The following is a 118,479-nucleotide window of genomic DNA, read 5'->3' as shown; positions in this document are numbered from 1 at the left end:
AAAAAATTAGACCCAGAATCTTTAACGTGAAAAAAAATGGACCAGGATGAAATGATATTCTATGGTTTTATTCTCAGATCAAAATATTTCTGAACATAAAACACGGTTATTCTGGACTCAAGTTTGTGCTATTCTCTGGGAAATACGTAATGACCTGCCCTGCCTAAATTTCCTGTTCGTTATGAACGTCTCACCTTGTGAAAAAGGCATGGTCACAGAAGGGCTGGGTTAGGGGGATGTAAGATCCTCAACTGTGTGCGTCTGCTAGGTGCTTTCATTTACTCTCCCATCCCAGCAGACGTGTGTCCCATTTTTATAAATGAGGAAATTGAGCCCCAAAGAAATTAAATAACCTTTCTGAGGTTATCCAGCCAAATAAGAGACAGCCGGGATTCAAATCCCCATGTGGCTCACTCAAAAAGCAATGCTCTTTCTACTCCCCCAGGGATGTTACACACCTACCATGCACCTATGACCAGCCCTGGGCGATTGACAAGTCCTGTATTGTTGTAATTGACAAGCCTTTGATTCAGCAAAAGAAGTACAAGGCATGGCTTTTCTTGCTCACCTGACCTACTTTTCTGTGTTTGGTTTCAGACCCAGGTTTGTCCAAATTATATTAGATGGGGGGAAAAAGAGATTTTCCCAAATGTGCAAACATTTCTACAGGCTAGAAGCGATTACTGGGGCAGAGGTGCCTGGAGCAGGGAAGGGAAAGCTTTTTCACCTGGTAACCTATTTGTTCTGCTATCGAGGCAATTAACTTAAATCCGTTCTACCGCCTAATATTATTGCAGTGATCCTGAAACAAGCACATCAGAATCTCCTAGAGGACTTGATTTAACAAGACTTTCAGCCTGGCAGAGTGTCTGATTCAGTCCCAAGACTTTTTAATCAGTCTGGAGTCAGGCCCAAGAATTTGCATTTCTAACAGATTGTCAAATGAGATGATGATGATACCAGGAGCCACATATTTTTTAAAGATTTTTTTTTATTTATTTGAGAGAGCATGAGCAGGGGGGAGAAGAAGAAACAGACTCCCCGCTGAGCAGGGAACCCAATGCAAGGCCCCATCCCAGGACCTTGGGATCATGACCCAAGCTGAAGGCAGACCCTTAACCAACTGAGCCACCCAGGCACCCTCAGGAGCCACGTTTTGAGAACCACAGCAATACTGTATTATTTCTACTCTATTACTGTCCTTTCTTAGTTCTACTTGCTTCTCAGAAATGCGATGACCAGGAGAGCTCATAAGGGTCAGACAGGGACCTGTGACATTTCTAGCATTCTTCTTTGAAGCAAAGTGCTCCCTAATGAGATATGTGCACCGTACACATTGGTACAGGAGCTCTTAGAAGAAAGAAGTGAGCTTCATTCTAAACCTCTCTCTTCTTATTCGAAATGGCCCTACAACCTGTGAGCATAGAAAGGAATGAAGCCAAAGTAAACAAATACCCTAAGTAGTTTTGGGGGAGGCCACTTCGCTTCCTCCTTTGTTAAAGAGGCAGGGATTCCGATGAGGCAACAAAATGGCATTAGGTAGTTGGCTAAAGCCACACAACCACCTAGCTGTAGGTACACAGCCCCCATTTCCTCAGCCAGGGCCCTCCTGCTACCATCACACTACCTGGGAAATGCTTCCAAGCTGTTAGTAGTTTCAATGTATTTCTATAATTTTTTGTCAGCAAAAGAAATGGAACTAAAGAATCATCTTTGCAGTTAGGTAGTGATGCCTATAAGCAGATAAGGGTGGGAGAGAACCAGGAGCCTGCATGATACAGTGTCTGGGGGAACCATGGAGAGCCCAGGACACTATGAGTTCAAGATCCCTCCCACAGACCCTCCACCCCATGTAGCATGTGTGGCCTAAGTCTTCCTGGGGAAAGGCACAGCGGGCCACAGAAGCTGAAAATGCAGAAGGGAGGAAAGAAAAGAAATGCAGATGACACCCAAGTGGATGTTTCATGTCTAAAACAGAGCATGTCTGAATAAGATGTATATATTCATAACATTGTAGAAAGATCAGTGTCTTTATTCTGAGTTTATCAAAATCTTCAAGGAGACAGCCATCATTAGCAGTCACGATGTTGCCTCTGGTGGACAGTCTTATTAAAATTTCTCTTCTAGGGATCACTGGGTGGCTTAGCAGTTTAGCACCTGCCTTTGGCCTGGGGTGTGATCCTGGAGACCCGGGATGGAGTCCCATGTTGGGCTCCCTGCATGGAGCCTGCTTCTCCCCCACCTCTGTCTCTGCCTCTCTCATGGATATTTTTTCAAAAATTTCTCTTCTAATGACTAATATGAATGCATCACGATGCATTTTGCTTTCTAGTTTCTAAAAGCACATTCGCAACAGGAAAGACTCGTGAAGCATGTAGTTCTATGTTCTGAAATGACTCTGCTGTGACAAGTAACTAAAGCCTCGTCTCGCTCAGTCACCCAACCAAAGTTTGTGTTGAGCTTTTAAGACACATTGCAGGATCCGTGTAGGTTATTTCCCCCTCTGGGTCTCCAAGGACAGAGAACAGAAGAGCCATTGCTGTCTCATTGTTCTCAACTCTTTTGACACATATCCAGCTACCAATCCTGCTTTTGCGCTTCGATAACTCATTGACCTCACTGAACATTGCCCAAACTAACCACTGTCTCCTGGACCCCGCCTAGGTCAGGGTTTGGCTCCATATGCAGGCTGGTAACCCAGAAGCTTCCTCCTTCAACCCACTGAGTTCCCATGACAGATAATAAGGCGTCGCCCTGTTGATTCTACCTCCCATTCTCTTGAGCTCACGCAAGGCTTGGCAGCCAAATGGCCATGACTTTAATATCACGTGTTACAGTGAAGCTGCTTTTTTAAGGTTTGAGAGAGTGTACACGAGCGAGGTGGGGAGCAGAAGGAGAGGGAGAAGCAGACTCCCTGCTGAGCAGGGAGCCTGACTTGGGGCTCCTGAGATCATGACCTGAGCCGAAGGCAGATGCTTAACCGACTGAGCCCTCCAGGTGCCCCTGAAGCTGCTCTTACGAGGTTAATGTAATACTTCTTGTGTTAGAATTTTTAATGTCAACAAGCAATGGAAGCATATGCAGAGTTATGAGATCACTCACTCATAACTGGAGGTATGGCACTGTCACAATGTCTTTTATAGTTAGATATCAAAAAAGTAGGGTTGATTTCTAAGCCAGCATCAAAAGAAGTCATGACTATCTTCACCACCATGCCATCCCAAGTCCTGGTCACCTTAGCCAAAACCATAAAGGTTAAAAAGAACAATAGCAACAAAAAACCTTAAGTGACTTAAAAGCTGGTGATCTAAACCTCAGCTTTCTCCTGTGGGTTAAGACCAGATCCCCAGCTCACTTCCAGTGACACAGGCTGGCGATGGTAAGGAATTTAGCGGGGAGGAGAAATCTGCGTTTACACAAGACTGTGCCAGGATGTCTAACAAATCCAATCCCAGAATCAAATTAGAAATGAATAGGCAGGTAGACTTGAAGTTACAGACACGGGTTGGGTGCTTGGTTCCCATCCTCTCACCACCTGGAGCCCTTGGGGGTGGGGCCCATTTCCTTTATGGTAGAGTTGGGGAAGGGGTTTCTAACTCTGGTTCTAGTTACTGGTTGGGATTTCAGGGGAGGTAAGTGGGACTACCCAAAAGCTGTATTTTGGGGAGTTGGAGGTCAGCCAGAGGCTTAATGAGATTCTAACTAAAGGGGCCCTTGGCCCCAAACAGTTATGAATCGCTGATAGCATCTTGTGCATTTACACACATCCCCGATACATTCCAAACTCCCACGATGATTTGTGGAAAATGTTGCAAAGGACGGGTAAGTAATTAAAAGTAGAAGTTAAATTGTGTGATGAGTATCAGGACAGTATTGAGAAAAGCAATCAAAATTGAATTAAGGTGAAATTACAGAAAGAAAATCCATGGTATTTAATTGCATTGCATTTTATTTAGATAAATGAAAATTCACCCCCAAACAGAACTAGGAATCAAATATTGTCTCAGATTAAAAAGAAATGGCTAGGCTTGAAGCTTACTGAAAGCTAAAATTTCCAGCCCTTGACTATTTGTAGCTCCAAACACCAAAGTAAAATATTGGAACACAGTATTTGTAACAGAGAGAGGCAACTTATGTGTACCATTAGCAAAATAACCTGAGGGGGAGCATTTGGTATTCCTCGATTACAAGAAGAGGTGAGAAGTTTACAAGTCTTGCATTGCTTTCTATTGTACATGGCTCTACAGTAATGCCAAAAATAGCAAAATATAGGCACTTGTTCGAACTTTTGCAGTTTACACTTGGCTATTATGTATTAACAGCAGCTTTAGAATTATACTACAGTATTCTATTTCATGCTACTGTTAATTGCATTCCTCTGGTTAATAAAAGTTGCTCAACAGACATTGGTATAGAGCTCGTACAGAAGGAACCCAGGGCACATCCAGGTAGGAGTATGAAAAGCACAGTCACGAAGCAACGACTGCTGGAAATTCACTTGCAATGGCCAGGATAACTTGGCCACATGTGGTCAGAGAACAGAAAATACAGAGTGGAATGGCAGGATGGGGTTTAAACAAACAAAAAACAAAACACAAAAACAAAACAAAAAATTTCATCTATCACTTGACTATATGAATCTGTAATCTCTTCAAGGCAAAGCCTCCTTGGGCCATAGAGACGAAGTAGGTGTTTGGACCTGTCAGGAGCCCCTTAGACATTCCTCTCATCTCTACTATCTCCTGGTTGGTCTTCGAAAATTGACACCAGCACTTGGATTAATTTTTAAGTCTCCAGTTGGTAAAAGATACTTAGATCAGGGTTGTGTTTTTTTTTTTTTTTTAATTTGGGGATTTTAAAGCTTAATAAGCTTGGATGACTGTTACATATGAGAGTAACTCCTAAAGGGTTATTAAACATTTTCCAACTACAAGGCCATACACTGTTATCATGAGATGTCTAATATTGCCATTTTAGTTGTCAGGTTTGTTGATATAACATCAACTACTTTCTGATTTTAACAGCCTATTTTCCTTCTGCTAAACTAGTGTTTCTAGAACATCTAGGATGCTTTAAAATCATTAGCTAGCAGGTGAAATTTGGGTTTGCTCACCAGAGTTCTACGTTTCAGTGCAATTTAAGAAACCTTTCTTTATGTGCCACGCCATTTCTACATGTGAAAAAGTGGAACTCTATAGAGTACACAGGCGACTGTGGCAATTTGACAAAACTTTTTACATCTTAGCATGAATCATAAATCATTGACATTTTAAAAAAATTCTAAAAGCACCTGTTAGGTAAGGCATTTTTATCATTAAGCCTTCTTAAGATTTCTTTCTAGACATCTTTCATTGTTTAAGACCGAAACTAATAAAAGAAAATTGACCTTTTCAGGAAGACGCACCACCAGATGGTGGCACTGTGTCAGTACTGTCAGTCTCAAAGCCCTTGGTTTATTTTAGCTGATGCCTCTCTGCTAGGAGTTCCTCGGCACATGACCTCAAACTGGTATCAAGTGGTGACATCATGTGGCAACTACACCAGAAACTTCTACTTTACCTGCTTTTAGCACTCAGGAGACACGCCCCAGGCTTCCTAGTATCTAATAAAACCAGCAAATCTAAGTGAAGCAAATATTTTATTTAAATCAGTTGTCAAATCACAGTTTATCCAAATGAACATAATGCAACATTGTCCTTAAAAGAGTGGGCACAAATATGGCACAGATACAATCCAGTACCTATCAAAATACCATTTGTCAAGAACCTGACTGACTTCATGCTGCGTGTGAGTGTGGTCCAGCATAGAAGAGTAGAATCAAAAACTTAAAAAACAGCCAAATTGTTTTCTTGATAAGATGAAAAACATTTCTCACTGCTTTGCCTCAGGATTTAAGCACACTCATCTGTCCAAACCACCACAATCCAGAGAAAAGGCTTAAAAGTTAATCTGCTACTGAAAAAAACTCCCTTCCAACCCCCACTGAGCTAGAAAGAAAAATTTCACAGTAACAATGGAACATTCTGTATGTTCCCCCCCAAAAAAAGCTTATTTTTAGCACACTGTGCATAATAGGAGAGTGACCAATTTTAGAGCGATATGAAACACAGACCTACTCCTTAGTGGATTTTAAAGTACAAACTATAGCTTCTGATCAGGAATGTTGTCTCCAGGAAGCTGTTTTCACAGGTTACAGCTGAGGCTTAGAGCTTCCCAAGGCTTGACCACGGCTGCATGCCCCCGCCACGTGCTGTGTGATACAAAACTGCACATTTCCTTAATTGTTAAGAAAAAAAAAATATACAATAGATACAGGAAGGGTTACTTAAAACATACATATAAATACATAAAGGATGATACTCCAGTTTGAGAAGCAGAACTAGGTTTGGCCAACTCCAGTTCCAGGTTAAGAATTTAGGACCTTAAATCAGAAACATTATAATAAGGGTATCAAGGGAAAGTAATGGGGTGGCCCTGCGAAGAGGAAACGTTAAATGGCTCTAGCTCCCGATGCAGCCTCAGGGTTGTCAGGGTGCTCCAGAAAGGAGGTCAGTCGAGGGGCCTGTTCTTCGGTTCTGAGTCTGAAACACTGGTCTCGAGTCTCGTCAGCAGCGTCCATTTCCTCCTACCACTCGTCTTCACATTCCGGTCTTGCAGACACTCAGGGTGGACCTGTAGGAGGAAGCAAGAATCAAAATTTGATCAAGTCTCCTCTCCTCTTCGTTCACTCCAGGAGCAGCAGAAGCCCTGACAGAGGAGTGCAGCCCCTGGGAAAGTGAGTGGGTCAGGGCCCACGGCAGGTCAGGCTGGGCGCTCCCCAAACCCGCAGCTGTGGCTCCCCAGCACCAACATCCAGGCGCATCACACGCACTGGGAAATTTTTAAATGCTTGTTACTGCTGATGGGGGGATAATTTTTTTTTCTAGAGAGCTATCAACTAAAATTTCAAGCTGTAGGATATAAACTTATGTTGGACTTCTGGTTATAGGGAAAAATTCAATAAACTGGTTAGTCTGGTGCTGGGAACACAACATATTTCTTATGCCTTCGAGCCAAACATACAAATGCACACACACGCACATACATACACACCCCCTGATTTTCCTTGAAAGCAGTCACATAGGGGTGAACCGAGGCCATTATTTTCCTACAGGTAAGACTGAATGGCACGTCGGTGAGAGGGGAACAAAGGAAGGGAGCCTAGATCTCCTTGATTATTATTCAACTCAAGGTTCTGCACAAAGTCATAAGGATTAAACTCCTGCTTCCCTTAGAACGAATGTGCCATCAAATGGCCACAAAGAGGCAAAGACTGCTTTAGGGGGAAAGGAAGCTTGCTTACATGATGCATTAGGATCCTGTGGGTTCTGATTTGGCCGGTTCTCCCTCTTGTTTCTGTGTCTCGTCCCGTGTTTGGGTTTGAATCTCATCTTCTGGCTCGCTGTGGACTTTGGCTTCCTGGAATTCTACTTCCTGGCCACCTTCCTTCTTTTTGCCTGTTGGTCCATCCGTGTCCGGGGCCTCTTGGCTTACGTCTCCTGGGGCCTCAGAATCTTCCAGGGGTGAGCACGAGTGGTGGCTCTCAGGGTCATCAACCTCATCACCTTTTTTATCTTCTTGGGATTCAAAGAGCGACTCCTCTATCCTTCCTTCTGACCCGGCACCATCACAATCTTCTGGGACAGGCTCGGTTCTGGCTGTTTCTTTCTTTTCTTCAGATGGGAGAGCTGCCTCTTCAAGCTGCTGGTCATGGACGCTCGAACTTTCTACCTCGATGGCTGTGATCTTTTCTGGAGCTTCACTCACAGCTTCCGAGGCTTCAGAAACCTCAGAAGGGGTCTGCTCCACAGCGGTTAGTGGGGGTTCTTCTTTGGCGTCAACAGTGTGGGTTCCATCTGGTGCAGAGGCCTGAAGCTCGCCTCCTTCCGTCTCAACGTGCGGCCTGGCCTCCGAGCTGGCCTCCTGGCCGTCCGCCGTCAGCGGCTGAGCCTGGGTCTGGAGGTCCGCGGCTGTTTCTTCCGCGCCTCCTAACTGACCAACAACTGTCTGGATCACATTCTGTACAAGTTTACTACTCTCGGTCTGAAGTTTCGAAAGGTCGTTTTCAGCCTTTAGATCCTCCTCTCTTGCCGGGACTTCCTGGCAAGCAGCCGGCCCGTCCTCTTCCTCTGAGGTCTGTCTCTGGGGGGTGGTTTTCTCTCCTTCCGGGGCAGCGCTCGTGCCTCCGTCAGGCTCAGCTGATGCGGTTCCCGGGGCAGTTCCCGGTCCAGGTTCCGGCCGAGCCTCAGTCCCCGTGGGCACCTCGACCGCCCCTGGCTGGGCCGTCAGGCCTTCATCCTTTGTGGAGGATTCTTCTTCTGGGGCTAAATGTGCGCCCGCAGGTTCCAGGGTCTCACTGGCGTCTACACTCTTGACAGCTTCTCCCAAGACCTTCTCCTCCACCACTGCGGCTGTTAGAGGTAACGGTTCAGAGCTCTGCACTTGGACTTCTGTGCATACCGCTGCCTCTTCAACTAGCTGGGGACAACTCTCTTCCCAAATGGTAACCTCCTTTTCCCCGTCGATGACGGCCACCCTAACTGTCTGCACCAGTTCCTTGCTAAGCTCCTCAGAGACGGTCACGGTGGGTTTTTGCTCAAGTTCTTCTTCGGTGGCTTGGGTTGGCTTTGCTTCTATTTCCTCCTTTTCTACTTGAACTACCAGCTCTCTCCCCACCGGGCTGGGAGAGGGTGTACGGCTCTGGACTTCGGTATCATCCTCCTTCTTCTGAAATTCGGGGTCTTCAGTAGCTTCATCTTGAAGGGCAAGGTCACTCGTCTCTTCCTGACTGATGGTTGTTTCAGGGGCCGCTGTCACATCAGGGCCGTCGACGAGAGCTTCGTCTTTGCTTTCCCTATCGGCGAACTGGCCTTCCTCTTCTATCACGTCGGTCTTTGAAAGAGTGGGTACAGCTTCCACCGATACCTCTTTGTCCGTGCGTTCTAGAATCTCTTCCCTTTTTGAATGTCCTTTATCTTCTTCTTCGGATGGGAAACTAGAAGGTGCTGGAGGCCCCTCTTCGGGTGCAGGAACTGCCTCTGCTTCTGTGACCTGGGGCGGTGCGCCCGATGCAACCTCAGGACCTTCGTGCATCCCCGGGATCTGCTCTGGTTGTGTTACATGGAGAGCTTCAAAATCAGCTACTGGGGTGCTCCCGTTGGTCTCGCTGTCTGTGAGGGTTTCAGCTGAGTCCGGGGCAACAGCCTGTTCCAGAATCGATTCTGATGTTGCCCCAACCAGGGTTTCAGCTTGACAAGTGGTTCTAAGCTCACTGGACTCCACGCTGTCTGTGACTTGAGGAACTTTCTCCAAGCTTTCTGGGGTGGCCTGTACGATTACTTCCCCTTGTGCCAAAGTCTCAGGTTTAGTTTCTTGTGCACGTTCTTCCAGCGCTACCTCCGTCTCTTTCTTCAGGTCTTGCCTTTGTGAATCCTCTTCCGCTTCCTCCACCTTCTCTGGTATCTCGGCTTCTACTCCCCGCGTTGTCCGAGTGGTGTCTTCTGGCCCTCTGGTGTCAGGCAGTGGTGATTCTTCTCTCACTTTTTCTGCAACTGCCTGCAGGACCTCTTGAGTCCGCCTCTCTTGGTCTTCCAGGCGTGGTACGCCACCTTCCACCTCCTGAACAGGCGTTGCTACCTCTGTGGTGTCTGGAGAGTCCGTTAGCTGAGAAACAGCGGACACCATGTCGGCGGTCTCTTCAGCACCAGATGCCTCTGCTGCTTCTTCAGCACAAAGGGCCCCGGTAGCTTCCGCGGCTGTCACAGCTTCCGAAGTTAATTCCGCCTCACTCACGACTGTGTCATCAATGGCATCTTGACCCTCTGGTAGAGGTTTGGTAACAGAGGTTTCCTCTGCAAGGACTTCTCCTTCAAACACGTCCTCGGTTAGGGGTTTGGCTTCATCTTCCGTTTCGTCAAGAGGCTCTGTCACCGAAGCGGATATCCAAGATGGCGACCTTTCTTCCACATTGGTAAGAGCCCTTGCCCCGTCAAGGACAGTCACCGTGACCCCACGTACCAGATCCGTACTGAGCTCCTCTGACACAGAAACAGCGGCCTTCTGCTCAGGCTGCTCCTCACTTTTTTGGGCCTGCTGGGCTTCGATTTTCTCCCTTTCTACTGCATCATACTCGGACAGGGGAACCACGGCCGGGACATCGGAATCCTCTTCATTGACCTCTGCTGGTCCTGCGTCTTCCACAGCGGTTTGTTCTGGTTTCCCATCGGACCTTTTCTTCCGTCGTCCGGGAATGAATTTCTTAATCGAAACCCAAGACTCTTCTTTCCCAGGTTCTGCATCTGAAGCTGAATGTTCTACACCAGACCCAGTTACAGACTCTTCACTTTTCTCTTCCAGTTTTGACTTCGATTTTTTCCTTGGAGTGACTAATCGTTTAAAGGACTCCCAGGTGGAAACTCCCTCCCCTTCGGTGGGGCTTCCAGCTTGCTCAGGTGAGGAGCTTCCTGGCCCTTGATCATGTTCTTGGGAACCAGCAAGGGCAGCGTCTGGTCCGGTTTCTTTGTCTTTTCCTGCATCATCTGGTTTCTGGCTGTCTCCTCCCACGGCTTTTGGTTCCCCTTCATCATCAGAAGATGATGCTTTTCTTGCTCTTTTCTTGGATGATCCCACACAAATTAAAGCTTCCCAAGATACCGAAGTGTCAACTTTGCGCTTCGGTTCTTCTGGTTTCTGCTCTTCTCCATTTCCTTTCGCTTCCTCCTGCAACTCAGAGGCCGCGCTCTCCGTGGAAGACAAGGTGGCACTCTTGACTTTATCCAATTCATCTTCTTTATCACTCTCTGAAAGCCGCCTAACACGTTTCTTGGGCGTCACCATCTTCTTGAAAGACGCCCAGGGAGTAACACCTTCTCTCTTCTTTTCCCCATCAGAAACAGCTCCTTCCTCAGCTTCGCCATCCTGGTGGGCGTCCGCGATGCCTTTCTCCAGACACGTAATCTCCTCTGGTTCCTCAGGGGATGAAGCGGAGCTCTCGCCCTTCTGTTCATCTGTACTGTCTGGAGACTCTGCTGCAACTTGATGGTGTTCCCCCGACTCTTCATCCCCTCCTCCTCTTTTCCCTTTCTGTTTCTTTCCAGAAAGCTTTTTTAAGCCAGTGCTAGTAAAAAGTTTCTTTAAAGGGCTTCCTTGCACCTTTATTCTCTCTTGCGAGGACAGCATGTCCACTTCACTCACGACGCCCTCAGGGTGTGCAGTCGTCACTTTGTCATCGGGGCTTAGGTCGCTTGGCCGGGTGTGGTCCCCTCCAGGGGCGCACACGTCTTTGGTCTTCACCAGCTCCTCAGCAGGTGTTTCCGCCACTTTTTCAGATGGTAAGGGCTCTACTACTTCTTCTACCTCAGCTCTCTGCTCTTCGGTCTTCTCTGTCATGCTAACGTGGACTTCGGCAACAATCTCTACTTTATCATCAAATACTTCTGTTGCTAAAGGGGCAGGTTTCTCTTCAGGAGGTCCCTGCACTTGATCTTCAGAGGGCAGCTCCACTTTTTCATATTCCGCTGACAATCTGGCCGCGTTAGCACTGTCGGTGGGCTCCGGTGGGTGCGCCTGTTCAGGGGCAGCCAACTTCTCAGGGGAATCTTCGGTCTTTTCCTGTCCTTCTGTGTCTACTTTTTCTGGCTCTTGCTCCTTTTTCTTCTCTGAAGCTTCCAGCTCATCCTCCTTAGGCTTCCTGAAACTGGTCTTTTTTCTCCAGCCGGCCCAACCTTGAGTGAAGAATTTTTTGAAGGGTGACGCTGTTTCACTGGCCACTGGACTAGTGGGAGAGTCTGGAGATTTGGTGGGTTCTTTCTGCTTTTCTTCGCCTTCATCTTTGCCTTCTTCTGCTGCTTGACCAGACTCAGCCTGAAGAGAAATTTGTGTGCTGCTTTGCTCACTTTTAAGGGTTTCTTCAGGTTTCTCTGTGGATTGTTTCAGTTCACTTTCTTTGGCTGTTGCTTCTCCAGTCTCCTGGCTGGGCTCCTGGTGGTCACCAGCCCCATCTGCTCCTCCCACTCCTTCACCTTCATCTTTTTTGACAGTGAGTAGCTGGACAGTGTCAGACTTCTCGGTCTTATCCTTTTTTACAGTGAATTTAAAGCCGACAAACTTAAACACCTTCTTAAATCCAACATCATTAGCCTGGGCCTCAGTAGGTTGTATCAGCTCTTCTAAATTGCTTTCTGAAGAAGGAATCTGTTCGATGGTTTCAGGCATCTCCTCCTGCCCATCCTTTGTGATGTCCTGAACAACTACGGAACCAGCAGCCATGTCTTTTTCTGAGTCTCTTTCACTCACATCTTCAGACTCTCTCTGTCCAACTATTAACAGAAAAAGGAGAATGGTGGGGAAGAAGGGAGAAAATTATTACAGCTCAGAAAAATTACATATTTGAAAAATATAACCAAGTAATACTTTCTTTAATGTCAGGCAATTTCAGGACACAGTAACAGTTTTTTTTTTTTTTTTTTTTTTTTTTTCCCACAGTAACAGTCTTATCAGGATTTGAGAATCTCAGTACATGAGGCAAGTATTTCTTTCAAATGATCTTCAAAAATTCAAGTTTAGAGATACTACTTTGCTCCTTCTATTCCCTGTGAAGGAAGAGTTAATATACTCAAGTACTAGAACATTAATTAAATGGAAATAGCTGCAATATCACTAAAGTGGGATGCCTAGGTGGCTCAGCAGTTGAGCATCTGCCATTGGCTCAGGGTGTGGTCCCGCAGTCCTGGATCGAGTCCCATATTGGGCTCCCTGCATGGAGCCTGCTTCTCCCTCTGCCTATGTCTCTGCCTCTCTCTTCGTGTCTCTCATGAATAAATAAATAAATAAAACCTTTAAAAAAATCACTAAAGTGGGGCAAGAAGATGGCATAGGTTCTGCTGCAGGTTAAATGGAATCAGTCATCACACCCATGATCTAGAATCCATCCCATCTTAGAAAAATAAGCTGACAAAAGAATCTAGACCAATCTAAAAGAGAGGCATTCTATGTGACAACTAGCTGGTCTTTTTAACGAGTCCCAAAAAACAGACCAGAGCCCCATAGGGAAATTACGGAATGGGTCAGGGAAAATACAAGGAACAACTTATTATGACAGAAAGGAGATACTCAATAGCATAACACAGAAACTTGAAGAGTTATTATGTTGTACACCTGAAACTAATGTAACGATCTATGTCAACTGCACTCAAAAAATTAAAAAAGAAAAAAGAAAAGGCAGTGCTCAAAAGCTGAGCGGCGTATTTCAGAGGAACACAGGAGTCAGATTGAGGGGTTTCTGCTGGACAAACACTGAAACATAAGAAAGAATAATGACAATGATGGGGCTTATACAACACTGAATGAAAAAAAGAATCCATGATGGGGGGGTGGCGATGGACAACACGGCACATGGCACCTGGGTGGCTCAATGGTTGAGTGTCTGCCTTTGGCTCAGGGTGTGATCTTGGAGTCCTGGGATTGAGTCCCACATTGGGCTCCCCATAGGGAGCCTACCTCTCCCTCTGCCTATGTCTCTGTCTCTCATGAATAAATAAATAAAATCTCTCAAAAAGAAGAAGAAGAAGAAGAAGAAGGAGGAGAAGGAGGAGGAGGAGGAGGAGGAGGAGGAGGAGGAGGAGGAGAATCATCATCCATGAATCAAGAGTGATACCAAAAAAGTAAATAGGGAACAGGGAATAATTCTTTATGAAAAAATGCCAATCAATATTCTTTAAAATTTCAAAATTCATACTGCATTGAGATTCACATATCATTTATTAGGGACAAGAGTTTACAAAAATGTTTCTTTTATAGCTGATCACACAGGCTCTTCCTAGACCATGGTAAACAGCTGTTCAGCCTTGAAAAATGTGGAGCATTCATTATTGTCTCTATGGATGTATTTGTGTCATTCATCAAGTATGATCCACTTACACGAAATAACACAAGTAGATTTTCTCTTATAGTTATTTAGGGAGGAGAAAGCCATGTTTAGCTCAGTTCATCAGTAGGATCATTGGAACCAGACTTTCAATTGCTTGGGAAAGTAAAAAATCATTTCTCATTATATTAAATATAAAATAATAGGCAACACTGTTTCATGGCAAGTGTGGTTACAAGAAGTTTTACTCTTTTGAATGTGGGTGTGATTGGATAAATTTTGAACTAGTTCTATCTCCATTAAAAATCAGCCATTCAGAAACAAACAAAAAAAGACAGGAGTTAGGGGAGAAGTTTTTACAGAAAAGACTTGAAAGCAAAAAAAAAAAAAAAAAAAGACTTGAAAGCAGAGCAAGGTAACTCTGATTTATGATAGCTTAAGTGGTCATCTTATTTGAAAAATCCTAGTTGGTTGTTTGTAATCAGATTGAGAAAACTGTTCTTTACCAATACCTTGTAGTAACTTGGGTCAGTCAAAAATCAAGCAATGCTAACACCATTGAGTCAAAGGTTGTCAGGAAACCTATAGTTTAGTGTATTGACACACAAGCAAAAGGAAAAATTTCCTTTACAGCAGAGCAATCAGGCAGGTAGTGCCTAAAACTTAGCTCCCCAATAATGGAACAGAATTGTCATCATGCTTTCTGATGTGAGGCACTGAAAAAGCCAATAAATCACTTCTAGTATTCCTGCCAAAAATGTTTAATAGAATCTAACTGTGAGGAAACAATAAGATAAATCAATGAAGGATATTCTGTATGACAACTAGTTTGGCCTGATATGTCAATATCACAAAGGACAAAAATCAAAAACACAAGTAGATATTCTCCAAATAACTTTAAAATAGTTTAAGGAGAGAGAATGAGGGTAGGGGTGGGCAGGAGAGAATGTGCTAGAGTATCAATAACTGGTGAATTAGGTCAAGTGTATATGCTGTGTATTTATCTATAGTTTTGAAATTTAAAAAATCATTGAGGTTGTTTAAAAAAGTAAGTCAATGTGATTTAATAAAGGGAGGAGGACACTGTGCTAGATTAATACATTTAAGAAGCATAATAATAAGACATGATGGTCATGGTCCTAAATTGGATAGTTAGGGCAAACTAGCCAAAAGACATTTTTGGCTTGTCTTGGGAAAATGTATGATTTGGGATTAGAGGAAATGAACTTTTGCTGAAAGGAAAGAGCTGAAATCTGACTAAAAGAAAAAAGATTACCAAAATAGTATATATACTATGATTTCATTTTGGTTTAACTTCCCTACACACACATCCCAACCTCACCTGATCTCTGGGGGATGGATATGTGATATACTACTTTATTTTATTTTTTTATTTTTAGAAGATTGTTTATTTGAGAAAGAGAGCACATGAGCGGGGGGAGGGGCAGAGGGAGAGGGAAACAGAATGAACCTCAAGCAGACTCCCTACACAGTACAGAGCCCAAAGCAGGGCTCAATCCCACAACCTCAAGACCACGACCTGAACTGAAATCAGGAGTTAGATGCCCAACCAACTGAGCCTCAGACGCCCCTGTGATATAGTTTAGTTTTGCTTCTATGAATTTTCTTCCTTTCTCTATAGGGTATGTACTGCCTTCTCTAATAAACAAAAAAGGTCAATTAAAATAGACACAGAAAAGGTCTTAATAAAATTATACTTAATACCCACAGTGTAAAATGAAACTTAATTATAAGTAGTATCCATACCAATACCTAGAATGTATCCATAAATATATGAATTACAGATATACTTGGAAATAATAGACAACATGCTCCCCCAAATTCCTATGTTTATCCAGGTTATAGAATCTTACTTCCTCATGAAAACAGTCTCATTTTTTATGTGAAATATTACAAATCTATGTCTACAAATTTCCATCATAGTATCTGTTGGGTTGTCTGCAGTCAGGAAGAGACACTGCGGAAGCATTCTATCACTAACCACATGCCACAGTGTAGACAGAGCCTTTGGTGACATCAGTGATATAGCTGTCTCTACCTTTCTCTGTAAAAACTTTGGAAAGCAGCCAATTTTCATTGATTCTAACGGATGTCAGCATCTAAGATAGCATTAAATAAATAACAAATTTAAGGGTGCCTGGGTGGCTCAGTCAGTTAAGCATCTGCCTTCAGCACAGGTCATGATCCCAGGGTCCTGGGATGGAGCCCAGCATCCGGCTCCCTGTTGGCTCCCTGTTCACCGAGGAATCTGCTTTTCCCTCTCCCTCTGCCTGCCACTCCCTCTGCTGGTGCTCACGTGCATGGCTTTCTCTCCCTCCCTCTTTCTCTCTCTGAAATAAATAAATAAATAAATAAATAAATAAATAAATAAATAAATAAATAAATTCTTATAAGAAAAGAGTACAGGCTCTAGAATCAGACAGACATGGGTTCAAATACCAGCATTTCCAGTTAATGACCACTGGTAAATAATATGTGCTCTTTAAGGCTCAGGTCCCACAACTGAAAAATGACATTATAATTTTCATCTAAAGTACACTTCCTAACAAAGTCTCCTTTAAAAAAAAAAAATCACAGGAATACACATGACCAACTTTAAACTTTCATAAACAATAAAGAAATAATCAGCACCCACACTGCGGCAAATATTTCAAGAGAGAAAAAATCAGACTGTCTAGACATGTTATTAGATGCCCCTAGAGTATCCCACTCCCTCCTTCAAGTTAGAAGATGGATATTCTGCAAATCTTCTGGAAATATTCTCTCCCCATTTATTTTTTTTTTGCACCATGTATAACCTTCTGAGGTAAGAGAAAATGCTATAAATTTCCATTTGTTATTATAAACCTTACATTAAAATTTAAAAATTGCTTTAAATTAATTCCATTTCCATGACATGAACTACTTTGTACAAACTTCCCCCAATTAAGGGGCACTTGGGTGGCTCCGTTAAGCACAGACTCTTGGTTTCCACTCAGGTCATGATCTCAGGGTCATGGGATTGAGCCCCATGTCAGGCTCCTGGCTCACAGAGCCTGCTTGAGATTCTCATTTCCTCCCCCATGCTCTCTCTCTCTCTCTCTCTCTCTCAAATAATTTAAGATATATTTTAATTTCCCCCATTAGGGGCACCTGGGTAGCTCAGTGGCTGAGCATGGCTTTTGGCTCATGCAGTGATCCTGGGGTCGGGCCCTGCATGGAGCTCCCCACCGGGAGCCTGCATCTCCCTCCGTCTCTGCCTCTGTCTGTGTCTGTGTCTCTCATCTTTAATAATCATCATCATCATCATCATCATCATCATCTCCCCAACTATAAAAGCACACTCAGGAAAAAAACTTGCCCAAACCCTTTTAACGTAACAAAAGAGATGGGATTTTAAAAATGTGTACATTTTTAAATGTACACCACTGAAATACCACTGAATACAGTGTTTTCAATACCACTGAAAACACACTACAGAAAAAAAAAAAAGTCAAACCACAACAATAAACTCCATCCCAGCACAATTGTACTAAAAACACAAATATAAATTAAATTTCCTGCCAGCAAACGTGAGAGCAAAACAAATGCTCATTAGCTAACCTTTCTAAAAGTCACTGGAAAAATGCAGAGACGCTTTTGCTAACATAGTGGGAGAAAACAGGGGTCACATCCCACAGCCAGCCTTTCCTCCCTTTTCCCCCCCTGCCACGCTCCCAAATCTGTTTCCATCTGAGACCCTTTTTTCCTTCGATTCGGGGATGACTGGAGTGTTCAGTCACCACTAGAGAGACAAAGACGAACGGCTGCCAACTAGCACCCAAGAGCCCTGACAGCTGCCATATAGACCCGGTCTCTTCATACAGGTTGGTACTGGGGCCCTTCCAGGGGGGGTACAGGCCCCCCCACCCCCGGGGGGCTCCAAGGTCCAGCGTCCGCCTTCGGCCCAGGGCGTGACCCCAGGGTCCCGGGATCGAGTCCCGCGTCCGGCTCCCCCTGCCTGTGTCTCTGTCCCCCTCTTTCTCTTTTTTTTTTTAAATTTTTATTTATTTATGATAGTCAGAGAGAGAGAGAGAGAGAGAGGAGGCAGAGACACAGGCAGAGGGAGAAGCAGGCTCCATGCACCAGGAGCCAGACGTGGGACTCGATCCCGGGTCTCCAGGGTCGCGCCCTGGGCCAAAGGCAGGCGCCAAGCCGCTGCGCCACCCAGGGATCCCGGTCCCTCTCTTTCTCGGGGATCTCCCAAGAATAAACAAAAACAAAAGGGCCGTAGGATCATGGAAAACTCTGAATCCCTAGTCCGCAGTCCGAGGAGCCGGCGCTGCCGTGGTGGCGGCCGCGCTCGGGGGCCGCGCTCGGGGCCTCCGCAGCCCCCGCCCCGCCGCGGGCCCGGGTGAACGGCCACTGGGGGGCGCTACTCACAGCAAAGGTTACTCCACCAGGGCATCGCGCGCCGCCACCGGGGCCCGGGAGGCCCAGGCTGCTTCTCCCGCCGGCCCCATCGCCGGACGGCCACTGGGCCGCTGACGCCGAGGGCGCCCCCTGGGGGCCACCGCGCGCGTCACAGAGGGCGCAGCCTCCTCGTGGCCCTGGCGGCCCAGAGCTCTGGCCTCGCAAGGCTGCGAGGTGCATCATCACAATGGGGTCCCTTCAAACTCCAGCACGCGCGAGGCTGAAACCCGACCTGGCTAAATGACAGCCCAACGGCTAAACACATCAATGCCCCGGGGGACGCGGCGGTTTAGCGCCGCCTTCGGCCCAGGGCCTGATCCTGGAGACCCGGGATCGAGTCGCGCTCCCTGCATGGAGCCTGCCTCTCCCTCTGCCTGTGTCTCTGCCTCTCTGCTTCTCTCTCTCTCTCTCTGTGTGTGTCTCATGAATGGATGGCTAAAATCTTAAAAAAAAAAAAGACAACTGATGGATTCCTGGGCTGCCTCTCTGATCTGCATGCGCTAGTAGGTGGCAGACTCCTAAATCGCAGTGCACAGCGGTGAATGAAGAGGCAGCCGGATCCTGTGCACAGCAAGGGGTTTGCTCGGTTGTACGAACTTTAAATTCTTGGGTTTAGGAACAAGAACTGTGGACCTCGTGCACGTTCCCATGACGGAGTTTATCTGGAATCACAGTGCCTTTGGGCTTGAAGGAAGATCTGGACTTCAAAAATGATTATGTGGTTACCGCACTTTGGAAGACAGTTTGGCATGTTGTCGGCAAAGCTAAACTGCCACCCTGCTCCTTGGTACCTAACCCAAATGAGCTGAACACATACATGTCCACACAAAAACCTGCATATGGGCGTTTATAGGTTTATTCATAATTGAACACACCTGGAAGCAACCAAGATGTTCATTATGCAAATGGATGAATGAATAAACCTCAGAAAATATCCACATCCAGTGGTAAAAAGAAATGAGCTAGCAAAGCCATGAAAAGATAGGAAGAACCTTAAATGCATATCACTGAGTAAAAGAAGCCAATCTGAAAAGGCTACATACGGTATGATTCTAACCATATGCCATTCTGGAAAACCAAAACTACAGAGACAATTTTTAAGAATCTGTATTGCCAAGGATTGTGGAGACAGAAGGATGAATAAGCAGAGCATGGAGGATACTGTGACAGTGAAACTATAAACTAACCCTCAAACATGGGTTTGAACCATGCAGGTCCATTCATACATGGATTTCTTCAATAAGTAAAGCATAATACTGTAAATGCATTTTCTCATATGGTTTTCTTAAAAGCATTTCTTTTCCTAGCTTACCTTAAGAAGAAAGTAGATCATATACCTATCATACAAAATATAATCAACTATAATCAGTAACTAATCAACTATAGTATCAGTAGCCCTTCTAGTCAACAGCAGGCTAATAGCAGGTTAGGTTTTGGGGAGTCAAAACTTACATTTAGACTTTCAACTGGGCCCCTAACCCCCATGTTGTTCATGGGGCAACTAAACGCTATGATAAGGGTAGATACATAGAATTATTATATCACTTGTTCAAAACCCACGGAATGTACATCACCAAGAGTGAACCCTAATATAAACTATGGACTTTAGGCGATAATGATGTCAGTGTAATTCATGGATTATAACAAATGTACCACTCTGGTGTGAGATTTGATAGTGGGAGAGGCGATGCATGTATAGGAGACGATATAGGAACTCTCCTCTGTACTCTCCAGTCATTTTTGCCATGAACCACAACTGTTCTAACTATACAGTCTATTTTTTAAAAATGGTCATATGACTTGGCAAGTGTCATATAGTGGGGGTGTGGCATCTCTGGTGGGCCAAAGGCTGGGGGGGGGCAGTAAATAGGAAAACAAAGTTTGTCTTTTTAAAGGAAAAATTAATTCCATATACTTTCAAAGGGTGAAAACTCTTATTTTCTGTAAGTTGTAACATTTTATAGTCTGTAAGAGCCATATATGACAAAAGTATTTAGACATGTCAACTCCCATACTTAGATGGAAAAACCGCTATTGTGTCTTATTATGTCTGATGTAGACAGCACTTTAAATTCTATTTCAGTGTAAAAAAATAGTTTTTGGTGGTTATAGTCAGCTACAAAAGAAAAAGAAAAAAAAAAAGAAAAAGAAAGAACATTTATATCCTACCCACCCACTGGCAGATATTGAGTCAAAAGATCACTCCTCACCTATCATTTTAAAACCGTTACGATAAAAACTGGATAAGGCAAGAATCTATGGGTGCTAAGTGGTGGACGTGAGAGGGAGTGGGTAGGATATTTACATGCCTAATAGTTTTAAGGGTAGGGAAACCCTATATATGGGGAAATTTGTCAAAATCTTAATATCAACCTCCATTAGAGACATATGCATAATGTGTGTGATACTTCGAACAAGGACACAGCAGCATCCGTGGCTAAGAATGCATAACCTAAAGGAGAAAATAAACAAAGGAATACAGTGTGAATGCAGAGAAGAGGGCTATATGCTTCAAACATGTCAGTGTCTTAAAAGACAAAGGCTATAGAAATGTTCCAGATTAAAAGCAGCTAAAGAATATAACACATAATACCTGACACAAGGATGGATCTGACAATGCAAGGTAAGAATTGTTAAACTGCACATTGTTAAACTAGCTGACAAAATTGGAATAAGGATGATAGATCATATACAGTTATTGTAATGATATAAATATAGGACACTGAAAATTGTACTCTGGTTATAAAACAGAATATATCTCTTGTTAGGAAATACACACTTGAGCATTTAGAAACAAATGACGTGGATTACTCATCCTCAAAGGTTCAGACAAATTTTTATCTCCTGCCTATATAAAACATAACAGGAACCTATATGCTGGTTTTTGGTTTTGTTGCCTTTTCCAACATAGAGATTAAAAATCAAATAATGAAGCAAATGAGGTAAAAATGCTAACAGTACATGAATCTAGATAAAGGATATAGATGTTTTCTGTACTTTTGTTTTTAATTTTTGCACCTTGTTGTAAGTTTGAGGTTATTGTTTTGAAAGATTATGCAGGGATGTGTGAAATAGATAAAAAGGTGATTAAGAGGTACAAAATTCCAGTTATAAAATAACCATGGAGATTAAAAGTATATCACAGGGAATCTATGGTGACAGGTGGTGACAATACCATGGTGAGCAGTGATTCATGTACAGAGCTGTACTATGTTGTACACCTGAAACTAATACAGCATTGTAGTTAATTATACTTCAATTAAAATAAAAACCTCAGGGATCCCTGGGTGGCGCAGCGGTTTGGCGCCTGCCTTTGGCCCAGGGCGCGATCCTGGAGACCTGGGATCGAATCCCACGTCGGGCTCCTGGTGCATGGAGCCTGCTTCTCCCTCTGCCTGTGTCTCTGCCTCTCTCTCTCTGTGTGACTATCATAAATAAATAAAGAAAAAAAAATTAAAAAAAAGAAAAACCTCAGAAGAATAGGGCACCTGGGGCGGGGAGGCTCATTCAGTTGGGTGTCTGCCTTCTGCTCACATCATGATCCCAGGGTCCTGGGATTGGGTCCGCATTGTGTTCCCTATTCAATAGAGAATTTGCTTCTCCCTCTATCCCTACCCCTTGGCTCATGCCCTCTCACTCTCACAAATAAAGAAAATCTTTTTTTAAAAATGGAGAGGGTAGTGGTTGGCTGTAGAAAACATTGCTTCTTTACCTCACATTATATACCATAATGTAAGTTCTATCAATGTATTAAGGGACAGAAAAACTACTCTCTCCCAAACCCCTAAGAGAATTCAGAAGAGGGGAAGATAAAAGAGCAGAAGTTCTGGAGACAGATTTTGTTTAAGTTTCAGCTGCACCACATCTAGCACTGGGCCCTTGGGCAAATTTGCTGAGGTTTCTGTTCTTAGCATCCTCACTTAAAGCAGGTCACCTTTCATTCTTCCTGCTAAGGCTTGTTAGGAGGAAGTAACGGTTGGTTGTCTGTAAAATAAAACAAAAACTATAATTTTTTCCCCTTCATTGTCTTCTTCAGAACATGACTACTTAATTATTTTTTTCACCAATTCCAAAACTGATGTATATAAGCCGCAGATTTTGAAATTTGGCAAATTGGGAATGACATGCATAAAGACAATGTCCAGAGAGGATCACTATTAATAACAGATTGTGGGAGCAGTGTGAAGAAGAGGCGAGAACGACCCCCAGACCGGCCAAAGCGCGCGTGCGGCCGCATCCCCGCGTCCAGCGCTTACGTCCCGCCGCCGTCGCCACCATGCCCAAGAGAAAGGCTGAAGGGGATGCTAAAGGAGATAAAGCCAAGGTGAAGGATGAGCCACAGAGATCTGCAAGATTATCTGCTGAACCTGCTCCTCCAAAGCCAGAGCCCAAGCCTAAAAAGGCCCCTGCAAAGAAGGGAGAGAAGGTACCCAAAGGGAAAAAGGGGAAAGCTGGTGCTGGCAAGGATGGAAATAACCCTGCAGAAAATGGAGATGCCAAAACAGACCAGGCACAGAAAGCTGAAGGTGCTAGAGATGCCAAGTGAAGTATGTGCATTTTTTAAAGATTTTATTTATTTTTATTTATTTTTTTTTAATTTTTATTTATTTATGATAGTCACAGAGAGAGAGAGAGAGAGAGAGGCAGAGACACAGTCAGAGGGAGAAGCAGGCTCCATGCACCGGGAGCCCGACGTGGGACTCGATCCCGGGTCTCCAGGATCGCGCCCTGGGCCAATGGCAGGCGCCAAACCACTGCGCCACCCAGGGATCCCTAAAGATTTTATTTATTTATTCATGAGAGACACATACACACAGAGAGAGGCAGAGACACAGGCAGAGGGAGAAGCAGGCTCCATGCAAGGAGCCTGATGTGGGTGGGACTCAATCCCAGATCCCCAGGATCACACCCTGGGCTGCAGGCGGCCTAAACCACTTCGCTACCGGGGCTGCCCTGCATTTTTGATAACTGTGTACTTCTGGTGACTGTACAGTTTGAAATACTATTTTTTATCAAGTTTTATAAAAATGCAGAATTTTTTTTTAAGCTATGTTGTTAGCACACGGAACACTTCATTGTTGTTTTGGGGGAAGGGCATATGTCACTAATAGAATATCTCCGAAGCTAGATTGATAACAAGAGGGAAAAACACCTTCCCCTTCTAGTTTTGAGAAACTTCCTCTTGGCTCCCAGGAGGAGGGATTCCTTGATGTTGACACACATGAGCCACCTTGGTGGTGTGGAAAAACTAAAATTCATTTTTTAATGTCCTCTTCTCCTTCTCTGCCTTCAACATAGACTCGACTCCCTTAAACCCAGAGACCTGTTGGAACCTGACCCCATGAAATGGTTCCCAGTATGTCAGGCCATCTGGACTTTTACAGTGTCACCACTGAGATGGCATCCCTCAAAAGAGTTCCTTTTTTTTTAGCTTGTGGATCTTCAGATTGATAATTCTGCTATTTTCATTTCATTTCCTGAAAGTCAGGGTCAGCTTGTGAAAAGTTGTTAAACAACATGCTAAATGTGAACTGTCAACCCTCACTCTAAACTTTCCCTGTTCAGAGCATCACATGAAGACTTCATTGGGTTTTATAGTGGCTTTCTGATTTTGGTAGTCCATTGAAGAAGGGAGTTTGAAAGTTGTTGTATACTGTTAACGATCGTCCACCCATGTCCTGCCTGAGATACCATGATTGTTTATGAAAAGTATCTTTAATAAAGCTGGATACAGTTTGAAAAAAAAAAAACAGATTGTTTTCTTCTAAGTTATTCAATAGTTTTCAAAATTATGGTAAAATGGCCACATAATTCATTTTAATGCCCTCCTACTGGCAGATCATTTGTTGCTCTAATTTTTCACCACCATACTATGCAATGAATGCTCACGTGTAGAAGTCACCGTCCAAACCCCTGAGCAAGTGTTTGAACAGAAGAGGGCAGTATTGAACAGTTTTCAAATGTGTCAAGCGGGAGGCCTTGCAAATTTCCCAGACCTGGGCCAGAAGACAATTCAAAAATCTACCAATCCATAAAGCTTAGGTTCTTTTTCAAATTCTGTACAGTTTAATGCCATATTGCATCTAAGTTTTCCTTTTTGACTCCCAACATAGATACTAAGGGGAAAAAAGGGACACACACATCCTGAATTGGCTCCCTCCCTATCCTTTATTTGCACCATGTGAGGATCTAAATCCTTTACCCCATTTTGGATCAAGTGTGGATCAAACGGAGCCACAGCCCTTTTTGTGGACTCCTTTCTCCCCCACTTTCCCAGCCCAGCTGTACACAATACATTTCCCAGGTGCTGCCTGAAGGAGGCAATGTCTAGAAAAGACCATCCTCATTCCCATCCCTATTCTAGTTTGTGGTTAGCAGCCACCTTTTTCCAGGTTTTATATGCTGGCTGCATGATGGTTCTGAATGATTTCAAGATCATAGCCCAGTGAGCAAACCTCCTGGCCCGGTTTGGCAGGAGAAACAGCAGGCTGGTGAGAATAAGATCTTCCAGGAAGGACAGGCCAGTATTCACCTAACCCACACTCTGCACAGCAGAATCCCATTTGCAATCACACTCAGAAATGTTTCATTAATAATTTTACTTTTAAAGGACTTCAGAACCTCCTCTGCAATAGTTTCCAACACATTAGCTCCCTCTAGTATTATCTGCTTTAGATTTGTCGGATTGGATAGGATGAGGAAGATCAAAAGGCTTGATCATCTAAGCATCATTGATTCAGGGATGTACATTCCTGGCACCCAGAAAGTCCTTCCTCAGAAACAACTGGTTTTAGAGTAGGCCATTCTGACATAACATGTTAAGTATCACTCCATGGGGGAACTGAACTATCCAAATTACCTACTATGAAGAACACGGCTATTAATCCAGCAAGTTTCCCAAATTCCTGTAAAGTCCAAAGACAGTGCTCATTTAATCACTGGTGTGGTGACTGGGCTAGAAACTCTACATTCTCGCCTGGCATCAAAGACAGCAAGAAGGCTTGGAAGGGAAGCCCGTCAGCATGTCAACGGGAAAGGCCTCTTAGGAGGCTATGGATGCTGTGCTCCACACAGATACCCCACCCACAAGCTCCACAGATGTAATAAACAGTTGCAGGTCCAAAGCCTACAGGGTCTTTTTTCACTCTTCCAAATACTTAAAAGATTAAGACAGAAGAATATAACTTGTTTCTTTTACTTTAAAGGTTTAAAAGAAGAAAAGAATTAAGAAACATGTCGCCATATATTCCAAAATTTTAAGGCTTTTGTCCAAACTTACCTCTTAAATTCCCATGGCACAAATGGAGTCATTTTGTCGGAGAAAAAGTGCGATATTGGAAAAGCTGCAACATTAATTTTTTACGTTTAGTGTAACCAGTGTGTTCTGTTCTGTAGGCACATCAGGCCTGCTTGAGGCCAACATCTGGATCTGGTTAACTTTCTCCTACAATCTGCAGCATTGTCCTGGATTTTTTCCAGAAATTCTCTGCATTCTAAATCTATCCCTTATATCCTACACACCCAACTCCCCACGTTGTCATGCTCATAAACCACAAAACCTAGGAGAGATATTTAACCGGGATTAAAACTCAGAGAAGCAGAACCCCATTTACAAGAGGGGTACAGGTGATGATCATCTTGACCCTGGCCTCAGTAAGGAGGCTAAATGGTCCCTTGGACATCCAGGCAGGCATACAAAGATAAGGGCACCACTAAAGCAATATTAATATCCTTTACATGATGAGAAAGAGATCCTTTACAAGGTACTCTGAACTGTGGAAGTTGTCATCTTCAACATCTTCAAAGGGGGTTAAATACCTACTTTTGGATTTAGCCGGATTGTTAGCAGGATTATTACACAGAAAAATGAGAATGGGCACTCAGTAGGTGGTAGTTACTACTTTAACAGGTGTGACGGTACTACTCATTTAATGTCTCATAAGTCCTGAGACAACTAACCTGCCTCCTTGGTATACAGAAGCAGCCATATGAAGGATATATATATTTTTTAATCTTGTAAATGGTTTGCATAGAGAAAGGCATTATAAATCATCTAGAACTTGCATGAACATTGGAGGACTCTTCCGTTTATTTTAGAGACAAAGAATAATGCTGCCCTAATTCCTCATGATACTCCAGTTAGCCTCAACGTGTGCAAATTAGAAAAAATAGGGACGATATTTTCAAAGTATCTTACAAAATTAAAAAAGCATTTTTTCCATTAATAGGCTGGTAGGGGAGAAGACACCTCCCCCATCATCATATCTGATCACTTATTTTCTAGGGTTTTTTTTTTTCTCAAATTATTTAAATAATCTCTACACCCAGCGTGGGGCTCAAACTCATGATCCGGAGACCAGGAGTTGCACACTCTTCTGACTGAGCCAGCCATATGCCGATTTTCCAGTTTTTAAGCTACGTAAGGCTCATGTGATGTGATGGTAAGATGTCAAGAAAGACCAAGTATGTATGTGAATATGCAATCATTTCATAGTTCAAGTTCTACTCCCTTAATTTCACTGGTAGGGGGTTGGGGGTAGGAGCAGTCCTGTGCGTGGCAGCTTTTCCCTGCTTTCAGAAAGGGAAACTCCTTCCTAAGTACAAAAATGTTATGAGTCTGACTCTTCCTGTTCACTGTGAAATATTCCATGCATATTCCACGTAGCACTGAAGAGCACTAGAATTACTACCTTTCACGTTATTTAGATGAGTAATCTGATATTTAATTAACACTTAATGCCAGTTTTAAAAGCCTCTGTTGCTTTGCAAGATTCTGACTAACTAGAGACCAGTCACTGTAAATCTTCCTTATCAGGATAACTAACGGGGGAAGGGAGGGTGTGACAGTTCAAACTCCCTTCATCCACTGCAAAATGTTTATTTGCTGTTAAATTTTTGGAGGTAAGAATTTCTGTGCACTATCTTTTTACTAGGAAAAAGTACCAAATTTTGCCACATCTTCCATACCAACATTTTAATAGAAGAGAAACTCAGAAGGCAACAGATGCAATTACTTGGAGTTGCCCTAAAAATGAGACCGTCCTTCAAACTGTTTCTGTTCATTTGTTAGCCCATTGGGCTTATTTGAATCAATATCTAAAAGCCCTCCCAAGTACCCCAATTTTGTTAACCTCTTAATTACTTCGAAAAAGAAACACCTTCCTTTCCCATAAGAAATCCAGCATGTGATAAAGCAAACAGTGAATATAATATGGATCATGCTATACACAAAAAGCACCCAGAAGATATAATTATAGAAGGCCCACCACCAGCCGTGACACCCCACAAACCACACTCTCAAGCAGCCTCTCTCAGGGTTTGGCATGTCTATGTTTCATTCAGAGAAAAAGCAATGATCTGGAAAAAATGAAACATTTTGGTTTTAATTTATTTTATTTTGTATAGTCTATTTAATAATAGATTCTAGCTATCTCCTTAAACATAAGTGCAATACAAGTGGTAGAAAGGCTTACAGCATTACCTTGAGAAAGGGATTCTAAGGAAATCCCAAAGTAAAGCTAATCTATAGGAAATGAGAGATATTTTTAGTTTTGCTCATCTTTCACATTTATTTAAGATTCCACAGAAGAAGCAGGCTTCGCAGAAGCCATGATATTGAGAAAAGTGTGGAGTCTAGAAATTCTACACTGTGTTAAGAAAATATGTAGATCTGGTGAGCAGTGACGTCAAATAGAATAGAGGTGGTGTTAGAAATCTAAAGTAGCCAATAGTCATTTTATTCTTGAAATGGGAAAGGAGACAGGAAAAAACAGGCAGGCAGGTTCCTAAGGGGTCAGGCTACAGCACAACTGCATAAACGATCAAGTATCAGCTGAGAAGAGCTGTCAGTGTTTTCTACAAATCTGATATATGTGATTCATTTGCTAGAGGTACAAATTAAGTATTATAATTCATACTTACAGCCAGATTTCTAGAAAGCATGCTTTAAACACATACATTTTCACTATTAGTGCCTAAATGCTATGACCTGCTAGCCATCAATTTTATACTGTGTTCATCAAAACCACCATTTAACCAGAGCTAACATTTTAGTCTCCTAAAACCACAAAGTGCATCTTCACTGGAACTTTCTAAGAAGCAGGTCAAAATGCCAAATACCGTAATTTCTCAAAAACAGGAACTTAGGGGCGCCTGAGTTGGCTCAGGGCGAGATCCCAGGTCCTGGGATCCAGTCCCCCATGTGGATCCCCGCAGGGAGCCTGCTTCTCCCTCTGCCTCTGCCTCTACCTCTGTGTGTGTGTGTCTCTCATGAATAAGTAAAATATTAAAAAACAAAAACAAAAACACAGGAATTTACTTTTTCAGGACTACAACCAGGGATTAGGCTTTCAAATTCACCCCAGTCTAACACGTATCTCAACTGCACTCAAGGTCTCCCCCCTAGGTACAGTGAGGAAGATTCCCACGTAGGCAAAAAGCAAACTCGGGGTGCGCTGGGTTCTTTCTGAGCCCCAGAGAGGGCTCCTCTCATCGGAAAGTCAGCAAACACAGAAACGAATGCCCATCAGCGTGCTGGGCCAGGGACCTCGAGGCTCTCCGGGCAATGCAGGTTAGAGGGAAGGAGGCGGTTCCTCCACCTGCCACGGAGGCAGAACCCCGGGGCCTGGCCTGGGCCTTACCTGTGATAGTGATGATCCCCAGCATATTTCCTCGCGCACCTCCCTCCAGGTGAGAGCGACAGCGGGTCCTCGCCCTCCCGGGGCGCTCGCCCACCCGTGCAGTCCTGCTGCGAGCAGGAAGCGCCCACGAGGGAGGACTCAAGGTGCCTGCGGAGCCTCGGCCAGAAGGGAGCGGGACGCACCTCGCAGGCTCATTATAGGCGGCCCCGCCCCCGCCCCGCCCCGCCCCCCGCGCCCCGGCCCGCCAGAGGGTCACGTGCTTCCCTTAAAGCAGGGGCGCCCCCCTCCCCGGAGCTGGTCCCCGTGCACCGTCAGCGAGGCTCCGCACAGACACCGCGGAGGGTGTGAAAGTTGCGCCGAATAACCCGGAGTCAGCAGCGTTTTATCTGAACCGTTACTTCATTCCTGGCGCCGACGTGCTTTTTGTGTCTCAGCTCGTAGCCTGACTTAAAGCCAATAACGGCACAGAGGACTACACTCTCCTACTTTTTTTTTTTTTTTTTTTTTTTTTAATACCGCGTTCTGTATCCTTGCTTGTGTCAAGGCTGATGAGGTGCAAAACGCGGTCTGCTTTTTCGCACCTGGAGTATTGTGCAATTTCCCCATCTGCTGGACACACACGAGCTGCACGCACCCGAGGGCTGGCAACTGATGTCAGTTGTCCCGTTTCTTCCAGTCTGCGAGAAGGGGGCTGCAAAGCTAACTCTACGTCTCCAACGCTCGATCAAGGCACCTTGTAAAAAACCCAATAGGAGCAATAGGGTTGTTTTTCCTTTTTTAATGGTAGAAGCTAACTGAAAAAAAAAAATTAAGATTTTATTTATTTATTCATGAGACACACAGAGAGAGAGAGAGAGAGGCAGAGACACAGGCAGAGGGAGAAGCAGGCCCCACGCAGGGAGCCTGACGTGGGACCCGATCCTGGGTCTCTAGGATCAGGCCCTGGGGGGCTGAAGGCGGTGCGGTGCTAAACCGCTGAGCCACCAGGGATCCCACTAACTAAATTTTTAAATCAAACTATGCCATATTCCAAAACATAGACACTATCGTATCTCTAATAGTTAAGCACACAGCATGAGAATCGGTCAGAACCTACATGGAACATTCATGAAAAATTCCAGGCAACCCCAAATTCTCAAATTCCTTCTTCCTGGAGGTTTAGAATGTTCCATGTAAAGATACAAGATGAGTGAGTGATGAACAAGTCTTATAACTTTGACACGCTCTTGTATGTCAATGTTCTGTGAGGGTTAAGGCCATTTAGACCCCCTGGCTTCCTCTCCTTTTCATTCTTGCCCTGTTTATCACTCCATGCCTTGCCTGCCTTGCCCCATTACCACTGGCTCTTCCCTTCAGCAACAAAAGGAAAGTTTTACCATAGCTGCTCTTCTCTTCAAATGGAGAGGCTCAGGTCTTATTCATTACTGCTTGCAGGGCAGAGAGGCCTGGGATGGAGCGGAGAGGGAGCAGTATAGAGAAGGGTGGAGAAGTGTCCAGAAAAAGGAGTGTGGGGATGCTGGCCCACACCTCGTTGCTTCTTCTGGCCACCAGGAGGCGCGACGCACCAGGGTCAGACCAAAACTGAGCCAAGTTAAGGAGGCAACCTTACTAGTACTCAGATCAGTGTTACAAAAATCAGCTTCAGCCTCTCCGTTGACAGGGCTTCCCTCTTATACTCCAGCAAATACCCAGCCTGGCTGTAAATGCCCCCAGGGAACCGAGTGATGAGCTCCTTGTCCTGACGCCTGGGATCTAATGCCCAGAGCAGCCACATCCTAACCTTTCATCTTCCCTAGAGGACTCTTAACTGGGGTTCACAAATTGCCTCAATTATACTGAGCGTCTGGTGTGTGTGAGAGATTGCTGGTGGAATGGCCCCTCTGTTGTCCACACAGCTGAGGGGTCCAGGCAGCTCTGCATCCTCCCGTCTCCCCACTTACGCCCCCAGCCCCAGCCCTGGGGAGTCCCAGCTGTACAGACCGTGCACAAAAGGCTGCATTTGGTGGTCTACTTAAATGGTCTACGGCCCTCCCAAGCACGAGCATCAGCCCAAAGTGTGTGTCCCCAGGTGGAGCCTACATCCCCCTTCCCTGAACTGTCCCAGGAGCCCAGGCTACCTCAGGGATCTGAGGTCTCACTTATGCATCATTTCTCAGCACTGGCTGTTGGGGACAGCACATGGCCATCATCTGGTGCCACCTCGGAAATACACACGTTCCACTGAGAGGTACATTGGCTTTGAGCTTACTTAACTGTATTACTGGGTCCTTTTCTTCCTAGAAGTCTAAGATCTAACAAAACCAGCTGCTCCACTGAGCTGAACTAGAAGAAACCTCAACTGGTTACCAGCTTAAGGCCCCAAACATTTACAGAGATAATTATATTGCTGTGTGATTTTCTTAAACTTCTTCTCTTTTTATGACATTGCTAAAGACATTACCACATCTGATCCAGTATTCCTAAAGAAGTAGTTAAAACCACAAGGCAGAGCAGGTGATCAGGTGGCAACTTGCTGACTCTCTTAGCAGCCGGTTCTGCTTTGATCTCCACCCCTGAGTAATCAAGGACAGGGCGTGTGGCGCAGCTGCCGCCCCCGTGTGTCTGCATTTACAAAGAAAAGTCATCAATCAGTATGAAAGCAGGAGTAAAGCTCAGACCTCTAAGGTCAGTACACTATGCAGGAAACTTTGTTATTCCTTCCATTCCATGTTATTGTTAAATCAAAATTAAGATGGTAACTGAAATGAGAACGAGAAATATAATATATGGGGCTTACGAATTTGAATGACAATTTAATAGTTTTGTAACAAATAACCCCAATAAAAAATGGGCAAAGTGGGATGCCTGGCCGGCTCAGTGGTTGAGCATCTGCCTTCAGCTCAGGGTGTGATCCCGGAGTCCTGGGATCAAGTTCCACATCAGGTCCCCTGCAGGGAGCCTGCTTCTCCCTCTGCCTATGTCTCTGCCTCTCTGTGTGTCTCTCGTGAATAAATAAATGAAGTCTTTAAAAAAAAAATGGGCAAAGGCTCTAAGTAGACATTTCTAGAAAGTTATGTACAACAAATGGTCAATGAGCACATGAAGAGACACTCAACCTCATTAACCATTAGGAAAATACAAATCGAAACCACAATGAGATACCAATTCACACCCACTAGGATGGCTTTAATCAAAAAGATGGACAATAATAAGGAATCAAGAAATCAGAACTTTCATACATTGTTAGTGGAGATGTAAAATGGTGGCAAACAGTCTGGTAGTTCCTCAAAATGTTAAACATAGAGTTTAACATATGACCCAGCAATTCTAGATATATAACCAGGGGAAATGAAAACCTACATCCATGCAAAAATTTGTACAGGAATGCTAATAGTATTCATTATTCATAGTAACCCCAAACTAGAAGCAACCCAAATAATCATCAATTGATGCATAAAAAAACAAAATTAGATAGATCATGTTATGCAGGAATAAAAAGGAATTAAGTATGCATGCTATAACATGGATGAACAATGAAAACATTGCTAAGCAAAAGAAACTAGTCCCCAGGGGCACCTGGGAGTGGTTGAGTGACTTCAGCTCAAGTTGTGATCCTGGGGTCCTGGGATCGAGTCCCACATCAGGTTCCCCACAGGAAGCCTGCTTTTCCCTCTGCCTATATCTCTGCCTCTCTGTGTGTCTCTCATGAATAAATAAATAAAATCTTAAAAAAAAAGAAAAGAAAAAAAGGAACTAGTCCTCAAAGAGCACATATTGAAATACTTTAAAAATTTATTTGGGAGCAAGAGAAAAAAAGAGCGGGAAGGATCAGAAGGAAAAGGAGAGAGAATCTCAAGGAAACTTGGAGCTCAATCTCACCACCCTGAGATCACAACCTGAGCCAAAACCAAGAGTCAGATACCTAAATGACTGGGCCACTCATGTGCCCCTTGAAATATTATTTAATTTCATTCATATGAAATGACCAGAAGGGGCAAATCAACAGAAAATGGATTAATGGTTGCAGAACCAGATTGGTGGGGAGAGAAGGACTGACTGCTAGTAGGTTTGGGGGTTATTTAGGAGAGGATTAAAATGTTCTAAAATTCAAAGGGGTGATGGTCATCCAATTCTGTGACTATACTAAAAACCAATGAAAAATATACTTTAAATGGGTCAATTGCACGGTATATGAATTATATCTCCTTAAAGCTTTTTTTTTTTTTAAGGAATTTATTATATTAATTCTGAAGACTCCAAGGGATCGTGAGAAGCTTTGGAGGAGAGCTGACACATAATTTGAACTGTGATATTTAAAAGGCTACAGGGGTGCCTGGGTGGCTCAAACACCTGCCTTCCCTGCCACCCCACCCCCAACTCATGCTTGCTGTCTCTCAAATAAATAAAATATTTTATAAATAAATAAATTAATTAATTAATAAAAAAGGTTACAGAGAAGCAATGCCAAGGAGCATGATTCATGGACACAGTGGTGAGCAAGCTGAGCAAGGCATTAGGAGTTACGCCCTAACTCAGAGATGCCCATAGAGGGCAGGTGAAGTCGTGTAAATCCTTGAGATCATCCGAAATGGAACCACGATGGAACATGGACAGAGATTAGAGACAATCAAGGAGTAAGTGGCATCAGAAGCCAAGGGTGCAGAGGATTAAAGATGGCAGAAGTGGACAGCAGACTGGTGTGTCACACAAAGCAGGGACACAGATCAGGAACTCAAAGAGGCCTCAGCCGGGAGGGGAGAGGGGGATGGATGGCGGGTGGGGGGCGGGGGAGGAGTGACTAGGAGACAAATAACCACCATAAAGATGAGTGCTTTACTCTTTCCTGAGAGGGAGGGGACAGAGGGGCCCAGACACCAGAAAGACCACAGATACTGGCTGCCTTCAGGGGAGCTTGAATATTAAACTCAAATATGAGAACCAGGGAAATGGGGAGGTGGACAGCAAACCCAGGCCTCTACACCCCCTTTCACTGCTTTTCCAAGGTGGCATTAAAGTTGGAGGGAAGGCAACCAAAAACCTGTGAAGTCTCCTCCTCTGGTAAGAAGAGGGCCAGTGAGATCCAAGGGAGTGTCACCACTGTGGCTCCTTTAAAAGGCTTCAAGGGGTGCCTGGGTGGCTCAGTGGGTGAAGCGTCTGCTTCTGCTCAGGTCATGATCTCAGGGTCCTGGAATTGAGCCCCACATCAGGCTCCCTGCTCAGCTGAGAGCCTGCTTCTCTCTCTCCCTCTGCTCCTGCTCCCTCTCTCTCAAATAAACAAAATCTTAAATAAAAGGCTTCAAGATAATCAATCTAAGGGTGAGCTCAAAGCTGCTGAAAGAGATGAACACAGACACTATCTCGATGATGTTGGCAAGTCACATGCAGGATGGGTAGGTTCTGCTGGGCTCTGTCTCCATGCTTTATAAACCCCAACGAATACCAGCTAATCGAATTTTATGGTCCAGCTGAATTGGACATGTTTATATAGACATGGTTACTCTGACTCAAAATCCTCAAGACAAATCATCTGAGTAGTTCCTCAAAGGGTCTGTCATAATACAACAGAAAAGCTAAAAGGGGATTTAAAAATCACTTCACAAGACAGCTAAAAAAAAAAAAAAAAAGGGAGGGGAAAATATTTAAAGACTCAACACAAATATAATAAAAGTGAGGTAAAGTATTTATTTCTCCCTTTATTGAGTCCATACATTTTTATATTCTTTGATTTGGCAATTCTGTTTCTATAAAATACACTGCACAAGGAGCACAGACTTGTGTATGGGAATATGTATTGCTTGGGGTGTATAATATTTGAAAAGCCTAAATGTTGTACTAGTAGGAAAATGGTGTCTCTAACCCCTTTGGTGGAATATTTGGCAAAAGGAATATCTTTGAAGCAGTTAATGACAAAGAAAATGGCTACATGGATATGTATGTCTACACCTTTGTTCAGCGCAAAAAAACACCATATAAACTATATATTGAATAGAATCCCAATTCTGCTTTTTAAAATGCATATATATCTGTGAGGCTGAGGAACAAAGCTCAGAAAGAAAAATAATGAAAGCCAACCATAGTGTAATGATGGGCAATCTCAACTCAATATTTTCCCCTTTTTTTTTTTTTAAAGTAAGCACCACATGGGGCTTGAACTCACAACCCTGAGGTCAAGACCCGAGCTGAGACCAACAGTCAGATGCTTAACCAACTGAGCCCCCCCAGGCGCCCCAATATTTTCCTACATTTTACAAATCTTCCACAACTTTGTTGCTTTTATGGTTAGAATGCAAGCGCATTTGACCCCTGGCTTGGTTGGACAGGGTGGTCCAGCACTACCAGATCTTGAACCCCAGAGCAATGCCTCTGATATTTTATAAAAACTCCACAGTGGTCCAACTCTCCAATCACTGGAATATAGGAATTAGCAAGCTGACAGCAGATTAAAAGTATGATCTTTTAGGGCAGCCCCGGTGGCTCAGTAGTTTAGCGCCGCCTTCAGCCGAGGGTGTGATCCTGGAGACCCCGGATCGGGCCCCCTGCATGGAGCCTGCTTCTCCTGCTGCCTGTGTCTCTGCCTCTCTCTCTCTCTCTCTCTCTCTCTCTCTCTGCATCTCTCATGAATAAATAAATAAAATCTTTTTTTAAAAGTGTGATTTTTAAAAATTATGAAATAAGAAAAACTTGCTTCACTACCAAATCCGGTAAGATACACGAATAGGAATAAATTCTTTGCTGAGTGCCTCATGTTCAAATCCTCCATTCATCTTAAGTCTGAACACCCGTCTTTAGTATTGTCAAAACAGGATTCCAAAGTTTCAAAAGCTGAAGCTTCTAGTTCTGACTCTGTTGGCTGTATGGTAGGGGCCAAGTATTGAAGCTTCAATACTTGGGAGAACTCTGGGCTTCAACTCATAGGAGAATAAATATATCACTTACAGTAATGTTATTCTGAGATACAAATGAAAGTTAACATTAGCACTACTGAGTATGTTCTAGAAGCAGAATAAATGTTAGTTATCAGTTCACTTTAAACCACGCACTTCTCAACAAGTGATATTGCTTCCAAAGGGAAGAAAACTGGTTCAGAATGGGGAGGCTATGTGTGTATGAAGCAATAGATAGAAAGAGATATACTGTACATAACAAACTGACATACATCTTGTGCTATTCAAATGTTATGGGGCGTGGATGCTAATAAAATATCTAAGAATATCCCTTACTGGAGCAATAATGAAAAAAAGGTGGAGAAATACTGTTTTCAATACAATAAGCCTCATTTTAAAGAATCCTTTGAAAAATATTTCTGGAAAGGCAAGAATGCCCCTTTATTATCAATTTCTCAGGAATGCATCCTAAGAAGAGAAGTATCATCTTGTGCTAGAAGTAATCACTCTGAGCTTCTTTTCCTCTCACTTTTCCAGAAGAGAATGACAGGATCTTAATTTGCCTAAAGTTGTAGCCAAAAGAAGTCAGGGAGTTGGGGTGGGGTGGGGGAAATTAGCTCAATGTAGACTCGGTATAATGGTGATGACCTGCCTAGCACCCACTGGCATTCCACATCTGTTCTCCTTAATCGCAGTGTGAACCCCCAACTAAGCCACATACACAAGGTCAAATTTTAGATTAGCCACATCAAAATGAATTTTTAAAAAATCAAGGCTAATTTTATGATGCTTTATTTAACCCAATATTAACATAATGTTATGGCAACATATACTCAAAATAAAAAACGATTAATGAGATATTTCACAATCTTTTTTTTTTTTTTTTTTTGTACTTTGAAACCCAGGATGTATTTTATTCACAAAGCACATCTCAAATAGGATTAGCAGAATTTCAAGTGCTAGATAGTGAGATGTGGCTAGAGAACAGCTCGGAAACTTCAAACATAACTGAACATTTCCTCTTTTTCTTTTTTTCCATTTCTCTCTCTTTTTTTTAAGTAGGCTCCATGCTGAACATGGGGCTTGAACTCATGACCCGGAGGTCAAGACTTGCAAGCTCTATCTCTGACCCAGCCAGGCTCCCCAAGTGTTCCCCTCTTTCTTCCACTTTGCCAATGACAATTCTATACCTTTAATTTCCTAGCCTTCTAGATAGAAATTATTAGGATAATCACAGAAAGGCCCTTAACACTTCAGTTTCCAATTTAAAGCTGGGCTCCTGTGCAGGAATCTTCCTTTGATTGAGCCCTTAAATAAACCTAACTTAGTTGGACTACAGATGAGTTCCTGGTGACCTTTACATGGCAAGGAATAAAACAAATAGATTGTCTTTTTCATTTACTCTTAGTTTGTTAACATGAGTTAATATGTTTAAAAATCTATTATTTTTCCCACCAACTTTTACTGTGATCATATACATCAAGAAAGTGCTTTAAATGATTTTTTTTCTTTTCTTTTTTTTTTTAAATGATTTTTTTTCTTAAAAGGTCAGCCTATATTTAAATTGGCATAAAAAAATTGCAAAGCAAAAATTGACACTTGCAGAAGAAATACATTTAATCACATATGTAGCCACATAAATTACAGTTTACTTACAAAGATGACTTTTTCTACAAATCTAGACTGTGATTGTTTGAAGTATATAATTTTTTTAAGTCAGTGTAAAATTTACTGTCTAGATAAAGAGTAAATTCTAGATAACAGCATATCTAACTTTTACTCCCTCCAGAAAACATACTCCTGGATCACCAAGACTAAGTGCATAAACTCCAAGGTCAGAAAAACAGAGAAAAGATAAGAAATTTGCAGTGGCAACTGGTTTGACCACCTCCATATACCTGCATCCTAGACTAGCAGTGGATAAAGTAACTCAATTTATGCTACAGAAATCTCCAAAAGCCTCAGGGCACCTAAAGCAAGAAGACTGGTCAAAAGTCCCAAGATGTGGATGAATGGATGAACAGAATGTGATATATACGTACAATGAAATATTACTCGGCCTTAAAATGGACAGAAATCCGGTCACATTATTACAACTCACCTAGGCCTCAAGACTTTATAGACAGGGACAGATTCCTCCTATAGGAGGTACCTAGAGTAATCAAATTCAGAGACAGAGACAATGGGGATTGCCAGGAGCCTGGGGAGGTGGGGAGGGAATGGGACTTTTTTTTTAAAAGATTTTATTTATTTATTCATGAGAGACAGAGAGACAGAGAGAGAGAGAGAGAGAGAGAGAGAGGCAGAGACAGGGAGAAAGAGAAGCAGGCACCATGCAGGGAACCTGACATGGGACTCGATCCCTGGTCTCCAGGATTAGGCCTCAGGCTGAAGGCGGCGCTAAACCACTGAGTCACCTGGGCTGCCTGGACACTTGTTTTTAATGTACAGAGGTTCAGTTTTACAAGACAAAAAGGGATCTGGAGATGGATGGTGGTGTCGGCTGTACATACATGGCAATTTACTGAATGCCACAGATCTGGGTGCTTAAAAGTGGTTAGAATGGCAAATCTTGTTACGTGTGTTTTACCACAATTAAAAAATTTTTATTAAAAAAAAAAGACCCTAGGTTTCCCCTCCCATACTTGGGATAGCCAGATACTCTTCATTCACCTGTCCCAGAGATGACAGGAGTGAAACTTAGTCTCCAGGCCACAGGAGTGGGTGGAGAAAGCAGAGATGCAAAGGCACATTAGAGCAGACCATCATGAGAAGGAAGTGAGTTTATGCACCCCACTCCCAGACTCTCTCCCTTCCTAGGCTCCAAAAATGAGCCTGAACAATGAAACACGAGTCTTCCTGGGGGAATTTGACAAGCCCAAGTAAAGATATGTTAAGATCAAGCAGACCACCATCCAGGGATGGCCGTTTTGTCCCAGTAACATAAATATCAACTAATTTTTATTGTTTCTTCTTCTTTATTTATTTTTAGAGAGAGAGAGAGCATACAGGAGCAGGAGTGTAGGGCAGAGGGAGAGAACGAGAGAGAATCTTAACCAGGCTCCACGCCCAGCATGGAGTCGGCTGCAGGGCTTGATTTCATGACCCTGAGATCATGAACTGAGCCGAAATCCAGAGTCAGACGCTTAAGCCACTGAACCACACAGGTGCCCTCCCCCAAATCAATTTTTAAATATGAGAAATCTGCCCCCAAATCAGATATGTAATTAAAACACCTGTTATGAAAGACAAAAAAGCAACTTGGAAGAGACAGAGGCTATGCAGAGAAATAAACTTTCAGAGCAATCCTCAGAAAAATAATATAGCCAAAAAAACCCAGATACTTCAAAAATGAATGTTTAGAAAATAATTAATTCTTACCAATTAATAATCAAATAATAAAATGAAATCTAGTCTCTAGGACATCACATCTTCCCATGAAATAAGAGTCAAACAGAAGATCAATAACAGAGGCAAAAAAAAAAGTTTTAATGAGGCCCATTCTAGAAGGTCTAAAATCTGAATAATAGTAATTCCAAAAAGAAAACAAAGGAAAAAGAGGGGAATGTATGAAATAATTTCTCAGAAGTGAAGGGCATGGGCTTCTCAGCTGGAAGAACTCCTAAGAACCCAGCGTGTGACAAATGGATTCACAAGGAGATCCATCACTGTCAGACTTTCAGAAGACTTTAAGGACAGAAAGGACACTGTGAGCCATTCCAGGGATTAAGAAGCAGGTCGGCAATGGCTTCCAACAGTGAGACATGTATCAAGACAACACTGAGAGAATCCTAATGTGTTTATGTGACGAAGGGAAACATTAGTGCAACTGGTGTATGTTTATGGCCAAAATATGACACACAGGAGGAAAATCTTACTCTTTTGTAAAAAGTTCATTCACTGAGTTTAGTGAGGCCACTGAGTTGAGGGCTCTGCAGGAGGCTACTAATGTGGAAACTAAAGAATCCTCCATTTATTTGTGACAAGCAATTACTTGCAAAGTGGAGATGATCTTACTCTCATCTTTAGCTCGTGATGGGTAAATACCCAAAGAGTGGCTGTAATTCCAACATTCTATATACATAACCATTGACATTTTCTTCACTCTGCTTGTCTTTGGCTCATTTAGCAACATCCTTGATAAGGAGACTCCTTTGTATGCTTCTCCATCAATGTACTCATCTCCTCTCTAAGCCATTCTTTCAGTACATAATTTGTGGTCTAAAGCAAACTAAGTCCTCACGTTCTAAAGAGCTGGAGACATTATTCTTAAAAGGAGGGAATATTGAAACTGAAACCCAGTTATGCTTGGCAAGCTTCCATCAAGCACATTCATACTCCAAATATATAATAAACCCTAGCATTTTTCTTTAAATGTGAGACAGCTTATTTTCTCTGGAAATGTTTTGCCTAAAGTAGAAAAGGTTAAAGCAAAGACAGGATAAATGTTTTCAAATACTTAGAGGGCCACCATGTGGAAAAGGGAGGGGAGTTTGTTCTATGCAGTTCCAGAAGGCAGCACAGGGAACAGAGAACAGCTGGGGGGTGAGAGGGAGGCATGTTTTCCCTGAGGTGGAGTAACTGGCTTCCTGTTATGGAGAAACTCCCTAAATTTGTGTTTAAGCAGAAGATCCTCCAGCGTGGGGACAGGAGCCTGGTCTAGACAACCTCTAAGTTTTCTTCCATTGAGGCCACTAAACCAGATTTTAAAGTTAAATCAATCATGCAGGCAGGTGTTCTGGGCTGAACTATGCCCTCTCCAAATTCATACGTTGAAGTGCCTAATGCCCAGCACATCAGAATGTGCCTCTATTTAGAGAAGGGATTAAGTTTAGAAAGCCAACCTGATAGGCATCCTTTTTTGCCCTTTTTTAAAATGATAGGTATCCTTGTACAAGGAGACTGAGATGCACAGAGGCCAGTAATGTGGCCAGTAATGTAGGAGGAAAGCCTGGACACAGCCAGGAGGTGGCCATGCATAAGCCAAAGAGAGGCCTCAGAGAAAGTACACCTGCTGATGGACTTAGACTTCGCAGCCTCCAGAACTGTTGAGAACAGAAAGTTCTGTTGTTGAAGCCACTGCTCTGTGGTACTTTACAGTGGCAGCCCTAGCAAACTAATATAGCAAGATAACCGCCTTGTGCTTACATGACACTGCACGTCCATGTTAAAAAGGTTGAAAGGGATGCCTGGGTGGCTCAGTGGGTTAAGCATCTGCTTTTGGCTCAGGTCATGATTCCAGGGTCCTGAGATTGAGTCCCTGAGTCGGACTCCCTGCTCACTGGGGAGTCTGTTTTCCTCTTCCTCTGTCCCTCATCGCCACTCATGCTCTCTCTCTAAAATAAATAAATGAAATCTTAAAAAAAAAAAAAAAAAGCAACTCTATTTTACGTCAGTCTTCACAGTCACTTATGATTGAATGACAGTCTTTAGGGCAAATAGATAATGGCATTTATCAATATCTGTCACTGAATGGGGCCATAACCAATCCTATTACATGATTCCAATCTCCTATATAGCAGGAGACATGTAACCTTGTTGCCACATTAATGAAGCTACTTATCTTTCTTTCATACCTAAATGATTACCTATTGAGACATTCTTGAATAAATTCTCCCCTCTTAAACTTTTTGTTCATAAATTTAAACTTCAAATCTAGAAGATGACTTTTTAAGGTTTCTTTCTTTTCTTTTCTTTTTTTTTTTTTTTTTAATGTCATCTCTTCTCCCAACAGGGGACTCAAACTTACGACCTTGAGATCAAGACTCGCACATTCCACCCACAGAGCCAGTCAGGCCCCAAATCTAGAAGGTGACTTTTGAGATGAGACTAAAAAGTGGTTTTACAAAAAGGCATAATGAAATTATCAGGTCGATTCCCACCTGCCCAAGGTCACCAGGGTGACTTCAAGGGCTAACCCATCATTTGGTTTTCAATGCTTATGTATACTACTAGCAATACTGATGTTACTGAGTCCTAGAATTTCAGAGATAACTGAGGATGCTCGTTTTACATATGAAAACTGATGGGTCAGTGAGATAAAGGGGTAGATTCTATTCAAGGTCACCGAGAAAATGACTAGAGCAGCCTTAGCAGTGTTTATTCTTGAGAATGAACTGAGCACGTTAAGGGCATGGAGGACCAGAAGTCCTCCTTCTTGCCTCACACCCCTACCATTTACCAAGTAAGAAGGAAAAATAAAGGTTCATTGGACTGCCAGACTTGAATGCAGTTGGAAGGAGAAAGTCTTCTCTGTTTAGGTTAACTGTTAATTACTAAAAAAAAAATTCTGTTTCTTTAAAGATGAAAGTAGTAGTTATTTGTTACCAGAAATTTGTCAATGACATAAGTAATTTTAGAGAGGAACGCTAAAAACATTCCTGCAGAGCAAAGGAATGAATAAAAACTGGTTTCCAGGAACTGCAAAGTACAGGACTCCTGATGATGTTCAAGGTTTATTTTCATGAGTGCTCTCCCCTAGTTTTCAAAACATTACAAAACAGGATACAGCTTGAGAAAATGTCATGCAATAATACAGTATTCGAAATACCAAAGCGGGAGTGGGGTGGGGGTGGGGGGGTCTCTTTGTCGGTTGAGCACTCACATTGGATAACATTCCTAGGAGTCACTTCATCGCAAGCAGGTTCCAGGCAACACCTGGATAACCTCTAGTAAGCACCTGTGAGAGCACAGCACGGTGTGTGGAAGAGGATCCAACTTTGCTAGTGCTAATGCACCAAAGGAGATGAGGTCCAAGTATTTGTTAAGCACTTACTATGTGTCAGACACTGTTTAGGGGATTCGGCACAGAACCATCTTATAGACCTCCCACTTCAGTCCAAGAAACCTCTGCCCTCGTGGCACCTATATTTTAGCAGACATGGAGGTAAGGGGCAGGTCCTATGTCACATGTTAAAAACTGATGTGAAAAAAAATAAAGGAAGAATGGAGGGTAAGTAATGTGGGCAACAGGCCATGTATGTCTTCATGAGGATACTAACTGGGTACCAGTTATGTCACAAATTGAAATAGAAAAGCTACGGAATCTGTATTTCTTCACAGCTGAAGAGTGTAGCCTCTCACAGAAGAACAAGTATGGGGGTGGGGAGGGTCATCTTCTAACAGAGACCTGGAAAGGATCTTAGGTACTCACTGTCCAGATAAAGGTATTAAACGATCAAAAAAGCAAAGAACTACCAGTAACTCCAGAATGGATTTTCTGTAAGGTAACAAGGTCCACAGGGAGGGTTGTGATCACTTGGCAGTAAATAACCTTTCGGCCTTCCCATATCCCAAAGGCACTTAAACACCAGACTCTGGTAGGTTTCAAACAGCAGATTTAATAAAAGCTAAGACAGTGACATTAAACACCATGAGGAAAATGATATTCTCTATAATAGGGCAAATTAAGCTGCTAGATAGCATTTTTGTTACTGTATCTGGGGAATAGTATCCAGATGTAGAAAAAGTGGAATCCTGCAGAATGTAAGGACACACATTCTCTTAAAGACTTCTGTCCATTTGGGTGTCTCCTTGTTTTTGAAATTTTCTTGGGAGTTGAGAGGGTGTTTCCCAGGATTGCCTCCTACTTGCAAGTAGTAACCTTCCTCGCCACATTTTAAAAAAAGATGTATTGATTCTTTTAGAGAGAAAGAGAAAGGGAGAGGGAGAGAATCTCAAGAAGAATTCCTGCTGAGTGGGGAGTCCCATGCAAGGCTCAATCTCATGACCCTGAGATCATGACCTGAGCCAAAATCAAAAGTTGTATGTTTAACCCACTAAGCCACCCGACATCACCATTTCTCGCCATCCTGATCAGCATTAACAAAGCCTGTCCATCTGGTTAGCTGGCTGCTACTTTTAATAAATGTGACCTGACAAGATGGAGGAATCATGACATTCGCTGGCTTTATAATATCTGTTCTGTCTACTTTGCAGAAAGGTGAATCTCAAAAATGAAACAAATAATTGCCTTGTAAATGGTAAATTAAAATTAAGATCTGAAACAATTACTTGATTATTTGCATATGGCAAAAAAGTTGAGAAGGCACTTTATTTAATGAAAACTATTATTATCCAAATAAAGAAGGTCTTAAGTTTTTTGATTTTGTGATATTGAATTTTCCCATCTGTTTGGAAAAAAAAATCCATGCAACAGATACTAAAGTTAAGGGTTTTTTTTTTTAATCTAAAAGTTTAAATTTGCAAAGTTTTAAATCTAAAATTGGGCCTTGACCAACATGTAATGTTTTAAGAATCATTCCTGTTGAGGCATTAATTCCTAGAAAATCTAAAAGCTACAGACTACAGAAAAATGGCAATTTGGGAAGGAAAGGGCTTTTTTAAAAAATCTTTCAACAGAAGCAGATTTGCCACAAAAAAATGGCACTTATGTGACCCCTGTGAACGCCAGGAATAGCATGGCATGAAAGAACTTTCTAGTTGGGAAAAGGCTGCTGTTCTACAGAGGGACTTTTGATAAACGGTAAACCACCTGAAAAGAATTCAGAAGGACAAATCTCCAAGGCTAATGTAATCTGTTGTGAATTGTTTTCATTTTAATAATTATTTGTTCTCAACCCTGATTGTGTACTTTCTAAAAGAAGGCCCGTGGAATTATATAATCTTCAAGTCCACTCCAGAATCCCTGTATACGTATCTAACCCTGTTGCACAGATGAAAAGAAATTTAGGAAGCAGTTTCTTTCTTCTGTCATTTGAGGAAAGTTTACAAGGAAACAGGACTGTACTTTCATTGTAGGAAGATGATTGGTTCTGAATTACCAGTATGTCTGGTTTCAGAAACAAAGCAAGAAGGTTAAGGTCAGAAGATATTTTCACATCTGGCTTTCTCTAAATAGATTTGGCCACTTTAAATAAAAAACTTTCTAGCCAGAATACTCCTTGTTCATAGCTTTCTCCCATTAATTGATCCATGTATGGCAGGACCAAATTCTACTGCTGGTCCATCCTCCTGGGAACAAGATGGGTCAGATCTATTCTTACTGCTGTTGACAGTGCTACATACTAAAATTATGCCTTCATTTACAATATAGTAAGCTTCTGTGTAGAATGCATTTCTATAAACAAGCATAAAATCTAACCATAGGCTATCACTGCAGTCAAAAGCATGAAAAAGGGATCCCTGGGTGGCTCAGTCGGTTGAGTGTCCAACTCCTGGATTCGGCTCCGGGCCTCATCTCTTGGCTCCTGAGATTAACCTCTGCATCAGGCTCCACACTCAGCGAGAGTCAGTCTGGATAGTCTCTCCCTCTGCCCCTTCCCCTGCTCACATGCACTCTCTCTCAAATAAATAAACAAATATTTTAAAAAATTAAAGTATGAACAAATTTTTAAATAATTTAACATAAAGACTATCTGTATTTACAATGCTATCCAGGCAAAAGGGAGAAGAAAAACCACATGTACCAAACTTATTGCAGACCCTAATGAGCCAATGGAATAACAGCTCTGCCCAAAACAGTAAAAGCTCATCCTAGAGGCAGAGCCTCGGGTGGTGGCCTCTGCAGCTCTAGGACACCCACCAGTCATTTCCTAGGTGACAAGGAAACTTTTCAGTATCTTTTTAAGGGCAAGGTATATTAATTACCACTCTTCTTGCAAGAGGTATTTGATATTTGCTCAGAGCGCCAAGGCCATGATCAGAAGCCTGGGTCAGCTCAGGGAGACAATGGAATTACTCGTCTGCTAAGGCCTGTCCTTGCTCCTTCTTCTGTACCTTCTGTTATCAATCGCATACATCAGTGTCATATAGGAAGCCTGCCTGACCCAGGGGCTCCCTTGGTGGCCTATGATAGTGATCCCACATTGCTACCAAATACTTCCCCAGGTGCACTCTGCTTTCATAGCCCTGTTACACTTGGCTTTTCTGGGTTTTCATTCTACTCTGCTCAACTGATTCAGTCACAAAAGACAAGCCTATAGACATGCCCAGCACAGTGAAGGCACAGCAGTTAAGAGCTCATGCTTGGACATCTGCTGATCTGGGTTTGCATCTTTTGACACTGATATGACCTACCTCATTAAAGACCAAAATGCACAAAAGGCACAGTTCCCAGGGCCCATAGTAAAAGCTTGCAAAGTGTTGGCTGTTATTACTCTCACTTTGGCTCGCATCCCTTGGCAACAAATCTAAGCCCCTTATCTCCCCTCAGTCCCCAGATCTTACCCACCATCTGACCCCAAAGGATTGCACCACCAGAACTCTGAGCAGCTCTCACTTCTTGCAAAATTCATTTGATACCCACCACGTTGCCTTGTCTTAACCTTCCTTTTATCTTGCATATCCTTCTACAGACCCGCTTCCTGTCCCCTGTGATGGGTAAATGGTGGGCTGTTTGTCAGTTTGTTCATTTTCCCTGCAGCACTGAGCACAGTGGCTTGGCCATAGAAAGCTCCAGAACTGCTGTGGCTTGGCTGGATTCAAAAGTTGCCATGGGAAGGACAAAGCACGGGATTTTGGAATTTGAGTTGGGGCCATTCCAATTCTTTTGGTGGAGATTATTTGAAACTTTCACACCAGGTCATGCAAATCCTCCCTTCTGTGAGACTGTATATATTTCTAACTTTATATTATTCCTGTGGTGTTATATAAAGATCAGTCTTCCCACCAAGTTCAAAAGCAGCTCGCTGCTGGAAGCAGCTCCATGGGGGCATTGAACAAGAAGAGAAACAGGTTCCACATGTTAGGAGAGTCTCATTGAACCAAAGCAATGGCCAGTCTCCTCACATGGGACTTTCTCCTTCATCTGTCTTCTTCACGTTGCATGAAGGCTCACTTCACCCCATGCCAAATCACCATTTTATGTATCCTCGATAGTGGTTGTTAAATTATTCCTTTGTTTGATTCAATGGAATGATGAACAAAGAAAATTTCTTCTTCAACCTGTGGCCCTTATATAAAGACCTATCAGTCAAGGTGCTTGATTATGACCCTATTTGTGGTCCCGTGACTTCACGTGAGCCTACTCAAACTGGTGACAATGTGGTGAAAGATTCACTTTCCAATAACTACCACCACAGGGCCTCTAGGCTCAAGAGCTAAAACAAATAACACTCAGCATATCCTAGTTTGGGCAGAGAGGCATACGCCTTGAAATATACACTTCTAGACAAATCTATGCAAGGGAGCAGGCTACTCGCCAGAGTGGGAGCTACTGACTCTTAAAGGCAACCACGATTCTGAAGTTTCCAACAAGAATTCACATCGACGCCAGACAAGTAGGAGAGACAACTATTAAAAAAAAAAAAAAAAATCCAACCTAAGTCCCAGACAAAAATGTCTAAGAAAGATGAAACATGACTTCATATCCTCTACCCAAATTTTGACAGAACTTCTTATACCTGAGTGTAGAGGCCACCCAAAAGGTTATCCTTTTATAACCAATGGATTGTTTTGGTTGTCCACACCATCTGCCCCCAGGTGGGACATCGTATGGTCCAACCAGGCCTGTTTTTATTGTTTCCGGTGGATTCATAGCATCTGTTTTAAGTCCCCCAGTCCCTCCCTGCTTCTGCCCAGAGCCTGAAAAGGCACTTACCATCTGTGACAGTGACTTCTTCCTCCTGGCCGTTCAGGGCTCCCTCCTGGGGGCTGAACTCTTCTTCCTCAGCTAAGCCGTTGGCACTAGACAGCTGACCATTCTTCTGCAGAAGCTACAGGGAACACAAAACCATGTAAACTTACTTTCAGTGATAATGAAGATTTAAGTCTTGCATTAGTCTGAATGAGTCAGCTACATTACAAAAGGTACCCCAGGAGCTACTAACCAGCAGTGAGGGCTTTGTGTCTGGGTAAATGAGCACACCACTCCTTTATCCCACTCATCCAAAAGCCATAATAGACAAACTCACCATTCCAGGCCTATTCAAGATACAAGGAGTAAGTCAGGTGTGGTCCCAGCCCCTTTGAGCTTACAGACTATGAAAAGTAGACTTTTAAAAATTGTTTTTTCAAGGCACCTGGGTAGCAGAGTTGGTTAAGGGACTGACTCTTGATTCTCACCTCTTACTGGCACTGCATGGTCATGAGCTCAAGCCCAGTGATGGACAAGTAGCCCAGTGTGGAGTCTCCTTAATTGTTTTTCTTTTAAACAACACTTCCTTGTGATGCAGGGTATGCATATTTGACCAAAATATACTTATGTGACAATATGTCCTTCTCAGACAAAAGGACAGACATGTAAATAAACAATTAGGGAAATGGTCTTGACTCATAACAGAGGAATATATACAAGTCACAATAGAGGAGCCCTAACCTATGGGATGTCTGGAGAGGGAGGAAGTACAGACAAAGCTAGATCTAAGTTCCCACACAATGGGCGTGTGAGAAAGGGTACAGGGGAAGCAAGGAAAGGAGGCAAATATGGAATCCCAAGGATCAAAGATCAGTGTACCCAGAGACAAGAGAAGAAAGAGAGATGGGTAACTTGTGCTTCTGTGAGTCCTTGTTCTTTCCTTAAAATATCACTAAAATGGTCAGTTGTCCTCTACCCCCAAGATAACCTGTGCAATGGATGTTTTCAGTTGCAAAAACAGTAGACATGAGATATGCCCTTACATCATTTTGTAAATCCTGAGAATATGGGTAAAAATTTTTAAGGCTATTACAAAAAGAGTACAATAACCATTAGGATAAGGATTTCGACAAAGCTTTAGAGCTCATGCACACTTACCATTTTATCAAAACCAATATGGACGGGGGAAGTATTTCCATTTTACAGAAGAGGACACTGGAACTCAGTGTGATCACAGAGGGTGGGGGTTGGCTGGCCACAGGTCCCACACCCTAGAATAGAGGCACCATAGCCCAAAGGCCACCACTCACCACCAACTATTTCCAGGCTTTTCTCACAACACTACAGATTGCTGAAGGGCCTGTTGCTATGCATAATGATAAAATGCCATTTAGAGTATTCCATAGTCCAGGGACCTACCAACTCCAAGGAACTCTCAAAGCCACGGCACTCCACTTGGCATCATTCCATGCTGTTTAGAGGCTAATGGAGCACACTGGCCAAACCACTGACTTTGATCAGAGTCTTGAGGGGATAGCAAGTTCAAGACCGTCAATCCAGAAGACTAGAACTGAGCTAAATTGATTTCACCTGGCTGTTCCCAGCTCCCAGCAAAGTTGCCCTTCAACATGAGCTGCTTCCTGAAATAATACCACTGTACTTTAATACATACTCTACAGATGGAATAGTTGGCTTCAAAATGTGCATGCTGAGTCTATTTATTAGACAGAATCCTTGGATTACATTTCCACTTTAAGTCTTCTCTTACCAAAATATGAAAGATAGAGGAGTCTTAAATGAAACCTAAGGACAAAAGCAAGGGGGGGGGAGGTCTCCACAACGCCCATTAGCAAGAATGTCAGCCTTTAAGAGTATCTGGACTAAAAATTGCTAGTTATGTTAGTATGTCAGACTCAGATTTGATTAACAACATGAAGGAGAACCAGAGAAGGAAAACAAGGAACACATATTACCATCGGATGCATGGAAACCCAATGACTCTAACCTAAGAAACACTGATGTACACACCATGATATGGCAAACCAAATGGGGATCATGAGAAAGCAGGTTTAATGCCTCAATTTTTCAATGCAATAAACAATGCTCCTTGTTTAGGAAACAGAATTCTGAAGTTTTACAGAGTTTAGAGTCCTACAGAATTTTTTTTTTAAAGATTTTATTTATTCATGAGAGACACAGAGAGAGAGAGAAAGAGGCAGAGACACAGGCAGAGGGAGAAGCAGGCTCCTCGCAGGGAGCCCGATGAAGGACTCAATCCCGGGACTCCAGGATCATGCCCTGGGCTGAAGGCAGACGCTCAACCGCTGAGCCATCCAGGGATCCCCTAGAGTCCTACAAAATTTCTACAATTCTTGAAAGAGGTCTCATACTTCTTTATGAATTGTCAAACTCAAGATATCTCATATCCAGAGCCAAATTGAGTGTCTTTAAATGTGAAAGACCTATAGGACACAGGCACAAACTTTCTTCTGCCCTTAAATGTTACATACAGGGATCCCTGGGTGGCGCAGCGGTTTAGCGCCTGCCTTTGGCCCAGGGCGCGATCCTGGAGACCCAGGATCGAATCCCACGTCGGGCTCCCGGTGCATGGAGCCTGCTTCTCCCTCTGCCTGTGTCTCTGCCTCTCTCTCTCTCTCTCTCTCTGTGACTATCATAAAAAAATAAAAATTAAAAAAAAAAAAATAAATAAAATAAATGTTACATACATATAACAAAGCACATTAAATGACATCAAATGAATCTTAAAAACTGAGATCACCTGCTAGCCCTCCTTACATACAAAGTTGATCACTGTGGATTAGTTTTTCCCAGTGACCACAGTGCATCTGTCTCTACTTCCAAAAGGCACCTGATGAATCAACTCTGGTAACAGACAACTGATGATAAGGACATTATTAAAAACTGAGTTTTGAGCCAATTTTATTATATGCATAGCTTGGGTCTCAAAGCAAGGGGACAACTCAAGCTTTGACCCCCGCAGGTGATATCTCCAGTGAGCATTCAAAGCCCATGACACATCCACACTCCACACACAAAATTAGGACTTCATTCTTAACCATATTTGGATTATCTCCATCATTCTGAGTTTCATTTAGAGAGATGCTGTTTCAAAATCTCATATGTCCATATAGATGGATAATTCACTTTTTCGTGACAAAAAGAGTGTTTTCTGGGGCACTTGGGTGATTCAGTGATTGAGCATCTGCCTTCAGCTCAGGTCATGATTCCAGGGTCCTGGGATGAGTCCCACATGGGGCTCCCCACGGGGAACCTGCTTCTCCCTCTGCCTACGTATCTGCCTCTCTCTGTGTATCTCCATGAATAAAAAATAAATAAAATCTAAAAAAAAAAAGTGTTTTCTTTTTTCCCCACCCCCAAACATTTATATACTATTGTTAAAGATCCAGGTGCTTCTGAGAGTCATCAGTAAGTTAAAGTCACCTCAAATTGTAAGAAACCAAGCCCACTGTCCCTTAACATTAAAGTCCCTTTTGTCTTTATGCTTATATATATTCATAAGCATTTGTAAAAAGGGAAGAATATATATTTTTACACTTTATTTGAGAGGAGAGAGTGGGGGAAGGGCAGAGAGAGAATATCCCACTGAGCACAGAGCTCAGTCTCATGACCCTGAAATCATGACCTGAGCAGAAAACCAAGAGTCAGGCGCTTAACCAACTGAGCCACAGTGCCCTGAGAAATACATGTTTTTTCATATGTATTTGGCTTGTCCTCAGTCATTCTCTTTTGTCTGTAATTCAAATGCCCACAGAAGACAAGGATTTATTTATCAATTATGCCCAGGTAAACACCGAGAGCTAAGGACACAATTTAGTGACAGGGGATGAGAATGTTGGAGCCAGATGAAGTATATGAAGGCCATCTAATTCAGGGAAGAAAACAGTTATTAGGATTCAAGTTTCCAAACAAGAAAGAAAATGTCTCCGCTCTTCCACTCTGCAGCTTCCTCACAGATTTCTCCATACCTTTTGTACTTACTTTTACACTTGGACAAACACAATTATAGAACCTTGACTGTTGAGATAGACATTAAAACTTGAAAGACATGCTCCCTGCACTTATACACAGTGAGCAGCACCAGAAAACCTCTATTCCCACTGGATTTGTGCTTCAAAAAGGGTAACCGCCTCTTTTGAGCAAATCAAAACCCTTAATGTTTTCAAGCTTATATCCTTTGAGTGGGTCAGCCAGAGTTTATTCCCGTAAAGTATTACCACATTACAACTCAACAAGCTTTAAAAAGAATCTCAATGTTTCCAGCACCGTGTTTTCCTCTCATTGCTCTATGAACAACAGAGAATATCCAAAATGGCAGCCAAAGCATTGCAGAAAAAAAAAAAAAAAATCAGACTTCTCCATTCCTCTTCCTCCTCCACAGGACTCCCCACAATTTGCTATGAGCAGAGGAAACAGTAGGAGTATCAAGATTTTTTTTTTTTTTTTTTTTTTTGCTTTTCAAAGTAGGCTCCATGCCCAGCATGAGGCCCAACATGGGGCTTGAACTCATAACCCTGAGCTCAAGACCTGAGCTGAGATCCAGAGTTGGACACTTGACCAACTGAGCCATTCGGGCACCCCCCCCCCTTTTTTTTTAAGATTTTATCTTTAAGTCATCTCTTCACCCAACAGAGGCTCAAACTCACAACCCCGAGATCAAAATGTCTGAATCTCTACTGAGCTACCCAGGGGCTCCAGGAGTATTAAGCTTTTTAATGAGGAGTGTTAAGCTCTTTAATGAGGGAGTTAAACTATGAGCAAAACAGATGAGTTCTTGACAGCTCTCAGGATGTTGGGGGAAGAAGAGAGGAGCCTGGTTAAGTAACTTTCACCACAAAAGTGATACTCTGTCTACATCTTCACTGGATGACCAGCACAGCTGGGACTGGCCTCACAATCCTGCTGTGCACATAGTAAATGAGGCTCTGATCAGCATAATTCTGGCAAAATGCAAGAACTAGAATTGTTATATGGATGTAGGTAGGACCAATCAGAAGTAAGTCAATATGACAAGGACACACAAACAAATGATCAGAATAAAAAAGATTATCTGGGGGGAATTTTGTTTTATTAAGTTTTTAAAATTTAATAAATATACCCAACGTGGGACTCAAACTCATCACCCCAAGATCAAGAGTTGCATACTTTTGACTGAGCCAGCCAGGCACCCTTATCTGGGGGAGGGTGGAAGGAGCAGTATTTTAAATCCCTGACGAATCTGTAAAGAAAACTCTTCAATGTCTTTTTCTTCATTCTAATAGGGAGTGTTTTTGAAGGTAAACCTTTAAAAATGTCAAACAGAAGAAAACATCAGAGAATAAATCAGTATACAATGTCTTTAAAGAACGATTTGGAAATAAGCTATGAACAGTATAAATATGCATGCCCACCCCACCACACTATTATTTTTTTAAGAGGGAGAGAGCACTGATGTGTGAGCAGGAAGGAGGGGGCAGAGAGAGGGAGAGAGAATCCTCAAGCAGACTCCCCGCTGAGCATGGAGCCCTGCTGTGGGGCTCGATCCCATGACCTTGAGATCATGACTTCAGCCGAAATCAAGAGTCACATGCTTAGCCGCCTGAGCCACCCAGGCACCCCATCCCCCACACTATTCTAATAGATATGGCTTTACATACTTATGCAGGCATAGGTACAGTGATGTACAACACACAATCTGGGTAACAGCACCAAAGGGAATGCAGTAAATCTAGACACTGATATGGGTAGAGGTCTCCAGTTTAAGTGGGAAAAGCAAGCCATGGAGAATGTTTGATCCTTTCATGTGTTTAAAATAAGACAGAAATGTCCCACTAACAGGGAGGGAGGGTACAAGGGGAGGAGAGGACTTCCTATGATCTCTGTAAGCATTTAAACAAAACAGAACAAAACTCTGTAATAATAACACTACATAAAATCTCCCTTTGTAGACTTGTTTGTTTTCCCCTTTGGAAAGGTGTTGAGAAAGAGAGTTTTTTTACTAAGAGGTATAACTGATACGTATCATGTGAGGGCATGGTTTCCTTTTTACTCACTCTATCAGTGCAAAGCTGAAAATACTTTGAACCCTAAAATCCACAGATTCTTGGCTATAAACATGCTAATCCCGGATTTCCAGGATTCACAAATCTTTTCAGATCATCTGAGCCATGGGCCAAACTGCTCTCATACAGCTTTCACTCCTCTGTTTGTATGATCTCCAAATGTGATCATTAATAATGTCCTCAGCCACACCGTTTATCAAAAATATTGACCAAGACTTGGAGCGCCTGGATGGCTTAATAGGCTAGGCATCTGACTCTTGATTTCAGCTCAGGTCATGATCTCAGGGTCATGAGACTGAGCCCCAGGTCAGGCTCCATGCTCAGTAGGGAATCAGCTGGAGGATCCTCTCTCCCCTTCCCCCTCTTCCCCTCTCCCCCCTCAACCTGGTGCATTCTCTCTTTCTCTCTCTCTCTCCCTGAAATAGATACATAAATCTTTAAAATATATATATTGACCAAGACAGAGCCAAGAATATCACAGCTCTACAGCAAGCTACCAGAGGCCCCTGATACATTAATGCATGTAGCATGGACTCATTTCACAAGGGGATTTAAAATTTTTTTTAAAGATTTTATTTATTTATTCACGATAGACTCACAGAGAGAGAGAGACAGAAAGAGGCAGAGACACAGGCAGAGGGAGATGCAGGCTCCACACAGGGAGCCTGACGCGGGACTCGATCCTGGGTCTCCAGGATCGTGCCCTGGGCCAAAGACAGGCGCCAAACTGCTGTGCCACCCAGGGATCCCCCCACAAGGGGATTTATATACATTTGCTAATCTGATCTTCTGCCTTAAGGCAACGATTATCATCACCCCTGCTTTACAGCAGCCATAGAAGCAGAAGCTGAGAGGTACTGAGAGGAACAGAGCCAGGATGTAAAGAAGCTGGGACTCGACCCAGGTGACAGCGCTGCACACGCAGCCTCAGTGCGATAGTGATCTGCCCCGGCACTGAGTTTCTTAAGTGTAGAATTCCTAATTTAGAAAATAACCAGCCAACTCGTTTCACAAAAATGGCAAAGAATACAAGTCATCGTGACAATACCAACCAGCCTGGGTTATGTTTAAGCTAAAAGTTTCCCTCTAATTTAGAGGTCACTTACAGAACAGCAACACAATTATGGGTTTCAAAAGGTTTGCATTCCTTTTATGAAGTAACCATTTTTATTTCAAACTGATCTAAGCAGAAAGCTTTGCAAAACCTAATTTAAGTAGAAAACTTTGTAAAATCCAAGTCTAAACACCATACAAACCTTCAGGTCAGAGAGTGAGGAACAGAAGAGGAGATGCTTTACGTAATGAAATGGGTCTAATTCCCAGTTAATTAAGGTCACTGCAAAAAACAGAGGAAGGAATGCAAGATTTTTAAAAAGTTAACATAAAATAAGAAACTCTTCTAATTATCTAAAATTTGGGGGATGATTATAGCCTAATCTTCTAGGTATTAAAAATGGTACCTACAAAGTGTATATAATAGTATGAAGATGTAGGGCACCTGGGTGGCTCAGCCGGTTAAGTGTCTGCACAGGTCATGATCTGAGGGGCCTGGAATCAAGTCCTGCATTGGGCTCCCTGCTCACCAGGGAATCTGCTTCTCCCTGTGCCTCTGTTTTTCTCGCTCTGTCTCTCATGAATAAATAAATAAAATCTTTTAAGAAATATAAAAAAATAAATACAATAGTATGGAGGTGTGGTTTATGTTGTAATAGTCAACCTAAATAAAACGCGAACTAAACAATTATACACGATGACATATATCTATAAGAACATACCATAAAGTAGCAACATTACTAAACTGTTAATATACTAACGTATCAAAATAAAATTGGGGGAGGGACTATGAATATATGATATCCTTTATTTTTCTATTTTTTTGTTTTCTGTTTTTTACCTAAATAACATGATTACTTTTACAACTGGGTGGTGGGAGAGCTTTTCCTTTGCAAGTTATTTTGTTTCAGTTTATTTTTAGCATGGGCAAAAGGCAGCTAAGAAAATTCTGCTTTACAGTGAAGCATTGTAATTCTAATTTCTACCAGTCACATGAATTTTCATGGGAAAACAGAACTGCTTTAAGAAAGAAACAACAGTGAAATCATATTTCAGGAGTTTATTCATGCAAACTAATCCATATTCCCTCCTCAAGGTGAGATGACACAGTGGGCTCAGAAGCAGAGTAGAGGGCTGGGTACTCTGGGGCCTGATTAAGTACTTCAATTCAGCATTTTATAATTACCCCATCATTGTCTCAGGCTGAACCGTGGTAGCTTGGGGCCAGCAAACAGGCGGTGGCCAGGAAAGCAGAGTCTGATCGATGGCTTTAGCCTCTCCTGCCTCCTTTTCTTTCTTTTCTTTTTTTTTAAAAAAATATTTTATTTATTCATGAGAGGCAGAGAGAGAGAGAGAGAGAGAGAGAGGCAGAGACACAGGCAGAGGGAGAAGCAGGCTCCATGCAGGGAGCCCGATGTGCAACTCAATCCCAGGTCTCCAGGATCAGGCCCTGGGCCGAAGGTGGCGCTAAACTGCTGAGCCACCAGGGCTGCCCTCCTGCCTCCTTTTCTCTGTAAAATGGCTAAGAATTTATCTTACCTACCTCACAGGATATTTGGAACATCCCCTGACACATGTTAAGTTGGTAGTAAGTCAACTGTTAACCTAAGTTTTACCTGTTTTTATTATACCATTTGCTGTCAACAATTATGATCTAGAAAGAACTATTTGTCCCAGGCCCATTTCTAAAATGAAAGCTTTAAGAATTCTTCCTGACTGGGCCATGCTCTGCACTAACACATCTAGCATGAAGGTTGCCAATGCTCTAATTTCCTAATGCTCTGAGTGGGAAAAGAGGGGCAATGAGTTTACACAAGGGACTAAATGGAGGAGACACTGGAGTGTTTTGTACTGTTGTTTTTTTTTGTTTTTTTTGTTTTTGTTTTTTTTTAACCATAAAAAGTACAGAGGAAACAGCAGACGGCACAGCATGGTTCTCATCAGCTGAGGGACCTTGCTCATTCTCCCAATTATAAATGTGGACTATGATCATCTCAATTTTCAGACTGTTTGATGAGTCAAATAAATATCTAAGAAAGTTTTCCTCAATTGAAAACCTCCCGGAAACTACTGTGTGAGTCTCAGTCCACTTGTACAAATCAAGGTATGCATTCTATTTCAGTATTTTTATATCATACGAAGGCCACCTTTTCAAAACTCTTGTGTTTGTAGTGAGGATGGTGTTGGAATTGGCAGCATTAGATTTGAAAGGACAAGGGGATCTAACAAAATTAGAAACAGCTGTGTACAGAGACAGCATCTCACTCTACCCAATCTTGCACCCAGATGGGGCTGCAGCTCAGGACACAGGGCACCACTACAGTAGAAGGGCCATAGCTTTGGAAAAGACTTGGCCACAAGGAAACAATGACTAAAGAAATATCGGCTCTTGTGCCTGGGGTTCTTGGCTGGTCTGACCGTCTGGAAGCAAAGGCAACTTATCCTACTGTGAGAATAAGATTGTACAGGACACCCCCCACCACACAGAGCTGCATGGTATTAATGTGCCCGTCTACCAACACTGCTTAAAAAGTTGACCATCTTGGGATGCCTGGGTGGCTCAGTGGTTGAGTGTCTGCCTTTGGCTCAGGGTGTGATCCCGGGGTCCTCGGATCCAGTCCTGCTAGATCCAGCTCCCCACAGGGAACTTGCTTCTCCCTCTGCCTACGTCTCTGCCTCTCTCTGTGTGTCTCTCATGAAAAAGTAAATAAAGTCTTAGAAGAAAAAAAAAAAGCTGACCATCTTGGGATGCCTGGCTGGCTCAGTTGGTAGAGCATGTAATTCTTGATCTTAGGGTTGTGAATTCAAACCTCATTTTGGGCTGAGAACTTACATAAAAGTAAAAAAAAAAAAAAAGTTGACCATTTTTATGACTGTCAACAGCCATGGATCCAATTTACTCTAAACCAAACTGTCCAAACAGCTCACAACTGAATATGGTGAAACTATTTCATCTCTCCTTTTTATTTAAACACAAGGACAAATAGAATTTCCCAAACTATTTTTAAATTTCTAGAAATAAGCTGAAGGCTAAATGTGGAAACTGATGACTCCATCACTAATCTATATTTATAAAAATTGTAGATGAGCCATAGTCCTAATTTTTGTGAGCTAACTGGACTGAATTATTTAATCTCTCTATGGCCTCCCCTACAAGCCATGCTTTCTAACAAGTCAGCCTTACGATGCTCCTCTGTCTGGGTATGAAAGCACTCTACCCTAGGGACAGTCCAGCTCTGGGATGCAAAAACAAATCTTATGAAAAGAAGAGTGGTAACATGATTTTTAAAGGTTTTCTTTAAGATTCCAAAAAAAAGTTGTCAATTCTGTAGTCTGACAATAATAATGTGGTCATGTTATTTTATGAAGTCTTCAACCGTTAGGTCTATAATGATGATGCAGACAAACAATCTTGTATTTAAGATAAGCAAATAAAGTATGTCAATCTTACTTGACAAAGTAAGATTGGGGCACCTGGGTGGCTCAGTTGGTTAAGCATCTGCCTTCAGCCCAGGTCCTGATATTAGGGTCCTGGGATGGAGACTATACAGGTCTCCCTCCTCAGTGGGGAGCCTGCTTCTCCCTCTCCCTCTGCCCACCCCCCCCCCCAGTTTGCACAGGCACATGCTCTCTCTCTCTCTCAAATAAATAAAATCTTTTAAAAAATAAATAAAAAATAAAATTTGACAAAATAAGATCAGTACAATGTTGATCACAGCTGAAACTAAATGATGGGTATGTGGGTGTTTATTATTCTATAGTCCTTGGATTTAGAAAGGATGCAAGATAATCCACAAAATAAAACAAAACAAAAAAAGAAGACCTTAAAACTTGCAAGGCTTTTTAAAGAGAGAAAATGACCTGCTTCTCAAGTTTCAGAGGTATCACCAAAACTCTTCAAACCACATGAAATTGAGAAGAGCACCTGGGTGACTCAGTTAAGTGACGGACTCTTGATTTCAGCTCAGGTCCTGACCTCAGGGTTGTGAGGTCATGGCTCCCTGCTCAGCAAGGGCAGGGAGACAGGTAGGATATGCTTAATATTCCCTCTCTCCTCCCTCAGCCCCTTTCCTTCTCCCCTCCCCCTTGCACCCAAGCTCTCTCTTTCTCAAAATAAATAATAATAATAATAATAATAATAATAATAATAATAATAATGTCCTTATCTTTGAGAAGTGACATTTGGAGATCTTTCTGATCCCAATTTTCCTCCTGAAAGAGGCTCTCCTAAAAAGTGTGGCAGCAATTCTATTTCTTAAAATACTGATGCCCTGAAGCTTCTGATCTTTAAATAAAAACTTTCTCTGCTGGCTTTTAATTTCATGCTATTTCTTTTTTTTTTTTTAAACGATTTTATTTATTTATTTGACAGAAGAGGAAGCAAGCATAAGCAGAGGGGAGCAGCAGCAGAAGAGGGAGAAGCAGACTCCCCACTGAGCAGGGACCCTGACATGGGGCTCCATCCCAGGACTCTGGGATGGAGACCCAAGCAGAAGGCAGATGCTTAACCAACTGAGCCACCCAGGTGTCCCCAATTTCATGCCATTTCTTCCCATTCATATATTCACACACAAAAAAAAACCAACAAACAAAAATATCTCCTTCCTGGTTGGTGACATTAAACCAAACTGAATTAATCTGAAGTTCCCAGCAAAGGGGGTTAGGGGTCTCATTGCTATCATCTAGAGTTAATGTGGCTCCCTTCTCTCCAGCCTTACACAAAAACACACACGATCGGACAGTCCATGCTTCGGAGATTTCAATGCTTACAATTTTAGATTCTGGATTATCTGCACAGCACATTGAATCTGTGGGTCCTTAGATGCCACTTTGCGAAGGGGATATATACAAATACAAAGTCTACAGTCACTGTCCCTATTTCTTGTAATTATCAGCAAAATTCATTTAAGACCTTAATGTAGTTTCAGGAGGAATAACCCAGAGTCACCCCTGGGCATGAGAAAGAATGAAAGTAAAGAGAAATCCATTAAAATCACCAGGTTGCTTTTAGCATGCACAATTAATTCAACTGCATGCTAGTATTCAAATATTTAAGTGGTTAAAAATAATGGAAAATAATGTATCTCATGTTGTTTATGTAAATCTCAAGGCCTGGGCCACTCTAGGTGATCCCTTTATTGGGAATGTTAAGTATAAATTAGGTCTCTAAATCTCAAAGATCAGCATTTTTCAAACAGGTACCCAAGAGTATCAGCACACGAGATGTATCAACATCAGTGCGCCAGGCATTATCTCAGTAATATTCTGGGCTCAAATCATCCTGGAAGACTGTAATCTAGACAAAGTTAAGCATATCTGCTTAAATTTAGGCAATCTTTATGGTGTATACTCTGAACCTCTAAGGAGGAAATCATTGTAACATTTTTAAGATTTTATTTTTAAGTAATCTCTACACCCCGTGTGGGGCTCGAACTCACAACCCTGAGACCAAGAATCACATGCTCTGCGGACTAAGCCAGACAAGCTCCCCATGGTAACATTTTCTTAAACAACCTGCCCACAGAACCCTTGAGCCACATCCATGAACAGCCCCTGTAACTAAAGACACCAGGGTAAATGCAATCTGTTTTTTCAGTCAGATCTTCCCCTACTTTAAAAAGTTACAGTTGTTTTAAAAAATATTAAAGATCTTCAGTTCTCTGGGAAAGTATGTGAAAGAAAACAAAGCTCTAAATCTGGTGAGGTGGGAGAGATCAACCATGCTGATTTCAGACAAAGGGAATTTATAAGATCTCTGCTTGAGATGAGGGAAATAAAAAGTACCACCTACCAACTACAGTGATTCACTGCGTGAGGATGGTCTACCAGAATTCCAGTACGTGATAGGCCTACCTGGGAATGTCTGGAGCTCCCTTAACATTTAGATCTGTATCGGACTTAGAACAGAGAGATGCTCAATAAAACAACTAAAGTAACATGTGAATCCTAGGCGATGGATCCTGACGTGCTGACAGCACCAGCATCCTCCTATGTGGACACTATGTGCTGGAATTGCAGGGCATGAGGCATTCCTGGTATCCTCTACTCCAAAACGTGCTGCTTCTGGGTGGTGGTCCTAACACTCCTGGCTAAGAGTCACTGCTCAGGCCCACGAACCGGAAAAGAACTGTAAAGATTGAACTTTAACTGCGTTCTTTATCTCCAAGTCTTCCCTTAAACCAAGAAAATGTGATCTTACTTATATTAGGTTACATCACTGATATAACCTTTCTAATACAGATAATCAAGGGAACAATGATTGAACTGGTGTGTCCGCTTGGTTGAAACAGACTAAGCAACCCAACAATTCAAGGACAGGAATCAAGCTCCACTCTGAAGTTAATTACTTTCTTGTTAAGCTTCCAAGCAATGCTGAACTTCCATGTTTAACCGTAGTAGGCACCTAACATCGGTTGGTTAGTGAGTTGATGGTGGACTCTCCAGATCTGGCCATGTTAGACATCTCAGGCTATGAATCCCTAAAGCATTTTTTTTAAGGTTTTATTTATTTATTCATGAGAGACACAGAGAGAGAGAGGGGCAGAGACATGGAGGGAGAAGCAGGCTTCCTACTGGGAGCCCAATGAGGGACTCAATCCCAGGACCCCAGGATCATGCCCTGAGCCAAAGGCAGATGCTCAACCACTGAGCCACCCAGGTGTCCCTAAAGCATATTTTCGAGTGTAATGACATCATAAATGTCCAAGACAGATTATTTTTCCCTTTTGAGTTGTTGCACCTGCAAGATACACAGGGTAGATCAACTGCCTGCCATAATGACTTCATAGGCCCCTGCAGATCCAAATGCAAAATAATCAAAATCTTACTGTGAAAAGAACAATGAGAATGAGATTGGTGAACACAAGATTGGTGTTCTGAGACACTTCTAACTATTCTCATGCCTTGTTCCTTTTGAGTCCCTATACCATGAGGTTCATACTCATTAGGTTCATGGTAGATGCAGAAGATCCCAATTCCCACTTAATCCTACACACCACTTCACACTCACGTAATTACTCTCGTTAAGATCCTCTCAAAGGGATCTGCATTAGGTAGCAAAATAGGATACCACATCCTTGCTTAGGAATTCAAATAATACGGAAAGTTCTGAAATCCACTGCATGCCTTAGAAAGGCTAACTACTTTCTTTTCTTTTTTAAAAAAGATTTTATTTATTCATGAAGACAGACGAGAGAGAGAGAGAGAGAGAGAGAGAGAGAGAGAGGCAGAGACACAGGCAGAGGGAGAAGCAGGCTCCATGCAGGGAGCCCGATGTGGGACTTGATCCCGGGTCTCCAGGATCATGCCCTGGGCCGAAGGTGGTGCTAAACCACTGAGCCACCAGGGCTGCCCCTAACTACTTTCTAAGCAGCCCAAGGCAACACAAATTACCACCTCTTGCAGGTTCCACCCCAGTGTATAGAAATGAGAAGTAAGTTTACTGCAAGCTTCGCCCAACATAAGCAGTATTTAATTAGGAGGATAACAGAGGTCAGAGTTAAATAACATGCACGATTGGCATGCAAATGTAGTGGCTGTACCGCCTTTGAAGCACATTGTTTAAAATAACTGCTGATTAAAATCCAGGTGGAGCAAATTTATCGATCACCCCGTGGTGACTTCAGTTCTACGTCTGTAGCTCCCTTTGATTAAAAAAGAAAACGAACACGCAAAATCGCTTGTCTTATTTTCAGTAGAATGAACTTAATTTTCAAAGACGCCTATCAAAGATAATGTGATTTAACAAAGAATCAACAACTGCTATCCTACAATGTCCGACTCCAAACACTTCTAGCAGAATCACCGAAAAAATGTGATACAGACTAGGAAAGCCACACGTTGCTAAGCCATAGAGCGCCGTGCTGTGCTTGCTAAAGCGCGTATCTATAGCTTCCCAGACTGAATTCTGAACTGCTTTTCAATTGATTAAACGTCTGCCTCACATCTGCTTCTTTCTGAAGCCTGCTAAGCAGGGGGTCCCGCTGCCAGAACCTCTCCTGCCTGGAGCTTTTAGGATGGAAGGGGCTCAGCAAGGAAGGATGCGAGGGGGCTAGGTTAAGCCATACTGAGGGGCTTCCAGAAATGCCTCCTTTGATGTAAAAAAAAAAAAAAAAAAATCTCAAAGTTTCTGATTCACCATGGCATGGATTATTTAATAAAGTTATTAAACATTTAGCTCTGATAATGGTCTCAAAGATGCCATTTGGGAGAATCCATTTAGGGTCTGTGGATGGTGAAGAGCAGAATTAAAATGATAAATTGAAATGGGTTTCTCTGACGTGTGTGCTTAGCTCTGGGCTCCCTGGGACTCAGCCGGCCTGCTGCATACCAAAATAAAAGTGACGTGAGTTCAGTCCTGCAGGTCCTTGAGCACGGCCAGTGTTTATCAGTTAAGTCTGGTCCGAGTCAAACAAAGACTGCCTCCGCCCACAGATTCATAAAAGGCAGGTGATGGCAGGGCCATTCCCTTAACTGGTAAAAATTCTACAAAGTTTCTCTAGCCCCAGCAGCATGGCACAGTGCAGGAAAGGGAAAGGCAAGGGTTAGCGTTGCAGCTCGGGAGGGAATCCCAGCTGAGCCTCCTCACTAGCCGAGAGTCGTCTGACCACATTTCTCATCCTGAGCCTATAAAATGGGGATAAAACTTTGCAAAGTTGTTGTGGCCGCAGCCCAACCCAATGAAATCAGAACCTGGGGAGGGGTACCCAGGTATCAGTCACATCCAAAGCTGCTCAGGTGCTTCACAAGGGAAGCCACTGTCTCAGAGAGATGATAGTGACCACAGGACACTGACAGTTGGTGAATGGGGACACCAGGTTTGGTCACTTGCCACGGCTGGTAAACAGCTCTCAAAAGGAAAATCAGAATGCGAGTGAGTTTGTAGGAGGGGGAGAGGTACAAAGAAGAAACTAGGGACACCTGGGTGGCTCAGTGGTGGAGCCTTTGCCTTTGGCTCAGGCTGTGATCCTGGGGTCCTGGGATTGAGTCCTGCATCGGGCTCCCGGCATGGAGCCTGCTTCTCCCTCTGCCTATGTAAGAAACTGATGAAGGTTGAGAGTCACCACAAAGGGAAGAGGAAAGGAAGCTGACATTTCATAAAAAAGACAGTGAGGCAGCCTAACTGAATGTTGAGACCTTAGCACCAGGGGTCAATTGGCTTGGCTTCAAGTTTCCCTCTGGTAGGGATGGAAGAGTGGAGGTGGGATAGAGGTTCAGAGGGGGCCGAGGTGGAAGAGAAGAGATGGCAGCAGGCGCTGCTTCTCATGTCCCGCCGGCCAGCCCAATACTTGGCTCATCACAGTGTCCAGCTGGCGCAGCAGTGGTGTGCTGGAAGGATCTCCTGACCCAACCCCCTTACAGGAGGCTCAGCAAACACCCAGACACTGCCCAGTGTTCCTGTCACCAATATGGCTCTGATCAAGGTACTAGGACTCACAGAAAATAAACACCATAATACTAGGTCCTATAAGCATTCAGAGGCACTAAAATATTTTTTTTAAGATTTTATTTATTTATTTATTTATTGGAGAGAGAGTGAGCAAGAGACAGCACTAGCCAGGGGAGAGGTGGAGGGAGAGGGAGAAGCAGGCTCCCCATGGAGCAGGGAGCCTGATTTGGGGCTCGATTTCAGAACCCTGGGATTATGACCCGAGCCAAAGGCTGACCTTTAACCAACTGAGCCACCCAGGCACCCCAAAATTTACCCCAATATTTTCCATAAAGAAATACTGACTATTCTAAGAACAGGTTTATATTGGTCAATGTGTTTCTTCTGCCGACAGTAAGCTTCCAAATAATCTCACTCAGGTGCCTCTTCCCAAACCCGGCCTTCTGGATGAAGGAAAAGGATATGAAAACAAAACAAAACAAAAACAAAACTGTCACAAACCCTAAACACACTAGTCATCGTGTTACCGAAGGAAGAGTCACAATCCAGATTATACAACACACATCTCTGTGCATCCCTCAGTTTTCATTCTGAATGAGCTGAGACAGGCTATTTATTATTAATAAAACCTGGGGAAGGAAAGAGGCATCTGGGACACCCCTCTGCCCTCCCCTTACAAAACCAAGCCTTCCACAGTATCTATGTTCAAGAGCCACCCTGCTTCTTTTCCCTAGGTAAATCTCAACTGGTTTAGACCGTATTACTCAAGTTATTCTAGGAAAGACAGCACCTAGATAGAAATACGGTAGCTCTGGAATCTTTTCTCTCTCTCTCTTTTTTTTTTAAGATTTATTTTAGAGAGAGAGTATGTGTGAGCCAGCAGGGCAGACGGAGAGGGAGAGAGAATCTGAAGCAGACTCTCAGCCGAGCACAGCTCGATCTCAGCACCCTGAGACCAGGAGCCACCCAGGCGCCCCTCCTTATTTTCCTACTTTTTAAAAATTTCCCAAAGTTCTTAAATAAATTGCATTGCACATAAACCAACATTATGCTCGGGATCTAACGCACTCCACTGGAAGGTGTTTCTAAAAAGTGGACGTTCAATAGCTTTATCACCGGCAAAGCCCTGTGAAAAGCACACCAAGTACAAGGTGTTTGGAGTTTTTTTGTTTGGTTGGTTTTACTACTAAATTTATTCCCTCAGGGATCCCTGGGTGGCGCAGCGGTTTAGCGCCTGCCTTTGGCCCAGGGCGCGATCCTGGAGACCCGGGATCGAATCCCACGTCGGGCTCCCGGTGCGTGGAGCCTGCTTCTCCCTCTGCCTGTGTCTCTGCCTCTCTCTCTCTCTGTGTGTGCCTATCATAAATAAATAAAAAAATTTAAAAAAATAAAAAATAAATTTATTCCCTCATACTTCTGCTTCTGATACCTACAAAGTGGTCAGAATATTCACTAATAGATAAGCAAGCACTCTAAAGAGCATTACCTGATTAAAAGTCCACTCAGTCTGGTGAAGCATCATGGTGAGTTTGCAAAGAAACAAAGCTGTATAACCATCTCTCAGCGTTCGGGATGGGGAGTATTAGCTTGAATCTCTTCATCTGCACTCGTCGCTGGCAGTTAATTATTACACGAATATAAGTGATCTCATACAAGTGCATTTTCCAGTAAAAAAGGAATCCATTAACCTAATTTATAAATCATAAGTTATACCTGTCAAAATAGCTTTTAGAGCTGCCAGCTATCATAGAGAACATCTAGTAATGCCATTAATACCTTGATTTTTAGCTTTATCAGCAATAAAGTGGAACACAGAATAGGCCTCATTACCCACATAAACACACACCAGGAGTCCTGTCCTGATTTACAAGGCAGCATTAATTTTGGAAGAATTTACTCCATCCCTTCAAATGCGTAAGTTTTTACTTCTGAACGGGGCTGGTCAGGGTGGACAAGACAGATGTATGCCAAATCCAACAAAGATATGAATTAAACATTTCAGGAGATCTCTGCAATCCTGAGTTATAACTACCAACTTTACAATAGCACATAATTAATGTTAGCACCTATGGTTTGGAAAGTCAGTTTAAACAGCACGCTCTGGGCTCCTTAGTTTAATAAATTTGCACCCATCTGAGCTGGCTCCACCAGGCCAACAACGGTGGGATCTTGGTCAGGTCCGCACTGGCAGCTCTAGTTCTTGCTTTTTTTTATTCTATAAAGTATAAACCCAGCACTCTGAGCTCTAACCTAAAACAGGTCATATTCAGGAATCTCAGAAAGAACAAAGGATCTGCTTTGACACCTAGACAGAGTAGACTGGCTGTTTCATCCATAAATGCTTTGATTAATAACTAACATCTAAACGGAGATGGCCGATTCCTTACCCACATGGCAAAAACCTCATAAGCAAAGTAAGTGATTTCTGGAAGTTTAGACTGTTTAAAGATAGTAAAACATAGTTTCATTTTGTGATACAGAATACATAATTACCTATACACAGGAGTGAAAGAACTATACATTTTTTAAAAAAGATTTTATTTATTTGAGAGAGAGAATGCATGCCCGTGCAGGGGGAGAGGCAGATGAAGAGCAAGAAGCAGAGAATCTCAGACTCGTACTGAGTGCAGAGCCTGATGTGGGGCTCAAACTCAGGACCCTGAGATCATGACCTGAGTGCAAACCAAGATTCACGCTTAACTGACTGGGCCAGCCAGGCACCCTGAAAGAACTATATTAAAATGACATCATTCCTAAGGTATCACAACACTGAAAAGTATTGAAGATGAAAAGTAGATTTCAAACTTCATTTTCTCCAAAATAAGACTGGCATCTTATGGAAGATAGTGCTTAGGTTCTTGCAAATGCCTTCTTTTCATCATTACATGCACTGTCTAGTTCAAGGGTCTCATCTAAGCACTCATGTTAGGGTCAGACTTCTGTTCCTGGTCCTTCGAATGCTGTTATTTTCCAATTTTATCTGGTTTTAACCTACCCCTTTTATTGGTATAAAACAGATTTTTCTAAACAAAAGAGTAGATTACCAGACAAGTTACAGCAAAAAAGAATGTTGATTATTTAATATTCATTTGTCTCCGATATGTTTTATTTTTCTGAAAAACCTCCATTCCATCTTTTCCATAAACTCTCCATTGAGGATTAGAAGCTTTCTGGTAATCAGCTTGAAAAAGACACACAAAAAAATGAAATGCAGTTCTAATGTGCATGATCACCTTCTGGCAAGGAAAAATAGTTCAATGGCTAACTCAATAAAGCGAATCACTGCTGAGACAGAAAAATATTATTTGGTATCTAATCATGTCATAACGGCTGAAAAACAAATTAGCAAATGTCTTATAAAACTGTCTGCAGTTACTGCCCATGGGGAGTAGGAGACAACATTCTGCTTTAATAGTTAAGATGGTCTGATGGAATTAGAATTAGTCTTACTTGACCCCAAAACACTCCCTATTCTGTTGTTTCATACTTCATACTGTTGCATCATGACATTCAGTATTTTTTTAAAGACTTAAAAAATATATATTTGAGCGAGAGAAAGAGAAAGAGCACTTGGTGGGGTAGGAGCAGAGGGAAAGAGAGAGAGAGAGAGTCTTAAGCAAACTCCACTGAGTGCAAAACCCGACACAAGGCTCAATCCCAGGAACCCTGAGGATCATGACTATAGCCAAAATCAAGAGTCTCACACTTAACAAACTAAGGTATCCAGATGCCCCAACCTGCACACTATTCTTAAAATAAGTTCATGGACTCGGGGATCCCTGGGTGGCTCAGCAGGGAGCCACCCAGGGATCCTTTGGCCCAGGGCATGATCCTGGAGTCGCAGGATCTAGTCCCACGTCAGGCTCCCTGCATGGAGCCTGCTTCTCCCTCCTCCTGTGTCTCTGCCTCTCTCTCTCTCTCTCTCTCTCTCTATCATAAATAAATAAATAAATAAATAAATAAATAAATAAATAAATAAGCAAATCTTAAAAAAAAAAAAGTTCATGGACTCTGGCAATGCAGACCACTACATACTCATACAACTTCTTGCATTTTTGTTCTCCTTACTGACCTGCAAGGTTCACTTTCCAAAGTCTCTGTATTAGCTTGAGCTGCTATAACAAAATACCACACATTGGGTACTTTAAACAACAGAAATTTAATTCCTGGATACTGGGAAGATCAAGGTCAAGGTGCCAGGCAATTTAATTTCTGATGAGAACCTGCTTCTTAGCTCATAGATGGCCACTTTCTCACTGTACACTCACATGGCAAAGGAAGGAGAGAAAGATACACAGAGACAATAAGTAAGAGCATTCTGATAGCTCTTCTGATAAGGACACAATCCTTTCAATCAGATCCCATTCTAGGTCTCATTTGACCTTGATTACCTGCTTATAAGGCCTATCTTCAAATACAGCCACATTGGAGGCTAGGGCTCCAGCATATGAATTTTGAAGGGGTCAGGATTCATCCAGAGCAAAGAGTAATCCCTGGAAGAGGCTTCTGGGGCACTGGGAATGTCCTACAAAAACTGACCAGGAGCTCTTTACACACATTCATTTTGTAAGAATCCATCAAAGCTACACACTTGAGGTTTATAATGCTTTATTGGATGTGAGTTGACCATAAGCAAACAAAAATTGCCCAAAACATCAATCTGGCTGCAAAGTAGACAATGCAAAAAGCCAAGAATGGAGGCAGGGAGACTGGAACTAGGGAGGAGACCCTGGGGAGAACAATCCCCCCCAATCTGTCTGTCATGTATTTTGGAGTGAAGCCCATAGGACCTGACACTAGGAAAAGAGCTTTCCAATTAAAGGCTTGGTTGTAACTGCCAGTTTGAGTTTAGAAAAAACTCTGCCTGTTCAAGGTTTCTAACCTTGGGCTTTATCTTTATCTTCATTCTCTCATTCTCCCTCCCCTCCCCACCCCAAGTTGTATGGGGTTCCTTAATCTCTAGATGCCTGTTTTGGCCGTTGGTAGAAAGTGGATTCACAAGTTTGTACATATTAGGAGGTGCTTAAGAAAGCAACTGACACATAGTAAGCATCCAGTTAATTTCAGCTATTAGCATTACAAGGAACAAATCACTGCTTTTGTTCCTTTCCTTCCACTTGGCCCCAACAGTTGGATACTGGGGCTTCCTGGATACTACTGCTTCCCAGGAAAGGGAGAACATCCCAAGTGTGCAAAACCTAGACACCTGGGAATCCTCTTGGGCTTCTCTTGCTCATCCCCACATTGATGCACCATCAAGTCCCATCATATTTCATGTTTTCAATGCTGTCGGCATCCATTCTTTGATTCTGCTTCTGGTTCAGGCATCAATACTGCATGTCTGATTTACTGCAGACTGCAGTGTCCTGAGAGCTGACCCCTCTGTTAACTTCAGTTTTCTATCTGCCATGTGAGTCTCCTTTACTTCCTAAATCTTAACTCCTCTCCATCTATAGCATAAGGCTAAGCCTTCTTCTAGAAGAGCCTCTACATTCCATTTCTTCCATTACCCTCCTTCCTTACTGATCACTCTTGGGCTAATCAGGACAAAATCCTCAACATTCTTTGCTAGTCACCTCTGTACTTTTACACAGCATGAATGCAGGCTATACTGTGGGAAGCTAGCGAGGGCTAAGCCAAAGGAAGAAACTATAAACTCATGAGGGTGGGGACAGCAGCTCTTACACAACCAGCACCTTACACATAATATGCTCTAAGTAAACTACTGAATTCACATTTGTCTAGCCTGAACCTCGAGAGTAATAACATGAGATAGAGGAAGACAGCAGGAATCGCATCAAGTCTACACACAAGAGCATCAAGGGAAAGCAATTGCTTCAATAATCCCTATGAGCAATAACACCATTAGACTCAGACCAAAGAACCCCTCCCTTTAGAGTCTCATTCTGGCCCTCCACAGGTCCTCTCCTCTCTAGAGGAAACAAGAGTAGAGACCCACCTGTAATCAATGTCTCACCTGCTCCAGGGCCAAGATCACAGCATTCCCAGGGCTTAGAAGCCAGCCAAAGGGCATCTGTTACGATGAAGGTTGGGGTATAGGGAAAAAGCTTGGACAGGGACTGGGCAATCATATGCATGTGCTGGAGGCCCCTCAAGATGTAAGCAGGGTCAGCCAGGCGTGAGAAGAAAACAAGCTGGAAGCTGGTGCTCCCTGCATCACCACATTCTGGCCTGGAAGCCCTAAGGTTTAAGATTTCTAAGCTGAGAGTTGGCCTTCTTGGTCATTGTGAAGGTTTAATTGTCAGGAAAGAGGATACAACATTTCATTTAACAGTTTATTAGCTTAATTAGTAAATTTAAAATATTTTGACATGTGGTATGTGGATCCTCATTTATATTCTTGCCCTGGGCCCTGCCAAATGTTAGGGGTGAGCTTCTATGAGAACCAAATCTGGGTTATGGCCAGTCCATACGTAAAGGGAAAAACTTAGCATGCTCCATTGAAGTAAACCCAGGGAGGTAAAGCCGGTCATCTCTGAAGCCTGATCTCCAAGATTTCAACCCAGGCTCCACTTACTGACGCAGTGTGACAGGAGGCAAGATGCTCCACCATTCAGAATGTGCCTCGGTTTCCCTATGTTGTAGGGTTGTTGAGAGAATTCCACAAGTTGATGTTTGTAAAGTGTCTGAAATAACTCCTGGAACAGAGTATGTGTTTCTTCAATAAACTACGTGTGTGGAGAAAAACAAGGAGCCACAAGAAACTGAGTCCCAAGCTCATGTAGAATGCTTTACCCACCAAAACCCAGGAATCTATGTAATCATCAGGACACAACAGGTGAAGTCAGGACTAGGACCTCTGCCTGGAAACCCAAGAGAAGACGCTGTCAGCAACTCAATTCACAAGAAAAACAATTTGGAAAAATCAGATCGCTGAGGGACTGCCTACAAATGTGAAAATATAAAGCATGAGTTTTGAAACCTATAATAAGACCCCAATAGATCAAGTGGGCAATAAATACCCTTCATAACGTGAAATGAAACCAATCAACAAATGGAAACATTATTTGGTCTAAGAAACTAAGGCAATGCAAAAAACAAACCAAACATAAGATATCACCCTTTGGGGTCGCCTGGGTGGGTCAGCTGATTGAGCGTCTGCCTTTGGATGGACCCCACATTGGTCTCCCTGCTCAGTGTGGAGTCTGCTTTTCCCTCTCCTCCTTGCTCATGCTCTCTCTCACTATCTCTGCCTCTCTCAAATAAATAAATAAAATCTTAAGGAAAAAAAAAAGATACCATCCTTCACCTGTCAAAGTAAATTACCAATATCAGCCATGTGGCAGTGAAATGTGATCACTTACTCATTCCCAGTGGCATCAAAATTAGCATACCCTGTAAAAGCATGCCCTTAACAGCCTTCTATCCAAGTTGTAGAGGAAGACTTAGAAGTTAAGCCACTTATCTCATGTAAGTGGCAGACTGGGGATTCAAATTCATGTCTTGCCTACAAAACACAAGCTCTTCCCATTCTGTCATCAAGCCTGGAAGCTTCCCTTCCAGAAATAACAGGAGAAGGGCCTATAAACCAAGCCACGCCCTACAGAATGGAAATCGGCCGTTGGTGTGTTCACTGGCAAATAAAAATAATGGTGTAGTCAACTGTAATATATTTAAGTGACATGATTGAAAGAAGAAAGAAAGAAAGAAAGAAAGAAAGAAAGAAAGAAAGAAAGAAAGAGAAAGAAAGAAAGAGAAAGAAAGAAAGAAAGAAAAAGAAAGAAAGAAAGAAAAAGAAAGAAAGAAAGAAAGAAAGAAAGAAAGAAAGAAAGAAAGAAAGAAAGAAAGAAATTTTAGTAAGATGATACTAGGGAACACAATTTTTTAAAAAGATTTATTTTATTCACTTTAGAGAGGGAGAAAGAGGCAGAGAATGTGATTGGGGGCACAGGCAGAGGGAGAGAAGCAAACTCCAGGCTGAGTGCAGAGTTCGATGTGGGCTCCATCCCATGACCCTGAGATCATGACCTGAGCTGAAATCAGAGTCAGCTGCTCAACCAACTGAGCCACGTAGGTGCCCCACAATCTCTTTAAAAAGATTTATTCATTTATTTTAGAGAGGAAGACAGAGCCCCATGAGCGAATGGGGGAAGGGACAGAGGGAGAGAATCTTCAAGTGAACTGCCTGCCAGTGCAGAGCCCCACATGGGGCTCCATCTCATGACCTATGAGGTCGGGACCTCAGCCAAAACCAAGAGTCAGACACTTAACTGACTGAGCCATCCAGGTGCCCCAGGGAATACAATCTTTTAAGACATTAACAAGAATTTTTCCAAGAGTTGGAATAAGATTCTGGGTGTGGGCACTCCAGGCCACTAAAGTAGTATAGGCTGTAATGACACTCAAGGTCTATTGTTTTCAATTTCAAATCCATTGTATTTAAAAATTTATTGAAGGATTTTAGAAAAGCATGAGGTTTTGATAGAACACTTTTAAACTCATTGTCCCAATCTAAGTCCTGAACTAGACATTAACCTTTCATGACTACAGCACCAATAACATCACTGCAGAGAGAAAGAGATCTACGTTCAAAGAATGGATGTTTCCAAAGTCAAAATTCAATTTTGATTGAATTGGTACATTTATGATAACGATAAACAGCACTTGGATTATCCTTCATTGTGAATCTATCCACATTCATACAGTATAAACCCAATGACTATCTTCAACATAGAAATTAATATTAATTCATGAAATTTTCAATTATTGGGCATGATACATTTTCATTATTATAGATTTTAAATAAAATTTAAATATGATTAATAACTTCTACTATCCCCCTTTCACAGTAGTACAAGAAATATTTCTTCCCTACTAAACACACACTCACACACACTTACACACACTTATGAGTTATTCCATAAGGATCTGAAAAGAAAAGGCTTGTCATGTCTCATATATTTCAGGGATAAACTTTTTTTTTTTAATATTAGGAGATGCACCAGTATCTGGCAAACCAATACAGCAGGAGAATAAATTCTTACCAAATTTACACATTACTCCTAAAATCTGTTCCTATGTATATTCTTATTAGCATTTAAAATGGCTTTTTATGTTTTTTTTCAAAAAGAACAGAAGGGAAAAGCTAAAAAAGAAGTAGGATTTATAGCCCTGTTAAAATATAGTATACCAAAGAATATGGTTAAATAGGAGGCAATAGTCTATTTGCAGTTTTAAACATTTTCATTTTAAGAACTAAGTGTGAAACTCATTAAATAAATGTCTATTGTGTGACTATCATTTATTAAGCAACAAATTTTGAGTTAAAGGAATTTAACAGGTATTGATTCATATTATTTCAGTTCTATAAAGTTCTCCCTTTGTAACATCAAGACATTTAGAAATAATTTGTCTGAGTCCTTGTTCCATCCATCCTACATTTTAAAAACTCAAAGAGAAGATCAGAAAATGAGTTTTATCTCCAAGGGTGTGGTTATCATAGGCATATTCCACCCCATAAAGATAAAAATCCAAGTTTTTTTTTTAAATTAAGAGCATACATATTGCTTAGTAAAGCATTCCAGTCTACATAACATTTATAACTGACAAACATTTATTGCAGCCCCGTCGGATAATAACCACGCTCAGACATTTGTTCAACAGCTCCATCTGCTCTGATGGTAATCGGAGCCCCAGAGCACAGAACCCACCTTTAAACAGCTGCAGAAGTAATTACCCCTAGGGAAGGACGGATTCATTTTCTTCTGTATCTTCAAGATTTTATAAGTTGTTGTATTTGTTTTTAGGTTTGTATTCTTGTTAACTAAATGACTGTGAGCAAGATTTGTTTTAAATTGCTTAAACGGAGTATGTGCCTGTGGAGATGCACACACCAAGAGTTCCACCTCAAAACTACCAGGAAAAAGTCAATCCTTCCATATCAATCCATGAAGGATAGTCTTTTAAAGGACAGGTCCCCTCGTATTCTTCTTTTAAATAGATATATCAATAAAAAGGGACAGAGAAATCAATGGGTTATCTAACTCTTTCATAAAGGTATAGGACTGTGATAAAACACAATCAGTGACTTCCTAGAGAGAAAAAGGTAAAAATAAATGATAAATAAATAATAAGGTCCTCCAAATCTTGGATCTCCAGGTGTATTGTGCTCTTCCAGCCACTCCCAAGTCCTGCTGGCTTCCCTTTGTGTGAGGATCGGGGAGGCTGTGTCCACAGGGAAATGTGCTGCAGTCACTGCAGAGCTGGGTGTGAACCATATCCCTTCAACTGCCAGGAATGCTGACAAAGCTAACTCGGTTTCATTAGCCAACCTTTCTCAGTTCCACTAAAGAAAGCCCTAAGCAAAAACAGAAATATGCAATCACTGACTGTATTGGCACCTATAAAAATGTCTTAATCACTTTCCAACACTTGCAGGAAGAAATGTACATCTTCACCTCCTTCCTGGCCCTCCTAACGAGCCTTTGCAAAAATGACTCCAACCACTAGAACACCATGCTAAGAAAATCAGCTTTTGCAGTTTTAGCTTTGCTACATTTAAATTTTGTTCAAGATTTAAAAGGACTTGGGGAACATGGAAGGGAATCAAATGCAAAATTTATTGTTTAACTCTGCAAATTCTATTTCACGGTCTGTTTAGGCTCTCAATACTACCATAATTCTGTTTGGACACAGAATTTCAGTCTGATCAATTTGTTAATGAACAACTGTTAGACCAAGACAAATGGTCAGTGGTATAGTCTATTAATAATTATGTTCAATCTAATTTTTATTATTTACTAGCTATTTTCTTCCTGTATAGATGAATGCTAGCCAATTAAACAAAGCCAGTCTAGATGTCTAGATAATTAAAACAGTTTTCCAAGCCACTGAGGTATCTTAATGATTTAATCTGCATAAAGTCATTCAACTAAAATAATAAAAACAGGCTTTCTGCAATCCCACACCAGAGTGGAAAATATAAATGTACAACTTGGCGGGTAAAAAATATGTAGGTGGTCCTGTTGAAACAGATGGCAGGAAAATAATTCTATAAAATCTATGTCTTCTAGTGATAGTGTAAAAAAAAATTATCGTTCGAATTACTGAATCAATATAAAATGTGTATTCTAATTAAAAAAAAAACCCTGTAAATGATTCATTCAAAGGTCTTCTATAGCTAAATGTGAACTTTAGCAATGTGATGTCTCCTATGATGAAATTTCTAAGGGAGTCAAGCTGTTTTTAAATATCACCTTCTTAGAGGGTAGGGTAGATTCATCTTTCAAAACTGTATTCCACAGTTTTGTTCCCTTTTTTCAATGTAAAATGGACATGCATTTTTTTTTTTAAGATTTTATTTATTTACTTGGGGCGGGGGCGGAGCCCAAGCCAGGGGAAGGAGCAGAGGGAGAGAGAGAAGCATACTCCCCACTGAGCAGGGAGCCCGTGAGGGGCTGGATCCCAGGACACCAAGATCATGACCTGAGCCAAAACCAGAGGATTAAGACTGAGCCACCCAGGTGCCCCTGGACATGCATTCTTAAAGGGGTGCTCTGAGGACTCAAACACCAGAAACCTCAAAAGTAACATGAGGGGCACTGTCTAGCTCTGGATTCCCTCAGGGGCAAATGTCCTCCAGATGCAGCAGGTGAAGAGCTGGAAAAAAGACATCTTAGGTGTATCCTTGTTGTCAACACAAAATGGCGGGTTAGTGCAACACCATCAGCCTATGGGCTTGTGAGAACTAGCTTAGAAATATTACCTCCATTTTCATACCATTGTGGCTATGAACTGGAATTTGTTTTTTAATGCTTTTGAAGCTAAAAATTACTTTTTAAAAAGACTTTATTTGACAGAGAGAGCACAAACAGGGGAGCAGCAGGCAGAGATAGAAGCAGGCTCACTGTGGAGCACAGAGCCCAATGCAAGACTCAATCCCAGGACCCTGGGATGATGACCTGAGCCACAGGCAGACACTGAACCAAATGAGCCACCCAGGCAACCCCCGAAGTTAAAAATGATAAAAACTGAAGCAGTTTTCCTTTCTCTAAAAACACACAAAAGAGATAATGGCTGTGTTAAGTCTGAACCTCTACCTTTTTCCCCTGCTACTTTTTAATCTTTCTACAACTTCTAGTTTCCATATTTACAATGCTTAGACACCCTGACCGGGTCAGGTGCAGAACTTCGTTTTGTCTTATCATATGACCCTACAACTTCCTCGAAGAGAAAAAAATAACATTTCTGAAAAAATTTCTGATTATGTTTCAATGAAATTTAGATCTGCTACTTTAGTGCATCACTTCCGTGTCCCCTACCCGCCCTCCTCCATCACCACTCACAGCCAGATGATCCTCAAGAATTAAGGGTAACCACTTTGGTCTCAATTCTTTCAACCAATAACCATCGAACCATTCTCTTTGCTCTATTACATGTTTCTATCGAGAGGAGTCTTTGAATTGACCTGCTAGGTTTCCTTCCTTCCTTGAGGCAAGTTTGAAATAACAATTGGAAATTTGCTCATAAACTTGTTGAAAAAACATTTTTAACTTCAGGGGGAAAACAAAGGGACAGAAAAGGGTAAAAATGAAAAACTCTTCTCTATGTAAGAATGCCAGGTAGAGAAAAGTAGGAAAAAATGGTGGACAAGAATGTCCCATTTTGTAAAGCTCCAATGAAATTCAGGCAAGGATCATCAGTGGATGCTAAAATATTGTTTGGCAACACAACAGTCCACATCAATGTGTGACATTATCCCACAGAGAAAAGCATCTTTCTAATGAGGAGATCTGGTAGGAGCCCTTAACCAAATCAAACTTAGCATCTCCTACAGTGGAGCAACTCAATGGTCTAGGACTCCTAGTGTGATGTAATACTAAGTACTCAATATCAGGGAGGTATATTCTGGCTAAGAATGTCCACCTGAACCTAGTTATAGAAAAACAAATTGGACAAACCCATTATGCATGAAACTGGCCAGGGCTCTCCATAAAAATAAACCCCATGAAAAACAAGAAGGTGGGAGACATACTCTAGTTGAAGAGACTAAAAGAAACATAACAGAATGAAATTTGACAACCTTGAGGAAATCCTAGATCCTGGTTTCTTCAAATACAAGTATAAAACCCATTTAAGGAATAACAGGGGAAGTCTGAATATGGACTTTGTTAGATGATTATCATTACATTAATGTTAAATCTCTCAAGTGTGATAACAGCACTGTGGTTAAGAATGAGGAATTTATTCTTAAGAGTTAAGTGCTAACCTCTTTCGAAGTGAAGTATTCTGATATACAAGAGTTCAACAGCAAAGGGATACCAGTAAGAGAAGGAAAACAAATCTGACAAAATGTTGATGACTGGTAAATGTTAGACAGCTTCCGTGTATTTGGTGAGAAACATTTAGCCAACAGAAATTCTCATCATTACTCCCTGCCCACCATGGAAATATTTTATTATTTGAGCAACTCTTTCATCTAGAAAAAGAACTTCTTAAAGACAAGAGCTTAATAGTCAGGGCTGTAAGGTCCATTTTTCAGAAACCAGAAAAAACATTGCTTTAATTGCCAGGGGTGCAGAGCACACAATGTGTGCTTGGATCCATTATGGTGTTTGTCGTACACACATTTATTCAGAAGGCAACCTTAATTTTTAGCTTTGCATGAGTGAATAAGCACACTGGAAATGTAGTTGCCTAAAAACAAAATGGAACCCGCTTACATGGCTGGTGGGAAAGTAAAATGGTGCAGTTGCTTTGGAAAACAGTCTGTTAGTTCCTCAGAAAATTAAACATAGAGTTGACACATCAACCCTGTAATTCTACTCCACAAGAGAGGAAAACACAGGTTCACACAAAAACTTGTACACTAGTGTTCATAACAGTACTAGTCATAATAGCCAACAAGGGGAAACAATCCAAATGTCCATCAACTGATGCATGGATAAATAAAATGTGAGGTGGGAAGCCCTGGTGGCTCAGCGGTTTAGCGCCGCATCCAGCCCAGGGTGTGATCCTAGAGGCCCGGGATTGAGTCCCATGTCAGGCTCCCTGCATGGAACCGGCTTCTCCCTCTGCCTATGTCTCTTCCTCTCTCTCTCTTTCTCTCTCTCATGAATAAATAAATAAATAAAATCTTAAAAGAAAAATAAAATAAAATATGAGGTATATCCATACAATCTTATTATCCCACAAGAAGAAGAAATGAAGTACTGACATGTATTATATACCATAGATAAAACTTACAAACATTACACCAAGTGAAAAAAAAACATACATTTACATGAAATGTCTGGAATAGGCAACTCTTTAGAAATAGAAATTAGATTAGCAGTTACAAGGAACTAAGGGGAAGAAGAAAATGGGAGTGATTATAGGGTGGCTTTTGGGAGTCAAAAGGTTCTAAAATTGATTGTCATGGGGATCCCTGGGTGGCGCAGCGGTTTGGCGCCTGCCTTTGGCCCAGGGCGCGATCCTGGAGACCTGGGATCGAATCCCACGTCGGGCTCCCGGTGCATGGAGCCTGCTTCTCCCTCTGCCTATGTCTCTGCCTGTCTCTCTCTCTCTCTCTCTCTCTCTCTCTCTGTGACTATCATAAATAATAAATAAAAGAAAAAAATTAAAAAAAATAAAATAAAATAAAATAAAATTGATTGTCATGATGGTTAAACAATTCTTTAAAAAAACACTGAATTGTACACTTTAAATAGTGAACTGTATGTGAATTATATCTTAATAAAGCTGTTATTTAAAAAACCAGGAACAAGGGGATCCCTGGGTGGCTCAGCGGTTTAGCGCCTGCCTTTGGCCCAGAGCGCGATCCTGGAATCCTGGGATTGAGTCCCACATCAGGCTCCCGGCATGGGGCCTGCTTCTCCCTCTGCCTGTGCCTCTGCCTCTCTCTCTGTGCATCTGTCATGAATAAATAAATAAAATCTTAAAAAAAAATTAAAAACCAGGAACAAGGGGCATCTGGGTGGCTTAGTCGGTTAAGCATCTGATTCTTGGTCTTGGCTCAGGTCATGATCTCATGGTCCTGAGATGAACCCCACATTGGGCTCTGTGCTCAGCATGGAGTCTGCTTGTCTGCTTGTGATTCTTCCCCTGTTCCTCCCACTGTGCTCTCCTGTTCTCTCTCTGGAAAAAATAAAATCTTTAAAAAAACAAACAAAACAAACAAACAACCAGGAACAATTAATACTCTTTCAGCAATTGAGACTAGTAAATACCTCCAAGTAAAGTTACCCATAGATATTTTCTGGGATAAATTTATCTGCTGCAGGGTGTTCATTTCCGATTAATCACAAGATCTACAATGTTTCTTGAGCAACAGTAAAATGTCATGACAATCAGATCTGAGTGGTGTTGATTCCTGAAGGAAAGCAAATACATTCTTTAATTATGAAAGCCTCCTCCAGATATCTTGGCAAGGTCTTATGGTAGAAATAAGCTTCCTCTCCACTAAAGTTGGAGGGGAATAGAGAATATTGATAGAAATTCTGCACGAAATAAAAACTTTAGGAAGGATATACAAAATAGAAAAAGAAAGAAAGAAAGAAAGAAAGAAAGAAAGAAAGAAAGAAAGAAAGAAAGACAGACAGACTCAGGCAATATTTGGGGATTACCATTGATTCTACTGCTAGGTGACAGCTAAACCTAGGAAAGCCATTGTAGCATCTATATTCAAACTGCCTACATCAGTTTGAATCAGTTCTACATCAAAGATTTCACCTAAGATTGAACATCTTTCATCTTAACCATGAAGTTCACTCATCTAACATTAAATGTTTCCCATACCCACTATTGGGAACAGCTTCCTTCCTACATTTGTAACATGGTATGTATAGTCTACTCAACCTTGATATATCCCAAGTTTTAGTTTTCTTTCTGGAATATTAAAACAAGGGTCTGAGAGTCGAAGATACCCTGTAAATTATAAACACAAGTCTATTCTAAAACTGAAACATTGAACAGAGCTGGAAGTTTCCATATAACACAGGTATTTGGTTAGATTATCAGGCCTTCTCTCTCTCTCTCTCTCTCTCTAAAGATTTAATCTATCCATTTATGAGAGATACAGAGAGAGAGAGAGAGGCAGAGACACGGGCAGAGGGAGAAGCAGGTCTCCAGGATCACGCACTGGAGGTGGTGCTAAACTGCTGAGCCACCAGGGCTGCCCAGGCCTTCTCTTATAAGCAAAAAGACCACTATTTACAGATTCACATGAAACTTAGTTTGATATACATAGCTGCCAAAGTTTTATTTTTGTTGTAATTACATATATTTAAGAACATGTCCCATTATCCCAATACTGGTACCTTGCTCAGTCCCATGAAGGTCTCCCTGAATTTAGTTTAGTAGGAACTAAAAAGATAAAATGGGTTCTTGGGAAAATGGCATCTGTCAGGCAAGAATGTGACATCCAATGAGTGTGTGCAGTAATCAGGATTAGGGAGGGCTTAAGGATCTCTGGGCTCTTTCCATCAGCAACCCCAAAAAGAAAGGTTCAAACGGCCTGAAGAATGGATGTTCCCTGTTGGCAAAGGGAAAAAAATGGCCTGGATACCTTGCCCTTGAATTATCTCAGCTGCCACTAAAAAGAAACCACATCCTACACCTTCCATGGAACTGTTCACACTGTAAGTTCCTGTGATTATCTCTGTGATTATCTCTTTTGCCTTTGAAAAATCCTCCTTAATTAAGAGTGATACTTCACCAACCTGAGGATAACTATGGTATCTTTCTACAGCTGCATTCTAGAAATTTAACAGGCTATGTTAACAGGGATCAAAAATCATTTACAATGGCTATAGACACAAAATCTGGTCCTTTGTTCTTTAAGTCTATAACTGACCTTGCAAAATTTGCAGTGGAAATGGGACTGGTCCTCTGAAGACCATCTTATTCCAAATAATCCTCCTCAAACCCCACATTCTGTCACCAGAGTTTGGCATTTTATGGACTCTGATGGGGCAACTATTTGTCAAGGACCTGAAAACTACACTTCTGACTTTATTTTTTTTAATAAATTTATTTTTTATTGTTGTTCAATTTGCCAACATACAGAATAACACCCAGTGCTCATCCCATCAAGTGCCCCCCTCAGTGCCCGTCACCCATTCACCCCCACCCCCGCCCTCCTCCCCTTCCACCACCCCTAATTCGTTGCCCAGAGTTAGGAGTCTTTATGTTCTGTCTCCCTTTCTGATATTTCCTACACATTTCTTCTCCCTTCCCTTCTATTCCCTTTCACTATTATTTATATTCCCCAAATGAATGAGACCATATAATGTTTTGTCCTTCTCCGATTGACTTATTTCACTCAGCATAATACCCTCCAGTTCCATCCACGTTGAAGCAAATGGTGGGTATTTGTCGTTTCTAATGGCTGAGGAATATTCCGTTGTATACTTAGACCACATCTTCTTTATCCATTCATCTGACTTTAATGTAGCAATATCTGACACTAAAATGTGGCCCTGAGGCACCTGGGTGGCTCAGTGATTGAGCGTCTGCCTTAGGCTCAGGGCGTGATCCCAGAGTCCCGGTCGGGCTCCCTGCAGGGAGCCTGCTTCTCCCTCTGCCTATGTTTCTGCCTCTCTCTGTCTCTCTCAGGAATAAATACATCTTTAAAATAAAATAAAATAAAATAAAATAAAATGTGGCTCTGTCCTAAGTACAATACTCCATACGGACCAGTGCAAACTTATTAATACAGCATAAGTATATATTTGAAATGCTGTGTATTAGCCATCCTCCCCCATTTTATACCATTGTGATTAAAACCAATTAAAACCCCCAGCTTTTTTTTTTTAAGATTTTATTTATTTATTCATAGAGATACAGAAAGAGAGAGAGGCAGAGACATAGGCAGGGAGAAGCAGGCTCCATGCAGGGAGCCCGACATGGGACTCGATCCCGGGACCCTGGGATCATGCCCTGGGCTGAAGGCGGCACTAAGCCGCTGAGCCACCCGGGCTGCCCAAACCCCCAGCTTTTTACTTCCCTCCTGCTTATAATTTAGATCCTTTCAACCTCAATTCCCTCCCATGTTGATCTGCTGGGTTTTCAGTAATCATAAAAAGGAAAAATACTGAAGTGTTCTAAAACACTGTCATTCTAACACCTCTTCATTTTTATGTACTCCTTTCAACTTTTAGCCACATACATAGACTTTGAGTACAGTTCTGCATATTTCTCCCATCCTGAAACCATATATTTGCTCAGGATGCTAGAAATTCTTCTCATGTCCCTCAATGACAAGGATACGGTATATGCACCACACATAATTCACTTTGCTGATCTTTCAGTATCTTAAACAAAACAGTGATAAATACTGTAATAAAGGGATCCCTGGGTGGCGCAGTGGTTTAGCGCCTGCCTTTGGCCCAGGGCGCGATCCTGGAGACCCAGGATCGAATCCCACGTCAGGCTCCCGGTGCATGGAGCCTGCTTCTCCCTCTGCCTGTGTCTCTGCCTCTCTCTCTCTCTCTCTCTGTGACTATCATAAATAAATAAAAATTAAAAAAAAAAATACTGTAATAAACATCACAGGGCATATAGTTTTCCTTCCCTTGTATTATCTATTTGCTGAATTTCCAGATTTAGAAGTGCTGGAATAAACGATGTGAACACTTAATACAGTCCAATGCACTGCCAAATTGCTTTATAATTTGATTTTTCAAAAACATAAGAATCAATGCATTCCAGGGTGTTTTTCTTCTGTTCTGTTAGATGCACTTCTCTCCCTGTCCTTACACAGACCCAATACCTTTGTCTGTCCTATACTGTGTGCTCTGGTGCATGGAGAGCTATACTGTCCTTCCCCTTTGTCCCAACTCTGTGGCCATGTCTACATTCAAAAAAATATATAATATAGCATTTGCTTTCCATTCAACTTTTTAATCATCTATCAATTTGAGACATTTGCCTTCACTTCTTATGCAAGTTGATAAAATATTAACTCTGGGTGAGGCCAGGTAGAGTTCTGTAGCCGGCAACTCTTACTAGGATGACCCATCAATTATGTTTATTCAACCGTATGTTTGACTGGCCTACATTTAAGGAGAGTTACTGAATTATTCAGTTTTGTCAAATCTCTAGTGAAATCCAGAAACACTATCAGTCCATTCTCAAAAATCCTATAATACAGGAATCTGAACAGCAACAAAAGATCAAGAAAGGAAGAACAAAAAAGGAAATTAAAAAAATGTGGTTACTCGGTTTATTTTTAGTGAACCCAACCTGACTCCTAGTGATCACTAATTTTTTTTTCACATCTGCTGTGTAATCCATTCTCAGGCCAAGAAGAATGTTATAACCTCTGTTAACTGTGGCTCTATCAGATGAGGGTGATTGATGGGAGGGATGGATGGGTATGGAAAAAGAATTGGCTTTTGGGGTGCCTGGGTGACTCAATCAGTTAAGCAACTGCCTTTGGCTGAGATCATGATCCTAGGGTCTTGGGATCCAGCCTCACATCGGGCTCCCTGCTCAGTGGAAAGCCTGCTTCTCCCTCTCCCTTTTGCCTGTTCCCTCTGCTGTGTGCACTCTCTCTGTCAACTAAATAAAATCTTTAAAAATAAAAATAAAAATTGGCTTTTACATACCTATGTATTGCTTGATTTTTAATAAGCATTATTATCCTTTCTCCTTAATATATACAAGTTGGGGTTTCTTTTTTTTTTAAGATTTTGTTTATTTATTCATGAGAGATGCAGGGAGAAAAGCAGAGACATAGGCAGAGGGAGATGCAGGCTCCCTGCAGGGAGCCTGATGTAGGACTTGATCCTAGGACCCCAGGATCACAACTTGAGCTGAAGGCAGATGCTTAACCACTGAGCGACCCAGGCATCCCTCAAGTTTATTTTCCTCAGCAACATTTTTTTCAAGTTCATTTTCTTCTATTGTATTTTAAATCTACTGGATGGAAGTTAATCTAGCTAAGTGATTTAATGGAAACCCCTACACTAACTAAAGTTCAAATAGAACCTCCTTATACTTTGATTTTCAAAAAATTAAGAAGGACCAAGCTGACTTAAATAGCCATAAGCACCTACCTCAGATCAGTCATTTGCTTCCAGTTGTTCAAAGATAATTTTTCAATTAAGATTTAATTACTGAAAACCATTGAACTGCAGACTTTAAATGGGTAAAATATATGTTACGTGAATTATTATCTTAATAAAGCTTTTGCAAGAAATAAGAATGCTTTAATTTACATTTATAAATTTAATTTTGTCCCTAAAACAAAGTTTTAGAAAAATTCTGTTTTCACAGATTTAAGCTTCAGTATATTATTTTCTGCAAATGAGATTTTTAAAGCTAAATTCTTTTTTTTTTCTTTAAATATTTTACTAAATAAATAAATAAATAAATATTTTACTTATTTGGGACAGCTGGGTGGCTCAGTCAGTTTAAGTGCCTGCCTTCAGCTCAGGTCATGATCCCAGGGTCCTGGGATGGAACCCTACTTTGGGCTGCCTGCTCAGCAGAGAATCTGCTCCTCTCCCTGTGTGCTCACTCTATCCCTCTCAAACAAACAAACAAACAAACAAATCTATCTTTTAAAAAAAGATCTTACTTATTTGAGAGAGTATGCATATGTGCATGCATATTTGGTGGGGGAGGACAAAAAGAAGGAGAGAATCTCAAGCAGATTCCCTTGGGGGGGGGAAAAAAAAAAGACAATGGAATAGGTGTCCCAGGTAGAGATGGATAGTTTCAGAATTCAACAGCACATAGATGTAATGGAAGCCAAGTTAGTGAACACTGTGATCTCAGAGCCTAGGAAGTAGTAATGACTGAAAAAATACCAACAGAAGCAATTGAGAATTAAAAAAAATATATTTTTTTAAGATTTCATTTGAGAGGCAAAGAGAGAAGCAGACTCCCCTGCTGAGCAGGGAGCCTGATATGGGGCTCCATTTGAGGACCCAGACCCCAAAATCATGACCTGAGCCGAAGGCAGATGCTTAACCAACTGAGTCCCCCAGGCGCTCCAGTGGAGTATTTTTTGAATGGATGCCTCATAGACCAGTTTGCAAGGCAATAACTATATGAGTTCTGAGTTAGACAAAGTCCAAAGCTACTAGTTCAGGAGGTGGTACTTCTGCTTTTAGGTACCACACTCTCAGAAATCAGCCCGTGAGTCAGAAAATTTAAGTTTAAGAAAAGAAAGGACTCTGGAAGTCACATCAACACTTCTTTTTACACATACAAAAAATAAATCTAAAGGCTGCAAACTGAGCAGCCCGGGTGGCTCAGCGGTTTAGCACCACCTTCAGCCCAGAGCCTGATCCTGGAGACCAGGGATCGAGTCCCATGTCCGGCTCCCTCCATGGAGCCTGCTTCCCTCTCTGCCTGTGTCTCTGCCTTTCTCTGTCTCAAGAATAAATAAATAAAATCTTAAAAATAAATAAATAAATAAATAAATAAATAAATAAATAAATAAATAAAGGCTGCAAACTTTGGGTAGTAAACTACCTTTGGTTTTCAGGCAAAGGAAATGGGCTTAAACTCTAAAGTATAAGGAAACCAAGACCCAGAAAACTGGTCAAAACCTTATACTTGGCAGGCATTGTAGAATGTCTCCTCAGCTTTAGAAGGACGAGGGAGGGGCTGAGCCTGCCCTTTTTTTTTTTTTTTAAGATTTTTTTTAAATTTACTTATTCATGAGAGACACACAGAGGGAGAAAGCAGAGACACAGGCAGAGGGAGAAGCAGGCTCCAGACAGGGAACCTGATGTGGGACTCGATCCTAGGTCTCCAGGATCACACTCCGGCTGAAGTTGGTGCTAAACTGCTAAGCCATGGGGGCTGCCCTGAGCCTGCCCTTTGAGATGGTATTCACCTGTGAAATAGTCCTGATACACCATGGCTTCACTAAGATCTCTCCCATACTAAGCCTGCTGTTTGTAATAAAAATCATAAAGGCTTTAGGGATTTTCTCTTTTTGGAAATGGGGAGAAGGAAAACAACTTTTTCAACTTCATTAATTCACACCAGACACTATTTGTTGAAAATTAAAACACCAATAAAATCAAACATTTGAAACTTTAGGTCAACTGATCCTACTTCTGCTTCAAACAGAATTCCCAAAATAAAAGCCAATCTAATAACAAAATAAATTTATAACCCAAACTACAATCATGTTTCCATACAAATGCGATCAAGATTCCATACTCTGTATTTACTATGCCCATGGTGGTGGAAAATTTACTTTAGTCGTGTTGACTTTTCTCTCAGGCCATGCTGCTGTGCTACACAGAAAAGTTCTTAAAATTAAACATGCAATGCAGAACTTCTCATTACCACATTCATTGACTGAAAAGAAGAAAAATATATAGAAGATAAAAAAATATTTAGTAAACCATTGTTTTTTGTCTTCTCTCTCAATGTTCAAGATTCAACTTGGGAATGAACCATAAGGGAATGATAGGTGCACGACTAGAAGCAAAGCAAAGTCTGGAGAGCTTTATATACCTACAAGCAGAGGGCCTCTCCAATTACAGGGTCCAGGGAACTTCTACTTTATAATCACCTACATCTATAAAGCAATTATATGTAGAGAAAAATAGCCAGAAGCAGGAAGGCTAGTGGGTTTTTTCAATTTTTAGAAACTATATTCCATCACTTTTATTTCCATTTTGTTTGCCTTTGCACAAGAGCAGCTTATGAACATGCAGTGGATGTTCCTACCCACTTGGTGGCCTGAGCAGAGGAAGCTGGCAGACCAGTAGGAAGACTAATGTAGATGAATGCTGCATATATTGCATAGGATAATTAAAATTGGGAAATAAGGAAAAGGTCTAAGGAAGCAGAACTAAAACCAACAGAACTTCATGGCAGCCTGGACATTGATCAATGACAGGAAGAGCAAGAGGAAGATTGGGATACCATTCTCTGAGATGGCCAGATTCCAAGAGGGTTCCCAGAAACAGGCAAAAGGGACAGAAAATGTTATTTGTGAGGTCCACTTGTCTAATTAATACACAGATGTATACATGAGACTGAAAGTTGGTGGACATAATTTAGTGTTAAAACCCTGGGAGAGGACAAAATGTCCTAAGGACAATGCCTTGATCACAGAGGGCAAATCAGTTGGAGGATGATCCTAAGGGAGGAAATGTGTTTAAAATGGAATGGAGTTCAACAGGGTACAGTGGGACGGATGATGAACTGGCATGTCAGGAGGGCAGAGCAAAACCAAAAGGGAAAAGAGGGTGATTATATGGGCCTGGCACTCAAGTATACCCAAATTAAAAAGAAAAATACGTGGTATCGATTCATCTAGGTTATATGACTCGCCTCCAAACCCAAATTGCTCATACAACCTCACATCAGCTATTTCCAGGTCATGATGGGGTAGGAAGAGTGGGGTCAGTGGAAATAGGTTGGCTAATAAAAACTAACCATTCGACATTTACAGATGGAGTAATAGATTATAAGATACCTAGAAAAACAGAGGGCACTGGTATCACAGGAGCTATCTAGTATCCAGAAGTTAATAAGAGACAAAAAAAATAAAGAGACATCTCTTTGGCATCATAGCCAAGACCCCCTACACACTGCAGTGGTTCCATACCCACCAGCCCCAAGACTGGGAGCTGAGCAAACCACAGGGAGACCTCTAGTATTGAACACAGGAGCTAGTGAACCAAAGCTCTATTTCCTAGTTAAATTTTCATTTTGCTGGCTCATCCCTATCCCTCATAGGGATACCATTTACCACACAGAAGCTATGAGCTATTGGTAAAATAAAAAAAAGTATGTAGAAGAGCCCCAAAAAACTGCCTGGGACCTAATGGGTACTCAAAACCGACAAACATTAGTGAGTTGACAGTTATTTAGAGGAGGAACTCTTAAAATATTTCTATATATACTTGACCTTACAGTTTATACATATCTTTAATTCATTTTCTACAGATTTCAACCTTGAAATCAACACAGAAACACACCATGCACAACTGTGTGGAGATGTCAAACATAGGCAAAGACACAAAACTGACAAGTCTAGTCCCTGGACTGACAAGTCTTCTTCCCCTGAAAACAAGTTAGTGCATTGAAAATAAGCACAAAAGTTACACTTTAGAAAAGAGTAAGTGAGCAATTCAATTAATATACTATGCATACACTAACTTAAAAAACAAACACAGTGGGCATCTATCTAGGTAGCCTAGTTGGTTAAGCATCTGCCTTTAGCTCAGGTCATGATCCCAGCATCCTAAAATCAAATTCCCCATCAGCTCCTTGCTCAGCAGGAACTCTGCTTCTCCCTCCTCGTCCTCTCTCTTAGACTCGCACTCTCTCTCTCCAATAAATAAAATCTTTAAAAAATAAAAAACAGAGTAGGACACTTGGGTAGCTCAATCCGGTTATACCTCCAACTCTTGTGGGACTGAGCTCCACATTGGCTCCGTGCTGGGGGTGGGGCCTGAATGGATTCTCTCTCTGGCTCCTTCTGCCCCTCTCCCGCCTCATGCTCACTCATGCTTGCTCTCAAAAAAATAAATAAAAATATAAATACAGTAATAGCAAATATTTATTTAGAAGCAAGAATCAGTAGCTTATGCTTCAATTGAACTGTTCCTGCTTATTATGGCCTAAAATAATCTTACAAGAATAGTCCTACATTGATTTTTAGGTTTTAAAAGTGGCAACCTTCTTTAAAATTTAGCTTAGTTGCAATCTTAAATAGTTATTTGCTCTGATTTGCTTTGATCAGACTGAAGAAAATACATTAGTGTCTTTCTCAACTTCTAATCCAAAGCCCAAGTAAGCCAGCTGATCAGCTCATAGCAAAGGAATCATAAGCTTTGAGAATTTTTTCTTCTTCATGACCATAAAAAGCAACAAAGGGTGACATTTCTCTTTACTCTTATTTGCCAGAGGAAGAATTTGCAATTCCATTCAAGAAGGCTCTATTTTGACCTTCCCCTGATCTTCGTTCAAGTTCACATACAGTTACAATACCTCTAGTATTCACTGTAGGAGCTGGAAAGGGTTTGAGGAACACAATAATTGACAGCATTTAACTCCACAGTAGTCCAATTGTCTTTGGCTCCAGAAAATACGGTTAAAGGAAAGTATGAAAGCATAACGTGGTTTCTGCTAGGATGTTTAGCTCTACGTGCAGTTAAGTGCCATAGAAATAGAGTCTATAAACATTTCTTAGACTCGCTACAGATTGAAGATAATCTCAATCTGATACAATTATCTGGATTATCTGAACAATGGAATTAATCCAAACTATCTTCAACCCCCCCAATTTTAATGATCCTGATTGTTGCCTAAACTTTCTACTTCTCTCTCCTCCCCCCACCAAAAGATATTCACAAATCTAGACATCACTTAATAAAGATATGAAAACATGAAATATTTCATCTCAGGATAATCTGAGGCATTTCCCAAATAACATACATTTAAAAGCTGGGACACATTCCACATTTTCCCATTTTAACCAGAGGAATCTCTCTACATGTGATGTGATTAATTTAAAAATTAGATATACAAAAAAATGCAATCATTTTTGATATGAATGAAATGAAAACTCATCTTTCCCATGGCCCCACCAAAAAGCACAAATTTCCCTAATGTTTTATAATTATTGTCTCGGATTAGAAACTAAGTGGCAGTCCCCGCCTACATGCTAACAGATATAGATTTGGATCCCAATTATTGGCTTCACATTGCCAATCACAATAAATGCAGAAGTCAAACCTAGAATTCAATATTCTCCACAACAGAGCCACAAGCTACCTCTCCAGATTCCTCACTCTTCCAGCTTCATTCTCTTCTCTAGCCCAACATTTTTCAATTGCATTTGGTTAAAGATGCCAGATATTAAAGATTCTGCAAAGTTCTGCAGTTAAGAAAGAGTAGGTAGCCCAACTTTTCCTAGACTGTTTTTCACTCAGTATTTCTCCCAATGTGACAAGGTTCCCTCTTGCTTTGTTTTATCACTTTTAAATATTTATTATTATTATCTTACTATTTTTCAATTTTCTTGCCTCCTCTCACGCATCTCCATTCTTCAACAATTCACCATAAATTCCATCTCTTCTCCCTTAGTTGGGGATGCTATGACAAGTTACCATAGCTTAGACAACAAACATGTATTTCTCACAGTTCTGGAGGCTGGGAGTCCATGATGGAGGTGTGGGCCAAGCTGGGTCCTAGTGAGAGCTCTCTTCCAGGTTTGCAGAGGGCTGTCTTCCCATTTTATCCTCACATGGTTAGTAGAAAGCAAGCTGTCTGTCATCCCTTCTTATAAGTTAACTAACCCTATAATGAGGGCTCTATCTTCATGACCTATCCCCTCCCAAAGGCCCCATTTCCTAATACCATCACATCGAGTATTAAAGTTTCAGCATATGAATGTTAGGAACACTCCATCCATAGTATCCACTATGCCACCTTCCTTGGTACCTTAGTATGTCTCTTTCCCTTGCCTTCAGGGCCTGTCATGTTCATGATTCCTTGTCCAACATTCAGCTACAGTTCATGGCAAAATATGGTTTCAATGAGCTTAAGTCCATGTGGGCACTGTGGTCAACATGTAACTACAAGAAACCCACCTGGTCTCCTGCAGGGCTTAACACTGGCAGCCAAGAAACACCCCCAGTTCACTTAAAAGGAATTCTGAATTTCCTTTTCTTCCTATATATTTACTGTCTATCATCACTTGCCTATATACTCTTTAAATAATTTCTAGGCTGAGATCATGCAGTTAAGGGGGAAAAAAAACACCCATTTATCACATCTATGGTTTTTCTGGTCACTAACCTAGAGCCTCAACTGTCTTTCTGGTGTTGCGAGTTCAGGCGAATATGGTGGGGCTGCTACTTCTAGTCCAGCCCTCCTAATTTGCCTAAGACTAAAGCACCCTGGGTAAGCAGGAACCCAAGCACCATTGGGGCTACTTGAGAAACTTTCTCTGACAAATGTAATACTTTAAACCATGACCTAGTTCCCTGAATACTTAAGCATTCTTTGCATTCCTCCCTGTCCTGGAGGACTGTTTATCAGGCACGGTTCCAGAAGTGACTTGAAATCTCTTTCTAGATAACATTGTTGGTCCTCTTCAATCACCACAGACTCAGCATATAGGACAAAAATCTTTTGAGCATTCAAAAGACCTTACTATGTCTTTAATTAGTATCAAGAGAATAACCAACCTTCGTTTTAATCAAAACAAAACAACTTTCTATATTGTAAACAAAAGATAAATCTAAAACTACCATTAAATTGGGTTTAAAGTTAACTTAAACTCTTGAAAGTTTTACAAAGAAAAACATCAGATCTAAAACCAAACCAACTGGGGTTTTTCCCCCATTACTGTCAACTACTTTTTGTTTAAATTTTATACACTAACTTTTGTCAGGATTGGAGAAAAGATGGTAATAATCAAGACTGATTCAGTAAACATTAGTGTGACATTTTCCACTACTTTTCAATAACTTTCTTCATATAAAACAGGGCCAAAGAACAAAAATTTCCATTTAAATATTTAGATTAACACTACAGGAGTCAGAAGCTCATGTCTAAGTGTTGAATCACAAAACTGTACACCTGAAACTAATATTACACTGTATTTCACTTCACTGGAATTTAAATAAAAACTTAAAAAAAAACTCATGTCTAAATATTGGTTAAACATGTCATTTCTCAAATAATTAAGGAAAATTCATCATAGAGAGACTGGCTAATTCTTAGCAAGGTCCTACAGATGATAAGCCTATCTCCAACCCTTCCTCCCTTCCACCGCAGTGTCTATCATGTAAATTCAAAGTCGACAGACCACATCTAAGGTTGAACTTTGCACAGCCTGTGATTTGTTACGGGTATGGAGTAAGACTGTTTTACATAAATATCCAAATGAAGGATAACTTCAAACCAAAGTTTCCTAAGAGGCATTCGGCTAACTTAGTGAAAACTTATCACTCAGCACTGAGAATGTAAACAAAGATTAGACACCGTAAAATCCATCAACAATCTTGTTTTATGCACTACAACAACATGTATTGTATTGAATAAGGAAGACTATCAAGGGTATAACGAAAGGGGAGGAGGGCGGGGGGTGGGGGTGAATGGGTGACGGGCACTGAGGGGGGCACTTGACGGGATGAGCACTGGGTGTTATTCTGTATGTTGGCAAATTGAACACCAATAAAAAATAAATTTATTATTTTTAAAAAAAAGGGTATAACGAAACAAGCTCCCCCAATCACGCTTTCTGGTCTCATTCCCCCCCACTCTCCCAGATGATCCACTCATGTGGCAACTGCATCTTTGCTGTGTTATTCATGAGCAGCCTTCACCAGCTCTCTGCTGCCTGTGAAGCTCTCCCGATGCCCGGCTGCAACCCCATGGATCATGCTCTTCCCACCCCTCCCTTACAAACATGCAGCTCCTTCATCTTCTGGCACTTTTTCGACTCCCAACCAATGGCCTCATGTGCCTGCCACACCTTTCAAAATGTCCTTTTCCTTTCCCAGAAGCTACCTGGACAATTCAACTGGACAATTCACTGAGAAGACAGGTACCAAGCAATGGTGATTCTTCTATGGTCTCTCCAGTGTGTCTGAATCGTCGTTATTGAATATTTCCTAGAGGGACCCTGTCACCTCACCTAGATTGAGGCACTCGGGGATAATGCTGCGTGTTCCTGTCTCTTCATCTCTCAAAGCATCTAGACCAATGCCTTTCACATGGTAAGTGGTTATGGAACACGTGGCTATTTCTTTCTAATGATTTTATTTATTTGAGAGAGAGAACACAAGCCAGGGGACAGGGCAGAGGGAGGGGGAGAAGCATACTCCTTGCTGAGCAGGGAGCCCGACGTGGGGCTCGATCCAGGACCCCAGGATCATGACCTGAGCAGAAGGCAGATGCTACCAAGTGAGCCACCCAGGCGCCCCTGGAATACTGGACCAATTTTAATGCATGTTATTACATATCAAGAAAAATTAAGTCTAGAAGATAACATCTGCTTCCCACTTACTTTTTTCTATTTAGGGGTGTTTCAACTTACCAGAGCCATGGCAGGCCAGGTGTCTCGGTGTCTCAAGTGGATGGGGCCCCCAAATGTGGGGCATAATCAGGTGGAAGCCGGTGGCACAGGCTTCCTCCAGGGCAGAACAAAGGAGACAGACGTTTATTGAACACACTGCCAGAGAGCGGTGGGCAGGGCAGCAGAGGAGCGTCTGCCAGGAGGCAGCAGGTGGGGGCCGTTTTTTAAGCAGGATGGTGAGGAGGTATAGGGACATACAAAACTTTCCCTTTTTTGGTAACTGTAGTCCATGGGTCAGCTGGGGCTCATGGATATTTTGAGGTGGGTCACCCGATGGGCCCGTCTGGATTCAGCTGTGGGACCTTTTGCCTTGAACAAGTTTCCACTGCTCAATCCGGCTGCCTCAAAGAGGTCTCTATAGGTAACACCTAAGATGTCAAATACAAAAGTATTTTAAACTCCAGGCTTGCTATTACAACTGACTACATTTTAGTCACCCCCTTACTGCATTTAATTTACTCTACAAATAAGCACAGTAGGGAATTTGTTTAAAGTGAGAGAAAAAAAAAAAAAAACAATAGCAGGTTTATGCCTAGTGCGGAAACTTAAATTTTAAACAGGAGGTGCTATTTAATCGATACTACTGGAAACAACAGGTAACCGGTGTGGAAAATGAAATTTGGATCTCTCCCTCCAGATATAAAACAATTCATTTCTAGCAGATTCAGAAGCTAAATATGTGGAAAGAAAAGCTTGTGACTTGTTCAGTCCTCGGTTCTTGGAGCTCACTCTGTGTATCCCCATTTCCTGGCACAGCGCCTGCAGGACAGAAGCTAATAGAATGTTTATGCAATCAAAACTAACTAGTAAATATAGGATGGGCAAAGCCAGAACCCTACTCTGATCTGCAACCACTTGGTTAGGTTTTAAGATTTCTTCAAGGATTTTTGGACCAGCCAAATACCATTCACTGAGCTCTCAGCTACTCCCTACTTACCAGCACAGTGGAAGCTGTAAATTGATAAATGAGGGAAGGTTTAGGAGGCATCAGGTGGAAATGAAAATGAACACTGACAAGCAGCTCCTTCTTGCTCAGAAAAGATAATCACATTGAATTCAACATCTATTTTTCCTGAATAGCACATTCCATTTAGAAAAGCCTCTACTCTCAGCACACTTGTTTTCAATGCAGTAGAATAAAGGGATGAAATTATGTAGGAGAAATATTTCCCTTTGTTTTTTCTTGAAAATGTGTGGTGGGGAGTCCTACTCTCCCAACATCATCTCAAACTCTCCCTCCCATACAGACTCCAACCTTGGTCAACCTATGCTGTCACCTTGGCCTGAAACACATCTCCCTGGCCCTCTATTGACTCCTACATCCTGTACCCCTTCCTTAAGGCAATGATAGCCACACCAGGCATATCAGAATACCTGATGAGCAGTAAGTCCATTGCCTGGGATTCTGATTCAATGCACCTAGGATGGGGTCTTTGAAAAGCTCCCAGGTGATTCAACTGTACAGTTAGATTTGCAACGTCTGCACATAACAAAAGATCAGCCAATGTGGGCAGCCCGGGTGGCTCAGCGGTTTAGCGCCGCCTTCAGCCCAGGGTGTGATCCCAGAGTCCCAGGATGGAGTCGCAGGATCAAGTCCCACATCAGGCTCCCTGCATGGAGCCTGCTTTTCCTTCTGCTTGTGTCTTTGCCTCTCTCTCTCTCTCTGTGTCTCTCATGAATAAATAAATAAAAATCTAAAAAAAAAAAAAAAAGATCAGCCAATGAGTTGCAATCATCTCCCCTTCTTAAATTTTGGCTTATCTATTCTACAAATCAAACATAAAATTGGTATTTTGCTAAAATGAGGAGTAAAGCTGGGCAGAATGAAACCACAGGGTTCCCTCCTTTTTTAAAAGATCACAGACAAGCTGCATGGAAGACAGAAACCTTTAAACTTACATGAATGCTTGTCTTAAGAGAAGCCTAACATGGTCTGGGAAAGATCTTTTCGTTTCTGTGCTTTGGAGCATCTACTTTTTTTTCTGGGAGAGGACATTTATTCCAGTTAACAAAGGCAGGCTGTAGTTTGTCATGAGAAGAAGAACAGAACCCAAGGGAAGGCCTTCAGCCTATTGTTTCCCAGGAGTGGAATTCTGCTGCCCCCAGTCCCAGGCCCAGGTTCCAAAATTTCATGGATCAGAAGTAGGAAGAAATTTCTGGCAACTGGACGATTTTAGACTGCTCCCAGAGGAAAAATTTAAAAATTGTTTGCTAAAGAAGTAGGTCCCTGTCCAAGCAAACAAAATTAAGACCATTTATGAATTTGGGAAGGAATGAGTAAATACAAGTAGTACCTGAGCCACCTTTTTACTTTTTTTTTTTTTTTTTTTATGATAGTCACAGAGAGAGAGAGAGGCAGAGACATAGGCAGAGGGAGAAGCAGGCTCCATGCACTGGGAGCCCGACGTGGGATTCGATACCGGGTCTCCAGGATTGCACCCTGGGCCAAAGGCAGGCGCTAAACCGCTGCGCCACCCAGGGATCCCCACCTTTTTACTCTTAAGCTTGCTTCTTCACCAGCCAGAGGGGTGAATGCTTGGGGGATGAGGAGGTAATAGGAGGTTTTTATTTTTACCGTACTCTACAAATCAAAGTTCTCAACCATTAACATTTAAAAAAAAAAAAAAAAATATTAAGGGCACCCTGCTGGCTCAGTCCAGAGAGCATACGACTCTTGATCTTAGGGTTGTAAGTTTGAGTCCCACGTTGGGCATAGAGATTACTTAATAAAAAAAAATAAAAATAAACACTAAATAAATCCTGTTATGTAATGCTTTTATTTATTTTTTTAAGATTTTATTTGTCTATTTATTCATGAGAGACACAGAGAGAGAGGCAGAGACACAGGCAGAGGGAGAAGCAGACTCCATGCAGGGAGCCTGACGTGGGACTCAATCCCGGGTCTCCAGGATAAGGCCCTGGGCTGAAGGCGGCGCTAAACCGCTGAGCCACCCAGACTGCCCTGTACTGCTTTTAAATAAAAATTATTACAAGAAGGACTTTTGATCTTATGAAGACTTTGTGATTCAAGAAAGTCAGATTATGTTTAAATAAATTATTCAAGATAAGAAATATGAAGGTATGTATCACTGACATTATTATAGATTAACATCTTCCCCTTAATCCTTTTATTAGATGTACAAAACAAGTACAAAACAAGAGGATGATCATACAAAACCCTACCCTTAGAATCTCTAATACGGTGCTATCTTGCAAGAAAATCATCTAAAATCTAAACAGGCAAGTCCATTATAATTAGATTTTGAAAATTTTAAAGAAGTTTACATTTATAATATACAGTGCCTCTCTCTTCCAAACACAGCTTTTTTTCATATTTTTCCATTATTTGAAAATGAAACATTCTATATTATAATTTTTTCAGGTTATAAGAGAACAAAGAATTGTGTTCAAGGATATTTAGTTTGGCTTTTTTCATGAGATAAAAGTACTGATATCTTTTTCTCACTGCTATAAATTCTAGTTTCTCACTTCATGAATGGACTATAGCATATAGAAGTATAGAGGACAAGGATAAGCACCATGTAGCTTGATTTTCCTTTCAGTGGTATTCTATAAGACTGAATGTGTTACAGCTGATGGAGAAAAGAAATAATTTCATAATGCCTTTTTAAAGCAAAACATGTTATTTCTGTGGTTTTTTTTTAATATTTTATTTAAGAGAGAGAGAGAAAGCATGAGCAGGGAGAGGGGCAGAAGGAGAAGGAGACTCCCCGTTGAGCAGGGAACCCTATGTGCAGCTCCATCCCAGGACCCTGAGATCATGACCTGAGCCAAAGGCAGACACTTAACCAACCAAGCCACCAAGTATCCCTGCTTTATTAATTACCCTGTAAAATACCAGATTAGAATAATCTTTATTCTAATTGCTTTCAAGTGATCAAAGCAGACATTAGCAGACCTAAAGTAGATTCAAAAGGATGCATGTTTGAGGCCTGTTCATTATAGAAGTATTTCGAATGGAAATCTTCACTGATTTCACACATCCACTAACCTCCGGGGATAACCTATAACGGATTAAAGGGGTGGCACTACAATCTATGTCTCCTAAATGATCATTCTCCTACCACATCTCCAATTTTTGGACTGTGTTCTACTCACAAAGCAGCACCTCTTGTAATCTGGGGAAAATCCACAGGAACACAGGTAGCCACACACACACACACTACACCACTGTTAACAAACATTTAATTCTCTCCTAATCGTCCTAAATTCTGGCCCTTTTATTATAAAACTGGTGACATAATCACACTAAGGTCATTGTCGTTCTCCATTCCATTCTGTAAACAGAAGACAAGTGGGACAAAGTATCCTACCTCAGCCTGGGAAGAAATATGAAATGCAGCTCGCCAATTCAGTTGTCTGTTTTAGTGCATAAAGAGCAAACATATCCTTAAGTCTACCTATCAGATGATTTCTATTTGTGTACAGCTTTATGTTTCGGTGATTCATAGCTCTTGTAACCAAACAGAACCATAGGGAGGGCTCCAAGGTGGCTCAGTCAGTTAAGTGTCTGCCTTCGGCTCAGGTCATGATCCCAGGGCTGGAATGGAGCCCCTTCTTGGGCTCCCTGCTCAGTGGGGAGTCTGCTTCTCCCTCCCTCTCTGCCTGCAGCTCCCCCTGCTTTTGCGCATGCTTTCTCTCTCTGGCAAACAAATAAAATCTTTTAAAAATCTAAAAATTTTAATGGAACCATACCCAGAAGGACATAGAATAATAGTCCCCATGGGCCTCATGGTTGCAACTGACCACTGCTCCATTTTCAGCTCTGAAGTCACTGATTGAGCAGAAAATACAACAAAAATAATTCACAGAATTATGATTGTCCAGACTGAACTTACAACTTGGCTCAAGAAATCAAGATTTGCCAGAGATTGTAAGTAAATTTGTTCCACCCTATATTGCTATATTAACATCTGAGTGAAAATATTCTTTCAAACTTTTAAAAACAGGTGATTGGGGAACAGGAGCCTCTATTTGCTACTTGCATTTAGGTAGTCTATATTTCCACCCCTGCAGTGGCCAAAATGGCCAAGTCTCAAAATTAAACCTAGCAAATAACTGATCACACCATCACCCCCCCCCCCCCGCCCAGAATTTACACATATAAGACTGTAAAAGACTGACTGTAAGATAAGACTCCTTCCATTCTATTGAAATACACCAGATAAGACTCCTTGCATTTTATTGAAATATACCAAGGATAGGATCTCAGGGTTGCTCAGTGGTTTAGCGCCTGCCTCGGGCCCAGGGAGTGATCCTGGAGTCCCAGGATCGAGTCCCAGGATCGAGTCCCGCATCAGGCTCCCAGCATGGAACCTGCTTCTCCCTCTGCCTGTGTCTCTGCCTTTCTCTGTCTCTCTATGTCTATCATGAATAAATAAATAAAATCTTTAATAAATAATAAATAAATAAATAAATAAATAAATAAATAAATAAATAAATAAAAAGAAATACACCAGATAAACCCAAGACATGTACCTCGGTGTGCCTGAATGTTAGGCTTCAGTAATCAAGGTTTTTTACACTCCATCTGATCTGATAGAAATGATATTCAATTAGTGTAATGTCTTTTGAGGGCTGAGTACTTAGTAAATGACAGATAACTACAACTTACAAAAAAAAAAAGTAAACTGGATTACTAAATAGGCAGCAGGCAACTGATATAAATACTAGTTATATAGCGAAAAAAATCTGTTAATAGACTTTAATTAATGATCAGCACTCTACCAGGAAAGGGGAGGTTGTATTAGTCTAAACCCCCAAATGTCCACACATCCAATCAAGATAGCTCAAGATGCGATTCATATCTAATTCAAAGGTTGTCTTTTTTTTTTCTTTAATTTGAGAAAGAGCGTGAGAGAGAGAGCACAAGCAGAGCAGACGGGAGAGTTAGAGAAACATACTCCCTGCTGACCAGGGAGCTGGCCCAACGGGGGCTGGATCCCAGGATGACAACCTGAGGGATCATGACCTGAGCCTAAGGGAGACGCTTAACCAACTGAGCCATCCAGGTACCTAATTCAGGACTAATTTAATGTATGAAGTGGCCTCACTTGAGCCACTTGCATTTATAATATTTTGTCTATTTGAGATTAAAGACAATTCGAAATTGCAATGCTAACAAGCCACTTTATTTCTGGAAAAGTAGAAACCAAAGACCGTAATTAAGCATTTTTTGCCAAAATATTTCCTCAGTCTATTAATAACAGGGCCTATTTGGTTTAGTCACTATTTGATACATGACGCAGAGCACAATAAGGACACAGTGAAAGGTTAAATTGTAGAAAAAGGAGATGGCCCAAGGTATTTCCAACTTGACAACATCCAATCAAAACCAGAGAGGTAGTATTGTCTTCCATGCCCGGGATCATGACACACATGGGGGAACACTTGGGCAAATGCATGGGGGGGGGGGGGGCGGGGCGGGTCCCATGCTCTTGTGGAGCATCCAGAACCAGGTGAACACTAACCCCACAAATGTAGAAACTGCTAGGATGGGTCAGGGGTACTACAGGAGCCTGGAAAGGCAGATGGGATTACTCAGGGGTCAGCAACTGAAGTTTCACAGGGCCAAGAGGGGAGGCAAGAGCTATGTGCTGAGTCATTCTTAATTAGGGAGTTCTTTTGAAAAGGACTTTTGAAAACCTGTGTAATAAATTTTGCTAGTTGAAATGAAAAACGACACCATTTTCCAAGGATACATGTAAGTGTATTGATTTGTCTCCAAATTGATAACTGGGCAGTGTGCCAGAGAGTTCAATGATAGTCTAGATGTTATTTAAGTAGTTTTTTTTTTTTTCAAGGAGGTTGCTTGGCTGCTTCAAGATGGTGACTAGGAAAGAGGGAGGGTGAGGTTATGGCATAAGGACAAAAAGAACGGAAGGAATATTTTTAAATGAACAAACTCAAGTTTCCAGGAAAGGGATTAAGTATCCTATTTCAGCATGAACTGTTAAGAAGACCTGAAAGTAGTAAAAACCAAGAAAAAAAAAAAAATGTCTCCAATTGCAAGCTTTTAGCAATTACACGTTAAAACTACGTTCACTACCAGATTCTAAATACTGGTTATGTGGCCATGTTGGCAGTAGTTGGCATCAAAAGGTGATGTACAGTAGGTATTAAAATGTGACTTAGACCTCTACGGGCTAGCACCTTATTTATGCCCGAAGCTTTGGCATGTCTTAGAAAATTAGATATTCCAGCAGTTTTTACTGGGTAGTATCTATAGCTCTAGGGACCATGGGTTTTACAAGTAGTTATAAATTAAAGACTAGAAGTAATCTAATTAAGAGCGTCTCTCCGCCCAAACTAGACTAGGACAGCTAAAAGAGGTCACGGCAATGAGGTCACAGTTCTGTGAAATTTACCTAGATTGTAAGGGGGGAGGGGTGTTTTTCACACTGTAAACATCTACAAGTCCTCACATTTTGTATCCTCAGATACCACACAGGTTGTAAACCCATGTAAAACATGGGTTTTAAAAAAAAAACACATAAATATGTAAGTTATCCACCATCTTCCCAACCCATGTAAAACATAGATTTTTTTTTTTTTTTTTTTTAATATATGAGCTTAAGTTATCCACCATCTTCCTATCAGGATATCGCCAGACAGGTTAGGTGACGCCTTGCTAACCAACACACTTGCTGGAAAATAGATCTAAAATACAACGATCCAAACAAGTCACAGTCTTGGCGGCTGTAGTGGCCAAGAAGAAATATTTCAGCTTTGAAGACAGAAGACTATAAAATACACAATCCCTAGGAGGTTCGGCACTGCGTCCAGAGACAGGGGGGCCAGGAACGCTTGCTGAGCCTCTGACCCAGCCCTGGAGAAGTCGCAGCGACTGCCCCGGAGTGTTCATCCACTGGAGCCCCCGGGCCGCGAACGGAGCGAAGAGGAGGACCTGCCTCGCCTACGAAACCTGTCACCCCTCCGGAAGGGCAGCGTCTGCCCGGGTCTTCTCTGGCTCCGAGCGAGCTACACCCCAGGCTTTCTCTGCACCAGGAAGGCGGTGTCGGCGCGGGCCGCCGCGGGACTGGGTACCAAACCCGGTGGCCCCGGGCACCGCCGCTGCCAGGACCGCACGCGGCCGGGCACCCACGGGGCTGGCTCGCCACGCTGCGCCGCGCGTCCCGGCCCAACAGCTCACTTTCCGCCTCCCGGAGCAAGAGGGGCGGGGAGCGGCGGTGGGGGGCGCGGGACCCTCGGCGGGCGGGTCCCTAACCGCCCCCGCCCGGATTCCCCCGCGCAGCCCGCGAGTCTCGGGCTGGGTCGCCCCCACCGGAAGAGTGCGCAGAAAGGCTGGGCGAGCGGGGGGCGGGGAGCGGGTTTTATTACTGCGGATGGCGCAGTCGCCTCCCCCGGAGACCCGCGACAAAGATGCAAGCCCGCCGCGCCCGCCGCTGCTCCGGTCCCGCCCCGGCGCGTGAGACCCTGGAAAGCTGGAAACAGGGGTACGTGCTCCCGAGTTTGCAGATGGGCTGGACGCGCCGGGAAGTTCCCGCCGGCTGACACCCGGGGGGGCTCACGCCGCCCCCCGCCCAACCCCCGTCCCCGGGGCAGGTGGCCCGGCGCGCCCGTACCTTGGTGGCGGGGTCCGCGGCGGCGATGGCGGGGTCCCCCGGCTCGCCGGGAGCCGCCTCCGCCGCAAGGCCGCCGCCGCCGGGCTGGGGCTCGGCCGGCGTGGTGCTCCCCGCCTCCGGCTGCTCGGGGCTGCGCTGCTCCGTGGAGCTCCCGGCACCCATGGCTCCCCGGCGGTCCTCCCGCGCCCGGCTGCGGCTGCGGCTGCGGCTGCGGCTGCGGTTCCCGCGGGTCCAGGGACGCGGAGAGGAGCAGAAGCCGCGCGCCCGCGAGGTCCCGGGAGCGCCTTCCTCTCCCGCCGTCCTCCTCCGAACGCGCCCAGACTGCGAATGAACGAGACGCGCTCGCGGCAAACTCCTTAAAAGAAAAAAAAAAAAAAAAAAAAAAGCCACCTCTTTGCCTCCTCCTCCTCCCCCCCTTGTTTTTCCCTCGCTTCATCACATGAGCGCAGCCCCAGACACGCCTTGCAGCAGCATCTCCCCCCGGGCCGTGGGACCAGAGGCGCACCCGAGCCTCAGCCAGGGTCCCGGCGGCCCTCCCGGTCCCCGCACGGCGACACCAGCCGGGGGGACGCCCAGGCTTGCGGAGGGGAAGGGGAGGCCAGAAGGCCCCCAGGGGAGATTGGATTTGCTGAGGTTTATTAAATGATTGATGACCCAAGGCAGAGCTGCTGCGGCAGCGCACTTTCCAGTCGCCCCGAGGCGGACCCCAACCCCCGCGGCTCTCCTTGGGGCTGTGGGATCGTCGGCTGGTCCCAGCCTCCTCCTCACTAGCCCGGAGACAGGCTAAGGCTCCCCGGCTTCTCCGACCATATTAGGACACCTCACGTGGCAGCAGCAGGGAACCGCGAGGTTAACGCAGTCAGGCCACGGATGAGGTGGGCCCGGCGCTCGCCTATCATCCGGAACCGGTGATGTCAGGCGATGCCACCAGCGACACCGGCTGCCCCCCTTCCCCGGGGAGTTGGGGCAAGTGAGACTGTGGCTGGAAATGGCCCGGTCCCCCTTGGAGGGCGTGATGCTGGACGCCCGGGCCACTTCTGGCTGCCAGGCGGAGACACGATGACACAGATCGGTTCATTTGCCGTCAGTAGTTCTCCACGGACAAAGGCTTTAAAGAGGATCAGCCCGGTTGGCTTGCATTCTCGTCCTTCGTACTCTTGAATATAGGAACAGATAGAGAACGCAGCCGACGCGTAGTGGAACGGAATCAAATTTTGAGCTGGATTGCTTGGCACTGAAGCATGAAGGTGGTAGGACTCAAAGAAAAATTATCCCCAGTTTTAAGTGACAACTAAGTGCCTTAGTTTTCTCAAACAGTTGGAAGAATGAAGAACCTCGGAATATCCACACGAGATACCATATAAATATCCCATACTCAGATTTTGTACAGGTTAGTAGAGAATTGATGTCAGCCAGCAGTGAGTTCAGCGGTAGAATATTCTGTGCCTAATTAATTGTGGCATGTAGTATAACGGCATATGGTGATCCAGCATAAAATTTTTCTAAACATATCATTTTTAGTTGAAGAAGTACATAAGGGCCACCTGCTCCGGAATATAGCGCTTCTTAAGCAATATATTTGCAAAATGGTTGGTCTTCATGATTTTTAACCATTTCATCCATTTCAACTTAAATTCTTATTACTTAGGAAACATTCCAGTACTTACTATGTTCTAGGCACTGTTCAAAGCACCTTGCATATCTAGTCATATTTAATCTTTACAACAACTCTAGGAGATAGATCCTATTATTTTCATTTTACCAATGGAGTGGAGGCAAGTAGGCCCAGAGAAATTACATCAGGTGCTCAAGATTTCACAGCTGGTAGGCAAAAAGGACAGGATTCATCCCACACTGAGCTTGAGTACAACACTTCACTCCCCTTCTGTAGGAAGTTTCCAATGTGTTCTCTCTTCTCAGGGTTATCTGTGAAAAACAGCATTTAAGGCCTCACCTAAGATACTAAGGGCTAAACCTCCCATTAAAGCCTATTGAGAATGATTAACGTCAGCACATATGAAAATGTATCAGTAAGTAGTACAAACACTATCAAAATGTCCCATTCTGTGAGATTATACTTATTCAGTTCTTGGGAAATTCTTAACAAAGCTTTTCACATAGAGCTTTCAAATTTTCAGAGGCTCTAATTACAAGGACATAGGTTTCAAGCCAACAGTATACAACGCACAAGCTGAGGAAGACATCACCAGTGTCTGCCTAGATTAGCAATTGCTTGCTTTGGGTTTATTTTTCAGGCCATGAAAATGCTCATATTCTGATTTTTTAAAAGCAAAATCTTATTTTCTTTAAAGATTTTATTTTTAAGTAATCTCCACACCCAATGTGGGGCTCAAACTCACAAACCTGACATCAAGAGTCACATGCTCCACCAACTGAGCCAGCCAGGCACCCAGGCAAAACCTTATTTTAAGAAGAAATACACACATTCTAGTACTCCCTAATCTGCCTGAAACAGCTCCCTGATAAGGAGTTATTAAGAATAACAGGGAAAGAAGAAAAGAAAAGAAAAGAAAAGAAAAGAAAAGAAAAGAAAAGAAAAGAAGAAAAGAAGAAAGAAAAGAAGAAAAGAAAAAAAAGAAAGAAGAAAGAAAGAAAAGAGAAAGAAAGAAAGAAAGAAAGAAAGAAAGAAAGAAAGAAAGAAAGAAAGAAAGAAAGAAAGAAATATCTACAAAAAGATTCACACAAGCACCTTTGGTTTCTGGACTGCCCAAAGAATCCTCTTCCATCTTACTTGTAAACTGGGGAGTTACTGTCATTTTTGTTAAGAAGAGTAGTTGTGCTATTTATTATCCCTATAGCAATGACATGTCCCAACCTCTTGGATATACTATTTAGAACATTCAATATAATAGAACATATGCTATTCAGAACACTATATTCATTTCTTTCATCCATTTCTTTTTCCTTCTTTCTTTTTTTTAAGGTTGTATTGTTTTAGGTAATCTCTTCACCCAGCATGGGGCTCACACTTAGAACCCTGAGGTCAAGAGTTGCATGCTCTGCCTACTGAACCAGCCAGGTGTCTGATTCCTTTATTTCTCAACACATATTTATCAAATGCCTCTTAGGTACCAAGCAGAGTTACTGTGCTTTCCCCTCAAGGCTCTAAGTCAAGTCACCAAGGTTTTCTTTTTTTAGGGTTTTGGAGATACCTTTAGAATTGCGTGGATTAGCATCAACCATAGAGAGGAAGGCAGCTGTTTTCGATTTTCCACTTCTCAGTCCAAGGCTGTCAGTTACCCCAAATTCTGGCCAGCGGCCCTTTCTCTTCCAAACAGCGGGACACAGGTGTCCCACACATCGTCTCCCATGGGGCAGCTGGTGGTTGAGTCGTTTCCCTGAGAGAGTTGATACTCTCATAAAAACAGTTTAAGATTTTTGAAAAACAAACACACGTTGCCCGTACAGCAGGCTGAACTTGTATGCTTCATGTGTAACTTCCCAGAAAGACAGGTCACACAAGATTTACCAATGAAAGCTAAAGTCATAGCTGGGCATCTTGTGCATGTACCAAAACATCTTCAAATATGTTTTCAATGAGTTCACAAACGTGAAACATGTTACCACTGAGTTAACACAGACCCCCTGAAAAGGCAATAGTTACTATAATTGTTAAAATAATTTAAAACCAGCACTTAACTCTACCCTCACAGATTCATTCACTAGCTACAAAGCCTTCAGGCAATTTAACTTAGAACATGGAAACTCAACTTTCAACCTTGAAACTACCACATATTACTTCATTGTATTCACTAAATAAACCTACTTTTTTTCTGAGCTAATTACTTACATCAAAATATCTATATCACCAAAGAACCCAATTCCTCCTCTCCTCTCTTGAATTGGCTAATTATAAACTAGAAAACTATAAGAATTAATAATTTTATTTTTTCATGACTAATAATCCAACATTCATATAGAAGCTACAGAAAAAGTTCAATATACAGAAGTTCAAAGATCAACCAACTGTAGACATACATCATAAATACAGCCAAATGCTAAATTTCTAAACTTGAAGAAATCTATTGCTTTGGGTTAACTATAAAGCCAGATTTTTGTATATCTGTTTCATTTACTAAGATTTAAGATTGGCTCCTGACCCAAATCTAAGATTAAGCTAAAGTAACAAAAAAGGGTAGCGGGGTTGAGAGAAGTTACTATATATATATCTTTTTTTCATTTTTGTGTTGGTACACTGGCTGGCTTAGTCAGAGGAGCCTGAGACTCCTTTAAAAAAAAAAAAAAAAGATTTTATTTATTTATTCATGAGACAGACAGACAGAGGGAGAAGCAGGCTCCATGTAGGGAGCCCAATGTGGGACTCTATCCCAGGACTCCGGGATCATGCCCTGGGCCAAAGGCAGGCACTAAACCGCTGAGCCACCAGGCGTCTCAAGCCTGTGACTCTTGATCTCAGGGTTGTGAATGTAAATTCCATGTTGGATGTAGAGATTACTTAAATAAATAAAACTTAAAAAAAAAAAAAAAAGGAATTATCACTGAGACCTAGTTTGACATAACTGCCACACTTTGTTCAAGATGTTCTAAATCTAAACAAACAAATGTATGAATACAATTGAAATGCAGTCACCAATAAACCAGGATAGCTTTGACTCCTCATTTTTCTAGAGTTAGGCTGCTCTCCACCCACTTGATTAGAACCGTGGTTAATGATTTGCCAAATATATAGAGAGATTTCTCCAGGCAAATTTTTTGGAGGGTATCCGAAAGTATCCAGAAGGTTCCTACTCACTAGGGCCGACCAAGTTACTGTCATCCTCATAACTTCAAATCTTTTCATAAATTCTACACGGGTCCTGTAAGTATCCAATATTTTTAAAAACTGTATTTTATTATTATTATTTTTAAGGTTTTTATTTATTTATTCATGACAGACACAGAGAGAGAAAGGCAGAGACACAGGTAGAGGGAGAAGCAGGCTCCATGCAGGGAGCCAGATGTGGGACTCAATCCCGGGTCTCCAGGATCACACCCTGGGCTGAAAGCGGCGCTAAACCTCTGAGCCACCCGGGCTGCCCTAAAAACTATATTTTAACATACTAATTCAACAGACTTTTATTGAGTTAAGTACCAGGCAAAATGCTGAAAACTTGGGACTTTTCAGAGCTGAAAACTTGGGTTTCATAAGTCAACATTGCTGACTTGTGAAAGACATTAAGAAACACACATTGTAAATTACTGAGAGATTTTTATGTTCCTCTATGAACTTGAATCCCTTTTTGAAAAAAATTTTAAAGGTTTTATGTATTTATTTTTAAGTAAACACTACACCCAACCTGGGGCTCGAACTTCTAAACCTGAGATCAAAACTGACAGAGCCAGCCAGGCGACCCCCGCCTCCCACCTTGTGTGAATTTTTAATCTCAGATCTACAATATGTTTGCTGTCTTTGACATCAGAAAATACTTCAATTACTATTTGCAGTAATTGACCAATGGTTGACCTGAAGAATTACCAAAATCAAGTATACAGGAGCGATTGACTATTTTAGCCCATTTTAGAGAGTTCCCATCTAAATCTCATTTGAAGGCCTGGTAAGAGTCTGTATTCCTGGAGATTGATCTCAATTCTGTTGGCTGCTTTTTTATTATCATTTTTTTAATGACTTCTGGTTACTCCTACAAATGCAATATCTGTAGGAGGGGTAGCTGTGAAAAATCAGAATAAAAGAGGGATCCCTGGGTGGCACAGCGGTTTGGCGCCTGCCTTTGGCCCAGGGCGCGATCCTGGAGACCCTGGATCGAATCCCACATCGGGCTCCCAGTGCATGGAGCCTGCTTCTCCCTCTGCCTATGTCTCTGCCTCTCTCTCTCTCTCTCTGTATGACTATCATAAATAAATAAATAAAGAAAGAAAGAAAGAAAGAGTGGGAAATCAGAATAAAAGATAAAAAATCAATAGTAAAACTAGATATACTTCCCCTTCCTTCCCTCCTCTCAGCATGTTACTCCATTATAACTTCATTGGGACCATAATTAATTACATGAAAAGGATTCCAAAATCTGCAGCTGCTTATGCTACTAAATCAGTGAAAACTTTGAAAAATGAAATAATCATTTAGATATGTTGTTTTGAATGTTATTGTGCTCTCGAGAATTCTTTGGAAGAAATTATGAGTAAAATATTCGAGTTTTACTTTATCTGAGAGAATTTGAAACACTGAGTATTTCAGAGTGCAAAATTACGGGGTGTTTTCCTAAGTAAAAATGATGGGTTGGTGAAAATAATATCTAGTGAGTGATTGCAGTATTCAGTATTTCAAGCAAAACTATACAGAACAAATTCCCTGATTGAAAGTTGCCAACAGTCCCTTAGAATATTTTTTGACAGTTTTATTGAGGTATAATTGGTGTAGAAAGAACTGTACACAGCTAAAGCATACAATTTGATGAGTTTTGATAAATGCATACTTCCTTGGAATCTACATCATAGTCAAGATAATGAGCACAATCATTTACCCAAAAATCTCTCCATGTACCCTTGTAATTCCACTCTCTAGCGCCCTGGGCCCCACCCTGCCTTCTTAGGCAGTCGCTGTCACTATAAATGAGTTTGCATTTTTTAGAATTTTATAGAAATTCATAGAAATGGAGTCATCTACTGTACATATACTTTTCTTGATCTGGCTATTTTTATTCAGCATAATTATATTGAGATGCATCCATAATTATATTGAGTTATTTTACATTTAACAATAGTTATAGATGATTTTTATTTAAAAAATTTTTTTTCTTCTATGACTTCCCTAAATACTCCATAATGAATATGTATGAGTTTTTTTCCCTGTAATGAAAACATTGAGGCACATGTGCCTGATATATGCATGCATATCCCATTGAAATCCAGAGAATAGTAAATCAACTGGCATTTGAGTCTGAATTAGAGCTAGAGGCAAATCCATTCTGTATTTAATAAGTCTATATTCACTTTATATGCTTTTGCCACTTCATATCATTATTCTAATCTAAGTATTGAAAGATCTAGGGGAAAATGATAACTTAATTATCTTCACATAATATTTATGAGTTTGGCTGCAAATGATGCATTTTTGGCCATAATTCTAAATTTATGCAATGATAGCAGAGGTATCAGTTGTAATTTGTCAATTTAGGGGGAAAATATTCTGGAAAGGATAGTCATATACTTTTTTTTTTTTTTTAAGATTTTATTTATTCACTTGATAGGGAGAGAGAGCACAAGCAGACAGAGTAGCTGGCAGAAGGAGAGGAGAAACAGGCTCCCCAGTGAGCAGAGAGCCCGATGCAGGGCTCAATCCCAGGACCCTGAGATCATGACCCAAGCCAAAGGCAGACATTTAACTAACTAAGCCACCCAGGAGCCCTTTAGTCAAATACCTTAAATGTTGTTTTATAACAATGTAAAATGACTTTTTAAAAGTATATCTTAACTACTAATATCCATAACTTAGATCAAGGTGTGTATGTAAAATTTGTAAAAATTATGACATTTTCAACAATTTTGACTATTGCAAAATTTGACAAAAACTATAGCAATTATGATCATTGCAAACCAATATTAATTTCACACTTTCTGTTATTGATACTAATTTATTTATCAGATATCTAAAATAACTTAGAAAACTATACACTATTATCAACTTTGATAGGATAAATGCTGAAAACATACATATGTATATACATATTTTTTAATGTATGTATATATGCCTATAAAAAAGATGAGAATATTACTATAATTCTTTCTGGAAGATAGAATTTAAAATAATTTTTTCCTTCATTATGCTTGCTTGCTTTTTCAATTTTCTACATTGAACGTGGGTTACTTTTGCCAACAGAATAAAAAGCATGTTAGCAATTGTTTAATTATCCAAGGAACACTACATCCTGAAGAATATAAGTTCGTAGAGTATATTATGACAACCCAGTATACTGCTATCACAGTATTGAGTAATAAATTATGCTAACAATAAGTCTCATAAAGAAGTAAAGAGTAGGGATCCCTGGGTGGCGCAGTGGTTTGGCGCCTGCCTTTGGCCCAGGGCGCGATCCTGGAGACCCGGGATCGAATCCCACGTCGGGCTCCCGGTGCATGGAGCCTGCTTCTCCCTCTGCCTGTGTCTCTGCCTCTCTCTCTGTGACTATCATAAATAAATAAAAAATAAATAAATTAAAAAAAAAAAGAAGTAAAGAGTAGTTCTCAAACTTAGCTGCATACTGGAATAACCTGGGAATCTTAACAAATACTGATGCCTGCATCCCAACCTCAGTGATTCTGATTTAATTGGTCCAAGGTGCAGCTTGGGTATCGGGGTTGTAAAAAGCTCCCTGGGTGATGCTACTGTGCCACTGAGCTCTAGAATGACTGCTCCAGCTTTGAGATTGAACTGACTTTCTTGGTTTTGCCTGGCTTCCTGATGGGTATTAACAGTCAGCTAAGCAAGGATATGGGAGAAAAGCAATTTCCTTTTTGCACAGTTTTTTAAATGATATTAGGAGAAGGGAAGTCTATGCTCTGGAATCATCATAATTACATATATTCAATCAGGTCCTTCCAAGGAAATCAATCCACCTGGAAGGGATCCAGTATAGAGCCTCATGGCGTAATGAATTTTGTGTTATGTTGGAAATACCTTATAGTAAGACTATACATTTTAAACTCATGCCAAAGAGGATGGTTATTCCAGTATAGAGTTACAGATAAGTATAAAATTATCTATATGCAATTATATACTGCTTATCATTTTTCTAAGCAGAAAACCATTAGGTTACAAAATACTGAATATTTGCTCCAAAGTAAAGTATAGAATTTAATCACTATAGAAAATATTTGGTCAGCCAAAACCTACATGCCTTCAGTCATGAAAATAATCAGAGTGTGAGCTGATAAATATCTTAACTAGTAATAAATTAAAGAGAGGCAGATAAGTTGGTCTAAGATTTCTTTTGCATTCTTTTAAGTTGACTTGCTAAATGCCTTTAAAATGAATGTAAAATAATTTTATAACAATTTTAATAAACCCATTCAAATATGCACAACTGATTTCTCACAATTTGCAAAAGCAGCTCAAGGGAGGGAAGATAGCCTTTTTAATAAATGGTGCTGAACATTTTGGATATGCATAGGCAAAAAAAAAAAAGTTTAACCTTGACCTAAATCTCATACCTTTAAAAAAATTAACTCCAAATGGATTGTGGATTTAAATGTAAAACATAAAACCATAACATTTTTCAAAAAATAAGAGAAAAACAGGATATAGATCTAGGTAATGAGTTCTCAGATTTAACATAAAAGGCGTAAAAGGAAAAATGGAAAAATTGAGATTATCAAAATTTAAAACTTCTGCTCTGCCTAAGACCCAGTTACGAGAATGAAAAGACAATTCTCAGACTGGGAAAAATATTTGTAAATGATAAATCCAATAAGGACAAGCATCTAGATGTACAAAGAATTCTCAGAACCCAAGAGTAAAAAAAGAAGAAAAAATGGGCAAAAGATTTGAAGACATCTCACACAACAACAAAAAGAAACAAACTATTGGTATATATGATCACCTGGATAAATCTCCAGAGAATAATGCTGAAAGCAAACCACCGATCCCCAAAAGTTACATACTATATGATTCCTTTTATAAAACATACTTAAAATGACAAAATTATAGAAATAGAGAAGAGTTTAGGGTAGCCAAGGGTTAAGGAAGGGAGAAGAGGGAGTGGCTCTGGCTATGGCAACAAGAGATCCTTGGATGAGAATGCTCTGTACTTTGACGGTATCAATGTCAATATCCTGATTGTGATATGTGCTATATAGCTTTGCAAGATGTTACCATAGGGAAACTGGGTGAAGGGTATTTGGGATCTCTGCATTATTTTGTACAACTGCATGTGAATCTACAATTAACTGGGGAGGGGGGAGGTTTAATTTAAAAAGAAAGAGCAATGTATTTATTATATATTCTCAGATGGGCTAAATTAAGATCCTAGATATCTGTTTTTATTCAATTTCCAGTCTTCTCAGTTTTCTAGCGTGCTTAAAATATCCTTTAAAATGAAAACTAAACCAAATTAGATGTCAACACACTGTTAAGAGGTTGGTATTTTGTTTAGCTTCTAAGCTTTTTAACTCTGAAACAATCAGACTTGATAAAATACAGAAAGAATAGATTTCCTGACTCGGCCCCGCTGTATAAATACGCCCTTTTAACTCCTTGGTTTCATCTTGCCAATAAAGAAGGAGTGGATCCACCTGTAATCACCTTGTCCGATATCATGTCCAAGTTCGGCTTTTGAAAGACCTTAAAGGAACCAAACCAAACAAGAAATGAAGCAAGAGGAGCAGTGAGATCAGCTACGAGGAACGTCTCACCCTTAAGAACAGGTTCTGCAAAGCTCCCTGTCTTTTGTGCTTCCCTCATCACTAATGTTTAGCAAAATACAAATTGGTAAATCTAGCAATATCATATCAGATATCAGATAAAGAAAGATAAAAGAAAGCAGATAAAGAATGGGAGGGGGTGCTTCCCTGTTTTAAAATGTCAATTTACCAGAGGCACCTGGGTGGCTATCAGTTGAGTGTCCAACTCTTGTTTGGCTCAGGTCATGATCTCAGGGTGGAGAGGTCACATTGGAGCCTGCTTAAGATTCTCTCTCTCACTCCCTCTGCATCTCCCTCCCTCCCCACCCAGCACAGATGCACTCTTTCTCTAAATAAAATTTTATTTATTTTTAAAAAGATTTTATTTATTCATTCATGAGAGACACAAAGAGAGAGAGAGAGAGGCAAAGACACAGGCAGAGGGAGAAGCAGGCTCCATGCAGAGAGCCCAATGCGGGACTTGATCCAGGGCCTCCAGGATCCATACCCTAGGCCAAAGGTGGCGCTAAACTGCTGAGCCACCTGAGCTGCCTGAAATAAAATTTTAAAATGTTAATTTCCCAGGGTAAATTTAACTTTAACAAAAATTGACTGTTGTTTATATTTTCTGGCTTAAAAAAATCCATATCCTTCTTTGGCCTATATTTAATAACTGTTATATATTTGCTTGTCTATCAATATTTGTGACATTAAAGTCAATGCAGCAATGTAATCCCCAAGATTAACAAATTGATAATGCCTTATAATCGTATTTTTTAAAAAGCTTCAATAATGATAGCTAGCACCTAGTGACCACCAACATTGGAAGCTGATTTTTTAGGGGGTGCCTGGTTGGCTTGTTCAGAAGAACATGTAACTCTTGATCTCAGTGTCCTGAGTTCAAGCCCCATGTTGGATGTAGAGATTACTTAAATAAATACTTTTTTAAAAAAGATTAAGAAGCAAAAAAAAAAAATAGATTAAGAAGCTAATTTTTAAGCAGAGTAAGACATAGACATTGGTAGAGGAGCTAGACTTAACCTTATAATATCCATATGAGATGAATTTTTATTTCCCACATTTCATTGGATTCAGATAAAATGGTTTCTAGACACGTTGGAGATGCAGAGAAAAAAAAAATCCATCTTAGCCTTTCTTCAAAAATAATAGTAAGCCTAATTTTTGGTGGCAGAGAAAAGGGATAAGAAGATTTTTAGAGAATTGAATGGTTTAAAATAGCTTTTTTGCCAGTCTGGGAAGGAAAACACTCAGTTGTCTCCATTCCTGAAAAGAAAGGGCTGACAGCACTAAATCACTGTCTCTGGCTACAGTGTTTCTTGGATGCCCCTGAGATAGCTTGGTGTGAAGAAACTAGCAATTAAGTTAAAGAATGATTGCCTTTATTATTGAATAATTTCCCCTTTTACAGACATAATTTTTCTCAGCACAAGTTGCAAAAGCAACTCCTTTAAGTTATCATTCCCAAACTCAAAACCATGTAGATAATTAAATGGGAGTCCCCTCTCTCCCACCGGAGCCACAGTTGGGATTCAGGAAAGTGTTTGGAACCGGTAAAAAAAACAAAGAAATTGGTCTTGGCTTTCGTTTGACTTCTTTCCTAAAGCTGCAAACCTCCAGTTTGTCTCCTGTCACTACCTCTTTATTTCTTTATTTTGGTCTGGTTCATACATTCAGTGTGGAAATTGCTGTTCCGATTTGAAGGCCCCTATGCCTACTCATCCAACCCCAGCCACCCACTTCTTGCTCCCCCTGTCCTGCCTTCCACATCCTGGGGATGCAGTATGGGGGCGCGTTCTGTAGCAGGAACTCCTCAAGAGCTGCCTTGCTCTTCATGGCACCTCTGCAGGCTGAGTCAAATGGCCTGGAACCTCTAGACTCTTAGAGAAGTGAGCCCAGTTTTGGGTCTCTGGTAAGGTGTTAGCAAGGAGGAGGGGCCGGCCTGGGGAGGCCCACAGACAAAGATATTTCTCTCTTGATAACTTGAAACATTTTCAACTGGCACATTTTTCTTTCTTTTTTTTTTTTCTTTTATCTTTTCAGCCATGAAATAGGAAATTGTATTTTATTTTATTATTTTTTAAGATTTTATTTATTTATTCATGAGAGAGACAGAGAGGCAGAGACATAGGCAGAGGGAGAAGCAGTTTCTTTTTGGGGAGCTCATTGCAGGATTTGATCCCAGGACCCTGGGATCATGCCCTGAGCCAAAGGCAAATGCTCAACCACTGAGCCACCCAGGTGGCCCAAAATGGGAAATTTTAAAACATAATTTACTTCAACTATGGTAGGGTCATTTGAGAATTCTATTGAGCAACAGCTAATGTGCAAGACTGGGTTCGATTATTACTGGCTTAGCCAGTAATCGAGGAATGTTCTAGAGGAAGCATTGGTGGAAACAAAAGGAATTACAGCCTGTTTAATCTGCCCTGAAGACCAAGAAAATGAGGAAGAATTACTTATTTTGAAAATAGTCATCCGGATTTCATCATTGAAGCAGCTTTATTTCAGGTGATCTCTTCCAGTGGTATTCTGGGCTTATCATAAATTTCCACTAATACAAGATTCTGAGATTCTCTAGGAATTCTTCATGAGCAACCCTTCTGAGTGGGCACAAAGGTGCATCTCAGAGGGCTGTCCCTAATGGGCAGGTTCTCAGAGGACTCATGAGAGGCAGGAAGAACACAGGAAAACTTACATTTTTAATCTCATACTATCTAAATTACTAATTTGAATATATTATGTGATAAACATAATATATTAGTGCTATTAGCATTATAAATATATATAAGTAGAAGTATGTATATAGGATCTGAATGCTCAGTTTTTAAAAAATTGATGGTGTATACAATCAATAAGGCTAGAGACCATGTTGCTAAAGGCAGAGAAAATCAGTCTTCGTCACTCAGATCCATGGAAATGACTTGTGGTTTATAACCAGAAATTCAGAACTATCATTAGCGGTTCCCTGTTAATTCATTTACACATCGCATGTCTCCTTTTTTTTTTTTAATATTTTATTTATTTATTCATGAAAGACCGAGAGAGAGAGAGAGAGAGAGAGAGGCAGAGACATAGGTAGGGGGAGAAGTAGGTCCCTGTGGGGACCCTGATGTGGGACTTGATCCCAGAACCCTGGAATCACGACCTGAGCCAAAGGCAGACACTCAACCAATGAGCCACCCAGGCATCCCCATCACATGTATCCTCAAGGGTGGGCCACATTTACACATTTTTGTTTCTCCGTGACCTAGCACAGTCCCTGAAAATGTCAGAGAATTGGGGATGCTTGGGTGGCTCAGTCAGGAGAGCATGTGAATCTTGATACTGGGGTTGTGAGTTTGAGCTCCACGTGGGGTGTAGTGATTATGTAAATAAATAAAACTTTTTTTTTTAACATCAGAGAATTGTAAATGGAGAGTAAACTGGATTGTGAAAACTGGGGGTTGAAAGGATGGAGAGAAGCTGTTTCTGTTAGTTTACCTGGAATTGAGTTTTGGTCAGCCACTTAGCAGCTGTGTGACTTCCAGCAATGTATTTAATCTCTCTGTACTTGGTTTGCTCAGCCGTACAGTAAGAATAAAACTAGAAGGACGTAAAGAGTAATTGTGAGGAAACATATAAAAGGCTGAGAATAGTGCCTGGCACCTAGGAAGTATTTCCAAAGCAGGATTTCTTTCTCTCCAGAGCAGTAGTCTCCAGCCTTTTTGACTATATACTCTTATCAATTAAAAAAAAAAAAAAAAACATTTAGGGGTGCCTGGGTGGCTCAGTTGTTGAACGTCTGCCTTTGGCTCCTGTCGTGATCCCAGGTCTGGGGATTGAGTCTTGAATCAGACTCCCAGAGGGGAGCCTGGTTCTCCCCCATCTATGTCTCTGCCTCTCTCTGTGTGTCTCTCATGAATAAATAAATAAAATCTTTGAAATCAATCATTCAGTTTTAACATATGTGAATGCTATTTATTTAAATATTCTTATTTATAATTTTTTTCTATTAAGATTTTTTTCAAGATTTTATTTATTTATTTGAGAGAGAGAGAGTGAGCATGAGTGGTGGGAGGGGCAGAGGGAGAAGCTCTCTGCTGAGCAGAGAGCCCAACACACAGCTGGATCCCCAGACCCTGGCATCATGAGCTGAACTGAAGGCAAATGCTCAACCGCCTGAGCCACCCTGGCACCCCAATATGTTCTTTCTATTAATCCACACCCTTAAGCATTGATACTACAAAGCAAAATGCTACATGTTATTTTACCAGGATTGGACTGCATGCCTGATTAATCACAGAGATTGGGTTATGGAAAGACCTCAGCTTCCATCCTGGATGTATATTGTCTCTCTCTCCCTCTTTCTCCTCTCATCTCATCCTCCGAGAAACGCAGGTTGCCATCTTGTGAGCAGCCCGGCGGAGAGGCCTGTATATAGTGGAACTGAAGCCTTCTGCCAAGGGCCAGCTAGGAACTGGTGCCTACCAGCCACCACGAGAGTGCACTGAGAAGTGGTTCTTTTTTTTTTTTTTTTTAAGATTTTATTTATTTATTCATGAAACACAGAGAGACAGAGAGAGGCAGAGACACAGGCAGAGGGAGAAGCAGGCTCCATGGAGGGTGCCTGATGTGGGACTCGAACCTGGAGCCCCAGGATCATGTCCTGGGTGGAAGGCAGGCGCTCAACCGCTGAGCCACCTAGGCGTCCCTGAGAAGTGGATTCTTGAGCTCCAAGTGAGCCTAGAGATGATGCCAACCCTGACTGACAGCTTGAAGGCAACCTCTCCAGAGATCCTCAGCAAGAACCGCTTAGCTGAGCCATTTCCGGGTTCCTGACCTTTAGAAACTGTGAAATAATAAGTGTTTGTTGTTTCAAGGTGTTTAAAAATGCTCTGTGTTTGTGTTTCAAGGATGAAGAAACCACACTGGAATTTGCAAGCCCAAGAATTTTCAGAGGTTTATAAAAGAAGGTGGTAGATTCTAATGACTTTTAGCAAATGCATATTCCCAGTGGTCATTAGACCTGAGCTGAGACCTTGGCGTTTGTCATCTCATTTTGACGACAGCTGTGCTCTGCGAGGTTTTGTTTCCGACATGATCTGGATGGAGCTCTCAGAGGCAGATGTATGACGAGGAAATGAGCTCATTGAATGGCAGGCAGAGCCGCAAAACACTTTCACAACAAAAACGTTGCTGCAAAGAGGACCTGACCGCAGAGCCAGGATCCGCTGTGATAATCCATGTGCAAATAAAAACTCAGGAGGCGCTCAGTGCAAACCAATTTAAATAGGACTGGAGATGCAATGGCCTTTTTCTTATACTCCAGGGTTGTTGAAAGGGTCCAGAAATTTATAAGATGACACTAAAACAATACCTATTTTCAGATCTAATAGTGGCATTGCAAATATATGTAAATTTAAATACAGAATTTTATTTTTATTTGTTTTAAAAGATTTTTACTTATGTGACAGAGAGAAAATGAGAGAGAGCACAAGCAGGGGGAGTGGCAGGGAGAAGGAGAAGCGAGCACTATGTTCTTTGATAAATGTGACTCCATATGTAGTATATACATATGTATTTTTAAGTAGGATCCATGCCCAAGGTGGAGCCCAATGCGGGGCTTGAACTTATGACCCTGAGATCAAGACCAGAGGTGAGGTCGAGAGTCAGATGGTTAACCCACCACGCCACCCAGGTGCCCCTCTCCCCCTATTTATTATCAGGGCAAAATGCAGTAGGAAATCTCTTATGTTAAACTGTTATTTTGGGGGATCCCTGGGTGGCTCAGCGGTTTAGCGCCTGCCTTTGGCCCAGGGCGTGCTCCTGGAGTCCTGGGATTGAGTCCCGTGTTAGGCTCCCTGCAAGGAGCCTGCTTCTCCCTCTGCCTGTGTCTTTGCCCCCCAACCCCCGTAGGTCTTTCATGAATAAATAAATAAAATCTTTTTTTTTTAATAAATAAAATCTTTAAAAAAAAACCTTTTATTTTGAAATTGTAAACGACGGGCCTTGTGTTTTTGTCTCATGTTTCATAATTATGTCCTCTACAGGAGATAGCTGTGAAGAGGCTGTTGTCCTTGTTGCCCTCGGTGCATGGCAAGCAGACAGCCCTGGTCGCCATTCACTATAGGAGGCCTGTGGCTCTGGGTTTGTGTCCAGGTAGCATATCCCCACGTGAGGCCTACTAATATACTCCAAAAGCATCAGCAGTGCCTTTGTCCTTATTCTAGTATCCTAGCATGAGAGGACAGAGGCCTCTATCTGAATGATGGGCTAGTGTTCCTCCATGGGCCCCACAGAAAGGACCTCATCCCTTCCCTCCATAATTCTCTTCCTCTGTTGACTTTTTTCTTCCATATAAATGTTTAAATCTATTTTTCAAAGATTTTATTTATTTATTTATCTATCTGCGAGTACACTGTAGGGAGGCAGGGGGACAAGCAGACTCCACGCTGAGCACAGACCCCGGTGCAGTGCTCGATCTCACCACCCTGAGATCATGACCTGAGCTGAAATCAAGAGTCAGATGCTTAATCAACTGAGTCCCCCAGGCTC

At 41.8% G+C, this 118,479-nt stretch overlaps 1 protein-coding gene, 1 long non-coding RNA gene and 1 pseudogene across 4 annotated transcripts; 2 read left to right on the top strand and 1 right to left on the bottom strand.

The window, feature by feature from the left end:
• Positions 1-4,756: 4,756 nt before the first annotated feature.
• On the bottom strand, positions 4,757-101,870 carry AKAP12 (A-kinase anchoring protein 12). 3 transcript variants are annotated; one of them, XM_077896781.1, is made up of 4 exons: positions 101,554-101,870; positions 47,419-47,533; positions 7,343-12,356; positions 4,757-6,672 (listed from the first exon to the last, which is right to left on the bottom strand). In XM_077896781.1, exons 1-3 carry the CDS (start codon positions 101,713-101,715, stop codon positions 7,351-7,353), a joined length of 5,283 nt encoding a protein of 1,760 aa, XP_077752907.1. In that variant the 5' UTR covers positions 101,716-101,870; the 3' UTR covers positions 4,757-6,672; positions 7,343-7,350. The 3 variants fall into 3 exon arrangements, with proteins under 3 accessions (XP_077752907.1, XP_077752897.1, XP_077752888.1); XM_077896771.1 differs by lacking the exons at positions 47,419-47,533; positions 101,554-101,870 and adding an exon at positions 28,996-29,157; XM_077896762.1 differs by lacking the exons at positions 47,419-47,533; positions 101,554-101,870 and adding an exon at positions 18,326-18,450.
• LOC144313690 (non-histone chromosomal protein HMG-17 pseudogene) lies at positions 22,452-22,928 on the top strand (annotated as a pseudogene).
• On the top strand, positions 101,100-117,355 carry LOC144313696 (uncharacterized). Its single transcript, XR_013379319.1, has 2 exons — positions 101,100-101,424; positions 116,838-117,355. It is a non-coding gene; the product is annotated as an uncharacterized LOC144313696 (long non-coding RNA).
• The last annotated feature ends 1,124 nt before the right edge of the window (positions 117,356-118,479 follow it).

Source organism: Canis aureus, chromosome 1 (assembly GCF_053574225.1).
Source record: "Canis aureus isolate CA01 chromosome 1, VMU_Caureus_v.1.0, whole genome shotgun sequence".
Taxonomy (NCBI): domain Eukaryota; kingdom Metazoa; phylum Chordata; class Mammalia; order Carnivora; family Canidae; genus Canis; species Canis aureus.
The sequence above is the reverse complement of the archived record's forward strand: the minus strand, read 5'-3'. Positions and strand labels throughout refer to the sequence as shown.

Bases quoted from the DNA above. Each gene is read 5' to 3' on its own strand.
- AKAP12 (XM_077896781.1), bottom strand. From the start codon at position 101,715: ATGGGTGCCGGGAGCTCCACGGAGCAGCGCAGCCCCGAGCAGCCGGAG. The intron at 47,534-101,553 runs GTACGGGCGCGC...TGTTCCCTGTAG, and splicing joins CCGCGGACCCCGCCACCAAG to CTTCTGCAGAAGAATGGTCA. The intron at 12,357-47,418 runs GTAAGTGCCTTT...TTCTGTTAATAG, and splicing joins AGAAGTCACTGTCACAGATG to TTGGACAGAGAGAGTCTGAA.